A 144179-nucleotide genomic window follows, 5' to 3' on the forward strand; every position below is an offset into this window, starting at 1 on the left:
TAAGACAAAATTTAAGACCAGACTTTAACTGTTTCCAAATGTTTTTGTGTATGTTTCTGCTGAAAACTTTAACCATAATCTAGCATCAGAATTCTGAAACACCAAGTACACTCACTGTGTTCCTTTAATTTTGTGTTCAGAAGTTTTTCTGTTGAATGCTCCGTATTATACATTAATCACGGTAATATATGATAAATATTTAATGACTTTGGGAGCAAAAGGATTTGGTTAAATTACAAATACAAATGATTTTAAGTGTTGATGCACAGAAAACTTTTAATCCTGTGAGGAAATGACTATGGATACTGTAGTAGCAAAACCAGACTCAGATTATAACTTTAACTGTAATTCTCTGAAGAAGCTATTAATCCTTTGAAAAAATCTCTCAAAAACTAAACACGAGCTTTACTGAGGAAAATATTCTCCATGCACAGTAGAAACCTGAGCCTAACTACATGTGGGAAATGCAGAATACTGCACTGAAACAAAACAGAAGGTGCTTAAATGTCTTCTCTCTAATCCTAGTACGTGTTAGGCTTTTTTTTTTTTTCCCTTTTTTTTTTTTTTCTGGAAAAGACATAATACAATGCAAAAAGTAACTTAGTTTAAGCACTACTTTCGAGTCCTACAAATGAACGCAACCTCCCGTGGGACCTGTGAGCGGCCTAGGAGCCCACGTGCCCGATGAAACACTCCGAGTAAATAACTGAGATAACACTCCAAGCACTTTGCAAGCCCAGGCGAGCTGCTGTCTCAGTTTGACCCACTGACTTCAGCTTTCCCTCTTAGAAAGAAAATGGTTTATTTTGGGGTGGGCTTCAGAAAAGGGTAAATGTATTTTGAAGGAGAATTTGGCTACAAGAATGAAAAATCAAGAATTTCAGTCCTTGTTCTACGTTGCTTTATTTTTTCATTTAAAGATAATTGGAGTATTACAGTGAATAAAGAGATCTATGGAATAACTTACTACTTAGGTATTTTGCCTTTTAAAGGCATTAAGTGTATATGTTATTGTGCAATTTACAATAAAGAAGAAACACCTTCAGTGTCATATCAATAATTTATTGTTTTGCATAAGAAGGTAAGATCAGATTTCAGGTAAGACATCAACCAAGGACCTGATGGCAAATTCAAGTATAGAGCTTGGTACAATATGAAAAAATACTACCATTTATTTGACTATGGCAAACAGCTACAACACAATAAAAACATCTGGACTTGACTGTCAAAACATACAGTTCTCTAAAAACCCACACAGCACAACTTGAATATGTGGAATATTGGAAACACGTTTAGTCGTCTTTGTTCCCAAATTCCTAGGAGTCAAAGGAACAATCTTCCCACCCTTGGTATCCCAGAACAATTCAGCACATGGGCTCAGTGTCCATCACAATAAACGGGTTCTTGTCCTGTTGAAACTGTTGGGCTAAAACATTTTTGTGCCTTGACCTGCTATCATCTCTGCCTGCCGCACCGATGCCAGTGGCTTCCATTATTTTTTTTTTAAGCAAGCAGTACAATAATGCTGATTTTCAAGAGCAAACTAGTAATTTAGTTACAACTATTCCTCACCCCTTGAAGATTCTGTGCACATTTTACTCTGTTGGCTGGATTTATGCTTTTGTGATTCCCTTTCTTTCGCAGGTGTTACAGTTCGGGAATTAGCTCCTGGCTGGGAGACGGGGCAGGCAGCCATCCATCCGTCTGGGGAGCTCCTGCCAGGACGGTGCTGGGGATCCGAGGGTCAGCGTCTCCGCAAAGGCTGCGAAGCACCGCGCTGCTGACGGCTGCCCCGCACGGCAAACCTGCTGCCGAACCTCCTCCCACACCGCACCGACCCGGCGCTGGGAATTCAATGCACTTCAAAAGGACGAGCAAAACAGCCTGCAGGACAAGGACGGCCAGGACTGTGCCGAACAGGGAGCTTGCAGATTATTCTAGCGTCTATTTCTTAAAGAGAAAAGCAGGTCCCTTATGTGAGCATTACCGTACACTAATGTTCTGAGACAGCCCAGGTTTGAAGCAGCATCAGGAGTGTTTCCGTGAGGACTAAAGCCCCTCGCGTTGGAAATGGCCAGACCTCAAGAGATGCTGAGTGCTCTCTCAGTTTGGGTTGGTTGCAAGAGATGGCAAGGGCACTCGACATCTCGCAGGCAAAGGCAAACAGACCCACTGAGTTCCAGATCCCCTGAAAAATAGTTTGATTTCCAGTATCTAAAAAAACATATAAAATGTTTTTTGCAACTCGCATAATTTCCATGCAATTAATTTAATCCACAATTTTCTATTTATGTTACCAAAACAGTTGATGTCCACCAGGAAAACGGTGAAATTTGACAAAAGTTACATTATAGCTGTTCGAGCAGAGTGTGTGTCTGTACTGGGATTCAGTACATCTGTAACTCCTGCATAAACATTTCCAGACTCCTAGGGATTTTGCTGTTGTTGCTTGCATTTCATTTATTTTATACAACTCTAAGCCAAATGCAATGACCCACACATTAAATACGCATTTAGAATAAAACTGCAAAATCTGATGGCTTTATCGGTGTATAAACTAAAATAAAATATTTACATGGAATGTTGAGCTCCATTTACAGAGACAGTGTTTCAAATTACAGACTTAGTAATCTCCTTAGTAAATGATCACATTGACAAGAAATTTAAAAACTTAACATCCCTTTTCAACCCTTTCATAAATATATAAAGTTTCACTAAATTCTTTTTTCTTTAAACAAGACAGCTATATTCTCTTTACAGATTAACATGAAATAATGTTTTCCTGTTTGAATGCCACAGATGTGATGATCTGAAGTCGGCAAGTTCCTATACACATTCTGTACTTACAGGACATATTCACAACACAACACACAGGTGTTACTTGGTCTTTACAGAGGTACTCATTTCCTGCATATCAGTAGTAAAGAAACAAAAATACCAAATTATCTATATTAAAAATACATAATCTAATATACATTTGCTGACACTGCCACATCAAATCTTAAAATGAGGTTTCCAACTGTGTCTGGCCAGTGCCAAGGATACTTTTTACAGTGAAGTCTGCATCATTAAATTTTTGGGGGTGGAAACAAAATATCTGTTACGCTACTACAAAGCATCACTACCTAATAAACGATAAAAATAATTAATCTCTTGCAACTGCTTCCCAGATGTTCAAAGTTTCCTTGCTAATTGTCTGAAAATTGTTGATGGGGAAACTGTTCTAAAGGATGCCAAAAATTAACCAAATCAATTTAAAGGAAAAAAAAATGTTTCTACTTTGTTGCTATTTATATCACTTTGCCACTGATTTTACAGAAGATTAATCCCAAAGACTTTGATGTTATATACATAGTAACTCACATTTATTCCCTATTTAAATAAATATTCCTGTGAGTTTTCTTTGTTGTGCCACAAAGCATGCATGAAAATGTTTTCAATCCATGCATGCTCACAGCACGGTATTTCACAATTAAGCCACTGAATACATCTTTCTTTCCATGACTATGTAAGTACAAAGGAATACTAAAATCACTCTGTACAGATAAGACACGGTTCACATCCAACGAAGTAAAAACACTTATCTTGATACATAATTAAAACTACGATGTCTTCCTCATAAAAACCTTGGTCACTTTTGCCTGTTTCAGTTCCCTCAAGCACTTCAGTGGTAACGACTTCCAGGTGCAGATGTGCTCTTTATGGGAGCTGTTATGCTTAAAACCACCAAAGTGCTGATCTCCAGTATTAATTAGTATTTTCTGCAAACGCTCCATTAAAAAACTTACCTTGGAAACACACAGATGATGACAGAGGTGACTGGCAGTTTTGTTACACTAGCATTAGCTCACTTTATGGAGCATAGTAAGACTTGGGTTTAATCTGAGTGTTCCGCCACAAAATTGTGGGCAGGAGGGCTGAAGAGACAGGAAAACAAGACCAGTTCCAAGTGGATGAAGAGTGCACCTGCTGCTCAGGTCGAGTTAGAAGCCCTCCTACCAATAAAGCAGCCATCAAGCAATGCCGAACCATGCCCCACAGTTGGATGCTGAGACAACAGCAGGTGGTTTGTCCATTTGAAACGTTACGAATGCAGCCAGCTGACGGGAACCCAGAAGGTCTCGGTCTCCAACCTGTCAAAAGTTATTTTAAGCTCACTGTAAGCCGTAGCGAGGTCATCGTTGACTATGACCTTATCGAAAAGGTGGCCGTACTGGCTCTCCATCACATGGGCAGATTTAATCATTTCATGAAAATCTTCTTCCTAGTAAGATCAATGCAAGGCATAGTCAGTCCATGGCAACATCCCATCAGCTCATTCTGTGCTAAATGCAAAGCTACTTGCCTATCTCATCAGGAGACGGAAACTGTACTTTTAATTAATAAAAAAATTACAGAAATTACCATTACAAGTGATGTCGGGGAGAGTATTCTCAGAAGTAGACTGCTCAACAGGCAATTCTTTAATCTCTTCCCTCGCAGTGACATAATTAGTCACTGCATGTTAATTACAGAGACATTTTCTGTTAGCATCACCAGTGGAAAACATTTCTGGCTGTCTACTGTGATGACACATTTAAAGTTTCATTACTTAAGTCTCATCTTACTATTAGTCTGCGATACATTATAGTGCAGCCTTTATTCTCTTAAGAGCATGGCAGGAGCTCTCCTCCTATGTCTGGTTCGACCTGGCTCAGTGGATTTCTCTTCATGTTTGAGGAGGGCTCAAATCTTAGGAATTTAATTGTTTACACAATTGTTTACACAACTCCGAGTGATTAAACCCATCCTGACTAAGCAATGTCCTGAAGGCTGCTCTTAAGAATGAACTTGTCTTACATTTTATACACCATTTAAAGCACATTTGTTCCAAACTATTTCAAAAGCATATTCTACACAGATACAGTCTGTGACTATATCCATGACCCAGTCTGAAACAAAATCTAAAAAGTCCCAAGTAACATCTGAATGAGGGAAAACGATACACACTCTAAATGAAGTTTAAAAGTCTAATGATGATCAGGTTTGCTTTAGCTTCAATTAAGATATGATTCCATTATATTTCAAGGAAGTAAATAAGTTACTATTGGGTAATTTGACTAATATTTTTTTCTGGTTATTGCTTATTGCTTATATTGTTCACCTTCTTTCTTACAGTGTTCATTTCCTTATAACATTTTTAAAAATTGTTTCATCCACAAATACGGGCTTTTAATTAAAGTATCATTTACTTTTAAAATTGATAATTTATATTCGAGACTCAGTAATACACTTGATAAAACAAGGAAATTCTTATACTTGAATAGAAACATCTAAGCCCACATGCAAATCTGTTAAAGGAAATCCACAGCATTATTTCTCATACAAATAAAATTGCATTGGTGGGTTCTTCAAGTACAAAAAATCAGGTGACCATGGAATTGTAAATACCCATGAGCATATCAGACAATGAAAACATCACAGTAAATTTGTGATGTGAAAGACATTGGGAAACAACAAGATACTACGTGTAAGCCCTGACAGGTACTGTTGATGAGATCCAGTGATCACCTTTATCTTCAAGGTAAACCACTACAACAAAACTCTTAACAAGTTCTCATGTTTTGCCATGTCTAAATATACTTACTGTAAAGGGTTTTGCAGTTCCCTTATCATCTTTACTTGAAATAATCTTGGCGTTTTTTCTGGTCTCTCTCAAACGTTCAAGTGATGGAGGCTTTATAAATATAACAAATGGTTTGAATTCGTATGTCCGCAAATGTTTCACTGTCTGAGAAGAGGAAAGGTTTTAATTAATTAGTTTATTTCACAAAATGGAATTTGCCATAATAAAAGAAACTCTCCACCAAAATAAATCCATAAAGCCCTTCTAAAATGCTATTTTTCATTTCCTGCCATCCCACCCTGGTGACCAGTACTGATTCACATAAGGACAATTTTCATGCGAATGGTAAGAAAACTCCCCATTTCCATGCGGGGTGCTGGCAAACCCCACCAGTGGGCACAGGATGGGCTGTGCTCCTCATGGCCACTGCCAGCGGGAGGGTGGAGGAGAGGAAAAATTCAACACGTTTTAGCAGGAATAGCACTTTCTGTATCCACTAAAGGTAGTGCGAAAAGGTATCTGTGACACTCAGTCACAACAGGTCAATGATTTGTTCTCTTCAATACTGTGTGTCCATCATGTAACTCCTGCCGTTCACTCTTACTGAGACAGCTGAGTGATGCTGTGCATGGAGTTAGAGACAGGTCTACAGTTCAGACTGTGCACAGGGTGAAGCAGGGATGGGATGGCCCGCGGCTTTCTGTCTTCTTCACACTGCCAGGGCCCACAGGAAAACGCCGTGTTGGTGAGTAGGATCCCAGAATGGCTCACAGGTCTGGAGCTCCAAGAGAATTTAGCGCTTCGGCAGAAAACAGGGCCATGCAACGCTCTGGCAGAGCAGCCTTGCAGCACCCACCGCAGGAGCCCCTTCCCAGCTCCCCTCCTGCCCTGGTGCGGGGTCCAGTGTCCCTGTCAGTTCCCCCGCCAGCACAGCCCCATGTCCAAAACTGCCCCGGGAACTGTTCACAGGCTGGCGGGGTTCGGAAGTCACAGACCGGCCACCTTTGGTGAAGAAATACTTTGGCTGGGTTTAAACAAACTACTCCAGCTCCTGGAAGCTCTGTGGTTATTTGTAGCATAAAAATTCCCAGTGGAGCTGTTTAGCAGAGTTGAAAAGCAAGGTCAATGCAAGAACAAACGGGTTAGAGAGGAATGTTCTCAACCATCATCCAGGCAACAACACATTTAGTGCGTGCCTTGACTCGTGTCCACCCTGCGCAGAAACCCTTTGCATGAACGGTCCTGCTAAACAGGTGAGAGAGTGTTGCTGGGCTGGATGACAGCTCAAAGCCATTCTGAAATTGAAGTTTCAGAGAGAACCACTAACACAAACCAGCAGAAAGATGAATGAAAACATAGGATCCCTTTGTAATTAAATCCTTGTATTATGCTGCAGGCTGGGAATTCACTTAATTACCGAACTGAATACTTGCTAATATGTATTGAAGTTTCCTTCCTCTGTTCCTTTCAGAGGGTCCTGCTGTGATAAAGGTACCCAGCAAGACCACTCAGTCATTCAGTGTGGAATAAAATATACTTTTTAGACACATTCTTTTCCTGGCATCCCAATATGCAACTATAAGAGTCCAAAAAACAGGCTTACTTACATGAGGTTGCACATCCAACAAACATACTTTGTTTTTAGCTAGAACGGATCGAACAGAGTCTAAACTTGTACCATAGTAGTTGTTCTTATACTCGCCATACTCGATAAACCTGTGGCAGAAGGTGAAAACAACTGGAATCATTTCCATTTTCTTCAGAAAAAAACCCAACATATCGGTTTGGTATATAAGATCTAATTCAGGAGCAAAAATATTTTACTTTACATGAGAGTTTTACCATGTTTTATAAAGGAAATGCTGTCAAGTACTTCAGCATGTCAATTTTAAGAAATCTTCTACTTTACCACTTTCAAATCAGTAACACCTGCTTGTATTACAGTTAAAGAGAAAAAAGTACTGCAGTCCAACAGCCCACTAATGTTTTCCATCACCTCTTTTTCTGAACTAATGCAATGCAATAAAACAGTGGATAAGCTAAACAATAGAAACTACTGAAATTTCATTGCACACTACAGAATATCCAAATTCTCTGTCTCAGAAGAGGAGGAGGAGCGACAATGGTGCTAATGGAACCAAGGCGGCTGGTTATGTGCTATAAAAGTACAAGGACTATTTGCCAAAAAAGCAAAGCACAGTTTGAAGTTTCAATAAAACCCACAGCTTTGTGTCGAATACACTTTTGCCCTCTGAAACACTGGGGCAGAATTTCAAGCTCGGATATTTTACAGGCTGCTGGAGAGCACGATGCTACCATTGTCTTCATTTTAGTTTAATTTCTGGCAGGTTTACAGGCAGGGGCTTCATGGTAGATCTCTCCATGCAAAAGTAGAGGAAGTGCCTGGCCTGAAAGAGAGCAGAACTACACAAACATTGACTCAGGCATGTTTGCAGCACTTCCCGGCTCCCCCTCCTAGAGCTGCAATGCTTCATAGCTATGATAGACGATGACTTATTAGAAGTGTTCCCCTATCCTGAACACCTATAAATTCAGTGTCTTCTTCATGAGCTGAAGTAGTGGAAATACTTGGATACTTAGACCAGTTGTATTTGCACGTACTGCTTTTTTCCTCTGTGTTTTTGCTAGCTGCTTTGAACTGCTGATATATCAAAATGTAATTTCAACACATCTTCAAATCACTGCAACTTATATACACTTTGACTTATCATCTAAAATTACAACGAGCCTCATTTTGTAATAAAGCCATTATTTTAACTGCAGTTCTAGTTAAAATCTCTTCAACATACTTGTTGTTCTGCACGTCTGTCTCAAACAAGTGCTTGGAAATGAAAATGTATTCAACACCATCACTTTCTTGGCTTCTCCTTGGTCGGGTAGTGTCTGCAGTTTCATTAAATTAAAAAAAAAAAAAAAGAGGCACAAAATAATATAATGCAAACCAGTCCAAGAAACACTGAAAAACACACAACCCTTGTGCAATACCAGGCATGGTGCTTCCCTCACTTCTGAGGGACATAAGGCTGCTCTGGATCTGGTAGGCGGCACTCAAGCACATGACAGGATTGAGTTTAAAAGCATGCAGGAAAAGCAGGAAAAAACTTACGGGACAAGTATCATATTATAATTTTTATTAACTAGTGGAAAAATCCAATAAAATGAGGACAGCTGAATAATAAAAAGAGCAGCAGCCCGTAACAATTACCCCAGCCTTGTGACTTGTTAAACTTATTAGCATACAAGACCATAAAGGGAAACAAAGCTCACCATCCTGATTTATAAAATGTTACGTTCATTAACAACACTTGTAGCTATGGTATATGAAACATGATAATAAAAAAATGGGGTGTGAATTTTATGTTTTAGTGCTTTTCTTTTTCTGGTGATCAAAACCGAATCCCTTTTTCTTTCAGTAGGCTTGCAGTATTATTTGTTCTTCTTGCTGTCTCTCAAGTACAAGGTATAAAGGTTTTGCTTATAAGTGAAACTTGTGGAGTTGCCATTTATAGATAATGAACCCATTCAAAAGTCATATTTAATACAAGTTGTATGTTACACCATCATGTATTCTCTGTCACACAGGAACAGAGTCATGAACGCCATTCAATATCCTGCTCTTCTAAGGTTGACAAGAAGAGAAACTTTTCCAAAACAAGAACCCAAATTCTCCCTCTGAGTCCTGACTTACTGAATTTCAGGGAGAGGGATTTCTTTACGTGTTTGTTTTAAATTATAACCACAAATTTGGAAGAGAAAAGAGAGAAGGCAGCTTGATGAATACTGGCAACTTTTAGATAAATATTTTTGGGCAAATGATTGCATATGCTTCAATGTGTTAAATATTTGGGAACATCTGGCACTTTGTTGTTGTTTTCAATAACCAACTGAAGCAAATATGTGGAAATGACATGACTTACCAAAACTAAATGTATTCATTTTTCTACCTAGGAAATTCATTCATACATATACTTTATAGAATACCTATACTTGCAAAAAAACTGTGACAAAATTTCCCAAATTCAGAATGTTGGACCCATATTTCGAAGGATCTCTATAGGAAGCACAAGTACAAGTAGAAAGCAAAACAAGGAATGAAAGTCTAACAAAAGCGCTCAAGTCTTTCACATTAAAGAAACCCCAATAAATTATTGTGGAAATCAAATTAGAACTTTGTTATATAAAGTAACACCACTTGGTCAGATGGGGGAAAGAGGAAAAAAAATCCCCAAATCAACTTTTCTACAGTTAATCAAAGGGATTTAATTCATTTATTCACATAATTAAACTGTTTAACATCACTCTTTATTTTTCAGCCTAACACAGAAAGGCCATTTTGCTGAAAGCAAGCGTTGGTAACGGAGTACGTTTCACCACTTTACAGCCAAATCCAGGGTGTTCTTCAGCTGAGTTTCATTTACTAAATCTCACTGACATCAATCATGCCAAACTTGAACTAGAAGTCTACTGCAATGCCTCTGAGCCAAAATGTCCTATCAGTTTAATCAATGCTATTTAAAATACAACTGCGGCAGCACTTTTAAAAATTAGAAAAGTAATTTGGATGCCAAGCATGCATTTAGAGACCCAAATTTCAAAGTGCCTTAAGGTAATGCAATAATAAAGGATCATAACACATGTATAGCATTAGGAGAATAGAAGTGTCTTTCTACTTACGTGGCACTGTTACCCCGTAATGCTGGGTGTCACTGATCAGCAATTTTCGTTTAAGTTCATTCAGTCCAACCCCCACAGGACCTGCAAGAAAAAAATTGTGCTGTTTCCCAACAGCCAGTTCTATCTAGTCTTCAGGTCTAAGCGCTCTCTGAGGTAAGTCTACATAGCACATAGCTATAACATATACTGGCTTTTAATCAGAGTCATTTGGAAACACCCATGGCTCCAGTCTCTCCTAGAACATCCAGTGCTGACAAATTTTAGTGGATGTAGTTGGCAGTTACTCTGCTCTGACATTACTACTGAGGAAAAATCAGTGAAAGAGTTGACAGCACAGCTAACTTTTCTACAGCAGCTCCCCTCAACACGCACTTACCTCCATCCTCAGCCCTACTCCAGACCCCTGCACCCTAACCTGCAGCTTCCCAGCTGAAAAAATGGTTTGGCTCTTCATTTTGCCAGCACATCCCCAACTCGTGGACTGGAGGACCCCAGCTGGCATGCAGCAAGTCCCTCCACACACTCCACACGCCACCCCGGCCTTTTCCTTGCTCCCTGCAGCTGCCCCATCCCCTGTCAGAGCATTGTTCCCATCATGTCCCCGCACCCGGGAGCACCCTGCTCCTCCCAGCCTGGCGCAGGCAGGAACACCGCTGGGCTCTGGCTAGCTGTGCTGTCACCATCCACCTTTCGACTGGGCCAGGGTGGCATTGCACAGGGAGAGGAAGGAAGGGCAACACTTGCCAGGTCACAACGCGCTTGGGATGTTTGGGTTTCTGTCTTGGTTGTTGATTTTCTTTTAAACTATGCTCGTCTCCTGCCTGCTGTGTGAACTGGTCCAAAGCAAATGTTTCCTTCTTCACACAGCTGCCAAAGAGAGACCACTCTTGGAAAGAGGATGGCAGGAAGAAACAAAGACGGCACGGAATTTTTTTGACCCGTCTCCTCCACCTCCACTTAAGTACTGCTGTCCTAGAAGCTACTGCGCAGGCATTCGGGTTGTGCCCAACTCTTAGTGACTTGCTAGTGGTGCTTCAGGTCTCAGTGAGGACGCTCTGTCCTGTGAAGTCTCAAAGGCTCCATGAGCGACCGCTGCCCTCCATTGCAGGGCTCCAGCCTGCCTGGCCCCTTTGGTGGTGGGGCCACGGTGTCAGGGGTGTGAAGGGAGCTCATCTCTGTGTGCTCATATATTTCTGATGGGCATTGGCTTCACTTCCACAGAGCCAGGTCAACAGCAGAACAACACAGTGCGTCATTGGAACCATATCCCAAATAATACAAGGATAATATGGTGGTTGTAAGAAGAATTCCTGCTCTTCTAGTAAAAGCGACACATTTATGCATGGAGGGCCTCTTAAGAGAGACATTTTATACATTAGAAATACAAAACCTAAAAAACATTATAATGAAGTAGTGATATATTAGTTAATTACCAGTAAGAGTCAAAAAGCAAAGATGGATGGTTCAGCACCTTCAGGTGCCCATTTGTAAAACTCACTATCTGCCCTGTCTCAAGTTAGAAACACAAAATGATGAAAAACAAATGCTTCCTACTTCCCTACCATCCCCAGACTATGGTCTCTCTGTAAAACCTTAGAGATTCTACATTTCTGATTTTTAGATGTTTACATAAGTTAAACACACAACTACATTTCAAGTTCCATCTCTGACCTTCCTGTAAATTAATCTATCAGTACATATAAATGTTTATTTAACATGGTGTACAGCAGCCTCTACTGGTGCATGTCTGCAGAGGAAAGCAATGTGTCATGTAGATAATGGCATTACTTTTGTTCTTATTAAAAGAAAAAATATCCTTTTTTAATAGTAAAGCTATTTAAGGCAAATATGGATTTTTATCAGAAATGTAAATAAAATTCTCAATACATCCCAGCAACGTAGAATGAAACAAGTGGAGTTCGAGTAAAACAAAATCATTGTGTTCCTTTCAAGAAAAAGACTTTCCCCATCGAATCTACACAAATATTATTTCCTCTGTCTACATGCTGTCAAATCAACATGCTTTTAGCTCTATTTATATATAAAGAATCCAGGCTTCGCTTCCTGTGACGGATGCCTTGGAAACTTAGATCAAATCTGTTTCCAGACCACAACCTTACTACTACTCTGTCTCCCCTTCCATTTAAAAATAATCTTTAAATTTACCTACTGTATATTGCTCTATTTCAGCAGTGTCTTCACAAAACTCTCATAACTCTAACATATGGACGTTGAAGACTGATTCCTAATTAGCAAAACCATCCATTATGCTGATTTTTACACTACATCTCCCAAGCATAACGTACACTTCTCTTCTGACTATTCATTTTGATACTGCAGAGAAAGATGTTGGTTTCTAATAATTATGACTCTGAACATGATTTGAACTCAAGAAGTCAATAAAGCATCAGAATTGAAAAGGACAGTCCAGTTTCTTAGGGTAAAATGCCAGGCATGTGGGATCTATGACTACAGCATAGATTTGGTTTACTATAAATCACTCCAGGCAGCAATATTTAGAGTTATGGTGACAGATTTAGAGATATTTTGTTTATGTTTTTAAAGGAACATTTATGTTGCTTGCTGTTGCATGTTGAGTCATGTAAACTAAGTAATGCTCAACTAATGCACAAATAGACTGCTGTGCCTATCTCACTTTTTTCAGGGACAATTACTGAATTAAATGACCAATTATTAAAACTTGCAGTAAATGTTGTACCGTTCAGACATGTCTGAAAAAACCTGAAAAAATCATTTGATGTCCATTCAGGTCTCAGAAGGGTTAACCCAACCGGACATTCTTTTCCCATAGATACATACTGAGCTCCTAGAAGCCCATTTAAAAGAAAGAAGAAAAAAGTGGTCTTTCATGAAAAGATTTTGGGCGTTAGGTGACAACATCCCTGCTGAGATCATAAAGACCCTGTAAATAACATGATGTGACAGAGGTTTTGTGGCTCACTTATTCCTGCCCTTATATATATATATATACACACGTATATATATACACTTATATGTATAATATTCCTTCCCTTTAATGCAATGATTGCACACACATGCCCAACTGTAGTTCAATGAGAGATGCAGCAGGAAAGTAGAACCTAATTTTTTGTGTGTCACAGTGAATTGTAACTAGCAGTGGGAGCGTACTTTGTGATCTGCTGTTCACTGAAGCAGGATCAGTGAGTTCATACTGGCATTCCCATGGGCAAGGCAATAGGCAATATGTTACATCCTATGCATTCATCACTGGACCATGCTGACCTACCCATGCTTTCAACCAGGAAGTTTAATGAAGATCGCAATTCTAGGTCTCTTTTGTCATTGTCCAGATGGTTCATGTGAAGTAATTTGGCCATGGCAGGCCATTTTCCCGCACTAGCGCTGCAGGTCTACTAGGTATCTGCAAGCCACTACTGAATACATGTTAAAGGTAAGTCAGGCGATGCAGAAACCTAGGAGCCACTTCCATTTCATCCTCCCTGCTCTGAGACAGACCTCCACACAGCTCCTTCATGATAAACCCCAAAGTGGATTTTTTAAATAAACATAAGCAATGTAACAATAGACAACTTTTCCAGCCCCAGATTCCTTTTCTTCACAGTGATGACCAGGACACTTGTGGAGTGCACTGACAGCCTAATTCAGAGACAGAGAGACTTTTCTCACTGTGTCACAAACCAATAACTGTTCCTTTGTGGTGACACACCTCTGGTCCTCGCTTACACCATGGCCCACACAGGACAGATGCATCCCGATGGGTGACCACAGTATCTGAGAGGCTTTGCACGCATCTGGTGATACCACTGCCCACACATGACTGCATGCATGCTGGGGGACACGCTCATGGTTTATTACTGCTGAGCTTGCTTTATTCTAGTGCTGCCCCTTCAGAAAGCTCTGACTTGGCTGACACTACGCCCTGTATAGTATGTGCCACATCCATTCTGACTCTTAGGAAATAAAATTTGTGCTAGTCTGGCCCTCACAGTTACTGAAGCAGAAGCCTTTGTCAGCAGGACTTTTTCCTCATTAACATAAATGAAAATTCTAGTGTCTAAATAATATGTTTCGTATTAAAATATTCTGCCTTTGCCTGATAGGCCTGTAAGGTACCATGCTTAGGATGCAGGCAGTAGATGTGAAGGAAGACTTCAAGGATTTGTTGCCACCCTGGGAACAGTAAGTTACCCAAAGACAACTGGTGACACAATATTGGATAATTTTGTTTTCAGCAGACTCATCACATCCCTAACAACTAAAAGCATAGCAGAAGCATCTGCATCATTGCTGCTTCAGATGATGTTGTTTTAGCCCCAAGGATAAGCAGGATTTTATTCATGAACCTACATTTGCCAACAAGGTAAATCCTTGACAAACTAATACATCTAGCCAAACCAGAGACTAGTATATGTCACGCTACAGGGTGCTAAAAATTACTGTGTGTGCAATTTGCATTCTATAAATTAGACTAGACCAATTTAAAATGAAGCCAAAAGAAATTTCCATTTCAAAGTTGTCGAACTCCCTCCCCCTAAAAAGGGGCAAAACAAAACCTAAGAAAACGCTTCCAACAATAAATTATACATTTAGGTCTAGCATGACACAACAGACATTTAATGCCCCCACCAATCAGAGCCATAAATTAATTATCTGTCCTTTTGTTTCCTGGTACTAATATCTAAATTATATTTGACGGATTATATTGAATGCTGCTACTGGCACAGAAAAAGCTTTTTAAAATGTGTTTGCTTCTACTATACCTGCATTGCTTAGCTCTGCTAGTTTTTCCACATTTTGCCCAAGACATTTTTATGGTATTGGCCAGACTTAAGCTGCTCTTAATATCCAGAGAAAAACATTAGAATTACTGAAGTCTGCAATAAATTCCTGAACTGCTTTTGTTACTGAAAAAGCACACTTTCTTCATTTGATTTATTACAACAAAAATCAAATGAAATCTCTAGGTATTCCTTAGATCAGGCATATGCAATTTGTTATAAAAAGTCTACTTATCACACTTTTGCACTGCACTCTGTTGATGTAACTGTAAAACCAACTCAACCATGTTATTACTTGTTGTATATAGCCCACAATCTCACAGTGATCACACTAGTAGGTGGCTGAATTTTCATGCTGGAGAGTGACAAAACTGTTTATTAAAAACTAAATTCAATGTTCCCTTGGATATGAACGATATAAAACCACAGCAACTCAACAGTTCTAAACAGTCCCTGATAGAGGGTCATATTTCTCTGCTCTGCTGCTTTCAGAATGGAGGAAACTCTACTAATGAGGCATCAGCCTATTTGCTACTGCGAAAGAAACAATAAGCCACAAGGCATTACCCATTGGTATGAATGGTTTCTCATGACTCCTTGGTACTCCAATAGTTACCTTTGAAAAATTTAAGATAATGTACTTTCTGTTTTTTAGGAGAGGGAAGCAATGCCTTTTGATTAGCTAATAAATGTTCTAGAGAAGCCATGGCAGTGACAGATTAGAGAGGAACAGAAAGCTGATGACATCTTGAGTCTTCTGCAGCTATGCTTACATCTGTTCTTGGCCTACAGAAGTCCACCTCTCATCCACCTTTCTCTCTACTTGTCTATTTACTTATTCTAACACACTACATGTTTCCTTCTACTTATTCTGTTCTTTTTTTCTTCTTTTTTTCCACATAGATATGTTGATTGATCTCTAAGAGCAGAATGCCAACCTAATTCTTCTGAGTTTTGGTACAGCTTGACTGCCAGGTTCAGACTAGTAACCACGGTAGCTATATTTTAATGTCAACTCCCTTTGGTTTAGCAAGGCTTCAAACATGACCTCCTAAGCATCCTTATAAGCAAGATGGGACATCCTGTCTAGATAGGTGGACTACTGTCTAGACAGGTGAAAAACTGGATAGATGATCACGTTTATTGGTCTGCATGCTACTGGGTGACTCATTACAAGTGAAATTCCTCTGTCTACCCTATAGGACATACTCTGTTTCATATCTGTATTCATATCATAATCTGTATTAATAACCTGGAGGAGGACACAGCATCGGCCCTTATCAAGTTTGCAGATGCCAAATCAGGTGATGCAAGTGACTTGCTCAAAGGCAGAGTTTCCATTCAGGGAGACCTTGATACGCTACAGGTGTGGGCTCACGGAAGTTTGTGAAATTTGATGAGGACAAATACAAAGTCCTGCATCTTGGACAGATTAAGCCCCACAATGTTCCAGGCTGGGGAGCAGCCTGGATGAATAGGACCAGGGAGTCCTGCTGGACAGTGGACTAAGCACAAGTTTGCCATGCACGCTGGCAATGAAGATGAACAGCCAGTTGGGCTGTATTAACAGGAGCACAGCCCATAGACCGAGGAAAGTGGTTCTTCACCTTCACTCAGCGCTCATTAGACCCTGCGAGAAATACTCTGTCCACAATGGGTCCTGCACTACAACAAAGATGTTGATAAACTGGAGCAAAGCCAGCAGAGGGCCTCCAAGGTGGTTGGGAGCTGAAGCACATGAGCTATGAGGAGAGGCTGAGGGAACTGGGCTTGTCTAGCTTGGAGAAGGGATGCCTTCATGGGCACCCACCAGCACCTTTCAGATACCTGCTGAGAAGATGGAGGCCACATCCTTACTGAGGTGTGAGGTGGGAAGACAAGAGAAGATATGGTGGGAAGACAGGTTCCCAAAGCTGTCACGAGCAACCTGCTCTGAATTCGCTGTTAACCCTGCTGAGTGGGAGTCTGGACCAGGTGACTTCCTGAGATCCCTTCCAATCGAAATGATTTTGTGGAAAGTATTGTGCTAATCAGCAGTCCCCTGTTTTACCAGGTCAAAAATAAAGAAAGCAACTTACCGACCAAAACTACAAGTCTGTATTTGTCATTAGGTTGTCGTCTATATTTTGCAACTTCTTCATATGTTGGGATATCTGCTGTATCATACTGATCACTCTTCTTGCACTCATACATAGATTTGTTTGTTTTTTTATCTTTTCTGCTAAGACGAAAGCTTCTTCTAAAACCAGCTGCAATAAGAACAGGGTTTTTTCAAAGTAAGAAAATAAGTTTTCTCAAAACATTTGAAAACAGTCTCTTCCAAACATTCAGGGATTGGTGCATGGAATAAAAAATGTACTATATGCTTAATAAGCGTGGTCATTAGAATGTTTTTTCCTGCAGTTTTATACTATATCAGGTGCCTATTTAAGATGCAAAATTAAGATTACCAATAAAATCATAACAGTTGTAAAAACAAGCTGTAAAATATAATTACAATAAGTTGTTAACAGATTTACATAATTTGAGTCTCTTATACATTAGTATATACACGCAAGGAAATTCATGCAATCTGGACTCTCATAACACACTTAATGCATTTCTATTAAATCACCATGGCACACAGACACTAAATACAATATATGATGGAAATACATCTGGCAGTTGAAAGGGTTAATGAGAATTAACTTCTTGAACAATTTTTTTTGTGCTTAGTACCATGCTGATAGCATAAAAAAAGTGCACAAAACCTTTCCCAAAGATGTTTAAGAGTAAAAACAAACATTGTTAGTTAAATTTCAAACCACTATGAAACATCTTAGACAGTACAGTACCCATATTTGGGATATGTTAGCACGAAATTAAAAGTTAATATGCCTATTAAATTTGCATTTACAATTGCATCAATGGCGTCACATCAACAGTGCCTATCAAGAAGACTGGAAATTTCATATAGATTTTAAATACTCTCAAAGGAGATAATAATAAGCATTTTCAAGCAGAAGAGCACAAAAAAACCTTCTACGCTGTATGTTAAAAACTAATTTACTCCTCTGTTAGTGATTACCTTACAGTTTTCCAAGTAAATCCTTTACATTGAATTATATTACATTTTACTGTTACCTCTGTGGCACCACTTTTGTTGAAGGAACTACAGCAAGGACTGCAAAGGACTGCAAAGCTGATTTCATTTGGGGGGCAGGGGGGCGCGGTAATAAAGTAAAACACAAACTACATTTGAAATACTGGAAAAATCCCAACATATTTTTTTTTTCTTCCAGAACATTTCATGGGACAGTAAACACATGTAAACTTTTGGTGACCCCAGATTTTTCAGCAGTATGTTTTCATAAACTTGTAACAGCACTTCTGTTTAGGTGTTTGAGAAGTAATCATATTACAATATTTTCTTCAAAGGTAGTATCTGGCAAATTCAAGACTCAGTTCTGCAAATATTTAAAACCAGATCTGAAGCTAAATCCTTCAAGGCTTAGTTACAGGCTTAGCATTTTGCACACACACAGTTCCACTTAGCATAAATCTTTGCAGAACCTGGATCACAGAGGATGTTAACCACGTTATTTTATGGATGTGAGCCCCTACACCTATGGGAATGTACAACACACTCATAAACACAAAAAGGGAGGAAAAATTTATTTGAGAATACAGTGATGTCGACCCATTCATATTAAAATTATAAGTAAAATGAAAATTGATGGAAAAGGAGAAGAGTTAACATCCACAGAAAAGGCTGGTGACATTTCAAGAGATACAGTATGGTCTAGACTGAGAAGGACATGGGCAGGGACAGAAAAGGGACCTAAATATGAGATATGCACACATACTGAAATAAACTGAGTTATGTTATTTTATTATTTAAAAGAAGAACACCGACACTGAAGTGACAGCAGGCAGAAAAGCCCTGTTGGAGTGCTTGATAGCTGTGAATTACACACCCAAGAGAGGGCCGGGGAGAACTTGTCTGCCCCAGGGTGAAGTCCATCATGACACGAGGATGTTTTCTTGCTACATAACTACACCCAACTGTATAGACACATAGAAAAAAAGGTTAAAAGTAACATCAGCAATACAGACAACTTACAAGTTTCCTGAGGCCTCATCTGAAAGGATCCAGATTAAAAAACAACCAACCAACCAACCAACCAGGTGCCCTAAAAACAAGCTGAAAATTGTTCTCATTTTTTTTTTCTATATAATCATTTTACAGGGAAAAAAAGAGACAAAAAGAAAAAACCACACGAAGAAAGAAGAATTCTTCACCATTCTCTACTAAATGGTTTACAGAATAAAGAGCTTTGTCATAAAAAAGAGAATCCACATATCTGGAGCAGGTAAAGGGTAAGGGTAGTGATCAAACAAAGCTAAAGCCATCATCCCCATTCTAGTTTGGTGTCAACCTCACAAATACCAAGAGCTCTGTGCCTCTCCATAATTGCTCACAGAGCCGTTATCAACAGCCCATTAACCTCGGCTTACATGTCAAAATGCAGAATCTTTAGGAAAAATATTATTTCTGCAAAATCTTCGTATCAATTCAGTCTCTGTTCATAGGTTTTAGTAAGATCATTTGTAACTTGCTCCTCTTTTCTCCATCCATTTTATTCAGATTTCATTACCAAACTACCTGGTGGTAGGTTATTTAAGAATTTTCATCCTTTCTTCTCTTAAAAGAGGAAAAAAACAGTGTTGTTTTCGTGGGGTTTGATTGTTTGGGCTTTTTTTTTTCCACCAAAAAGGATAAAAATCTTTCAGTGCTGTCTTAAGGCTGACTCGTCCCTTGTCACTTTGAGAGGCTGCATCTAAAGCATCAGAAAGACTCAGCTGATACGGTTCCACTGCAAACATAGGTCTCCTTGATTAAAACATTTGCTATTTCTGTGGCTGAAACTCACTGGTAAAATGAAAATAGTAATATTGTCCTGTATTTGTAGAAGGCTCAACAAGTTCACCTAGGACTTAGACTTTACAGAAAAGCTATTACACTAATTAAAAAGAACAGACGAACATGGGAGCCAGAGATAATGAAGTAGATGTCCTGTATGGCTGATTTCTCCGCAGTGTGCTGGTGAAGAAGCTCTGTAAAACTACTGAATATTAAAAACCTGTGATACACCAACTGCTTTGTCACTTTAAGAGTATTGTCACTTTGAAAGTAATTTTAAGTGTTCCTCAAAGCCCAGCTGAATAGCCCTATAGAGAAAGCCAAGAAGGCTTGCTTTAAGTAGCTTTCAAAACCAAGGAAAATGTACAGTACAGACAGAAAGGATGAGACTGTTTCAAATATATCCAAAGTTTTTATGATTCTGCTACTGCATTCCTGGAAACATGACTCTCTGTCTCTCACATCTGCCATTATATATCTCCACATATGTGGCTTAAATTTACTACAACCTTCAGAAGCTATTTTATAAAGAACTCTTAATAAATTTTTTTTATTGAACTCTGCATTTATGGTTGTGTTATAGGTTGGGCAGCTATGACTGTGCAAAAAGATTAAGTTGAAGTGCAAAAACATCACGCTTGCTACAAGTAAAAACATTTATGAACAAGCAAAAATATTCTGCTAATGTTTGCATCTTTAAAAGTTTAGGACAAATGAAAAAAAACTTCATATATTTAAATTAACAATAAAGCATTATTAAATATATAGTGAAAATCACTACAGAAGCAATAAACCAATACTGATATGCCATAGAAAAATACAGTTTATATAAAATGATTAAGTTTAAAAATAAATTCTTACGAAGAACAAAGGGAGAAGTAATTGCTTGCCCAGAGTATTTGATAACATAAACCTCAATGAATATGAAAGGAGCTGCAGGCTACTCTGTCTGTGGAATATGGATATCAACAGACATTAACCTTAGTTGCCAAGTATGCAGACTATAAAATAAAAGGGGAAAATTCTGTTACTAAAGCAACATAAAATTCTGAACACTGAGAAGCTTGCATCAGCTCAACGGTTTCAGCTACATGATCAGAAGCTTATTGAACACGTAAACCCATGAACTACTGCTGGAATGTAACGGGCTTGGTGAAATAACAGTGCTGGGAAGAAAATATGAAGAACAAATGTTCTCAAACGACAACTGTCTCCAAACTTTATAACACTTCTCAACATGAAATAAAAATCAAAAGCCGCTACTAATAAACCTAATTAAGGCCTAACAACAATCCAAGAGAAACTACTTACCTCTCTAAGAAAAAGAATAAAAAAGCTCAAGCAGAAAAGTGTGATTATTCATTTAATCACTAGCAATATGCATTTGGTCATCTCAGAACAACATCCTTACATTTACATGGAGAAATTGACTTGGGCCTCGCATAGAAATCGAAACTATAAACAGGCAATGCATGAACCTGTCTCCCTTAAAATAGTTTAAAAGGATGCTGACATACAAATTTGTGCTTATTTAATTATATCATTCTAAAGAAGAAGTGAACAACCATGCTGTGTGATTTTAAATCCAAGTATATATATTTAAGTATAAAGTTAATTTCTCAAATTCAGAGAAATTACACTAACAGGAAACACTACCATTTAAATTCACATATGTCTCATGAATTTCCAAGTAAGGCTCTAGAAAAAGCACTTACATACACTTTTGTTCATTTTTATTCATTAAAACAATTGCTGAAGTGTATGTTTAAATTATGTATAGTCTTCACTGAATTTAGTCTAATTTTACAGAACTTGTAGTAGAAAAATGCTGTTTATGGGTAAATGGATTTGCAAGTACTTTTTGTATTTGTATTACTGACAAAAGCAAGTTTGGTACCGTGGTCATTACCTTGGTTTGAACACAATATTTTTACTAGGTATTTCTGGATTTTTTTCCCCCCGCCAAATATTGCGGGTTTTTATACCGAGTATTTCTATTGTTACAGAGGAACTGCACAAACACAGAGCAGACTTCTTGCTCTGCCTGCTTCTGGACTGATTCCCAGCTTGCACATTTAGACAGGTTAATAAAAATTTAGATTATGTCTGGATTTTTAAGACAAAATTGAGAATAGTAAACAGATGATATTCATCTATATTTACTGTATGTTCATAAAGGTTCAAGTAATGTAACTAGAATTTAAGCTTGGCAAAGGTGCACTCCTAATGTTCTCCCCAGCAATTCCTCAGGAAATGACTGCAGAAACACACAATACTATACTGTGAATTAAATATTAGAATTTGGTGAAAAATCATGAAAATTATCAGAGTCACTTTAGAGGGGAGGGTTCAAATTAACAGCAGTATAACCTTGGACATAAAAGATCTGACCCCAGATGGTACAGACATTCTGCTTTCCGAAAGCTGCCTCTGCCGTCTCTCTCCATGACACCTCGTGCGTGTCTCAAGCACATATCCTTTCAGAGAGGGTCAGAATACGTTCACAGAGTATCCTGGTTCATAGATTGAGATGCTAACAAATACAGAGCCCTAAACCCATAAAAAGCCATAAAATCAACTGAAAAGTCATGAACTGATATTAGAATTGCCGTAGCTCACTTGATTTGATTACACACTATCAAAAGCAGTATGAAACATGACTTAGTCATTTCTGTTTTAGGAAGTAATCAGTGTATCCATAGTTTGAAAACTGTTTCTAGACTTTAGAATATGAACAATTTACCATGCTTCAACTTACCTCATACTAACTGCCCATATGTGTGAATACGACCTGCTGTGAATTCAAAGTAATACGGGTCAACTCCTCCTCCATCAACAGCTGGGCTAATTCAGACTACCTTGCTCTTGTAACAGCTTACAACATATCAACAGTTACTCAGGTGTCACTAAAATACCCTGAACTTGGTGTGATACAAGCCCTTCAGTGACAATGTTTTAGGTTTTGTTTTCAGGGTAGTGTACTTAATCAAGACTTTATGTTATAATGATGAAGAAACTTGCCTAGAAATGCTTAGTTACTTAGTAATCAAAGAGTGTTCTTTGCATCTGGGGTAACAGTAGCTCCTTCCATAAGACATCTCCTTCCTAGATGACTGAGCCTTTTTGGAACGGTAGACCAGAATGTTTCACTTAAAGGGCTACAGCACAAAGAAAAGGTGGATTCTGTTTTGCCACCTTCATTCTCAAATAAAGTATCAGTCCACTAAGATCTGATTGCAAAACTATGATAGTCTGATCTGGACAATTAATGCAATCTGCATTTGTGGACAGAAAGAAAACATGGGAGGGTGGGGGGAAGGTCTTTTCTGTTTTAAAGAGAAGATGCAGTTCATGTGGAATCAAATCCAAAGTATCATTTTCCAAGTATACTTCAGTCTCTCAATATGATTACAATTCAACATTAATTTAGCTGATTAACTAACCAAGGTTCTGCAAGTATATGATGAAATCATAGCCCGTTAAGGTTTTGGAAAGAGGTTAAAGTTCTTTCAATTACATGCTTTCTGTGTTCCTGATGTTGTTTATATATCACATTTAAAAACAGTATAGAGCAATATGAAAACCATCGTTAATATACCGTACTGGCCTAGGATGTTTCAGTGAGCCCAGTGGCCTGGATGTACTAAAGCCCTTTGACAAGGTTCTTCCCACTCTCGTAGTAGGAGGATGAAAGCCTTGGGAAAAGGGCTGGTTGCCACAAAATCCGCTCCAGCCAGCCTTCAGCTGGCAGCAATTCTGGACAGTTTCAACTAAAATAGTTTTACATAGCTTTTAAAATGGCACAAATTAAAAAGCTGAAACATATCATGGAACATTCACCTTTTTTAAATGTTACTTTTGTTTGAAAATTGGAATCTTGAAGCTGAAGCCAAAGGACTCCTTCCCCTCCTGACAATGATACATTGAGCTCAGACTAGCTTTAAAGCTACATTTAAGCTATTGAGTTATTAGGACTTATTTTATTTTGCAATGTGGAAAAGGAACCAGTGCCTGCAAATCTGCTCTGTATTCTCACTGAATCCTCCCCAAATTATTAGATAGACATATACAAACAAAGTGTAAACAAAACTTGGATAAAACCTTGAAAGTGTGTCTTTAAAAACACAGTCAGACTTTTCACAATAGAGTAACCTTCTTGTTTCATTAAACACATTGCTTACTTAATGCACTTTAAAGGTAAATATTTTTCCCCAATTCATATATATTTTTTATTTTGACTTAAAAATCAAACCAGTATTTTATTAGCTTATGTTGAACCAGATAAAGGCATACACTACATAAATCCTTTATGTCAAATCCAATGAGCCATTTTTGAAACCTTAATATTCATGCTTTTCTCATGCAGAGTAAGGACATTTATATGCAGATTACCCCCAAAAGTACAGTGGACACAGTAGTTCCAGGGAAAAGAAGCTGAAAGAAAGGAAGAAATTGTCTGTCGTAACCAATTGCTCACCTAGGTAGGATCCACTGTTGTGACCAGCACATTCAGCATCTTCTGGACGAAGGGTAAAAGCATACAGAATAAGAGCCAAGAAATAAAGCAGAATAGTTAGAAGCCCAGCAAAAACCACAGAAGAAATTACTTTTAAAATGACAATTATACAAAGCATAGCATTAAAAAGCCTTCAATAAGCCATTTTCTTAAAAACATAAAACAACATATATTGTTTTATATTTTAGCTGGAGATTATTCTGGAATTTTGCAGCATGCACAGTGATGTTTTTACCTTTTCAAGCAAAAATTGTGATGACAGCAAACATTCTAAAAAGAATGCTAACACTGTATTATTCACACTTTATCAGTTAATAGAAAATATGATGTCACTTAAAAGAAAGCAAAATGTATTTGATGTAAATCAAGCTTTTTTTTGTAAATTATACATTATCAGACTTTAGCTTTAAGTTTTGGCTCACTGGATTAGACAGAAAGGTTTTTGATCAAAAACACGTCCTCTCATTTGATATAAAATAGCTATATATTTTTTCATGCCAGAGGCCCTTTGATCAAAAATACAAGCTACAATTTCTAATGCCTTTATAAACAAAGGCCTCTTAAGTTAAAAAAAAAGTACAAGAGATCAGCTGCTATGACTTTAACATATGCTGCAAGCATCACAGGAACCGGCTACGCTCAGAGAGAAAACAGTACAGATGATACAACGTGGATGAACCTTCTGCCATCTCGGAGAAATACTCTGTCAGTACTAATTAGAAATGCAAGACCTCTCATGGCCACGTAATTAAGTCCGAACCATCTCCTTCCATCCCAGCCCACCCAAGTTTTGCTAATATTATTTTATGATACTACTTTCCTATACATATCTTCCCGAAGATCAAGAGAGAGAAAGCAGTTTAAAACAATAGATCTAATTACTGATCTTCATGTGAAACAACTATGAATATTCTGGTATTTTTATCTACTTTAAAAGATGATTCAATGTATTTTGTGGCAATATGAAAACATTATATGTATAACATATCTTAGAAACGTTCGACTATATTCAATTTAATTTTAAACACATGTTCTCTAAATAAAATTACTGGGTTATGCAGGGAAACTTTTGTACATGTACCTTCAATTTCCTCTGAGAAGCACAAAGGAAAAATAGGAAAGGAAATCATTAAATGGAGTGAAAACATAACTTAAGAAAGAAAAGTTAAATTGAAGAAGAAAAATGCACCTACCACACTCAACCGCTTCCTCATCTTAGAACAGCCAAAAAACAAAGTATTATTGTTTAATACTTCATAAATAGGAAAAAATTGAGCTATGTAAGCCACTCTAAAATCCTCTTGATAGTACCTATTATACTGAAGCATAGACCAATATACCAGCACTGTGTTTAACTTACATGTTTAACTACACTCAGAAAAGAACCTAAAAAGACATTGAAATATTATGTACACTTTAAATTTCCTGCATGAGATTTTTTCACTGCTTATTTGTTAGCAATGACCGTAGCCAGTTGTCATGGAAGAGCTCGTTCATATTAAATACAAAGTCTGATAATTCCACTTAATCAGTCTGAACCTTGAATTTCCAAGAATCACTACCACGAATGTGATCTCAGTATTTATATCTATCTTATAGTAACAACTGCTACTGCCCTTGGAGTTGTGTTTTTGAGAGGTTTTTTGTATCTTTTGAATGTCTATAGTGGTACCTGAAAAAACACTGAAAGAATTTACATACTCATTTTTCCTCTGACACTATCCTAATATAATAGGTGTACTTAAGATTTTCTGATTACCTATAGTAAGTTAATAAATTTCTGCCTCCTTGATAGTGGAAAATAAACATTTTTACAATCATCATTGGCCTTTTACAGAAAAGCAAGATAAAAATCATGAATTTTTGTTCACAAAGATATTGTATACTAAGGCCTAGATTTATATAGATATTTTACAATCTACATCTCACTCAAATTTCCTTTGGAATATGGATAAATATGCCTAAAACACAAATATTTCAGAGAGTTTCCATGAAGCATGTCTTTCCTCAGAATGTGAAGAAATTATTCAAGAGATATTTTACAATCTTTCACATGTAACTGATGTTCCAAACGAAGTTGAGGTCAAAACTCTCCTGCCTGACTACATGGAAGAGCTTTTCCCATTTCATGTTATGAATTGGATACAAGAGTCTCTTCTGCCAGGGGAAGAATAGTGTTTTGCAGAATCCTTTCTTGGTATTTTTTTTTCCTGAGGATTTATGTTTTAAAATAATAGTTTGGAAGACTTCTCTGAAGCCTGTTTGAAGGTTATTTCTACACTCAAGGTGACTGTATAGTTTTTGTAGGCTGGAAAGTCCTCTAAGGTGAGCACTGCTTGGTTGACCACATCTGGTGCCGTAGAAGAGTGCTGATGGTTTTGGGAGTTGAGAGCAAAATTGCTGGATACTCTTCCCTTTGCTGACCTTAAAAATTCCCAGTTCTTGAAGGGACAAATGTCCCAAAGCTGGACTCAGAATAGCAGGTTGGCTTACAGGTACTATTTCTTTCTCCTTCCTGCTAAGAGACCTCTTACACTTCCTGATATGTATGACAAGTTTTTCTACATTTCCATGGCTTTTAATAGGCTGCAATGTATTCCCTGAAAAGAAGTCACTAATGCTCAAAGCCAGTTCACATCAATAACATCTAAAAAGTCTCCTGAATTCCATAAAGTTATTTGATTTAACTAGTGGTTGTGCATTTCAAAGTATTCTGTTTGGAATTTTATCACTTGAAAAAGAGAAGTCCTAATTTAGGAACATGAAAGACTAGGCCAGGAGAAAAAGAAGTCTCTATGTACAGACAGGTTTACACTCACTCAACCTGACCATTGGAGACCTACAAGAGTAGAGATGGTGGAGCTACAGCAGCAGGGCTGAGAACACCTGGAGGGAATGCAGGCTTCTGGGCCACCCCTGCTAGGGAAGGGAATGGTCTTGTCCATCCATGGTATACATTAAAGACATTAGGATTCCCAAGTGCACCAGCTGATGTCAGAGAGCACAAGCCAAAACACAGAGTGAAGGAGTTCTGAATTTTTTGTTGAAAAATCTTCCTTCTTATTACTGCTTTTGGCTTTCTTGGGCTGCTCCATGGTTGAACATAACAGTCTATAATGAAAAGATCCAGGAAATCAATGGGTCTTCACAGCTTCATGCAGCTACGAAATAGTCATCAACATGTAGCTCCCAATTTGAACTTTACCAGGAATTTTATCAGGGCTACTGCCTGTCCTTAGTAAAGCCAGAGATTATTTGCCAGGGAACTTTCATAGAATCATAGAATAGTTTGGGTTGGAAGGGACCTTCAGAGGTCATCTAGTCCAACTCCCTGCCATGAGCAGGGACATCTTCAACTAGATCAGGCTGCTCAGGGCCCCAGCCTGCCCAGCCTTGAATGTCTCCAGGGATGGAGCATCCACCACCTCTCTGGGCAACCTGGGCCAGTGCCTCACCACCCTCATTGTAAAAAGTTTCTTCCTCAAGTCGATCCTGAACCTCCTCTTTTTTAGTTTAAAACCATTACTCCTTGTGGCATAACACACCCTAGAGTTTTGAAGTTTGGAGACACTAACAACTGGGGTAGATCTTCTGAGGCCAATCTAGTTTAACTAAATTGAAGCAGGACGAGAAAGGAAATAAAGGTGTTCATCTGAAAAGAACAAATTAGAGACTAAAGGTGGACAGAGACTAAAGAGGAGGAAATCTGATGGGAAGCAGGAAAATAAAAGCAGTGACAAAATGGAAAAAAAAAGGTAACACAGAGCAAATAAAACACTGAGACAAGAAGAAATAATATTAATTAAATGCAGTGTGATAAGAAGGGAGAGGAAGTCATAAAGAAAACAGTCATGGAACAGGCTCAAGAAACAACAACGAAGCGTAACCAAGATATAAATGGGAAAAAAAGAAATAGGAAACACAAGTGCAATGGAAGCTTAAGAAGCAGGTGTTTTTATTCATTTTAGAAAGACTTCAAAGTAGTCAGTATGCTATACTATAACAATGCAAAACAGTATTACATACACTGTATTATTTGTATGTATTTTAATAGAAATATACTCAGGTTTGGTTTTAGGGGTCTCACCTAAATTATATTACTTATGAAGCTCAAGACCAGTGCCACTCTGGGAACTTCCTCAACTCTTTGGAACAGCCCAGCACCAGATTAATATTTTAAAATTTTTGCTAACTGTCTTTCAACAGTGTTTTCCTCAAAGGATCTTTCTTACATGTTTCTGAGTCAAAAATTAGATCCAGCGGCTCTGTTCGAGTTTTTTATCACAAGGAAGTTACATTATCGCTTAAATTCTATTTCACTCTAGTAAACAAGAAACTGTGAGGTACGATGATCTGCATTACAGTGAATATATTAAACACTCCTGATCTTTTAGTGACAGCCCCACACAGCAATTGACATTTATACTGTTTTGCAGTTTTTTTATCCTATGATTTTGTAGATTGAACTGTACATATACATTCATGCTATAGAAGATTTACAGTGATCTAAGTTAATCCTCTCATAACATCATCAGATAACAGTAGGTCTAGCAAGATAATCTGGAAAATGAAGAAGGATAGTCTTGCAGTGAAGGACAGAGCAAGAGTTTATGAGATCCATTTCCATTTCTGTCTCATGTGACCTTGACTCAAATGTCATCCAGCTTCGGGTTTCCTTAGTTTCTCTGTAGTAGCAAGAAGTTAATATTTGTAAAGACAGGAGACTTCTGAACAGAGATGCTAATGTGCTAATTTAACTCTATGGGTCTAGTTTATTTTTTTGTTCTTACTCATAACGACCTGCAGGTGGGCAATCAAGTTTTAAATATGAACACAGAAAAATACTGAGAAGAAAGGCAGAGTTAAGATTGTGCAGCAATTATAACACGGCAAAAGAGTCCTACTCTGCATTTATCCTAAATGTTTGCTCTTCAAATACAAGTGGAACAAAGCATTCATTCTTTTAGCCTGTTTAAATTCTTTTGTTGGCAGAACATGATCTTCAATTCACAAGACACTCATCTATGGATAAACTGGGTTACATCTTGGTTGAATGAACAACATTTGGCTGCAGTTAAAGATTTCCTCTTGCTCATACAATGCCAATCACATACAGTAAATCAAAATGGAAAGTAAAATGGGGTTTAAGACCTAGAAAAACTATATGATGATGGCTTTGCCACAGTAAGTATTTACATTTAGCATTAAATATACAGAACAAATGTATTTTCAATGAAAAGACATCTCTGAACAGCTCTGTCATATATGCTACATACATATACATAATTATATATAACTATACACACAGGGTATGAATATACACATAAGCATATGCATGCATGACACAAGTTAACAGAAGTTACAGGCTACACTAGTATAAAATATAAAGTTACCAGCAATTTTCATACCAGAGACAACACATATATATCATAAGAATAAACACAGTAACCGCTGTGGAAGCAAAACCATGCTGAAGGCATATCGTGTCTTGGCCAATTATTGTAGTTTATAATAAGTTCAGAACAGTAAGTTATTTGGTTGTTAGTCAAAGAAATTTACTTTTTTTCCTCAAAACAATAGGTGATCAGTGTTTTATCTACAAGTCAAAGTAAGCTAGAGATGCAAGAATGAGCATGTTTGTTGGCAGTGACTATTACAGTCAGAGTAGTAGTCTTTGTGTTCAAGCTAACAGGGTGGGAACTATTAAACCTGTGCTGAGTCTCATGTCACTCCTAATGAGGTGGGATGCAGAGACAGGAGAACTCACAGAGCCAATTCCAGCTGCAAAGTTGTGCCCAAGCTAAGCTGACCTCCTAAAGCCAGGAGTGCTGCTCAGGGTTACTGAGGAACAGCAGGTGAGCAGGTTTCAGACACAGCGAGGTTGGTTGTAGGCAGCCAGTCACAGCACTCCTGCACGGCCCCCTGCACCCCCGTGCGAGGGACACCGCACACCACCATCCCACCACGCCGAGGGTTAGTCCTGCTCACACCCTCTCATGCACCTCTGTTCCTTTACTTGCATTCTATTTTCCTATTTTCTTTTCCATGCTGCTTTTTCTTATAATTTTTTCCCCAGTATAATTTTCCCATAGTATTAATGCATGAGTAACGCTGTTTTTTGCCAAAACGTTATTACTGTTAAGTATTAAAAACAATGCTGAAAAGGCTTGAGAGGTTTGGTATCCCTCCATCGTCTCTGCACTAACTCAGAGCCTGGGAAGTAACAACATCCATCTTGTCAGCAGGTCTGCACGTGTAGCTGCTACCTATCTCCCGCTTTTAAAAATTACCAAATCTTAACAGTGAACTTATTGAGGTTTTCTACCAGTAACAAAAACCCAAAACAGGCCAGAGTTTATATCAGTAATTTTTCCATTCACAATTTCAAAATCTTTAACAAAACAAATACGTTAGTGTTTGATTTAAAAGGAATCAAGAAACAACTGAACTATAGTGCAAATACTGACTCAAGTAATGCTCTTGCATAATACTGTTAATTGTGCTAATTTAATAATTTCAAAGCCCATCTTCTATGGGTTTTGCCTAAATGGGTTTATGGGCAGCTTTTGCCCATCTGTTCTTTCACTGTCCTCATTGCAATACTTTCTCCTTTTCTTCATCCTCAATATGAAATTTCTCTTCCCTGCTTTTCCCTTTATTTCTTTATTCCTTCTTTTTCTGGATCTTCCTCTCAATGTAAAATCATCTCTTGTCAATGTAGGTTCCATATATATTATCAATTTCCTGCCACCTTACACCCAGATACCATCAAACTATGCACCCTCTCCACCTGCAAATGAAGAAACGTGATTTCACTTACCTTTCAATATTTAATGTATACTGTTTTGTCCCTTCCTCCAGTGTTCACATGTTAAATATTTTTCACTTTGGTACAATGTGAGAAACAATCTCTGATCTCTTTCAAGAAAATAGCTAAATTCTTGGAGAGGTGTACGTATCTTCCATGTATTTACTATTACTTATACTCACTTTACACGTAGACACAATGAAACAGAAGTTGACTTGGCTATTAAAGTGAAACTAAGATTTGACATTTCCATTATAAGCTGATCCTTTTAATAGTTTCGAATTAGGCTGGGTTTCTGTTGTTTTCAATGTAAATAATTATTTCTGAAAAGGTTCCTTGGAAAAGGTTCCTCCCTTCACATGTGCATACATAACAAGCATGGTCAGCTTGTATGTATCAAAAAAGGCCACTTGTTTTGCTTCCAAATTTATGATACACAAATATGTGTACAGATTAACAACTTTGAACAACATGCATTGCTATGCTGAAAAGTATAAAAAATTCAAAATTAGAAACAGAAATAACACTTTCCAAAAGTAATTCAATCTAGCTCCTCACAGGTTTTGAAACATACTTGATTATCACACCAAATCCTGATGGACATTAATGTTACTGTGAATACAGTTACTGACTGTGTTCCAGAGAGCTTGCTTTCTAGACAAATACAACAGTCTTTCCTACTTCCAGAACTGGCTTGAGAGGGGAAAAAAAAAGAAGTTGTAGGATACTTCTTGTATTTTATATGATTTTGAGTAATTTTTAGATTATTTTTCAATTAAAAGGACACTACTATTGTGGAAGCACACCTAATAAACTAGAGCTGACTCACCTTTTCTTGGTACCCAAGAAAATAGAATATTTCTCCTTGATTTTCCCTATTAAAAACAAAGATATGTACCCAGGTTTCTTCCTCATTACAAAACATGGGATCTGTGAAATGAGGTGACTGAGCAGAGCACGCTGACATCCAGTGTTACTTACCATGTCTCAAGAAAGTCTCCTAGTGCAGCTCCCCGTCCATCAGGAAAGGGACTTTTATTGGCAGCTCTGCTGAAGTCAAGGTTTTCATCTTTGGAAAGCTATAAGAATATCAGCTGGCAAATTGCCCTTTCCCTCCAAACTGCTAATGGAATTCAGGTCATACAACTTGATGGGATCAATTGCAATAGGAAGAAACCTCTCAATAGACAGCTAGTTCAGGAAGATCTATAGAACACCTTTATCCCCACACAGCTACCCTTCCAAACATTGGAGAACACTATATTAAGCTGAAATCCTGTAGTACAGGATTAGAAAAGAATCAGAAGAAACCAAGCATTATCAATTTCCCACCTCCTTACATGGGATCTTGTTAAATACAACTTTAGAGGATAATAATCAGTGAGCCACAGCCCACCATACAGAAAAGGGTTTAAGAAAACAGACCCAGCAGTCCTTTCCAAATCTCCATTCCCCGTGTCACCTTCCTTGCTTGTTTCTGCTACCGGCAGTATGCTATTTGCTCAGCTGAGTAATGCACGATTTTCCAGCATCTTCCAGGTTTGGTAAGGTGATTGCTCTACACAAATACAGACACGGTCTCCACATCTCACAGCCTCATGGCTGTGCTTGGTAACATGAAAAAGCAGCCTAACTTTAGAAAGATCACAAGGGTGCAGAGTTTCCCAGCTTACGTGGAATCTTCTTGAAAAGCCAGGCAAGTGGAAGGTTTTCCTGAGAGCAGGCCAAGCAACACCCTAGTCACAACATTGTTTTCTGTAGCTGAATTCTGGTCCTTAAAATGGCCACCTCTATGAAGGATTTGAATTCCCTCCCAGCACTAAATACATGTTTAGTGTTCGAATGAAGGGATGGACCTCTACTCAGAACAGCACTTCCCCTCTTCCCATGGAAAACTGGAAGATGTAGCAGCAGATTGTCTCAAGAAATGAGGAAGAGAGAACATTACAATCCTACATTACTTTGCAGTCTTTCCTCCTTCAAGACACACCACTGTCATCAAGATGGTATTTAGCTGGACCTTGCTTTCTCTAAAGAAAGTATAAAAGACAATGACAGTACGCATACTGCTTGACCCTAAGGCTCTGTCATGTTGTAAAGGGAAGTGGAAGAAGAGGAACATTTCTCCCTTGTTTAAGCTAATTGAGGCAAAGACAGTGGAGACAGCAGAGACAACAATAGCTGACATCATATTGCGCTGCTTCTTTGGGTTGTAATTTTGACAATTCCCAATCAAGTTCAGACTGCCTATTTGGAAGGGTGAGATGCATCTTGTAAAACCTTTCACTTGAAGGTCACTAAAAAGATGCACTCCATTCTGAAAGGAATCATGCAGTGCTGCTGCAGAAGATGATTTACCTCTTCAAAAGCACCAGTGCCACCTTCACTGAAGGCTCCTGTTGAGGTGATTATCCAGATTCAAGAACAGTGGACAGGGAGAAATAGCTATACCCTGGGATCAGACACTTTGCCAAAAATGAGGCAGAGCAACTTGGCCTAGAACCTATAGAAACAACAGGTTTGCTACAAACTGAAGGAGCTCTTCTTTGTTTCCATGATCTATGTAAATTAGAAAAGCTATAGCACAACCATGTAATCTGTTATTGTAACTACAAAGCTAATCAAAGGCTTTGAAGTTAACAATAGCATTTGGGCACACAGTCAAATAGTAAAATGGAATGAAATATTATTAGAAAACTAAAAGTAATTGTTAAACTTCAGAACGCAAAAGCCATAGCAAGGAGTTAGGAAAACTGCAACAGAAATCTTGGTGAGAATTTTTAAAGTTAAAAGCATTTAGTTCTGCACTGAGTGTGCCAGCATCCACTGTTTGCCATAGTAGCCATACTTTCTGGTTTAATGTTAGAGAATGAAAGATGGTTGGAAAGTTTAGACCACGTTCTGAATATTTCTAGTTGAACTCACAAACATGTTTGTATTTAAGATTTAGATCCTACTGAAGCATGATAGTTTCTTACATTGTACTCACTTGGTTATGAGTCTGTACAACTGAAAGAAATAACAGGTCAAGTAAAATATGCAATAATACTTAAAACAGATGTTGATGTAAATTCCAGTGGAAAGAAAATACTGTTTCGATGTATGCGCTTTCTTTGAGCTTATTTTTCTTATATTGTGCAACTACTGTATTTAAAAGCAGAGACTATTAAGAATGAATTTGTTTAAAAAAGAGTAAGTGGTTCTGTGAAAGCCTGTCAAAGAACTGAATGTCCTGACTTAAAAAAATCTGTGCTGCTTCATATGACACACAAAATCACCAACTATACGAGGGAGAGAAGGGGAGACTATCTGACCTTTTATCTCAGTCTCAATATAAATTTCACTGTATTGATGCAGTCCAAGTTATATAAACCATTGAGCCAATCCAGTACTATTTCAACAGGAAAAGAACACTCCTCAACCTTTGAAATATTATATATCAAAACATTAATTGGGCTTGGTGCTTCAAAAACTAAGTCAGAGGGTTGGGCAAAACTGTTAGCTCCTTTTAAAGCTTTTAATGTCAGCTCTTATATTTATTTTCCTACTGATACAATGTGATGAAGAACCTATTTAGCTCAGGAGAAATGCGTCCTGTAGTCACAGGGCTGAAACAAACTGCTATTTTATAAGGTTAGAGATCGGGAGTATGATTTTTATCCCAGGTTAACAGACTTACATGATTTTCTGTTGGAAATTTTCAGTGGCTGAATCTGTACTTCTGGTCTTCTTAGTGCAAATCTCCTGTAAAATGGGAGGTGGTGGGGGAAAGACACAAAGTCCTCAGTTTTCACCACAAGTTTGGGATTAGTAAACATTTAACATCATACGACAACAGCAAAATATCCCAAAGACTTTATAAGAAATTAACTTAAAACAATGCAATCTATTTACAATCTAAAAAAATAAATCCTCAGCCTCCAATTTTTGAAAGCTCTCCAAAACCTGCTGCAGTTCTTATTCCTGCATAGTACATCAGTGTGAACACAGATACTGATGTGCTATTTTCCATCTGTTTTTCCTTTCAGTCTGGATCAGTGTCATCCTATCAGTTTTTGTCATTATTAATTCTAGCCAGACAAATAAGGAAATCCAAAGTATTTAAGCAACAGGTTTCCAAGTTCAGTTGTCTTGCTGCAAGTGCAAGTTTATCATACCTGCATAATCTATGAGCATTACGTATGACAACCATGCTAACTTAACAACTCGGCAAGTACGTGTCTTCTCTTACCACAAAAAATAATGAAACTACGCTTCTCAGTAGCTCACCTCTCCTGGAAATGCTTTGAAGGGATCAAGCCTGCTCTGGGATTGGCATCACCTTCGTGTTTGGCCTGCCACCAGGTTGCATCATCCTGGCTCATGATCTGAAGGACATCTCCTTTTCTGAAAGCAAGGCCAGCTTCTTTACAAGGAATTGCTTTATCCTCTTTGGGATCATAGTCAAATAGGGCTCTGATAAACATCTGAAATAAACCATGTTTTATCTTTAGAATAAAAAATATTAAATGTAATCCAAAGGTATCTCCTATTTTTTGCTTTTACTGTTCGAAAGCTTTGAATTAAATAATGTAAAGCAATAAACATTTACTGCTGTAAAACATCCTTATGAACATCTAACATGAGAAGCTCATATGGAAATATTAATTTCATTGCTACTCCAACTGCAATCCCAGTGCAGTGAAGGTTATAAGATCCAACTCCCAAAGGCAAACAGGACTTTGCAGGTGAATAGTGTGCCCATGCGGGGAACAGAAGGGAGGATATTTTAAAACCATGGTGCTATCAAGTGTCTTCTGCCCAGTGTAGGATGGAAGAAAAGGAGCACTTGGAACTAAGCCAGGTCGTCGCAGAAGACTGAAAAGTACCTTATGTCAACTTCACGCCTGTACAGTTAGGGCTTAAGAACCATGTTTCACCCACTTGTAAATTTAGCGCGCACTACACATTGTTGCATTAGAAAAACTGAATCTGGAGGCGTAATCACATTCTTGGTTCTGTCATCCAAGCAAACAATATATATTTTCAGCATAACAGTTACTGCAATAGCTTCTGAAATAGTCTTGCCTACCTTGCCTTCCTTTACTGGCATTTCTTCCTTTACACTAGGTATAATTTTAAATGTAATTGCTCCTTGAGACTGAGCCTGGTGAACATTTGAAAAGAAAATGAGAAATAATGATAAAGAAAACGAGAATTAAGCTATACATTTCAAAGGAATATTAAAAGGAAAATAAATCCAAATTAATTTAAAAACATTGAAATTTAATTAATCTCTTCTCTCTCAAGCATGATCCATGGAGTTTGACAGCTTCACCATTCTAAACTTTGCATTGCAAAGAATAAAATACCTGCTTGAAATGCTTGGTTTTATTTGCTTCACTGGTGGCCAGAGATGGAGTGTTAAAAACTGGGACCTGCATGTTTCAGATGTCCCACTTCTGCACTGAAAGCAGAAGCAAATGCTATAGCAAAAATATATGCATATTAGAAGCAACCACAGGACTCCTGGCACAGTTTGGACATCACTGGAAAAATCCAACTAACATTTCATTAAAAAAAGAAAAGAAAAAAAGAAAAATTCAAATAGGCTTATGCCATATTTATCATATAAAACTATTGGGGGGGATTTATTCTTTTGGCAACTTTAAGATACTTGAAAAGAAAAACATATTTGAATAGACTACGTGTACTTAATGGAAAAAAAGCCCTCCACTATAAATCTTAAAACAAGTTAGTCATCATCAGCCACCTCATCCATTCATCTTTCCCTATATCCCACTTAAAGTGTGTCTGGCTGCATTTTACTTATTAACCACAATATATTCCCACTGCCTCGGTGACATTTTGCTGTTGAAGGAAGTGCTAATCAGCTGGAGCCTCTGCTGCTGTTGCACGCAGCCGACAAGTTCCATAAAACCGGGAAAGCGCCACAGCCAGCCAACGATTCAAGCAAAATGGAAACAGGCCCGTCCAGTACCGAGCGAGACATAGTTCTGCCGGCATAGTTCTGCGCCCCAGAGCTCGCTGTTGGACAAGCAGCAGCCAAGTCCTTATTGCACCAGCCGTAGGGCTGGAATCAATAATTCCGTTACTTCTGAAACAAGCCCTAACTAGCTTTTGATGTTTATATTGCACCTCGAGGAGGTAAATGGGGAAATTGTTCACACCTTTTCTACGGCTATTGTGCTTCTAGAGATTTTTAAATATTAATTTCTAAAGGAAAATGTGTTTCTGTAGGGAACATAAAACCACAAAGCAAGTATAAATATCAGCGGGCTAACACTTGAAATGAATCATCTTAGTTATTGAACCAAAGCTGTGAGACAGCCACTCAATTCAGCAGGACAGCAAGGTATTTATGCACACAGAAATGCCTACACCATGAATACAGAGCTGTCATGACCCTCACAGGTTTCTTTGCTGTAAAAATATCAAATATTTCAGACAAATTCTAAATTACTTCATGTGCAATAGGGCTCTATAAGTGAATAATTAGGCTGGCTTCAGAAATTCTGTAGTTCAGAGGACTGCAAACAATCATATAAATGGCTGTACAGTGCAAATCAATACAAAATATAATCTTACTATACCACTCTGTTTATTCTATCAAGTACCTGTATTTTGAAGTAATCTTCACACAGAGTAATTGTGTTATTAATAATTATGAATACATTTAAAAGTTTTAATTCAACAGATCATGGTGTGCCTGAAAAACTAGATTATACACCAAGGACTACAATATCCTGCAACATATTTATAGCCATATTACCATCATTAAATCTTTACAAGTAATCTGAAATTACATATATATATCTATATCTATCTATCTATGTAATGCATGGATAATCATTCTTTAAGAGAAAGGAAATAGAGGTGCCACTGGAAGAAAAAGCATTATTGTAGAATATACTTTTTTCTAAGAAACACACTAGAAAACACACGTCTAATTACTTTTTCTTGACTCCCCTAAATTAATTTTAAAATGTTTGGTATTTACCAAAATGTGTATTATTTCTTCAGGTTTTTTATCATCTACCGGAATCCCATTGACTTCCCTCAGCTCATCACCAACATGAATAAGACCTACAGAAGGCAAAGAGGAGTTGTTCAACAGTAGCTACATATTATACATTATACATTAACATGCAGCTTTTTTCTCCATTGCTTATCCACTTCAAGCTATAACTTAAAAGCAGGAATATATGGTGAACATAACAACAGCTCCTGTCCTCACAGATAAGTCTGAGATGGTTGATTTACTCATCTCCCGTCCTTCCTCCCAAAAATTAGAACAATTTCTCTGTGACTTTTCCAGACTTTTATGCAGATGTTTGAAAAATGTCTGTGCCAATTCTTTTCCTGCTCATAATACTTTCTTATTGCTACACAGCTGCAAGTACTGCAAAGATCACTTAGGCTGTGAGTGCTAATTTGCGGCACAAATGTTTCCTAATTTTACAATATATATCTAGATTTACTCCATTACCCCATGGAAGTGTGAAACACGGCTGTCCTAGATTTTCCTGAATGCAAAGAGGCACTGCAGAGTAAAATTCAGGACCTCTTCCTTGAGCTCTTGCAGATTTTGAGCATCCCAAACTAGCAACAGCAGTCTAGGATGTGCTGGTATTTTGAGAATTACCAGCTGAAACTCCAAATGGATGTACTAATATAAAATGATTTAGCCATCCTGAGTTCCTCCATCAGCAGGTTGTAGTCTTGGCATAGCCTTTCATTTCCAAGTGTGTATCTTCACATGGAAACAAACCATTATATATCTTAAAAAAACCCCTGTATCTGCTAACTCAAAGATGCCCATTTGGATGTGAATTGGGGAAAAAAGAATCAGCATGAATCCTTTCACCAGTATTGAAATATCACTCTGGAAAGCTGTCCAAACCCCAAATACTTTTGTTTGTGATAGCGGTGTATTCTGTGTGTACAATCTGCTTCCATTTTATCTCATCTTCTTCTGAGTTATAGAACTTGAATAACTAGTGGAAAAGAGCAAAACCTTACCACTTCTATCTGCAGCTCCTCCACGCATTATCCTGGCCACCACAATTGCACCAGTCTGTTCATCCCTTTTAATAGTAGCACCCTTAAAAAAAAAAAAATAAAAAGAGTTATTTGGTTAATCTTACCATAATTTTAATTCACTAGACTAAAAAAAAAACATTTGCTACGTAAAACTGCAAAAAAGTTGACATCGTATTATAGCAATGTGTGAATAAGCCAGAAATGGTACTTGCCTGTGAAAAGAATATACAAAATATGTTGTTCTGTTACCATCCTATTAAAACATGAGTTCTTTTCCATTCAGAACTGACTCATGCAGTTTGGAAAAATGATACAAGAAGTTTACTGTTCGACTTCATGTTAACTGCAGCGTACCTTACCTGAGCCTGTGGCTAAAACTGTACTAAACTATTACTAAGAATTGATAAATTGTTTTTCCTACATTAAAACAGGCCACATTACATACTATGGCTATAAAAACTTTATTTGTGCTCATAATAGTTGCACTTTATGCTCAGAACTGCCTGTGTAACCCACTCATCATAGTTTTGCTTTCCAGTGTTATCAATGAATAAACAGGAATCTGAGGAATGCTCTGCACACAGGGCTCACCTGGACGACCCGCGGGACAGCAGTGCGGAGGAGGGGAACGTTTCCTGACTTAGTCATGGCTGTTTTCATACACTGCACAAACACAGCAGCCAGGCACTCAGGTAAAATGACATCATGTAGTTAAATTTCCAGCAAACAGCTGTCTAGATGAGAAAAATGCCGGGAAGGACGCGGTGGCGCGGAGTGGCCTGTCCTGTCAGGCAGAGGGGACAGGGCCCGGGGGAAACGCTGGCCCTGCTTGGAAGGCAGAACCCGCAGAATAACTACATAGATTTTAGCTAGTTACGATGTACCGTATAATCACCTCCAAAAAGGTTATTTGATCCAGTATTTTCACAAAGCAACACAGAAAAAGGCACCTCCTGGCCAAGAGCTTTTTATCTGCACATGATCGCTTTGCCATGTCAATGTATTTATTACAGTTACCTGTGATAGCTCTGACTTTTTTAATCAACAGAGGTATTTAGGACTCTGGCAGGTAAGTCAATTTTCTGAAAAATTCCATATTTTTTATTAGTATTACTTCACCTCTGAGTACAAGAGAGTGGTTAGAATTTCCTGCCATCAGAAAATTGCTGTGCTTGAAGTAGAGTACAGAAGTACTTTATAAATAAAGTTCCTTTAAATAATTAAATTGCTTTTACAGCTAGTTTATGTATTTGTTTAGACTAAACATGAACATCATGTTTATCACTATTTCAATTTTTAAGTGTTTCATGGATGTGAAGCCAAAATAAGTACAAGTAAGTAATGGGGGTGACGTTTCACTGCAGTTAAAAATTGTACTGACTGTCAACAAACTTGTTTCCTTTTTCCTCTACCTCTGAGATGGAAAAACAGCACAAAACAAAAATGGGAGATTAATTTTACAATATGCAAGTTGCATTTATTGCAAATAGAGAAAAATTAAAACAGACACCACACAATATTCTCTTTGGATGAATTTCTAACAGTCGTCAGGAAAACTGATGTGCTGTGTTTGTGTGCATTTTATTTTACATCTTAAATTTATTATGACATTCTATCCATAAGCAAAGTAATTCTGCAATTCGTCATCCTTATGTGTTGTTTATAATGCAATTATACTGGCAAACGCTTGTATTACAATTTCAACCGAGTCTGAAAGTTTGAAAAAGATAAAGATTTAGCCGCAGCTAATCTCACTTTAAAAGCTCATTATTAGACTTCTGAGCAAAAAGAACTGCACACCATTAGGAACACATTAAACAAAGCATTAGCCCTTCTAGCCCATATCTCAATATTGAGTTCTGACATTGCAGCAACGGCTATTAATTTGGAGTTTATTATTAATACCTGGAAGATTACAACTGTTTATAAGTACAAAGCATCTTTTTGATGGATATTAAAAAAAAAAAAAATAATTTACACATGACGATGCTAGAGCCAAATATAAATACAGGACATTTCTACCATATTGTCCCCAAGAAACAGAGACTCTCCTAATTAATTACGGGAAAAGCCCTGAACAGAAAGGCTTCCTGCCTTTTACCTAGAAGTCAACACTACTAAATGCAAAAGGTACGAAATGACTAACAACGTTCCTCTATGATCACCCAGCTACCCCAAACCCTAATGCTGCTGTCTGAAAACAGGTACTTCATTTCACCTTGTTTTTAGACAGACCCTAGAAAAAAAAGATCAGAGTACTGACCCAGCCAGCATCTGGAAGCAACGATAAGGCTCCTGTCCAAGTGGAACAGTCACCTCATGCTTGATGAGATTATCACTAATGGTACAAAATGAATTTTCCTAGCACAGGTTAGACAATTTGACAGATGTCCCAACAAAGAGAACAAGTAAATTTGAATTTTCAAACAAAGCACAAAATCAAGTTTAAATTCACAGGGAAATTATTTAACACCAGTTAGCTCACTGTCAATAACTCCTCTGTGGCAAACCCAAAGGGAATGGACAGACCCACTAAAAGCACTGTTTGAATTTATGTATTTTTGCTGTACCTATAGTACACAAAGAAAATAAGAGAGTTACTTGAATTCCCCTTCCCTCTCAGCTTAGGATACTTAAAAGAAATCATCAAACACAAGTGGATTTCTTCTTGAAAATCCCAAGAGTTGACTTTCTGAAAAAGAAGCTTCTCTTGTAATGGTGCCAGCCCTGTTTAAACTATGAGGTATATATAATCTGGCAAGAATTTATCCATATGAGATGTTCAGCTCCAGTACTTTCAGTTACATGTGCAATGCAGCTCCTCATTTAGAGCTTTAAAAATGGAAGAAGGTTAGACTGGACTTCGAGAGCTGGAAAATATTTTCAGTGTTGCTAGCCAAAAGTGTAAGTTACCCTAAATGAGACATATACAGATGTAATAGCATAGCTCAGTTTAAAATACTTTTAAAGGGAAAAATAAGGAGTTTGGGAGCCATATGGTGATCAGACTGAGAAAATGTTTAAAGGTATACCATGCAAAAGCACTAAAAATAATACAAGCTCCTTTAGCAAGGCTCTTTCACTTTTTTTTTTCTCCCTCATCTTTAATGTAGTAACACTGATTGGTGAGCATCACTCAGGGTTTCACAGATGTGAGCTTTATTAGTTCATCCATTTATCTGCTGGTTCCAGAATATAAACATTATAAGCCTTTATTTTTAAAGAAAGAAAGACTAGCCTGTAAAATAAATTACTAATAAGAGAGTCTGAAACATCTGTAATATTTTTGCATACCTTTCTGTTAAACAAAAGCACATGCAGATGCTGAATGCAAATAAGTACTTCAGTAAGCCTTATTTTAATTCATTCTCTATGGAAAATGCAAATACAAATATCAGTTACCTACTTTATAGTGAAGAGTTATTTAAAAGTCGATGCTCACATACATGTAGACTATCCACACTAAAGCTGTTCTTACACCCAAATTAAGCCTAACTGTAAAATAGTTGGGTTCATTCACGAATAAGAACTGAGCTATGGGGACTCAGTGAGAGGCAAGCAAGAATCTTCATGGGCAGAACATGTAAAGGACTCTTTTAAATCTCCACAATTCATTTCACTCAAGTTCAGCTATGGAAATCACGTATCTAGTTCAAGCTAGGTGTCTAGGCTCCTCCTCTACTTAATGAAAAGAAATAGGCAGCTCTGGAGAATTAATCATCCTTTCATTAAGGCAAGCATCTTTAATAGATGCCATGGTAGTATGGTTGTACATCTCGGAGCTCAGGAATGCTAACCAGGAACACGACAGTGGCTGAAAAAGCCCTGGAGAGGTAGGCATAAGTAAAACCCCCCAAGATATCTGATAAAAAGCATAATTATAGCCACGTGAATTTTGGACTAGTTCTGAAAAGAGATGTTTCTATTTCTCTTTACAGAAGTTTCAAAGATGTTCTAAATTACTTTGTTCAGATAAAACCTCCTGACACAATTTCACCTCACGTGAGCGAGACACTGCTAGAACGGCATTTGCTAATACAGCATTTAGAAAAACAAAAGCAAACAAAAAAACTCCACCACAACTGTGGAAAGATTAACAATTTTAAATCATCTCTTCCAAAAAACTGGAGGAAAGTTCAGCATTGACTTCTGAACTGGGGAAATCTGGCAAACAGAAAGCCCTCCCACAAACCATGTGTTTCCCTCTCTTTTGAGATGATTACTCCTGGGAACTCAGGCCTCATTAATATGTGATTAACACAGGCTCAGAACACCGGTGAGGTGCTTAACTCAGAGAAAAGCACGAAGAAATACAAGAGGAAATGTGGTGCAGTTTTATATAAAAATGGTCACTATATATATTCCAAAGAAGTTACGAGAGTGCCTAATTTGCTTCACAGAGAGTACAGTTGAAAGTCATCCAAAAGAGATATCCAATTCAAGAACGTCCAGAGTGTGCAACTGATTTAAAGCTTACTGCTCTGCAGAAAAACAATCTCTACTGTTTGGGTAAAAATAGAGAACAAGAATGTATCCAAGGTGAAACAAAAGTTCAAAGAGCTCAGTATCTTCAAGTCAAGAAACCAGACAGTCTCCATCCCAGAAAAAATATTGTATGGTACCTTCAATCTCAAGCTCAGTATCAAAGATCTTGATATAACTATGCAAGTGGAAGTCAGACTTTTCGACTGGAGAATAGTGAATAGATGAACCGAACAAGTAGAGACTCTTTGATCTGTGCTAAGAATACCCAATACTTTAGAACAGGGGTATCAAAATCATTTTCACCAGGGGCCACATCAGCCTCATGGTTGCCTTCAAAGGGTCGAATGTAATTTTAGGCCTGTACAAATTTAACTATTCATACATTTATAGAGGCCTAAAATTACAGCCGGCCCTTTGAAGGCAACTGCAGAGCTCATGTGCCTCCCAATGAAAATGAGTTTGACACTTATGCTTTAGAACAAGTTCTGAAGGAAAAGCCACTAAAAAGACATGGAAACAAATAGAAAATTAAATTTTAAATAGTTAGTAAACATAGATCATGGCATATCCTTTTTTAGTAAATTAACTTCAGAAAGCATAAATGCAGTAGATCTAATATATCTAGTATAAACCTGTCTTTATTTATTCTGCTGTGCCATATTTTGGTAAGACCTTATCTGAATTACTATCCATGTTTCTTCTCGGCCCTTACCTAAGTGAAAAAAAGAAATCTAGGGAAGACAAAAATAATAGATTTGTTATGTATTGTGGTGATGGTGTCATAATAAGCCACTATAAATCTGCCACAAAGAAATGCATGTTTACATTAACAATAATAATGCCAAAATGGAATGCAGGTGCATTATGGAAAAGGAGAAGGACACTATACACTATCCTTTGAAGTCTTCCTGTAGAACAAGTAACATGCAAAACAGAACTCCGACAAAAATGAAACATTGAGATAGACAGGGGATTTGGAAAGAACACAAAAACTCCTCTCCTGTACAGATAAAGTACAATCTAGAAATGCTGGCTGAAGGGCAGCTTTTGTAGGTCATTCAGGCCAATGTCCTGCTCAGGGCAGGACTATTGTCAATGCCAGATGAAGTCAGGCATTACATTATGCTTGAGGTTGGATATTCCATATCTCCGGTTACTCTGCTCCAGTGCTGGACTTTCTACCTATTGAAATACTTCTGTTAATTCTCAGCATAAGCCTCCCATGGCTGCAACTTGTGGCCATTGCCCTGCGTTTCAGCATCTTTCACTGCTGAGAAGAGTTTGACTCCACTGTCCTTGTGAGCTCCCCACTCTCAGGTAGTTGCAGGCTGCTATTACCTTTGTCCTTTGCCTCTTCCTAGCAATAGGTCTAGCACAGATTCCATTATAAAGCTGTTTTCACCTTGATAAATAAACTAGGTAATCCTAAACGGAAGAACTGAGTTATCTCACATTTTTTATATTTTCCGTGGCCACAGTCCTGTCTAGTAAAAGGAAGTTCTAAAAGAAAAAAAACAACCCGCCACTCCTCTCTGCTACTTCTTTAGCACAAGAGTTGTGCTAAGTGTGGATGTACCTTTTTAAGAGATTGTACTGGTTTTGGCTGAGACAGAGTGAATTTTATTCATGGTAGCTCATATGGTGCTGTGTTTTAGATTCGTGATGAGAACAGCGTTGATAACACAGGGATGATTCAGCTATTGCTGCGCAGCACTTACAATGTCAAGCGCTTTTCTGCTTCTCACCACCGAGTGGGCTGGGGGTGCACAGAAGCTGGGAGGGACACAGCTGGGACAGCTGACCACAGCTGGCCAGAGGGATATCACACACCATATGGTGGTGGTGTGCTCAGCAATCAAATTGGGGCAAGAAAGTGGAAAGGAGGGATGTTTGGAGTGATGACATTTGTCTTCCCAAGTCACAGCTACGTGTGATGAAGTCCGGCTTTCCTGGAGATGCAGATGGCTGCACGCCTGCCTGCTGGTGGAAGCAGTGAGGGAATTCCTTCTTTTGCTTTGCTTGCACATGTGGATTTTGCCTTACCGATTAATCTGTCTTGATATCAACCTGTGAATTTTCTCACTTTCACCCTTCTGACTCTCTCCCCTATCCCACTGAGGAAAACACGCGAGCAACTGCGTGGGGCTGAGCTGCCAGCGGGGTTAAACCACAGCAGACACATCGGGATCTGGAGGATCCCACTGGATGGGTAACAGCAGAACCTGAGGAACAGTCCAAGGATAACCCTCAGCTTAGGCAACTCTACTTTTCCCTTTAGGAGTGCTTAAAATCTCAAAAGCCAATATACAACGTATGTATTTCATATAGGTTTTCAGACAATCTGTTTTGTTTTCGGAGTTGCGATTTATCCAAGACACTTTGAGATATTAACTTACAGTATCTAATTCACAAAAGTCTTAGTAGCAAATCATGTTTGAAACACAAAACTATGTAAATTAAGATTTTATTAAGATTTTCCTGACAAATTCAAAAAAGCAACAATAAGTGTGCTTTCATTAACACTAAAAATAAGCTGCTCCATTAGAACTCATTTCATACTATATGTTCAAATTTCTTCATACCTTTCAAAATTAATACTCTTTCTGATAGTAAAACCTAAAGCTATTTTTTTTCCTCAAAGAATTTCTTTGATAAAAAGAAAAGGAAAACTTAAAGCTCTGATTTAAACATTGAGGGGGGGGAAAGTAGATTTACTATGTTAAAACAAAGCAAAAACTTTCCATATGGTCAAAAATTTAATTATGCCCATGGGCACCTACAGTCAGTCAATACCAAAACTTCCTTCATGTTTATTGATGCCAGAAATCCATCAAGAATAAGAGTAATAGTAAAATATCTACTGTGAGACAAGCTACCCCTGTATGCTTAACAGAGGCATCGCCCTCTCACTGTCATCTCAAATACAAAATCATGGCTTTCGCAAAGTAACTTTGAGATATTTCTTTAGGATTGCTATCCATTAAAACAAATATCCAGTACAACATAAATAAAGCTCTCACTGGTTTGCAGGAGAAAAGGAATATAGTTAAATTTTATACAAGATGACTTTCAGTCTACAGCAAATAAAAATAATCAAATCAGTAAAGCATTTTAATATTCTCATAATATAACCTACGTTTAGTCCTTTCATTTTTCCAGATATCCCCATGAAGATATTAACTTTCTAGTATTCATAGTCCAAAGTACAACAACAGACATCTTAAATTTGCCCAGATTTCAATTCAAGTATTTTAAAATATGTTTTTATGCTTTCTTTTCAGTGTATCGAAAGGTCACCTTTTTTTACATGAATGGTAACAGGCACAGTTCACAACAAAGGTCAAGATTTCTCTGGAGATTCATTCTCCCTCTCTCATTTTAAAACAAGTTCGTGATTTGAATTCAAGATAAAAGATGAATATATTATTGATCTAAATACTCAGACTTGCCCACATATATAATGCTCAAACACCATCAAAGAACACGTTCTTATGATTCATTTCATGTGTTTTACTTATAATGACCGTGAATGGAAGTCACAAGTGTATTATTGAATGTTATGAATAAACAGGCGTAATGTCTGTCTGTCTGTGTTTCAAGTTAATGTTACCCATTCACGCTCATAATCTCAACACTCTCCACCCTGTGCACTCACACAAAACCCCAAAATAAAAGACAGGGTTACTTACCAATGGCTCCCTGTTTTTGACGAGCCTGATTATTTTAACTGAGTCTTCCTCCTCATCAATGTCATCAGGCATGGGGGGCAAGACAGGATCGTAGTTCTTCTGAGCAACAGTATCATGTACAGAGAGCAAAGCCTGCAAACATTAACAGTCAGTTTGTTATTTGGCATCTGAGACATTTATGAAAGACAAAGCAGAGGATATTATTCATAGCCTGACTCTTCCAGTGTAATGCACGTAGATCGAATATAATTGTTGTATACAATTTTAACACACGTCAAACTCATTAAAAACTCCATAGAGTATGTGTTTTCATGTACAGAACGTATGCATTTACTAAACTGTGGATACAGAACAGAGTCTTTATACACACAAAAATACCAAGTGCTTTGCACATTGGCTTGAAACTACAAAAATCATGAACAGGAGAAAGCCCAACTCTCCTAAGGTAAGAACGTCCTACTAGTCCTAGATAAAAAGTGTATTTGATACAATAAGCAGTTCTATGAAACAAATGAGCAAAATAATTTTTAATTTATTGTGGAATTCATGATTGAGATTGAGGAACATAATGTTGAAACGATTTGGTTCAGGCAGGTGCTTATCAATCACCTGATGCATGTCTTGCCTCCTTTCTTTCTCCATTGCTTCTCCAGGCCACACTTTGCTTGAACAATAGATTTTTCAAAGAAAACCCAAATGAAATCTGACAAAAAGGTCAATCTTAAAATAATTTATGAATGTGCAGAAACTGAAAATCTTCAAAGTCCAAGTTAGAAAGCTCATTCTCCTAACACTCTAAAAAAACTCAGCTATAATCTAAAATTTACAGCTTTTTCTAAATACAGAACTCTTAAAGTTCTTTTCTGTTTTGAAAAGTTTTCATAATTTGTAACACCTTTTAAATTGGTGAAAAAAGCAGTTAGGTAATTCTTTTACTTTTGTAGTGAAAACTATGCATTATAGCAGGACTAACAGCAACTAACATACATATCATTCTGTCTACTTTTTCTAGTTGCTTCTGTTTTCAAGTAGCTGCTCCTCAATACATTAATATTTAAATTTTGACCTGATATTTTTTTCCCAAAGAGTCAATATTACAAAAGATGTAGTCTGATTAGCAGAAGTAATTTGCAAATTGATACCTTCCTGACAATAAAAATAAAGCATTTTGGAAAATGTGGAGATGTTTGGGATATAGCAGAACACATCAACACTGTAGACATGGATGATATCAGAAGGTTTCATAAGAATGACTGTAATTATGAATCTATTATAACAATTACAATAATAATTAAGAATAATTAAATAAAGAACAGAAAATGACTATCGTTCTCTGATATCCGTTTACTCGCTACTTAATAAAAGGCTGAGTACACAAATGACCGGAAACTTCTCAAGGATAATACAAATGATTAAAAAAGCATGACACTTCCATTACAGTATTCCAGATTTTTTTCTTCCTGAATGGATTAGACTGTAACAACAGAAAACAACTCCCAGGCAATGCTACAAGGTATCATGTCAAAAGCAGAAGGCAAAGAGCGTATCTTGAAATTCTGAACTTCAAATTTGAAGTTAGGGCCTCAACAAAATAAACAGAGAGGAAGATCGTACCTGCTTCATAAGAAGTTGCTATTGTTTTACTAATTTCTACATATATTGTACAATTTGATAAAAACATTTCAACACACTAATTATTTCTGGTATGCTTCCCAAGACACAGTTATGAATTTGTACTATTTATCATCAGAAATTACCCACTCCCTCCCACCAAATGTTAGTTTTACTTTAGATCTGAGCTAAAAACCTCAGGCCAGCAACTATGTTTCCTCCTGGCAATGTGTATTATGAAGCATTACACATGTAAAGCCATGCAATCAATGCAGTCCTCTAAGGATGTATGTGAAACATCAAAGACATACTAAAACAAAAGTAGTGTTTGCTTTTACTTCAGGTTACTTACAGTTAAGACTTCTGAAACTAGTCTTCTGCAATTACATTTTTCCACATAATGTAGGGCACATTCATGGTCTGGTTCAATTTAATAAGGTTCTACATTGCAGTTTAAAAACAATCAGGCAGATAGAGAAAACAGATGAAAATAATGTAAAGCGCCACTTCCAGAGTAAAAGGTAGCAAATTAAAACATGTTCAGAAGAATCTACCCTTGACAATGAAACTTTCAGAACAGATTCTGTTCACTGCTACACTGAATTATGCCACCAGTGTTCACAAGGTACTTCCCTGCTCTGACTGCCAGATCCTGGACACCACGCACAAAACAATGATGCGGCCTAAGTATTATAAACCGATGTCAATCAATGTCTGGTATTTATGAAGCTTTTCTTCACTCACAACTGGAACTTACCGGCCCCTTCCCTCCTCCTTCCAAAAAACATACTAAACCACAATATGCTACAGTTTTCAACATAAGATCTTTTCCCAAAACTCTAGTACTTTTTTATCCCTGTGCAAAGATGCATATTTTAGGTAAGAGCACGAATGCCAGAAATTATGTCTTTTCTCAGTCAATGTTCCAGAAGAGCTTCTATGACCACAAACTTGTTCATGCTGCACGCTGAACATGCCGGGATTTCTTTCCTGCTTGTCCTCCATCATCGCTTCTTGTAACACACTTTGCTCTGCCCACTGCAGCTGCTCTTGAAATAGTCAGCAGCACAGACATGGGGCAATAATTAACCTGCAAACAAAGCTTCAACTAGAAGTGATCAGAGCCCCTCCTCGAAAGAACGTCCGTATGTTCTGAACACAACGAAGAAATGACCATACGCACAGCTGCTCTGTACTGTGCAATTAATATAACGTATGTTTAGTTAAAAAAAACTCTGTGTCAGGCTAGACTTTTATAGAAAAGGTTGGGACTCTTTAAAAAACAAACAAATTACAAGTGTGAAGAAACAAAAGTTGGATCTTATGAGGAACAAGATTTACATGGAATAATTGTGCAGTAAATGCACATGGCAATGGAATGGTAGTAATGTTTTCTTTTTGTAGATGAGATTAACTTATTCACAGCTATTATACTATTTTTTTCATATTTTTAAGACTTTACCTATAATAAGAAACTCTGCAGATGATTTTTTAAAATGTTTTTTGTTTTCAAATACACAGCTTTTCAGAACTATGCATGTAGGATCCAAAATTTGGGTCATGTGTATTTAAGTACCTCTGGAGAAAAAGATTTCATTTCAGCTCTAAGTTCTATGCTTATGATTCACTAATGTAAACATGGTCCATATTTAGAACTTGAAAGAAGGTATGATTCAAACTCCTGCACTACCTAAATATAAATATTGATGTTCAGCTAAATTCTTAGACATGATCTAGCTAGAAATGAATACTTTCATCAGACCTCTGAAATGTCTAATAACTAGTGCTGTATTTTTCATATTAAAGGTATCACTGATCATTTCACAGTTTATAAATTGAAATTTTACACTATCAACTTACACAAAGCAAATCTGACATTGGAAACATTCAAAGTCCTTTTTCTCAAACTGTTCTGAAACCTTAAATGTTTATTTAAATTGGGAATGTTATTAATGAAAACAGTTCTATATTTTGAAAAATGTGTATCATTTAACTACACTGACTACACTTTTGCTCCTGTAAAACAATGACAAAATTTATATTATTTTTTGCTTCTGTTTATATTTTGAGATCTGTAAGAGTAAAAATACCCCATGTAGCCTCTGACTTGTGAACACAGCTCCTTAAGTTTTTAAATTCTCATTATTAAAAATCTCAATTTAAGCTTTACTTTTCAGAAATATTTTACATTTACTAGTCTAGAAAAACATTTTAGAGAACAGTAAGTTAAGTAAAGAAGCAAGACAGAATGGACAAAGAAACCAAACCAGTCTCTTTCTTTACGGTACTTGACAAAACAAGATGGGAAAATTAAATAATTAATAGTTAAGATTATCAATATAAAACTTGTAGGGACTCAAAGCAGCCTTTATGAAAGCCAACAGCCGCAGCAGATGGTGACACCACCAACCCAGCTGATGGTGACCTGCCCATGGAGCGACCCCTGCCCTGGCAGCAGAGTCAGCAAAACGGAACAAAATGGCCCATGACTTTGCTGTCCCAGAGCACGGCCTGGAGCATTAGCACTGGCCATCTTCTCTGGCAGTTCAACCTAAACTCTGTCAGGTGAGACAGAGACGTTTTTCCACCTCTTTGCTTTGCTATGGTGACAGTAACTTCCACTGAGGTTGGCACAGAGAAGTTGCACCAGAGCAGAAAAGTAACTTCATCAGCAAAGTGCCCCTGGACTCACCTGGCAGAGCTTGTCCTCCAGAGAGCTCTACCATATCGTGGTGTCCTCTGTGATGGGGTTACAAAAGACTGAAAAAGGACAAGCTAAAGATGTCGGTGGAGAAAATTATTCAAGACTGGAAAGACTGATTTATGAGTAACTTGCATAAAGTTAAAATCAAGTGAGTGAAGTCATCCAGTGACCGATATCAAAGAAGGAAAGCAGAAAGAGCTGGGAGGAGACTGAGCTCACTGAAGGAAAGACCATGGGAGCATCAAAATGGAAGGAGAAGCATAAAAGATGTAACAGCCAAACATATGCAAGAATTTAGAAAGCAGGAGAATAAAACCAGCAGAAAGCTGTAGCGTAATGGTGATGGCATACAGGCTCTAGGCTCAGAAAAGCAATTTGACTTGAGAATAGTCTGGAGAAAAAAAAGGAATAAAATATAAGGTAGTCAGAATCAAGCTATACATTTAAGAGCAAGTGGTAAACAGCACAAAATTTAACAGCAGAAAAGGAAGATAAGAATTTAGGTTGGTGGGCAGGGGGAAGAGAACAACCTTTCTTCTTCTACAGGAGTCTTTAAACCTACTATCTTGAGTAGATGAACTAGACTTTACATTGATGTATGGGTGGCTTCCACGTCCCCAATACCATTCTCCAGCAAATGGGTGGTGAAACAGCCACCAGAACAGGGCTGGGCATGGCAGACTCTGCCCACTAACAGTGCCCGCTGTGCCAGCACCTGCAGCCCCATCCTGCCGCAGGAGAAGGGTGGACAAGAGAACAGGAGGGCAGGTGAGAACAGGCATCTCGACCAACAGGTGAGAACAACTGCATTTGCTGAATTCTCCAGCTCAGCTAAAGCTTGAAGCATAATCTAGAAGCAGAAGTAAGCAATAAAACCCACAGGCAGGAGAAACTTGGTTGTGATGCTGAAGCAACCAGAGGATGGCTGGGATAACAGTGAACTGAATTTTTTGGTTTTGGCAGTAGAACCAATGAGTGAGCCAACAAGCTACCGTAAGCACTTATCAGGCAAAGAAGTAATAATATTCCTTCTGAAGGTGCAATAATCTAATCACTTTCTTACAGAAATCTGAGATTTTCTCTTCTGAATAAAATTCTCAAGTTTAATATGTACAGCACATAACGCTACAGAAATCAGTAAACTTCCAAAGAAACATGTTTTACTTAAGCCACTGGAAATCATATACAGTGTTCATTTGACACAAGCAAAAAACTGTTGACAGTGATGGTAAGAAAAATGAAATAAGTCCTATAAATTAAATATGACTTTCAGTTTGTAATCAGGACACCAATGGGTACACTAATTCATAGCAAAAAAAATCAGAGTTAATTTACTTCTTTCCATCCTTGAAATTTTGTAGTTTTCCTATGTATTTTCTATAAACTCCCTAGAAATGGAACTTTGTGCGAGAATGCAACAGCTAGATACGTACAAAGGAGAAAAAACATTCCGTGCTTGCAACTGTCTCATCTGTACTTAAACCAGAGTTGCCCTCTAGTTTAAGCTTGTACAGCTGGCAATTAAATCCCTTTTTTTTTCTAATTTGACTTTGATGTAGTTGGGTCACAGTAGTGATTAAAAATGTTTAAAACACATACTGTACATGTGTGGGTTTGTGTTCTTAATATCTACCATATATTAATGTTTTTAGCATAGCAACATCTCAGTTGGCTCAATATTCAGTATATATTACTTTTTCCTGTACTGTGATGGATTTTATCCATGACTATATGAACTTCCTTTCACAAAAGGGTAATTTCCTTGCCTGAAAATGCAGTTCCTTGATTTCAGATTCACCGATCTGAACTGATGGGTTTACCTGCAGCTGGTGACCAGACAGCAACAGCCAACAGAAAAGCGAACTTTCTGCATCTTCAGACTCTGCTTCCTCTGGCTCATTGTTCACAGCCCCCGGAGACTCTCCCGAAGTTGAACTGTTCTCAAGTGTTCACAGAAACACGCAGCCTGTCCCTGTCATCTGCTAAAGGTGTTACTGTTCTTCCAGATGACAGCCCTTTGTTTTCCCTCAGTTATGGACAATGGCAGAATAAGCTCTGATTTTAAATCAACAGTGAAGAATCTAACAAAGTCTCTTTTACATTTGTAACATGATTCATGCAGCTAGAGCATTCTTGAAGCTTTAAGCCCTATTGAAGTAACTTCCAAGAGCACAAATAGACGGTTTGCAGAGTGGAAAATGCCAAGACAGGAGCACTCTTCCAATATCTTGGCAATCCCTCATCAATTCATTTTTGAAGAAGTGACAGCATCCTGCAGTATTAAGTGTCTACAGCAGTAGCATGCATCTTTTCTTGGTGGAAAGCCACCTGAAGACATCCCTCCCAAAAAAAATCAAGTGCAAATACAAACTAAAGAAAAGTAAAAGCTGAAGTTGCAGTTGCCCTTTCTGAAAAAGTGTCTTTTAGAAATGACTCAGCCTTTATTTGACAGCAACATTATATATGAAGTCCTAAAAATAAAACATCTACTGATCCATGAGGTTAAAAGAATCTGGATATACTTGATTCCTCCAGAAAATAACATATATTCATTTATGATAAGGAGGCCTTAAATTCCTCTATGGAGTACTCATACTATAAAGACACCTAACTAAAAATAATCAACCAGTTTAGGTTTTTAGGCAATTACTTTTGCCTACTCTGCACTTTTTCTGTACTGAACACTAGAAGTAGTATTTATATATATCAATTTCACTGAATTCAGGTATCATTCTGGAGAACTGAAAGCTGCAGTGAGTATTATCTTCATCATTATATATAAGCAAATCTTTTACAAGTACTTAATAAAGTTGTAACTGAAGGATTATAAAATGTTAAAATAGACACAATACAATAAGTTTAATACTGCCTCTTAAATAGAAACATTCTTTTTAAAAGGCCAGGAAAACAGCAGGTATAAGAAAAAAGCTTGCAACTTTCTAAAATATCTTTGATAAGGATACTTACAGATTTATAAATTTACAGGTTACAGATTTACAGGTTGATCATGGGAACAGTTTTGCCACTGACTAGAAACCCAGGAATAAGCAGAAAGGGGAAAAAAATTATTACAGACCATACTGGACCACTACCAAAGATTGATCAATTAACTAGAAAAGAGGAGACTGTTAAATAAGTTAATGGAGAGCTCAAATAGAACAGTCTGGCAAATGCAAGGGAAAAACACCACTGAAATCAGCATTAAAAAAAAGACAACTGAAAAAGGGACTGTTTGCATCGTATTGCGTAGTTTCCTCATTTTCATTAGCTAAACAGAATTGCTACTTGAATGAGATGTGATTTTATCCACACTGTTTTCTTCCTCCTACTAATTTGCCAGCTTCAATAACGTTGCCAACTTTTACGTGTTGCATTGTGAATGCCATAGTTACATGTGTGCAATCCAACATTCTCACATAGGTTAAAGTTGGTTCCTTCATGTGGGGAAGCCTGTATATATAACCAAAGAATTTCTTCGATTTACTTTTCAAATCTTCTATTTTCTGCTACCAAGCTGCCTGGTTTCACCTTCGTTCATTATATCTATCACTTTATTATATATTGGCTGCTAGTTAGCATTCTCATGTCCATACGTCTAAGAAGATTGACAGACAAGCTGTCTGTCAGACATCAGCTGAGTTAACACATGAGATGGACCTGAGAGCACTTCCAGGGTAATATGATACATTAATGCAGTATTCTTTCATTTCCTTTATATCATCTTATATCTATGCTTATGAGACATTGTATATTGTTATATGTATAGCCTGTCCCCTTCTACCACATTAACTGCTTTCTGTCACAACTGCTTTCTGATTTTCTCCGTCAAGGCTTTTCTTGCTGTTTTTTAAAAGACTATTTTGCTATTACATTTTTGTTTTACTTCATACCAGTAACATGAACATTCAGAAATAAAGACGGCAACATACTCTCCTGGCACTCCCCACACGAAAAGGTTTTCTATAAAAACCTCCTTTGAATTATGAGTGCAAGCAGAAATGGAAATAAGAAGTCAAGGTCTAAAGCTGAGAAGAGTTAAGAATAAAATCTATTTTTCCTCTAACAAGGTTGCCAAAACGTGTGATGGAGGGCTTCCCAGCGCAGCAAACAGTTTAAAGGCAGGAAACACTGGGCAGAAGGACCCCACTCACTGGCCAACAAAGTCTCCCCAGCACGGTCTCCTCTCCTCAGCTTATCCATCAACCAACGTTATCAAACCTGTGGTCCTTGCTTATTGTTGCAGTAATCAGCACACAGCACCTTAGGGGGAAAAGAAATATTTCTCTCTCACTGCTGATATTTCACAGCATACCATCCAAAATCAAGCAGGCTCCCGCAGATTTACAAATTAATGGCATCTGATCTCGCAAATGAGGATTATGTAGGTAACTTTTGAGTTGACGTATGAAGTACAATGCATTCCAGCTTGCCATTAGAATAAACTGGTTTGTATAGTAAAATCTCTCAATATATTATAAGAGCACAATTCTTGTAACGAGTCCTATTAGCAAACCTCAAAGACCACTGGTGATTAAATAGTTATAAATCATCTGAAACTATGCTTCCAGAACAGATATTATAGTTTGTGTTATTATGTGTGAGCATGAATATTTCATAAGAAGAACAGCCTCCTATGACATGAGTAAAAATAGAAAACATTGGTATATTGGGTAAGATGGGTCTCTAAAGGGACAGGGCCAAAACATCCTGCAAGTGCCCAGGATACGGTAACAGCCCAAATGCAGCTCAGATGTTAACTGATCTGAAATTTGTATTTGGGTTCTCCAGATGCAAAACCTGAACAGTTGTAGGCAAATCCCAACAATTTCCAATGGAAAATGTTGACTCTGCAAAAACTGCATATTTCAGTGAAAAAGCCCTGATGGAAAATCCTCCGCAAGTCCAATAACAAAAGAAACGTTGGAAAGAAGACAAAGTTTAGATTGAGATTTTTTTTAATTACATGTTACAATAAATGCTTCATGAATTTTCAAAGCAAAACCAGATTTTGTTTTATATTATTGTAGCCCAATATTTTCTTTGAGTGCTTTGTATGTTAAAGTTCTTGTAGAAAAACGCCTGCTGTTTCCTGCACAGTAAATCATATTGTCAATTTTTACCAGTGACTGTAAGGCAGCTTTACAAGGCTCTGCTGATAAAGGCTTATGACGTTTGTTTTTTTAACAGAACATGTAGCGCTTTGATCAAAACAGCCTATTAGGCCACTGTGCAAATCCAGTAAGCCTCAGATGCCACGGATGATGGCATCAGAGAATTTACAAACTTCCCAGTAAATACAAGAAGAACAGAACAGGACAGGAGAACAGAAAAGGTACACTTCAAGCTAAAAGCAGCACTTTTTCTTTTCTTAAAGGAAACTAAACAAATATAGGAACCATTTCTACAAAGAACAAAGTGCACTGGCTTCATTATTTGCAGTTTTACTTTTGTTTAACTCATAGTTCTATTCTGAAGGAAAGTCAAGGAGGTACTTAATAGATGAAAATGTTTACAAATGCAAATTGTTTATGCTTTGTGAAACTGAAAGTCGTACACCTCAAATGAACTGCAAATAAAACAGCAAGTATAAATCCTATTTACAATTTTCTGGTGTATGCATCTTTGCCATTTGAAAGCAATTGAAAAAAAACCCTGAAAACAATTGTATTTTCTCTGAACAGCATGTTGAAGTTGTCCATGGGTAAGTTAATCTGAAAACATTCCCAGTCATACAGGAGTGGTTTTCCTCTCACTCTGCAAGTTATCTTAAAATTACTTCCAAAATTCTATTCATTCTACAGTAATGAAAGAGAAGCCAAGAAAAATACTTCAGGTATGTCCACCGCTTGTTCCCTCTATGGCTACAGGTACAGCACCCAAAGTGATCCAAATACCTCACATTCCTGTGCACTGCGATGCACTGAAACCATTCACAGTCCTGCCTTGTGCCCTTGTTTAGGTACCCACTTCATGTTTTAGACTGGCAGCTGGCAAACCTTTCAGCACACATAAACAGGAGATCGACTCCACCACTGCCATCCTTAGGAGCTTAAAAAAACCTAATTTCCTGTGGGTCATAAGAGGTATAAACATCCTTCGGAATAGTTTTAGCACAGCAGCATAAGCTTTTAAAATAACTATTGTTCTGCCCATTACACCAACAACCACAAAGGACATATTTTATATGAATTTAAAACACACTAAATTTACCCTAATAGGGATTAACTTCAAATGGTCAATTGCTCATTTTAACATGTAATGATCAGGAATGTAACTGCTGTTATAAACACGAAGTTAAAAGCTAGTTAGACCTGAATAATTTATCCAAGCCTGTCTCAAAGTTAGTGCAACTGGGATAACATTGTTCAATGGACTAAAACATGGTTCACTCTCGTGACAGACATTTTTGTTTACAGCCACACCAACAAAATAAATTTCTAAAATGTTAATTCCTATAGTTAATTGTTTTAATTATTCAGATTTCAAATAATTTAAAAATAAGTAACAATTATGCCCTTGTGCTATGGCACTATTCCGAAAAGAACTCAATTTTTTCCAGCTTGTCAGAAAAAGAACCATGATCTACTATTCAAGAAAGAAGTGCAAGAGAATTTGGAAGTTCTAAAATCTTTCATTCTTAGTTTGATCATCTGTCGTATTTACTACATGTCTTTTCTTACAGCGCCTGTCACTGGGGTTCTGCCCCATGACTGACAGAGTAACTCTAGTGTGCGCTTCCCTTCTTCCTGTTTGCGTCCTGATGGGTAAGACCATTCGCTAACTTGATCGTGACATGTGCATTGCTGACTCATAGTCAACCTGTTGTCCACCAGGACTCCTGGGTCCTTCTCTGCAGTGCTGCTTTCCAGCAGGTCAACCCCCAACTTGTACTGGTGTCTGGAGTTGTTCCTCCCCAGGTGCATGACCCTACACTTGCCCTTGCTGAATTTCATCAGGTTCTTCTCTGCCCAGTCCTCCAGCCTGTCCAGGTCACACTGAATGGCAGCACAGCCTTCTGTACCAGCCACTCCTTCCAGTTTGGTATCATCAGCAAACTTGCTGAGGGTGCACCCAGTTTCTTCAGCCAGGTCACTGATGAACAGGCTGAACAAAACTGGACCCAGTACTGAACCCAGGGGAACCCCACTTACTATAGGCTTCCAGTACCTCACACAGATAAACAAATCCACTCCATTTCCCAGAGCTACATGTTCTGTTCTACTTCCAGAGATCTGTTTTAATCATACAAGATAAACCACAACCAATGTTACTTCATTCAGTTACGGTAACGGATGCCACATTTTAGAGCAGGAAAAATACCCTCACAACATAACTGGATATTGTATCCAGTATTTAAAAGACCAGAAATGCCCAATTTATTTTGTCTGAAAGAAAATGCACCTGACAAAACTTTAGAATCACTTCTAGGACATCTTGAAAAATCTCAGGTCTGATAAATATAACTGCCTTGGAGAAATTATTTCCTTCTTCAAAACACTTCTGTACGGATGAAAACCATGAATACCACAAACTTGTCAAAGCTTTACTCACCAGATGCAAACACTCAGAAATACCTTCAACAAAACAATTTTGTAAAATGAAATTAAAATATAGAAGTATTCATATAACCAGACATTTGCTGAAACATCTCCCAGCCTTTTGCAGCATGTTAAGCAAACCTGTGAAGTTAACATCATCTTCCTAGACCTGTCCCTTTATACCACCAAACTGCTGGAAGCAGCGATGCAGTGCAGGAAGGTAATCCCAACCATCCCTTCACCATACCACGAACACTGGAGCACAGCAGCAGGGAAGGGGAAGCTCTCCTGCTGGCGCCAGCCAATGCTGCACTTATAAGCCAGGTCAGGAAAGTTTTCCCTGCAGAGTAACACAGAGTCAGTTTCAGTCAATCCCAAATTAAGCCATATACAAGTTTTTAGATAAAGCCTATGCAACATCATTGGAAAAGACATGTCAGTTATCCCAAGTAATTCCAGATGTGTGGGAAAGAGTTGTTCTAGACATCATTTTGCTCCAGGATTCTAGAAGGAAAGAAATAAAGAAACCCTCTCCAGCCATCAACCTAACAGCAAAAAGCTAGAAAACCTTACGCAATGTATGGCATAAGCTCCGATACAGCTGAACAGATTGGGAAGGAACTGGAAATACCATCACAGCCCCAAGCCTGACAGTGTTCAAGAAGAGACTGGACAATGTCCTCAGACACATGGTGTGAACTGTGGGGTTGTCATATGCAGGGACAGGAGTTGGACTCGATGATCCTTGTGGGTCCCTTCCAACTCAAGACATTCTGTGATTCTACTGAGTCCTGCATTGTCTGGTCAACATGACAGAGAAGGGAGCGGGATTTTTACCATCTCTTCCAGACATGTTTGCTGTGAGAAGGCAGATTAAGAACAGGCGAAAATATCATGTGTACTGTCAGTTCTTTCCCCTAACTCACAGGAACACCTGCAAGTGTGTGCCTGGTGCGGGATTGGGCAGTCTGGCCGTGCAAAGGGCTGGGTACCCTGCAGCTCGCAACCTCCTCCTGCAGCCAAGACACACTCACTAAGTTACAGCAGTTATTCAATCATATTAACCACGCTGAGGGTAAAGCACTTCTTTTCCTGAAATCCCACTAAGATTATCACATTGCTTTTAATAATTTCCAAGTAACAGGCAGTGAGAGCGAGCGAGTGAATGAGACCAAGTGAGAGAGAGGGGGAACAAGACAGCAAGCTGGGGTGAGAGAAAGTGAAAAAAGGGAGACATGCAGTTGTGGGAAAGGAACTGTCTTCAGACTCAATCCACTAAAGCTTCAGAAGTATGAAACACACGTGGACAGTCACTAAGGAAATACCTTCAGTGAAGACTGGTGCATCAAACTGCAGAGATACTAACATTTCCTCTTGTAATCACCATTGGCATTGCTTACCCTTTCAGAGAAAAGCAGCTTACCACTTTGCAAATTATGGAATAACCAACTGTGCAATAATCTTTAAAAAGGAAGCATAATTGTTCTTAAAAATTCTGTAGTACTTTGAAGGTATGATAGTGTCTCAGGTTTTGAGATCAGCGTTTTACAGGGACTATAAAGAAACAACTGTCTAAAAAAGGGCTCCTTTCCACTCCACAGTTTTTTCCCTAAACTTATCAACTGCTGCATTTAATTAGCATTGCAGTATCCAACTACAGCACTAAATTCTTCATTCTCTTTGGAGTGGAAAAATAATGTGATCGTGTGCATTAACAATGATACACAGGAGGGCTTCTAACTGGATATAAGGAAACAGTTTTTACTAGGAGGATAATTAGTAATTGGAGCAGGCTGCACAGAGTTGTGGAATGTCTGCTCCCAGCCATCTTCCAGCCATGACAGGAGAAAGCCCTGAGAAGCTGCTCTGAACTCAGTGTTGACTCTGCTTTGAGCAGCACGTTGGACTAGACAGCCTCCTTCCAACCTGAGCAATTCAATGGTCCTATAGTCTACTGTCAGATAAGACATATCAAGTTCCATGAAAGCATCACAGAGAACCCCAGAAGTTTTCAAAATTAGATTTTTTAAACAATAATATCCATCAGGAATTCTGTTTGGAGCAGCAGGTTGTGTTACTTACGCGCAGTGTCATTGAATCAATGGTATGACTGAAAACCTTCTAGCAAAAGCAAACTTTTGATAAATTCATGAAATAGAAGTTAGCAAAAGACAAAAAAAATCTAGTATCTACTTTACGGGCAACATTAAATGTGTTTCTTCACAGCAGGTATTTCTGATTAACATTGCATCCCTTCTTCAAAGCAGGCAAATTGGTTAGAGCAGACGAAAGCCCAGGTAGCCCGAGGGAGCAGATGCAGACCCCCGCACAGAGAGCACTTTGCAGGTGCAACACGTCCTCACCTTGAGGTTGGGTTTGGAGAGGAGTTTCAGCAGCTCTCTGACCTCACTGCTCAGCGGTTTGCTCTGCAGCTCCTCCGCCAGCTGGGTGGGAGATGGAACCGACACAAAGACCATTAGCAAAGCGCTGTTTTACCCAGTGCATCAGTGACAACCCAGAATCTATCTTGTTCAAGGTTATTGCTTTCCAGCGTGTTCAAACAGAAGCCAGCATGAAGAAAAACACCATCAATCACTGCGCTTCTTTTTCTGGCCCTCAGTGGACCAGATTTAAACCAGGCCTGTTGGCTCAGTTTAACACAAGTAATCATTTCTGGCAAGGGTGCAGCCAGATCACATTCTGATTTATAGCAACGGGGGCAAATCCCAGCACTTCATTTAAGTGAATGGTCCTTTGCGTGCAGACAAAGGACTGCTTGTAAAAATGACTGGATCAAACTTTGACACTGTCTATAAAAAACAGTTTCGAATGAGGTGGTGAAATCCACACTGCTTCCAAAAACCCACAGTAGCTGTGCTGTTTAGGAGTGGGATAAGAAAGCAAAGTGCCCCTACAGTACAAGCAATCTGACCCTTTTATTATGTTTACACATACACTGGAAGGAGCTTGTTAAATGTGAAGCGGGTTAATCATAATATAGCTTATAACAGGTCATCAGCAATTCAAGCCTCTAAAATGCACAAACTACGTCCTACCAACAAGATCAGTAATTTATGTCTGGTTATACTACAAAATTGCGGTTCGGTGAACAATAGAGCAGCAGTCTATCGTTCAAACCCATGGCTATTTGGCTCATGTCTTGAGGTTTTTTTTATCATGACATTCTCAAGTAATTTGGACTCAAGAGGCATATTTTACTGCGGGATTTCAGACTCGAAATATTTTTCCAGAAGAAAGAGAAGCTAAAACATATTTCACAACACTGAACTTTAGTTTAAAATTCTGGAGCTACATGGCTCATAATCCAAAACGTGATTTCAGGTAATCACATATTTTCTTTGCATTAAATCAGTATCATAAAAATGTCTCAAAGAAAGATTGGTTATTTGCAGCAAGTAATTTTACTTGTCTAGCCTAATTTGAAATTTGTACTTTCATTTTGTATACATTTTCAAGATAAATGAATAGAAGTATATTTTGCATAATTACACATAATAGACAATTCTAGAGGCAATTATAGACATCAGACACGGTTTGAATACTTTTTCTGGTTTTTAACTTTCAAATTAATACAGGGTCAACAGGACTGAAACAAAAATTCGCCACCTATAGTCCCACAGCCTTTTAACTATAATTCATAGAAAAAAGGCCATCAAATACATCAATGCTAATCTTAGCAATATTTGTGTCTTAATACCAAAAGATTAGAAAACTATCTCTGAGGAAAGGTCAGAATGAAATATTTTAGGCACATAAAGCCAAGTCTTGAGGTAATCTGACTGCAGCCTAGTCTGCATGTTCTATGGAAAAGCTTTGCAAGGCTGAAAATAACCTGCGATAGGATGACAGTAGGTATATGACACAGATTCCCCCTTGGCTCTCTTTTCATTCTTTAGTTTTCATTCCTCATCACTACAGAATAAAACCCATGCATTTGTGTTTCATTGATGGAGACTAGTAACTGCTCAGTAAGGATGATCGCTTCAGCATTTCTCTCAAATGAATTGTGCACAAGCATCTATTAACTACAGCAGAACTGGTGTTTGCTTTCATGGTGCAAATATAACTTCAGGTACATAAGGCGTATAACAATGAGAAACAGAAAGAATATTTTGTTACTGCTTTAACAGACTTTTTAATCTCATAATTTATAAAATATTTGTCCAGATGAGAGAATTAAAAATGTGTTTTCACCCACATAGTTTACAAGCTTTTAAAAAATATTTCCCCAGAAGTCTTAAAGGCACATGTAACACCCCATGACAGAAGAGGAGGAGGAAGATAAAGATTGATAGAGAAGAAGGAAGACAAAGCCATGTTTCCAGATTAACAAACAGATATCACCAGATAGAAGCACTTGTTGTGCTTCTAGCAGGTTTGGACTGGAATTTTGTTGGTTGTTGTTGAAGTCCCGAGATTTGTGACAGTGACCAGCAGCGGGACAAGCTGCTGCTGGGAAATTCAGCCTGTTAGTCACTGGGAGTGAGGGGAGAGAAGGCATGGCAGCTAGGAATATGAACGCATTTAGAAAAGAAGCCTCATGACAATTGTTACCTCTAAAACTGCTTTAAAAAATAATACAAGAATAAAACCCCACTCATTAAACAATTTCATTATCCGCACCTCAAATTTGAGTTTTATTAATAAATCAAACAGGAAATATTCACTTGCTAATATATCCTTCTTTGTTTAACTATAGAATAGTTACTGTCATTAGGAAGACACAACATTAATTTAAAGCCTATTGAAATAAAAGAGTGTTTTATATCACCAACGTGCTCTTAAATCTCCGAAGTTGACAACTGCTTAGGCAATTGTGCCAAAAATTGAATAGCACTTGAATCCTGCAACTTCATGGGTTTTGGAGTTACAAAACCCACTGCATGTAAGTTAAAGTTTGGTGATAACTATTGAAACACCGAAAATCCTGCAGCGTGGCAGCCTGACATCAGCTGCCAAAGGACATCGTTATTCTATGGGACACCGCCCATAAAACCAGGTGTTCAGCTTTACATAAGCAAAAATGCAAAACAAAGAAGAGGATCTTTAAAAAGAAGCTGTGCTTAAAAAGTAGGCAGATGTCTAGAGACAACCATGTCCCAACATATGTGCGTTTTAAAAATACTGCCATATATACATAATAATACATTCATAGGGTTAAACTCCCCGATGTCTCTCAACTGAGAAGTGACAGAGTACTTTAATTTGGGGGTTTGCAAAACCATACATTTTAAATGGGGCTGAACAAAGAATGAGATTGCTCAGCATTTCTGAAAATATCAAGAACTGAGTTTTGCATCCAAAAATAAGAAATTATTCTTATTAAGAATTTTAGCCCAGAGCTCCATAACACAAATGTTAACAGGGACTATTAATATGTCACCAAGAACTTAATGAAGAGAATTTCAACCAGCTTTCTAATTTTCAAAATTACTATCAACATTATTCAAAGCTACTTGAAGGTTAAAAAAATATTACTAATATATGCCTGATGTCAAAGCTAATGTATTATTATATTTGGTATGTTACAGGATATAGCTCTCCTCATACTGAAACATGATTAAATTACATTATATCCTGTTTTCAATAGACTTAAAATACGTTTAATTTAGTTTTTCGTTAAAATGCTACCATTCTCAATTCACGACATATAACTGTTTGTAAAATTTAAAAATCAAACGCTATTAATTATATAAAAAGATAGTTAGGATTTAAAAACATCTATAAAGTATATGAAGTTTCAAACATGCTGTATTTGAAACAGATTGTAATACATATTGCCTTTTGCAAAAAACAACCTGCAACAAAGATTTCACCTAAACCACAGTTTATTAACCATTTCTCTATCCTGGCCTACCTCAGGTTCAGTCATAGTTTATACAGGTGTGTGCACAATTCATCTGAATCCTAGAATTAACCAAATAGCAAGAAATGGCAGGTCGGATTTTTTTTCTTTAAAATAAAAATTATAGTAACAGGAAATTAACTACTCCATCAATGCCGACCACTTTTACAATTTATTTTTTGGTTATGAAGGTAATTTGGAAAGCTCCAATATCAATAAATCACCACTGTACTTTTTCTTAAATAGGTTTGTTTTTACTTTTTTTAAACAAGCCTCCTTCCTGGGCATTTCATATGCTTCATTTCTGTAGTACTATCTGTCATTTTTCATGTTCTGTCAGCAGTGCTGCTATCTCATTTGTCTTTATTTTTCCAAAGCATTCCTCTTGTCTGTGACTTTCTCAAAACACTAATAGATGACAGCTTTTCCCCTCCCAGTAGAGTTCCAACCTGTAATTTCTATTACGTAGTTACTAAAGCAGAACAAGAGGCTATCTAGATGCAATGTTTTTATAACAGGCAAGTGAATAAAAATCAAAGCAATATCAGCAACAAGCCCGGTGATGACAGCACCTTTGGAAACATTTGCAGCTTCTTATGATTTCAGCTCAGAGGATTACATTCATATGTTTGCACTGTGAGGAGTTCTGCTTGCAGACAGTTTTTTGGGAAACTTGGTACCAGTGATCTCAGCAGGGGACACTTACATCATCTGCCAAGGCTGCTGCACCGTGGAGTATGGGCACGGGGTTCTGTTTTTCATAATAATGCAGTTTTTCATGAATCTGGAAGACAATGGCACAAAATGATAAGTTTCTGTAGCAGCACGAGACACTGTACAAAACAACCTTGTTTAACTAACTGATCTGTTGAGTGTCTGTAACTAAAGAAACATCCTTATAGCAACCTACAGGCAGCAATCACATTAATGTAATTCATCATCATCCTCTGTTGAAGTGCTAAGAATATGAAATCAGATGGAAAAAATGCTCAGTATGTAGACCAACCCACAGGAAAACTAAACATTTGTGATTTTTCTCTCCTGGCTTTCTCTGTCCATATTTTAACATATTGCTTTAAGTATCAATTACATTTTATATTGCTGCTGAAAACACAAAGCATAAAGTGTTTATCCCCAAGATGGATATAAAAAACCCTGTAAATTATGATTTATGAAGTGAAATAATAGCCTGCCACCCACATCTTGACAGACAGCTTGGTGGAGCGGCTGCCGTCATTAAAATAATTCAGAAACAAGGGCAAAATAGTGCTAATATGAATTCTAACACATCTGAAAGAAAAAGGCAGCCCTTCAGCAAGTTAAAGTCATTTAGGAGCATTTAAAGTTTTTAATGGGGAGTTATGAACATTAAAAATGCAGTGTGCTTTGGTTCTTTCAAAAGGGGAAAGGATACACCATCATTTAAATATCCAGCCTCTTCCCTCCTCCGCAAGTCATGCTTTTCAAAATTTAGATTTTTCTCCAGTGTGAAAGTTTTAAAGAGCCAAAATATTTCAAAGCTTCTAACAAGTTTCTTAGAAGTTATTTCAGAATGACATCAAGTCCTGTATTAAATATTCAATTTTATTTACATTTCTTTCCTGAAGATACACAGATGTACAAATATTAATTAACATTTTTAACAAGACGACAATAGTCTGAACTGATGCAAACACACCCCATTCTTAGATTTCTGCTTTAGCTGAGCTGCTCCCAAGGAGGCATGGGCTCCAGATGGTTGGAGGAGTTGCAGAAGGAGCTAAATCAGGGACTTGTGTGCTTGGCAAGGAGGGGAAGACGAGGTCTGGCACAGGCCATGGGGTGCAGAGCTCAGCTGGGAGCCCCTTTTGTCTATGGGGAATCCCAATGATACCCCGGCCCTGCCCAGCATGCTGCTGAGGGGTCACAGGACAGCTTTAAAGAGCAATCAAGGCAGTGGTCTTTGCACACAGACAGTGTTTGGAGCTGACTGGATTATTTCTGATTTTCCCTCCGGCCTTCGCCCCTCTGCCACATTTGCTTTTCTCTGCCCGCCCCCCCAGCAGCACCCCCTGCCCAGGACTGCCCTCACCTCCCCCGTGGACCTGTCTTCTGAATTTAAACCAAACTCCTCACAACTAGACCCATCACAAGATAATGCCATGTCTAGGACACTTTTCCTGTCTTCTGCTGTGCTTCATAACCCTTCCTCAGTCCGCATGTTTTTACTCATTTAGACAACAGGTTCCTTGAAGTAACAGCCAGACGATACTCTGCTAATGCAACGTGCCAAAGCAAGATCTAGGTCTTGGTTGATTCCTTCACCATTTCTGTAATCTTAATAAGATTATTTCTGTACTTCATTGGTTAAAGGATAACAAAGTTCTGAAACATCAAGGCCAAGCCTGAAGACATCACAGTTGCTAAGTTGTAAAACTATTTGTTCTGTACAGCATGTATTTGTACCTCATCTGGAAACTAAATGCTAAGCGCTATTAACTCCAGAACACGAGTCTGAATTTTACATAACTTATGTAGACACTGTTTACTCAGCAAAGTAAGACTAATCCATGTTGGATGTCACAAAAAGTATAAGTGACTGGACAATTTCATATTTCTAGCTCACAAAGCACAGAAACTAAACAATACAAGGAGCTGCAGCTCCCTGAGTTTAGCAGAAAATTGTGATTTACTTAGACTGCGAACTTGAATAACTAAAAGGCATAATAAATCAAAAAGTCTCAAATCCATCATTTTTTTGATTGCTTCGTCCAACATCTTGATTTTATCCAGGCTGAGCTTCCGTCAGCTCTGAGGCTAAAAGCACATGCCTGTGCTACCCTATGCCTCTCAAAGAAAACAGAAGTGCCTCGGTTGATGAAGCCGGTTTCATCCCGGGAAACCTGCAGGTTTCTTTACTGGTTAAAAAAATAATAATAATAATAAAAATGTAAATTCATGCAACAAATATGGTTTTAAGACAAGGTACTGTGTAATTTTAACCATTTATTTGCTCTGCCTATAACCAGCAAACGGTTGAAAACAAATTTTTCTCCTCCTAACAGTGGACACTGGAATCCAGTTAAGCATTGAAGGAAAATTATTAAGATTTTATTTTATTATGGAGGAGCTGTAGAGAGTAACCGCCTAACCAAATCTAATCAGAAGCTAATCAAGTAAGCGGGAAAATTTAACTCTTACTAGACAGCTGTAGATATTACCTTTTGCTACATCATGTTGGAAGTTCTATTAATTCACTGTACCTACACGATGACTGACTCTCAGGATAAACATTACATGTTCCATGGTAACAGACATTGCGGCCTCAGCATACTTCCATTCAAAATGCAATTATTGTGGTTTTTTTCAAAAAATATCTGATTTTATTTAATAGTTAGTATTTTGCCTTGTTTGTTAGCTGCATCTTTTTAATCAGATCTTTATATGACAATATTTATCTTCCATCTCTTTGTAACGTAAAGGATTCACCTAAGAAAAGTAAAAGAGCACTGGTCTGTGCACAAAGCTGCAATCAATGCAACATACAAGGATTACCCTTCATATCAGTAAAAAATTATCATACGCCTCATAAAAACAGTCCTTCCTTCTGCTCTCCTACATTACCACCTACCTCTAACTCCTGGGAAACTAATGTATTCTTGATGCATGCAGCGCTTATATAGAACAGCTTCCTGAATGCAGTAAGACAGGAGATTTGGTGCAATTCAACCGACAAAGTAAAAATTTCAGTAAGGCAAAAATGCATTTTCAGGCAACTTCTTCCCTCCATGTGTCTAAAAACGCCTTCCAAGATGTTTTGATCTGTAATTTTCCCCATGGATCACAATAATGCTGATTGGCCTCTAGACCCCACAGTGTATTTTTGGCCTTTTTTGAAGACAGGCACAACACTTGCCCTCCCCCACTCACTGGGGACCAGGTCACCTGTTGTCAAAAATGAAATTAAACTGTAACAGAAATTAAAACCATCGTGAAACACTTTGAGATAAGTATGAAAATGGATTCAAAATGGTAGAAAAGAGAACATTTACCTATTCAAGTTAAAACATTTCATATTCGCAGCCATTTGTTTGAGCTTCATTCTAGACAATTTTATCTAATACAAAAGGCAAATTTATCTTATATTCCATGACTATACTGATGTCCAGTAACCTTAATACTATTGCTTTCTCTCTAGTAGAAATGTGTGGAATGTATGGAGAATATATGACTGTATCATGCTTAAAAAATAGAAAATATGGGACATCTGTTTTAAGTTCTTCTGTCATTTAAGCATAAAGTTTGAACCCTGAAAATCTCTTCACAGTCTCTTCACAGATGAGACCAAGTCTGTTAAAGCAAGAGTTATGTATTGTAAATAAAACATATAAAGCTGTTCTGCTGAACAGATGACTAAGTTGCTGGGGATTTGGTTTTTGATGTTACCTATTCTTTTCACTGCAGGGTACTTTGGGCAGACTTATGAGGTTCTGTGAAAACTAACAATCTACTGTGAAGATATGCCCCAGGAGGGAAAAATAATCATTTGCAAATTTATACAATTTTTGGCACATTGGTAAGCAAGGGAAATTGTTTCTGGAATTTCACAGAGAGATCGAATTAAGTTTTCTATAAAGTATAGCAAAGATATGTTTTCTGCAGTGTCCCCAGCCCAGACTATTCCAAAACCCACAGGGAACAAAAATCTTAAGCAAAGAATTCTACAAAATAAGCTTAATTTCTCCTTTCAGATTTCTTAATTTTCAAGTACAGTTCCAATACTATATGGCTGAAAACAACAGGGGAGAGGGTGTGTATACAGAGTAATATCAGTTTCCAAATACTCCAGCTCCTTCTGTGAAGGAATTCCCTTAACACAGGAATAATTTTATTAGTATTTTGCATGCTCTGGTACAGTTATGTGTGCAGGACTTTTCTTAAAGGCTCCACAGAACAATACTACACACCTATGAACTACATACCTGGCTTCAGAAAGGGTAGCTTGTATTGGTATTACAGCCCAAGATTTATTAGCAATCTCTTAGAAAGTTCTCCACCTACAAAGTTTCTGGAAAATTTAAAACGGAGCTCCACAATGGACTACTTCCCTCATAACATAATGCCACCCAAGAAAAGCAATATCTCAGATACGTTACCTCCTTTTTCTGAACTTGAAGAAATATACTTTTTAACTGCTTGATGTACCTACAGCTTCATGCACAGGAACAGAATATTTTGAAGGAGAGACTGAAAGTGTCAGCAAATTGAAAGTAGAGTTCTCTGTACCTGCTTTGAAAAAAGTTCCCCATCAATGCAAACTTCCAAAACAGAGACAGAAGCCTACTTATGGGAAATAATTCTGACACGTAAACAGAATATTAAGACTTTCATCTTTCAGTTTTCACAATCTTCTTCATTCCTATCCCTGCTATATAATTACATCAGCTTTGTCTTTCTGTCCTTGCTTCCTCTCCTCTTTTCCACCTCAAAAATAGTTTTTCAGCCTCCTTTCTTCAGTTTTCTTTGTTCCACTCTCTAAACAGAGATTATTGACAACACATTTAAGTCGCCTGGAGCTACCTTGCTGCCCATATGCCTATACTGACATGGATACTCCACTCTGAGGGTACGTACTCAATGACCATACACCTCTCAACTGTTTGAGTAAGCATTACACATAAATTTTACACACAGAATAGGTTAAAAGAATGTTTACCTCCCTTCCTCCAGATTATTTTACTTGTTGCATGGATTGATCAATCTAAAGTTTAGAAAGAACTAGCAAAGAAAAGTAAACCCGACAATAAGACTGTGAAGCTTTAGAGCCCACAGGTTTCGTTTGAAAAGCATATGCAAAAATCATTGCTGGTGGAGAGAACAAGAGGCAGTAAAATGCAGAAAGGACTCATATCAAAACAAAGCTTCTAGTAATAAGAGCAGGGGAGAAATAAGGTGCCTGAAAGTTCACATGCGACATAGTATTTTTGACAGAATAATTGGCACAGGTAAAGAATAAGTGTATATAAGAATATATATGCAAACACTTATAATGCCCAAACTACTGTATCAACATCAGTCAGTCATACTCGCACATAAAACAGAAGAAACATCACACACATTTGTGCAAATATTCTGCCAACCACACAAGGGTGTCACCAACTGCGTCAACACCTTTGGATAAGAGCTTTTTTATGGCAATGACACGATCCTGGCAGTACGCACTGAAGGGGATCCAGGGAGAACTTTGTACTGACCATCATTCTAAGGCAGATGGTAATTCTCAGAGTGCGTCACCTTTTGAGAAACATCAGTGGCTTATATCCTTTTATTAGTTGCAGAAACATTTCATTACTTGCCTACAATTTCACTGGATGAGGTATCTCTCAGTATGGAGACAAGGTATCTGCAAAATTTGGCTAATTATGTGCATGCATGAAAACATCCAACACCATCCTTTTTTTATGCAACATAAGAGTCGGCACCGAGGGCCCAATCACCGCACCATGTGCGTTTCTGGGGTTTCACTCTGGACTAGTCTCATCTCATCTGCTGAATACCCATTAGCAGCTGGTCTCCTTGTTCTGTTTCAGCAGAAAGGAATCCTCCTCATGCTGATGCAAACCAAAGCAGCACAAGTCGAGTAGATGGAAAATTGCTCTAAAAAATGCACTCCTGATCTGAATTAGAATGCCAATATAAACACACATACAAAGCACCAAGACATGTCTGGAAGACAGGCTTCAAGTACATTATTGTAGAAAGTCCATAACAACAGGCAGAACATTTCCCCTAACTGCTCTCTTCATCGTATTTTTCATCATATATCGACAAGTGTCTGAAATCAAAGCACTGACAAAAGTCATGCAGCTTCTGTATTTACTGGCTTAGTCACTTGCACAGATGCATAATGAAAGACTCTCTTATATGGAGAAGCTGTTAATTGTCCACCAAATTTTCAGGTTCACGCACCATTTGCAAAAAAGTCTTTAACTGCACTAGTGGCATCACAAACCAGGGAGATGCTACTACAAAGAGGACCATATTCACAGTAAGAAGCCACAACAGATGAAGAGAATGGGAAAAGAAAGTAAAAGAGAAACTGGTGAGTCAGTAAGTGCTAATTTTGGCTTCATCTGCAATTTGTGCCCTGCATCTGCAATATCTTGAGCAAGAGAAATCATTCCAAGGCATTCATGACTGCAAAGAACACATTTATGAATAGTCCCAACACTTAGACAGTGAGATTTCAAGATGAGAATGAGGGTTTTCTTTTGATCACTAATAGTGATCACTACCTGAACTCTGGGATTTAGACAGCGAGCTCACTGTCTAAACTGACCAACAACTTTCAGTCAAGGTAAAACAAAGTACATGGACGCAAAAAAAGAAATGATGGGCTACAATGAAACAAATGAAAATAACCATAAAAACATTCACAAACTATAATTGCTTACCATCATCTATGCTGAAAGAGTATGCATATTTCACTTGATGTAGAATTACAATTAAAAGATTGTTTAATTCCCTCTCTTTCTCCTCCCAGAAGCCTACTGTACAAGATGAAAGGAACCAGAAACATTAGCTGGGTTTTTTTCTTTATTTTCATCATTTAGTGGGTATCTGTAAGCCTATTTACACAGTACAGAAAGCTGACCGAATGCAAAGCTCCTTATTTGTTCCCAGACCTTCCTATAGAATTTATCACTGCAGCTTGGGCACACTAATGAACTTAACTATATGAACAACTCTGCAATAATATGGCATGATGGACACGAGGTGTAGAAAAACTGAGCAGCAACTCAAATGCCAACTCATTTCAAATACCCAATGCAACATCTTTAAAACTGGCTTTCTCGGAACACGTACAACCTTTAAATCACATTATATTCAGGCCAATTGACTTGAACTGCAGTTAGAGGCACAGAATATTGCTAGGAATTTAGCATTATGTATTTTAGAAAAGAGAAACAATAAAAATGCATAAATCATAGCTAACTACACAAAGTTTGCAAAGAGAATTTCATTCCCTAAAGAAACCTTAAATTGTCTCAAATATAAATTAAGTGATTGCACAGTGCAGAAAGGCTTTTGAGAGAATGTTACAAATATCAAAGCAAGGCTCTATAGACATATTAATAGAAACAGATATTCAGATACCTCGATTCTGGCCCAATTTTCCGCAGCAAAAAGTTTCATCACAACACATGAGCAATTCTCTTCAAGCCCTTGTTCCAAAAAGCAGAAGCATTAAGTTCATAAGAATTCAAAAGCAGGTTAATGGCATGGAAATATTTCTGCTTAGGCAGTTAAAAGTGGGTAGTCAAAAGTCATTCAGACAACTATGTTAGACGACCTTCACAAAAGAACTAAAAATTTGCACTATAATAAAATAACCATAAGCTTCTTTATCACTATAGCATGAAATCACTTCAAACAAACAAAAAACAACAAAAGCACACGCACACAAAAACCCAAAATCCAAAGCCAAAACAAACCAACCAAACATCCCACCAAAACAGAAAGCCTGCAGACTGTCTGGTATAAACTCTATTAACAGGCTGGGAGAGATTTACTTTGCTCACAGCATCCTGTGTGGTGCTGTTGCAGGTCTGATGGCCCTGCAGTGCTTTAGCTACTGCTGAGCGGTGCTTGTGCAGCCCCAGGTCTCCTCTGTTCCCACAGGGCACAGGCCAGGGGTGGCAAAGGGCCTGGGAGGGGACACAGCAGGGACAGCTGACCAGAGATAGTCCGTGTTTTTCCAAAGCTGCCGTCCCCTGGAGACTGGATGGGCCTTGGTCAGCCGGAGGTAACTGCTTTTATATCACTTGTGTCCACCCCCACAAACAGCGAGAACAAGGGAATAACCAACAAGGCTTCTAAATTCTTTGATGGAAACCCAAAAACGCAGACTATTTAGCTAGAGACGTTAATACAGTTTGAGAAAGGTGTTTCTAGCTCCGATAAAACTTGGTACCTAGCTCATTTAGCACACCTTTACCTGAGCAACTCATTCATAGGAATTACATGAGGCTCAAAAGTGAATTTTATAGAATTTCATTTCTGCCAGCTTGAAACATTTTATCCATTGAAGGTTAAACCCCTACTCATGTTAACACTGCAGGGAATATTTCCGTGATGACAGGAAAGAAGCCCCTTATCAAGGTCCAAAGTTGCAAAACATGGATGTGATTTCTGTGGAGTTCATTTTTGTGCTACACCAGAACAGGAGACAAAAGAAATCACCAACAGGCTCTCTCTTTTCCAGGTCATATGTGTACTTGAAGTCTATTATTTGAAAAGAGCCAACAAATAAATATGCATATTGAGACCTAGCTGCTCTAGTAAAATCTTTGCAGTTGTGTTAAAAGAATGCAAACCAGCATAGAATCACAGAATGGTTTGGGTTGGATGGGACCTTTAGAGATCATCTGGTCCCAAGCTCTCCTGCCATGGGCAGGGACATCTCTCACTAGACCAGGTTGCTCACAGCCCCATCCAGCCTGGCCTTGAACACTCCCAGAGATGGGACATCCACAGCTTCTCTGGGCAGTCTGAGCCAGGGCCTCACCATAGTAAAAAAATGTCTTCCATTTGTTCAATTTAAATCTACACTAGCATCTGTTCAGCCCTTAAAGATAAGGTTCCTAAGAGTCCAGGATTGTCCTGGGTGACTTAAAAAGTGTCCTTTACCCAACACTCAGAATGACCTACATTCAAAACAGAACTCCAGAAATTTCTAATTGCATTGCAATTTCAGAAATAAATTTTCAGAACTGTATGCTCAATTACAGTAATTTTCTAAGTTACAAAATGTGGTAATAGAGTTACATTAGAGCATATTTAAGGGCATTTTTCTTGTCAGGTAATGTTTTGTAAAAAGGTATACAATAGTGTGTTATCTACAGATAACAAAGTTATTGGAGCAGCATTATTTTAAATCAGGTGCTATCAATGCAAATCAGCAGCATTGCCTGGAGAGGCCACAGCTCCGACTCACACACTAAACAAGCACTTGCTGCTGGAATTTTGACTCAGCAAGGACTTGGCTGTGAAGTGCTTACCTGTGTGACAGAGTTGTCATGGCACATGCGCCCAGTTAACGCTGACAGCAAATATCATATGATTACTACGAATTAGATTGTTAAAGCCAATAAAAGAAGCACAGTATGCCAGAAATGAAAGAAAGCAACCTCATGGGACAAGAAAGTAGCTTTTCTCAACCTGAAATAAATAAATGATGTATTGATTTTGTTAAGATCCTTGCTAAAAATTCAGGTTGTGTAAGTTATTAGTTATTCCAGCTAAATAACCAGTTTTTATTGTCTAGTTAGAAATTGCAAGATAGAAAAAAAAAATGCCTGTGCACATTGCAGGAAGTTCTACATTAAAACTCTGTTCTCCATGGATTTTTTTTTTTAATCTGTGGTTTCATCGTTTCCTCCTCAATCATTTAGCACTGTGCCTCATTACCTCATTTGTCTGCCCTTCATCCTTGATCAGCTCTGATGAGCACGGGGCACACGAAGCAGATGATCACGACAGAAAATGCTGCAGGAAGAACAGCTGCACCCAGGGGTTTGTGCGAGGCCGTCTCACAGATGAAGCAGTTCTGAGTTGAGTCTGCCAAGGTCACCAGGGCATTGCCAGATTTGATTTTGTCTTAAAGAGATCTAATCAAAGTCTCAGGCCTGTAAGGGCCCATCTCTTGATTTATTTTTTGTTGTTGTTGTTGTAAAAAAGCATCTCTTCTATTCTTTCTGTATTAAGAAAACCATGACAGACATTACACAAGTAGTTGATGAACCTGATGATCCTGCTCTTACATCTCTGTGCCATATACATTGTCTCTGTGTACTTAAATTGCACCTCCCTGTCACATTGCTTTTTTATTGGAAAAAGCACTTCATTATCTGTTAAGTAACCAGCTAGTCACACTTTTAAGAAACTCATCCTTCATGAGCAGTGGGGTATGCCTGCAGATCTGTCTTAGATCTATGTCTTATAATATTTTTAATTTCAGAATTTCCTGTCTTCATGCTACTGTCACCAAAGAATTTGACAGAAAATTAATAAATGCCTCCATTATGCCTATACACCACACCTTCTCCTTAGCTTAAAAGCAAACTGAGCCACTAAAATTAAGTTTAAAAATATGAATTCATTGGGAACATTTTGGAGCAACAGCTATAGCACCAGAGAATCGGTTTTCCTAATCTGGAGAGCACACTGTAAGCAAGCAGTCCTTCACCTCTCAGGAAGATTTAAATGCAGAAAAAAATAAAGCTGACAGGGAGGACTGGTGAAGTTGCTTTTATTACCCATTTTGAGAACAGACAAGTACAGATAAGAATGGAGAGGTGTGAGTGTAGTTAAGTGTGGGATTAGCAGCACGGAAGTTCAGCAGTAACATTTAGTCCAGACACAGTCATTTCAAAGCAAAGGTTCTAGGGTACAAGCCTAATATTACATGGTGAGTGACCAACTTCCCGCCTCACCATCACCTCCCTCAATGACAGTCCATCCATTCTTTATTTGTAAAATGGAAAAGTAGCATTTCCTTGCTTAATGCGTGGCTAAAAGCAAGACCAGGTAAGTACCTTGAAAAAAGTGTTCCACATACTTAAATTCATTGGGTGCTGTAGAACTTGTTGGGGCAGCTGATGAAGACCAGACGCTTTCATCAGGAAGAAAGGAACAGATGTATCCTGAAGCTTTTGGTTAATGTGGAAATTTGAAAAACACAACCTCTCTGTAGGCACATATAGAAACTGAACAGAACAATCTGGGAAAACGACAGAGGCCATATACACAATGGCTGCCCACAGACAAGTAACACCAGACCAGTTCTGTAGATGTAAAATGGTACCAAACACCCTGGGTAAGGCTTGCTCATCAAACTGTGTTCTGCCAACAGCCCCTGGCAAGCAGCTCCCCGGGGGTGCGGGCAGAGCCCAGGCCGCCCAGGGCACCCCCAGGTGTCCCTGCAACACGTGGAATCCAACCCCTGCTCACCAGAGCAAAGGTTTGGGGCAGCACCTGCAAGTGAGACCCTTCTGACTGGCCTGGCCCGCTGGGAGACCCTGCAGCCGCGGGAGCAGCAGCCTGGCACTGGGCTCGACCTCGCTGTGAACTGATCTCCTGACTTCCCAGCCTATCCTGGAGAACAATTCTTCACTTTGTGATGGCCTCTTCAACACAAAAACTTAGCTATTCCTCCCATCATCATTAAGTTAAACCCCAACTCTTCTGCTCTTCTCCCATGGCTCATGTGTTGTTGTCATCATTCTAACCGCTCTCCTCTGAAATTTCTACACTCTATTTTATTAGTGGCCTTACCTGCAATCTGCATATGATCAATACATTTTTTCCTTAACTACTGATAATCCACAGCTTGCCTTCTGGTTTTCATACAGTTGGTAATTATTATGCAAATAGGATCCTAAAGCCAATAGGAAGTTAAAGATTAAAATAGAAAATACATGAAATGTTCATTTCCTTATTCATTCCCACTTCAGAGTACTCTAACATGCTTATTTGTGATGCTAACCCCTTTATGGCTTACCTTGTGAGACGCTGCCCTTTTTTTTCTTCCTTCATTTTTAAAAACTTTTATCTTTAAATTATATTTGAATACCTCTGAGGTTTATTTTATTTAGCCTATATCATAAGAGAAAGGACTCAAGAATAGGAAAATGCTGGTCTGAATGAATATGAAAGCATATGGTAATAAGACTAATGTATTAGCTATTTTATTTTTGCAATGTTAAGCAAAACAGATTAAATACTGGCTACAAACCCAGTTATTCCTTGCAGTTTCTTAAAATGTTTATTTTTCTGTAAGAAACACTTTTCACTTTGAATTCATTGTTCCTTATACAATAAAATAAAGCTGCTATTATATGAGATTTCACAGACTTCATTCAAATACACTTTTTTTCAGTAATAAGAAAAGGTTTTGATGAGTTTGCTTATAGGAAGAGGGTCCCTAGGCAGACAGAGGAAGTTCAGACCAAAGCCAAACAAGTTGCACTTGCTCCAAAATAAATCTCACTGACCCTTTAGAGCCAAACAGCCTACATGGCTACTGAACACAGTATTTTCAACATTGTTTTTCTGTACTTTTAACCCCATTTCCAAAGGAAAGAGCATCAGAACAATTCCAAATTCGAATGAAGACACTCTCTTGTGTGAGCTGAGGACATGAAGTCCTTGAACAGAAAGAACAGAACATCAAACTTATTCTCCTTTGAAACAAGGAGTCTTCCAACTGGGCCCACGGATGCGGAAAGATCCCTACCCTCCTCAAATGCATTTTCAAGCAAAACAAAATCTGAGCAGTAAACCCACCAAGTACCACTCTGAACTTGCTCAAATCAAAGTATAGCAATTATTTCCTTGCAAAAGCACACACCTATAGAAAACATCTTAAATTTGGTCAAAGTTTGAGGAAAAATTTTAGGGGAGCAATACGGAACTCAGGATTCCAGGTCTCAGACCGCTCTTCCCAATTTATGGCTCCTCACTCTTCTGTCTATACACTCCCATTCAGTGGCAACCTTTGCCCACCCGCCCCCAGTATTATTACTTTAACAAACATACTTTTTGAAGGAAGCATTCAGATTTAAATGAAACACAGAAATACACTGTGCAGTCCTGTGGACACACAAAAGTGATCACACATACAACAAAACTGTTGAAGTCACATATAAAGGCTGCAATTTAAAATTCTAATAATACTCTGGATTATGACATCATCTTTTATCTGAAGATTTTTTCAGGGGGGTTGGACTAGCTGACCTTTGCAGGTCCCTTCCAACACAAGTTATCTTATGATTCTGTGATTTCAGAGCACATCACCAAAGGAACTAAATGCATCAGTTTCCTCATCACTAAAAGACAAGAACCAATCACAGACACAAAATGTACTTCATTTTCAAACCAATACTATTAAAATGACATCTAACAGAAAAAAAATATTGTAAATTTAAGTTTTTTGTTATTCCAGCTACTAATAGTGAAATACTTATAAACAATTGCAATATTTATTTGACAATTATATCAGGAAATGTGTTTAAGTTACTTTTAAAATATACTTTTATCTAAAGAATACTTGATACAAGCAAGAAAGGAATTGCAATTCACACTGAAGCCCTTCAGCCTTGAGAAAGAGCACTCAGTAAAGTTGCACAGTTGTAATTAAATACAGATAGAAATAATCCCTACTGCAACGTTCAAATAGCTGATGTTTTTACAACGCTTCTAAATACAAGACTTGAGGAAAAACTTATTTAATTCAAGACTCTAATGAATTAAAATTCATTAGAAAAAAATATATACATGTCTACAGTATTTCAATCCCACATTCCAACAATAAACTTGTTTTTTCTTTCATTCTTTAAGGAAATCTTCTATTTTTTCACACTTAAACACTCTGTTGATACTTCCTTTTTAGGTATCACCTCATTCTGTGTGTAAGTAATGCAACAAAGACTTGCAATATGTATGCCTAACTAATTTGAATTATTATTATGTTTAACAAATAATCCAAAGAATTGATCTAAAGCATCAGAAATTAAATTTTTTTAAGTCTTCATATTGGTCAGATTTTAAGAAATGTGAAAGTCTCCTTAGGTTTATGACAAATCTTTTTTAAACAGCACAAGTATAATGTTACTGTTTTATACAGCAAAAGTGTTTCTCCATTTGAGGTTTCGTACTTGAAATTTAAAGATCTTTATGAATTTGAGACGAGGAATTTTTTCTCAGACAGGTCACCTTTCCGTACTACAGAAAGACATAATCATAATATTATCTATAAGAAATAAAAATAACTATGCCACTAAACATGGACTTGAAAAAGAAAGAACCAGACTGGATGCAGCTAGAACATAAAGAACAAAGATCATGTCAAGATCTCACCGACTGGGTTTTGGAATCTGTCCTTGTCTGAAGTCCCTCTAAGCACAAAATATACCAGCAACAACTGTCATCTTATTGCTGAGAGACATATAGAAAAACTGCAATCCTGAATATTTAAAGACTTGCAACTAAAAAAAAATCCCATTATGTCATATATATGCTTTATGCTGGTATATTGATTAGCAAAGAAAGAGCCATAAAGTGAATTCCAACAAAAATTTACAATACTTTCTCTGCCAACACTAATACCCATTCATGTTAAATTATTCCCAGAGTCCAAATTAAAGGACCGAAGAAGTAACTTGCTAAGAATATGGATTAAAAGAACACTTTTCCAAATAAAGAAACTATCAGAACATGTTTTAAATGAACAACTGTACAGTCCAGCTTTGTCAAATAAATACAGCTGAAGAAGCAGCTTTAAAGCAAGACAGGACTGAAGGACGAGAATTGTCTTTGGAAATCTGTTCAGCATGGGCCAAAGAGCTGCGCAGGATGGGCAGGTAGACTCCAATTAACTGCTAACAGGCTTCCTTATTTCATTTAGATGCTAGAAACAAAAAAAAGTGTACCTAGATTTAATATTTCTCTCAATAAATGCCTTGTCCATTCCTTCAGAAAACACAAAACCTTAGATAAACATTAAAATGTTCTCATTTGAGCACAGGTGTGTTTTACTTGTAAACAATTTGCTTTGAAACCTTCATTTCTCTTGACACTACTATTTTTAAACAGTCATCACAAATTTGAAACAAGCTCTTTACTTTTATGTCATTATACAGAACCTAATTTCCAGACATTTTTCCAAAAGTAAGTGATTTCCACTGTTCTGTTAACAACACAAATCCAAAGCGAAAAATTTTCTTAAACCTGCTCACTAAGTGAACACATCTCTAATGCAAATGAAAACTAAACTTCTCATTGTCGGACTTTTTTCAGCAAACTCCATTCTCTGCATAGCTAAGATTTTACAGAAACACTCATTAAACATTAATTAAAGAAAACAGATAAAATTCCTAAGATTTGCTGCATACAGACTAAGAAACCTTGGCATAGACCTCTGCTTTTTCACTTTCACTATTCAGGCAGAGCCTGCTCAATTTAAATCATTAAGAGTTTGGTTTATTCCTGCTTAGTACAGTGAACGGTATCCTTACAATCTCTACTCAATGCATGTTAGTCCAAAATCAAATTAGGTTCAGGTTCCCCAAGTTCCTAATAAGAGCAAAGAGATCACTTCTGTACAGCTCTGTGATGCAGAATTAACCCATTCAAAACCCAAACTTTAAACACAGACAGGGCCATCTATCCTTTGAGCTAAAATTATATATACATATATATATATATCTATATATATAGATAGATATATAGATATCTATACAAACAGACATACATTTATCAATGAGCACCATCTAGTGGGGTCAGTACAATTTATGTGATATGAGAAATAGGTAGTTCACTGTTCAGGTTTTTCTACATCCTGTGCAGTATGTTGTAATATAGCACAATTCCAGTAATTAATACAATTCAGATGTAAAAATAAACAAATAAAGAAACCATAACATACCCCAAACTCTCTTTTTAATTAATAAAATTGTTACTGCACTATAAATAACATTTTAAGAAAATGCCTACACTGAAAGCTGCATGTACATATATATGAAAATTTATTGATAGGAAGTAAAAAACCTTTTAGGCATTCATACATACACAAAACACAATTACTGCTTAATTACTATTTTCTCTTTCGACTGCTCTGCTCTCCCATCACACAGCTCAAGAAAAATCTACCAGTCTTTGAAACAAGGAACCCTGAAGCATGCAAATGATGACAAAAAACCTTCTATTTAAGGAATGCAAAGGCCTCCATCATCAGAAAAGAATTCTGCTGTAAATACAAGTTTTGATAAAACCAGATCAAAGTGCCACAAACACTGGATCACAACCCAAAAGGCTAGTAAAATAACATATTAAATACTTAATTTGAAATTTGCAAAGTAATTACTTTAAAAGAGGTCACCTCCACTAAAAATAGATCCTAAGAACTAATGATGCTCATTCATCCCATTTCTCAAATATGAAATCTAGAAACTGATTTTTAGCTTTACATTGAAAACTGTGAGAACTCAAATCAGGCAAATTAATAATGCTGAAGAGTTTCAGAAGCAGAAGTTAACAGTAGTAGACACCCCCACCCCATATATATCCGTAAGCAGGACACACAAGTACAAAGCAGCAGCACGTGAGGGTGCCCAAGTGTAACACTGAGGTGGGCAAAACCTCCACCAGCCTCGGCCAACAGGCAAGTGACCTAAAACCATCTGTGGTCCCTTCTCCCTCCCTGCTCACAGCCCAGGTTAAAAAACAAAACGGAAAACAAATAATCACTAAAATGAAGTACGTGCTTAAGAGTATTAGGACAAGTTGCAAGTGTGAAATTGAGCATTTGCTTAAATGCTCTTTAATGAAGCCAGGGTAATGAAAGTGAAGAACGCCCAAGGACGTGCTTTGCACTCAGGTCTGCCTGTTTCTAAAAAAGGCAATTGCCAGTTAGCAAACCTTTCCAGAGAGATAACAACAAATCAAGGGGAACTTGGAAAATGAGAGAAAGATGCATCTCTGGAGATATCCCAGATCCAAAGTTAATATGAAAATATGAATTTGCAAAATCTTAAAAAACAGACAGCAAAATTAAAAAGCACTGTACGGTGGTTAGTAAAGAATGATCTGCTCTTCCCTAGTACACTTGGCGAAAGGCAGTTTTATTTTTGTTTCTGGGTATAATGGTAAAAGTGAAAATTCAGAAAACTAGAATATGTTGATAAAATATGTAGATATGGGGGGAAAATCAAGATCAATAAAAACCAGCAGTGGGAGACTTGCAGTGAATACTCAGAAGTCACAGAAGACAAGAGCAGAAGATCCTGAGGTCTGCACAGTGCACCTAGGTGCACAATTCAAATTAAATGGAAATCGAAATAAAGACACTCTAATAAATGCATTAATACCAACAAACAAGACATACAGTAGTAAGAATTTTAATAAAAATAAAGATGAAGAGAATGCTACAACTAAAATGTCCCAAATAAGTATAACCAGATAATTTAATCATGTTCATGAATACAACTAATTCTCAGCCTTCCCTGCAGAGGATAGAGAAACTCCAACACTGAAGTGGAATGTGTGTTGTAGGATAAAGAGGAATATGAAAAAATAATCACAAAATATTGGGGAAAAAAAGCGCAGTAATTTAGGGAGAGATTTAATGCCATTTCCCTGTACCTTTTCGGACCACTGCAATTCAGGCTATTGCACTAAATCATCCAAACTTTCAAACTCATTTTACAGGAAGCTTCAAATCAAAGCAAACATATTCATTTCTTTTTATATTGGAGGGAGTAAAACAAATATATTTGTACAGGTGTACAAAATTATAGCCATGTCATATCTTTAAATGTTGGACAGCTGGTAGAAAACTACAGAAATTGCCTAACGACAGAGGAGACGACAGTAACAAAGATAAGGGAGCTGGACTGGCACTTCCACTGTTATAAAAAATAATCCAGAGATACGTTTAGCAATTTTATTCTTCAGGAAATAAGGATCTATCAAAACACAGATCAGTGATATGAAAAAGTATCAGTTACTGAGATGCCAAGAGATTTCTGGAGAGTTTTCAACCAGGACCTGCCCCCAGCTCCAGCCGCCTTTTTTCAAGTAGAATGCAACCAAAGCATTAACCAGCATGACCGAGCCTGATTTACATCAAAATTTGAATACGCACCACTAGAAACAGGCAAAAATTTAAATACTATCAGGAAGAAGTATCATTAACCAGATAATTTTTTAATATGTTTATACCATAGATGAGTTATAACAAAACCAAAAGGCAACACATTTTCTTTTGTATCATTCAAAAATGTCAATTTGCACTTGACACAACAAGAAATTACAAATATTGATCCAGCTTAACTGAAGTACTCTCTAACTGTATCCATCTTCGGATGATCAGCCACAGTGTATGAGAGGACATTCTTAAAGGTTTGGAAAATGAGTGGAAAAGCTGAAATAAGTGAAAACCAGCATGATATTCCCACAGAGAAGCCATGACAGAATGGTTATGAAAGTGTTAATAGAAATAGTAAAAGGAGAATAAATGCACATAACACAGAGGGAATTAAAGGTGTCTCATACATTAAAAATTCATTAAGGAGTAGAAAAAGAAATATAAAATAATCCAGTTCTAATAAGTTAAAAGACCAATACACATACTCAGAAAATGACAAGTCTTACTCAGTAGTTACCTCACATGCAACAAGAGGAAAATATTGTTTCCCCTTTGGGAGAAGATAATAATAAAACTTGGTCAGATTATTAGTTAGAATTAGTTAGAAATTGGTAGAAAGTGGATGTTTCAACATGAAAGAGCATAGGCACACAACTACAGATTTTTTTTTGCTTGGCATGTGCTACGTATGATTTGTAGTTAGTCTTTAATAAGACACCAAACTTGGGTATGACCAGTTTAGTATTTCAGATGTCAATTACCATGATGACAGTCTTGGGTTACGTTTTTCCTAGAATGTTTGAAACCTGGAGATCCAAAATTGCACCCTGATTTACGGTTTGATCCTGATTAAAGCTGTGTATGTCTGTAGCATCTTTACCGGATTATTTAATCACTAATTCTCAACAAAACCTGTTCTTTTCCATGAAACCCAATCTGTAAGACACATTAAAATTCAAGATACTTTATGAATAAGATATCCCTACTAAATGTAAAGCAATACTGAAGCTATCTCATACATAATCATTAGCATTTATAGCTGGCTGTTCTTTTTAAGCCTAAATTTCAATATGATTGAGGCAAAGTCATGTTTGTGAATAATGACACCATTGCTGTTTACCTCACGCAGGTTGCAATTTCTAGCAAAAGTCAACAAGAAAAGTTAGAAAGAGATAGGGAAACAATATGTATTTACTTTCCAAAGGAGAAAACAGGTCTGTTTATCCACACCGTTCCCACCGCTCAGTAGATACCAGGTTCTTCATGAAGGGCCACACTGTACCTGAGCCATTGGGACATAAAAGAGTCAGTGGCTCCAAGGCTCAAAATCTCTTCTTGGAAGCAACAACTTCAGGTCAGACATCTATGAAACAGGGTGAACAAGAAAGGCAGCAGGAAGAAAATCAGAAGAAAACCAACCTAAAATTGAAGAGGAGAGCACAAAGTGCAATAGTTGGCCTAGTATTCTCTGAAACAAAAATGTGTCCTTGCTGACCAGCAGATGCATCAAGAGGGATGTACTGATGCAGCCAGTACAGTGCGTGAAAGAACAGATAATAAGAAATGGAATTCAGAAATCAAAATTAATTATTTTATTCCTTTGCATCAATAATATTGGTGGTTGCAAGTCTGTGCGTGTGAGATCCAAGTCCAGAAACTGATGAGAGTAGGATATGTTTATCTCTCCCTAACAAATCTAATCCTGTGTACTTTGCTAGCAATCTTTAAGCTGGAGTAGCCAGCAAGTAAGAGGAGACCCATTTCTGGAAGGGCTCAAGGTCTTAACCAGTGGCTGGGCAAAGGGCCTGGGGTTCAGGCTTGGCTACTTAGTTGGACATAGAGCCCGTGCTGGTATCTGAGGAATCTGTAAACATTATTCTGCTCAGAAATCTGTAGAGTGAAGGTGTGTGTGTTTTCAGTGGTGAACTTCAGCCCTGATCAGCTGGAGAGGAGAAATGGGACCAGGCTCTCTGCTGGTCTGTTGGTGCTTACTCGGGTAGAAGCACCGCTCTGCCTGTGGAAACCTTCCTGGCCAGCCGGGCTAGTGGCACAGGCTCTCAGCATCGCTGCTCGCTGGACTTGCAAACAGGAACACAGCGGCCACATCCACCTCTCAGTGCACCTGACCAGCTGCTGCAGCCGAGACAGAGGAGTCCTCATGTCCTGGGCTCAGCTGCACTCGGCAGCTCTCCGAACACCCTCCAACTCTAGCACTGATGGAATATAAAAGATTATATATCTCATCTGGTTTGCATGTAATGAAACAGCATAACTTTGCAAATACATGCAAACTACGTGAGAGTAATGTTTTCCCTAGGAATTTATATGGCCACATTAACATGACACACAAATACTTCATTTTATGCAGTTAGTGTCTTACTTCCTGCAATGGACAAGAAATTAATTCAATTTTTATTTAGTAGATACAAAATAGAAGCAGCCTGCAGACATACAGGGGAGGAGACTCTGAGGGAAAAACTCTTAGTAAGAAAAATGGAGGGTAAGAAGACAGCTACAAAGTACAGGACCATAATGTATGCATGTGCAACCCTAAATGGCCCAGTGAGGCACCACTGCTTTTGAAAACAAATCCAAGACAGCTCTAACTTTAGACAATTCAATGATTTAAAAACTGCTGCTACAGGAACAGTAAAGTTTTTTACACCACAGGTAGCTTAAAGTGGTTCAGCTAGAGCAAGAAAGCACGAAACCATCTCTCTGTAGCACAGAAATGGACCGTGTCACCATTCTGAAGATGCAGTGTCAAAGTCAATATGTACATTTAGGTTTTGCTATTGCATTGAAGGCACAGTCAAGTTACAGCAATTGCCCTTTGTAAATTACTCATCCTTGACTTGCAGAGACAACAAAGACTTATGCTGTGCATGTTTTTAAATCATATTTCTTCAGCACCTCATGGGTTGCTGTGCAGTGCCCTGCACCACATAGGTAGCGCAGGCGTGTTAAGCACTCATGCACTGCATCTCACAACTTAATGTAACTTAGATTTGAAGTGAACTTCTACGGACATCACCACACTTGCAAAGAGAGCACTGGATTCCACAAAGATACACAGAAGCAGCTATTACAGAAAAGCCTGTGCTTAAGAGAGCACTGCTGTACAAACGATGCTATCTGTAAGCCTCAGCGAATAGTGCACACACAGCGTACTATGTTGTGCTCTTCTTCCAAAGCTTTAAAAAGGAGATGACTGAAAATAAAAAGTTTAAAAAAAGGCACTCAAGGCAGCAAAAAATAGAGAAAAGTAATGGGGCATAGAAAAATAAAAGATGAGTAAAAACTGTGTGTGTATACCTGCATTTCATACAAAGCAGGAAAGACAGTAAGGATGTGTGCAATATTACACACATTACTGAATACTACAAATTAACTTCATGAGGATTAGCTGGAGAATGGATACAACCAAGATTTCCAAAAAGAAGGACAGTTAATGTAAGCAGTAACAAAACCTGCCGGTAGGAAACGCAGTCAGGCATTTCTGCTAAATCTTATTTTTAAGGTTTTTATTAAATCTTATTGTATCAGTTTCCATGCTTCAGAAAGATTTTATAGCTATCACATCACATCCTTCTTAACTCTTACAATGTTTTTGCACTGCAGAGGCTTGTTTGGGTAGTTACGACTTTCTGTTCTAAAAAGGAAAACAGTCCAAGACAGTAACAAAAAAATTGTTTTAAACACTCTCTCACATGTTCTGCCACAGAACTTCTGGTCCAAGGGAAAAGAACACTGTAGAAAAACAGTTTAAAATTACATTATCCTTGGATGTCTTGAATTTATCAGACTACTATTACTGAGCAGCTTATGAGACCTTTACTTGGCCTCAGTTTCACAGACAAAAAATGTATCACTTTGGCTGAATAAATACTGTACAAGTTCCATAAGATAAGAAAAATCTGTATATGAACATAGATTTGGGTTCTGAAACTTCTCTTCGAACTTCTGCACCGGTTTTGTCACCAGGCTGGTACATTGCCCCCTTGGTAACAATGAAATTACAAATTATTTGTCTTAGAAGGATTGATTTACTTCTTTTATGTCCAGTACATTTTGGCTGGATTTCTGCTACTCTTTGGAGGTTTCCCAGCAGAAACTTTAAATCAATTACCCCTGATCCAAAAAAATGCCTCTGTCTGGATTTTAACCCAAACCCAAAGTTTTTTCACATTCCAAAGCACTGATTTATTCACAAGTTTCAAGTAATAGTCATAGACCAACACTTCACACCTCTGATTTAATAAGCTTATCTGCCTTATTTTTCACTTCAGAAGTCTGTGGGTACATCATACATGTAGAGACTCCTGATATCAACCCAACTTCTACAGCTTTTATGAGACTAGACTGCCAACAAAACAATTTAATTGATACTTTGGAAATTTATATTTTCTTATTATTATTTTTAACAAAGCAGAAGTTGATGACAGGAACAGGACTTCCTTATAAAAATCTAGATGAAAATCTACAAGTGCTTATTAATAAACACACTAGCAACTCTGATGCAGAAACTGCAAGATGCTAAAGATATCGAATGTCCAAACTTCTGACAAAGAAATTAACACTAGGTATCCAGTTAAATTTCTATCAAAAAGTATGAAATAAAAACATATGAAAAAAATACAAAAAAGTATTTACCACAAGAGAACCCATTCAACAGACTTCAGGACTAAACATTTATGTCCATTAGCTGTCTGTTTCCTTGTTAACTATCTACTAGCTACAACTATATGTTTTTAGTTGAACCATCACATAGGATCCATATTTCACAATCGCACTAACCCATCAATTTGGCACTAACTCAAGATGCATTTTCTTACAACCAAGGTTACATTGTTCAAAGCTACGCCTAACCACTTTTTCAATGAATTGGAGGTGCATTTTTTCACTTTATTAAAGGCACAAATAAGCACAGATATGGATGTGTGAACACACATAGCAAAAACAACTTTGTCTCTACTCAGAAAAGAAACAGTAAACCTGTTACATGTTATAATATGTGGGAAGTTGGGGGGGTTTATCTATGATTTCAAACAGGAATCCATATTTATTTTGCTTATTTTTGCCCAGTTATTGCTTGATGTACTGCATTTATATACAATAAAAGCAAAACAAGTCAAAGGGTTCAACACACACACACCCCCCAACCAGAACCCCCCACCTCAACAAGAGAGCAACCATTTGCCCAATGCCTGGCTGCTAGCTACCTTTTCCCTCATGTTTCCATGGAAACAATATCAGCCTGAATAAAGTAAAGATTCTGTACTATTTTCTATAAATCTTCAATTACCTTATTTTGATTAATCTGATCACTGTTCCCATGGAAATTAAGTTTAAAGGCAGCTGACAGCCTCCAGCTAGGAGTGATCTCTTCCAGTTTTCAGTTGCTGGCTATTGAGCAAGTCTCAAAAAAATAACTTTGGCTTCAAAAGTAACACTCTAAATTTATGTGGCATTTCATAAGGAATAACACCTTGCATTACACTTTTTTTTGAATGTAGTAATTTTAATGGAAGCAAAACGACTCATTGCTTCAGTGGTAATTACTCCAAATACAAATGCGAAGTAGTGTCAGTCATCAAGAGGCTTTCTTACAGAGTATTATTTTTCCAATCATTTTCATCTTTAGGTAAGCAGAAAGCATCTGACAAATTTATATTTCAGTATATGAATTAGATTATTACCTACAAATGCTTTGGATGAGAGGAGTACAGAAATTCTTGCACCCCTCCATGTATATTCTGTACATACAACCCAAGCAAGAAGCTTCAAAAATTAACCAGAGATCAAGTTGCTTCTCCATACAATGAGAAAAAGAAAAGCCTTAAATTTCTTTCATGTAGTTTTTGTATTTCTTTGCAGATTCAGTATCCAAATACTGCCCATATATACCTTACTGATACGTAGTTCTGCAGGGCTGAAAACTTAGTGCAGCATGTGTTTTGCCAACAGGATTCGAGGCAAGAGACATTCTACAAGAGACATTCACTGAACAAGGACAACCTTACAAAAATTAAAATTTCCGTGATCTATGAAGAGCTAGATTTAAAGAAAGGCAAATAACTGCCACCTATTATCTAGTATATCAATATTAATGAATTTAACTATAGTAAATTCCTTCTCCCCTTGCCAGAAATAGTAAAAGTTTTCGGACCAGCACAAGGGACCACATCTGTGCGATGTTTGGACAGTCTGCATTACAAGAGCGATCAATTCACTCTTGCCATAGCTGGGCTTTGCAGGCTTTCTCTGACCGAAAAATGTAAACTATAACGTAAGAAGCAACTTTGCTTGATTCTCCTCTAGAGCATGAAGAACAATTCTTTTTCATTGGCTGTGGATTGTTGCTGGCTGCCAAGCACCACACTCACACCTCCTACTCCAGATGGCCAGGTGGTAAATGCTTACTCACATTGCCTTTTCCTTCATTTTTCACATCTCCAAAGCAAACAGCACTTCAGACCTCCACATGGATTTACCGAACTGCAGCCTATTCCCTTTACCGGGGAGGCACGGCTTTTTAAAAATAAATACGGTTGAGAACTCAGCAGTAAAGAACCTTAAGGACTTCAAGTATCAAAGCAACGTTTTAGTGAATAAGCTATCAGTTTCAATAATTCCATCCACTCCAAGGTGGTCCATACATCTCTCCAACTCTCCAGTGCTTTCCCCCCAAACCACAACCCACCCACTCTGTTAGATCTGAGATTAGGTGCCACCTATGGTCTACCAAAGCCCAGTCCCACTTTGCAGGCTTGCTGCTCTCGGGTAATGCAGCTGCTCTGAGGGGGCTGGTTTTGTCTGCCCTGAAATCGGAAATTGTTCTTACCATTCTCTTAACAGGTGCAAACACACTAGCCACCAAAATCCCCTCACAAACACACCCTGCTCTCTCCATCTTCTATAAAACATAACAGTTAGCAGAGAAAAAGAGTTCTTGCGATCTGCAGAAAGCACAGTTCCAACATTAAATTATGAAGACTGTATAAATATTAGTTCTAGAGAAAGTACACAGAAGAACAAAATAATGAGAAAGTAAATAAGTTGTGTATGTTCAGCTGATGTTTGAATATCAGCTTCAAACCTGAAATACAGAAGCAGTCAACATTATCAGGCTGCCATGGAGCCAACTCCATTTCAGTAAAATCTCCAACTTTTGTTCTATATCATTTGTGTCATGCTCAGGTCTTACACTACCTAATACATCCTCCTCGGCCACCACCACCCTCCCAGTCCTCTGCCACATACACAGGTACCATTCCCTCTGCCTATGGCTCATCCCCATCAAAGTTTAGAACAAGTTGTTGCCCATGACTCATCAGAACAACTCTCATGATCTGACATCCTTTTCCTCTAGGTCCTTTCAGGAAGAAGATCCCAATGTGTGGATGCTTGAGCTGGTGCCCTGTCAGGAGCACTCACCATTCGTGTGCACAACACAGGAGGTGACCACGCACGGCACGGGAGGTGACCACACATGCTCAGTGCAGCCACACCTGGGTGGTGGCTGCAGAACGTCTGACATATCGCAGAGCAGGGAAGCTGCACCATACGACCCCTTCACAAGTGCCAAAAGAATCAGCACAGCTCTACCCAGGTGAAGGTGGACAGTTACGAATTACTTTATTCCCTAACATAAAACCAGCCATGCATCCTGCAGACTAACAGCTTTTTTTCATGGAGTTTGTGTGTAAAGCTCTGGGTAAAAACTGTAAGTGTATAAGCTTGCCCATGAACTAGGACTGTACCAGTCCAGACTGAAGATTTAGCACATCATCTGCAGATTGTTGATTTTATTACTGTAAACGTGTCAAATCAAGCCCTTTTGCTTTGCCCTATTCAGCTCACTTTTTGTAAATGTTATCTTTATTTTTCTCATTCCCAACAAAGTAACCACAGTAGGCTGAAAGCATCTGCATTTACATACTGAAAAATATGAGTCTTTGCACTTAAAATTTCCAATACTTCTATACCACAATGATTGTAAAATTTGGGCTATGCAATCATATGATTCAATTTACATGCCAAAGAAATTACACCAGGATATACTTGACTATTTTATTTCAGACAATTTGTTAGCCATTGACATGGACAAACATTAGCTCATACAAAATAATTTCTCAGAACTTCAAGACAAGTCATATCCAGGTGAAACTAATAGAAAGTTAGCAGAAACTAAGGCTTTGCAGGGCCAGCTACCAAAATGCTATGCAGTTATAATAAAATCAAACTACATTCACAAAATATTCCTTATTTTGCAGTAGTTATTTTCTTTTCCAGTGCCACATATACTGCTTTTTGGATGTACCAACTCCTCCCTGTCAAGAGGAACAGCAACACCACTTGCTGTGGCTTCTTTTGCATAATGCAAAGTACAGTACTGGCTAAAGACCTGTGCAAGCTCTGAGCTGGCCAAAACCAACCAGTAAACACCAACTGGTTAAGAAATACTTTAGTAGCAGCACAACAAATAAGCTCACTCAATTCTTTAGCATTACATCCACAATCAGAAATGTTTAAGGAGATAGAGGAAGTAGAAGCTTCATCCTGGAGCTAAACAGAGAAACAGCAAAACACATGTCCGGCGCACTAACAGCAAGCAAACACACACACAGAGATTCTTGCAGCTCCTCTAAAAATAAAGAAAGACCTGTTCAAACTACACTTTAGCTTATCCCTTCTGTTCCTCTAAAAAAAAACAAACCAAGCAGAGCACGTGTGTACTATTTCAGGTTTCAGCTATGTTCGTGTTCATAATTACCCTGAAGGATCCTCTCTTCACATTTCTTTTCTATAAATCTCTACAGAATTACTGTAGAGATTTCTGCTATATAAAAAGTCATCAGATGTCTGAAGATTTTTGGTAGAACTTAAAGAGATTCCTGTAATAAGACGAGGAAATAACAAATTGAGGGAAGCAAAGACAAATTTTAAACATTCACTATCTAGAGCCAGTTCTCTCTTCCAAACTGTCAACAACGGTTGTGGGTTCCATCTTCTTTGCACTTCGCAAACTAAGATCTAATCAACAGATTCCTTTAGAAAAGGGACAGCAAGAACAGTTGCATCAGTTTTTGATGGTTTTACTTACTACAATAGGAATGTTCTGTAGGGAACAATCCAGTATTTGCAGGGGAATGGGCCGGATGATCTAATACAACTTTTCCATTTCTGACTTCTTAGAACAGTTTAGGCTGATCCAAGTTCACGAAGAGATTTCTGTCCAACAACACTGAATGAAGAGAACTCCAAAACAAGATTTGGGGCTTTTTTTTTCCTTTTTTCTTTCTTTTCAATATTAGGAGAGCCAGAACAGCTAACTGTATGCCATAGCACACAACACAGAAAAGACTATGATAATTAAATACCCATAAACTTAAAATATCTGTAGAAAAAGTAGAAAGTTCATTTTACACTTAAACCTTTCAATCAATATGGAGCATTTTATCCATTTTATAACTTAGGAAAAACCCCTCTTCTAATATTTGAAATTATTAAGCAGCAAGGTAACAAGATCAGTGAAGAATTTTTTTAAGCAGTGTGTCTATCTTAAATAGAAGAAAAATAGTGCCAAATTAGTAGTATACTCATGCTCATTTTCTTCCAAAATCAACACATACCAGGATCACAACATCCTTGGCTTTAAGCTAGTACCTTTTTTATTATTATTACAAAATACCTGTCATCATTCTCTGCCTGAGGAATTAAAAACATTTGTCTTTTGCAAGTACAGTTGACTTTAAGAAGTTATTGCTAGGAAAAACAGTCTTTCAAAAAAGACACCAGAACCCAGAAAGAAAGATTTGGCACTTGTCGAGCCTTGTAACAGGGAAAAACTATGGCAGCTGGGGTTCTTCCCTCTGCTCTTACAGCTCTCTTCCAAAAAGGCTATGGACTGCCTTCTCTGAAACTCAATAGGATACTGAATAATCCTTCTAAAAAGGTCAAACAAATACCATGAGTTTCAGATACTACTAATCCCATCTTGAGGCAGGGATATGAACTACATAACCTTTTGAAAGCTCTTCATGCCCTGCTTTCCATACCTGAACTTCAGAGAAATCAAAAAGTGACGTTTGGTAGCCTGTGATATGCAGTGGGTCAGACCAGGTGCTCCTAATATTCTCAATTCTTATAAATAAAAAACTTCATATTTTGAATGAAATTAGTGTTGCATATTAAAGAAGTGCAACTGGTAAACACTAAGGAGAAAGTTTCAAGAATTAAGTCTATTTTAAGATAGTGTGAGACTTACTAGGATATTAAAAGAACCAATTTACAGGGTCAGAGTTACATGCACATTTAATACTTTGACCTAAAGCATACAAGATAAATAATAAAGATGGCTGGAACACTTCAGTGCCCTCTTCTTGTAACTGCAATAAAATGACCATTCGGTGATCCCTAAAATTGTGTCTGCCTGAAGAAAGCTTCCTCATTAACTGCTTTTTTGTCAAAACCAGAAGAACCAACCCACCCTGCAATAACAAGCAGCTTGGTACCCATGGCAAATGATCAGGAGAGCCAGCAGGAGAGACAACTTCTCCAAACGGAGAATTTACTCAAAGTGAGCAAAGCAGTTACTCTCATGTTCTCTTTGCCTTCTTTTGGGGGAAGGGGCAACAGGGAGTAAGTGAAGGAGTTTGAAAAGGTTTAGGATTTGCCTCAGTAGAAAATTAGAGCAAGTGTTGAAATGTCAATGTTTCACAGATCCATGCTCATTTTCTAGCCAGCCTTCTTTAATTCCCAATCCAGAAATAAAACTAATTTAGCAACTGACCTAACACATTGCTTAGATGCACAGCGCTGTCAGCCCGTATTAGAGAGACGACCGGCGATCCCCTTGCAGCGACCTTCTGAGCTACCTGAGTGAGGAGTCTGGGACTCACCGCACCTCAAAAACTGCCATGAAATTCTTCAAGCAAGCAAGTATTGCCAAGCACTCTTCCCGCCTTGTTCCTTTCGTGCATCAACTGCCAGAGAGTACTTGTGTTTAGTTTTATATGTACATTCTCAGCTACTTTGAAAATCATTTTGGCCAAGTATCAACATTATCACATCTTTTCCCAGAATAAGATAGCTGAAAGAAATGGAAAAAGGTGACTCTTTCAAACCTACCTCAAAATAATCCCAATTTTAAGATTCCTCTAGATCAGTAACTGAGAAGGGTAACAAATTCTGCTCAATGATGTGTGAGTCTGGATATGTTCACGGCCTGGGTTACTACCACCTACTGACTCATTTGAGACCTCAGAATTTCCTTCCAGCTTGAATTAGCCATGTAGTAGAGACTGAAGACATTATACCATTTTGTAGGAGTGGAACATTTCTAACCAGCTGATTGGTCCCATTTTTCAGCTATAGGTAATTTTAACATTATCAAGGTAGCTCTGCATAGTCCTATGGCATGCTTTGATTTCTTGTTGCTGATCATTTTCATAGCAGGATGCTTTACTCAAGTATTCTTCCAAACTTATTTTAGGTCGTACTTTAGTCCAAAATATTTATGTGCAAAACACAATTTTAAATGGAGGCAAGCCAATAAAAGAAACAGCTTACTAGAATTTCAGTTGACTTTGTTAAAGGAAATTATTTTAAATTAATGTGGCTACTGAACTGTTGCCATACTTGACCTCAGAAAATATATTCCTTCTAATTTTTGCTGTGAACATTTATTTATTTAAGCTAAACTCCAGGTCTTGAATGTTGACCATAAAGAAGTTTCAGATTTCCTGCTACTATTTCGTCCTCTTTTTTTCTAAACAAGGGCAAACAACATATGTTTGCTGCATTAGTATTACACTGCCAAAACATCACTCTTAAATGAAATCATCTATGTATTTTTGGTAGAATCTTATTTAACAACTTCCACCCCTGACAGAAACAGAGTTAAAACAAGGCTGGTTTGTTTTCACTGAGTAACAGTTTGTCACCGGTTTACTAGATGGCGCTCAAAACATTTTTCCATATGCTCTTCTCAAAGAGAATCTGACTTAAATGTGGTTTACCTTCACCAGTGAATGAAGGCTCTTTTCACCAAACATATCCCAGAGGAAGGTCAGGTCTTCCTGGCTGTCCACATGTGGCTGCAGCTGGGCTGGCAATGCAGCCAGCAGCTCGTACAGACCTATAAAATGAAAATAAAACACAATCTGTAATCTTGGGGTGATCTCATTAATTTCACTTAACAGTTCTGTGTAATTGGCTGCCTGGATCATGTCATTTTAACTGAATAGGGAGTCTGGAGTATCCAGCGTAACATTAACTTGTACAACCAAAAGAAATATTTTTAAAAACTAAGAAGCAAGTACTAGCAATGTACTTTTTACCTTGTCAGAGTTGTCAAGCTTCTACATCCATATATATTTACACAAGGTTATGCAGAAAATTCATAAAGGTTTTGAAAAAAGGACATAACCAGAAAAAAACATACATTCCTTTTCTTAATCGTTATTCCATTTCCCTTGATGTTAGCCAAAGAGTGAAATGAGTCATGAATAGGAAAAACTTCCTTAAAAGAACAGAAACTGGATAGGGTGGTCCATTAAAAAAAGGTTCGTGGTTTCTCTAAATATTTCTTGCTAATATATTGCTTAATATTTTTTTTATCCCGTGTTCAGTAGGAATCCACGGCAAGACAAAAGGAACCGCTCTGTTTTGCAGGACTAAACCTTAAAAACCAAAACCAACGCAGCTTTCCCAGACACACACAGAAATATTTCAGTAACGTTTTTAATGTGCAGGTATTTGAGATTCTCCGTAGGGTTAAAGCAATCGCCGTTCCCGGTTATTTGTGGCACACCTCGGCAGCGGTCTCCGAGGGGCAGACAGTAGCACACTGTTCCACAGTAGCACGCAGCATAAAATATCCATCATGCACACAGGCCATCAAACTGCTGTCCAAGAAACGCAGCAACAGTGTTTGCAGCAGCTCTCTTTGGGGAGGTGACCTGGCATGAGTTGATATCAATTCATAGCACATGTTTAATTTTCCAGTGGGATTACTTGGGGTAAAAAGGACAAAATGCCTTTTTCTCCTGTCTGCTGTCTACAAAAACACCAACAGTCTCCTGGGATCCAAGATACACGGTCCTGCTATTATTTTTAGTCTGACTAAGTGCTGCTGTTCATCACAAGGACAGATTTACAAGAGATTCTACTGGTAGAGAACACTGTTCTAAGTTGTAGGTTACCTATCATTATTATGCATATTATCTCCCTAAAACTTAGAATTTAGAATATTTACTAGTAAACATAACTTCACAGCCTTTCAAGGCACTATGTATCTCTTTCAAAACTACATTGAGTATCTTCAGGATCTGATTATTTAACATTTTCGTCTTTTTATTGCCTTTCAGTAAAATATTCTGGAAAAAAAAAAAAGCACCTTCCAGATACATTCTTGTTGTGGTCCAAGCATTTTTTGGTGGTTGACATTAATTTCTCTTAGAATCTTACTTTTATTTAAAACTGCTCTTGTTTTATACTACAAGAAGTGGGTATAACTCAAACCACTACAGTTTTGCATGGGTAGGAAAAGAACACTGTGCCTTGTCTATTGAGGCACAGTGATGGAACTGACACACAGAGAAGAGACGTTTGAATGGGACTCTTGGCTCCAACTTTGTGGAACTTCAGCATTTAGCAAAAATGGTTATTTTTATCATGCTTCAAAAACATTTTCATTCAGAAAATTAAAAAATTTCTTTACAGTCAGCCTCATCTTTCTGCACATTTCCACTATTGTTACTGCAAATACACTTATTTCAGAATAACATGAAGGTTGTTAAAAAGTTGAATAGAAATTTAATGTAATCCTACGCTGTGGTATAGCCGCTTAGGAACAATTCACTTGTACCATTCAGAAGAAAGAAAATATTAACTTTAGCTACTCCCTTCAAATAGGAGATGCACAACAGAATAAGCTTTTTTTATCCTTGATCCAGCAGATCTGCTTAAATTTCACATATGAACAACTACAAAACTCTTCTGTCCTTGTAACTATTGTTCCCCGAAGCTTTAGTAATTAAGTCCCCAGGGAAAATAAAATGAAAGTCCATGTTTCTTGATGGATTAGCTGTTACAGCAGTGACACAGGGTGAGACTGAATCTGCCTATAACGAGACTTAGGCTTCATGCACAGAACTCCCAGAGGAACACGCCGCCCGCCAGCACCGCAGCAGTGATGAACCCTGCAGGTGTTTATGCACAGAGATGTTTCCACATCCTGCCCAAACGTGTCTGTGGGCTTCACTTGATCATACAGCCCTGAATCGCCCCTTCTAGGGAAATGTGTGTCTACGTCCCTAGTGTGCTACTCCAGCTTCAACAGCAATGCACCCAACCTGTGCAGCTCTCCTGGGGAAGTAGAGAAAATTCAACAGGTGCTGACTGGTTTTCTCCAACCCCATGGCTATGTTTGCGGTGCAGCCTGGCTTTGGCTCTACAGTCCAGTGTTTACACCTTTCACAGAATCACAGAACAGTTGGGGTTGGAAGGGACCTCTGGAGATCATCCAGTCCAACCCACCTGCTAAGGCAGGTTCTCCGGAACAGATCAAACAGGAATGTGTCCAGATGGCTTTTGAATGTCTCCAGAGATGAGACTCCACACCCTCTCTGGGCAGCCTGTTCCAGTGCTCTGGCACCCTCAAAATAAAGAAGTTTCTCCTCATATTCAGATGGAACCTCCTATGCTTCAGTCTGTGCCCATTTGCCCCTCATCCTATCATTGGGCACCACTGAAAGGAATCTGGTCCCATTCTCTTGACACCCACCCTTGAGATATTTATAAGCATAAATAAGAAAATCAGAATCCAGCTCTTCTCCATGGCAGCAGAACCAGAGGATGACTCTGCCCAGCATGCTGGAGAACACCACACTCCCACTCCTCAGACTTCTCTTGAAACCGAGCACTAGGTAGCCAGGAACAAAAAAAACTCAGTCAAATGAAAAATCAGGCAGGACGACTCAGGGTATTCAGTTGGGAAAAACAGAAGACAAAGATCTAGAATATGTCCAAAGTTAAAACTGCATAATTCCAGATCACCTGACTCAGCTACAGCCTCCTTCTAAACAAAAGTTTATGGCAGCAGAAGATGCTAGCACCTCTAAAGGTTTACATTCTGTCCTGGTTTTGGCTGAGACAGAGCTGGTTTTCTTCGTAGTGGCTGGTGTGGTGCCGTGTTTTGGATTTAGAATAACGTGGATAACACACTGGTGTTTTAGTTGTTGCTAAGCAGTCAGGGATTTTTCAGCTTCCCATACTGTGCCAGGTGCACAAGAACCTGGAAAGGGGCACAGCCAGGACAACTGGCCAAGGGGATATTGAATACCATGTGATGTCATGTTTAGTATATATTTAGGGGGAAGGAGGAGGAAAGGGGGGGCAACACGCTTGGAGCGGTAGCATTTGTGTTCCCAAGTAACTGTTCCGTGTGATGGAGCCCGGCTTTCATGGAGATGGCTGAACACCTGCCTGCCCACGGGCTGTAGTGAATGAATTCCTTGTTTTGCTTTGCTTGTGATTGCAGCTTTTGCTTTACCTATTAAACTGTGTTTATCTCAACCTACGAGTTTTCTCACTTTTACCCTTCCAATTCTCTCCCTCAGCTCGCCGGGGGAGAGTGAGTGAGTGGCTGCGTGGTGCTTCGATGCTGCCCAGGGTTAAACCACCACACCTTTACAGACAGGCTCTCCTTTTTTCTTGTTACTTCTGTGGTGCCCAGTACCATGGAATTCAAACTTTTCAAATGGGCATTCACATTTTTACATATGAAGAACACCACTATGTGGTTCTGCACAAACACCCCTCCAACTAAAATGTTGTGTAATTAAGAGACAAATAAAATGCAAAGTGTTATTCATTGCAGTATGAAGAAACAGTGAAAGTTATGGTTGGCATAGGACTTTACCAGCAAATTGGATTTAAAAGAAAGTGCTTTTGTGATATGAACAGGGATAAAATAATTTGTCAGCTTACTGTAAGCTAGTAATGAAGTTGAAAGGACTACACTGGCAACTACACATTGGTGGGATTTAAATTATGAGAACTGATAACTAGTCAAATCTATCTTTCCAACACATGAAGGGCTTAAATGTCTTCAAAAATTAACTTTCAGAAAGGATGTAGTTATACACTCTATATTCAGATGAAATGTTTTGTAAATTAAAAATGCATGTTCATCATGTAAGCAATGGAAGGGGATGTATCTCTGCACCCCAGTGCTGAATGCTACCATTGTAACCATATGGCTGCCAAAGCCTCAGTTGTTCTATTGCTCTCTCAATTTGATGTTTCCCTTGAAGTCCCACCTCCTTGAGTCACATGACATGCATGGACCTGCCATTAAATAAGCTATTTTACATAACTTTTTGTGGGCATCTTTCCAAAAACATATCTATAAGTTGTGTTTTAAAAAAAAAGAATAATCATGAAAAGCCAAAAAAAAAAAAAAAAATCCTGGGATTTTTAATGCCTGATGTTGGCAACACTGTAAAGGCCCTTGCAAAATAAAATTTGCTTTTTTTATACACACTGTTGTTATTCTACTCAGGTTTTTGCATTTTTTTTTTACTCTGGTTTGCTTAAATTTAACCAGCTTTTATATTTAAGGGAATCATATGCCCATTGGGATTTTCTAGTATCAAAATACTTCAGGTGTCAAAATTCAGTAAAGTAAACATGACTTACATAGGAAAAACTCATTTACTCCAATTTTTAAAAGCAGATGATATATTTAAACGTCTCAGAAGACCTAAGCATACATTAAAAATAATAACCATGAGCTTAAACATGGAGTTGTAAGACTATTTTGCAGTTATAAGAGGAGAAGTCCGGTGAGTCCTACAACTTGGGGGAAAACAAACTAGCAGAAAACCCCACCAAACCACAAACAACACCACCACCACAGAGAAAAACACCCATACCACACACAGGAAAAAAACCCAAAATAAACCACAAACAAAAACCCAGATCACAATGTAATCTTCCCTGGACATTCTCAAATCATTGAAACAGAGGAGGAAAAAGGGTCCTTTCTAGATAAAATAAGGTCACATAATCCAGCGGCAGTAATAAGAATCAATTCCAGATAAACAAGAGACCTCCTAGTTTTAGATACTAGCATGCTGCTATTTATATTCAAGTTATTTAAATTAAGTACAGTATCTAACACTTATGTGAACCAAGTAAAAGCCCGTAGCATAGAAATATTAATAAAAGAGACAAGCATTGCACATAGGAATGCTATAAAACCCTTGTAAGTGTGGAAAGGGGGGAGGTTGATTGAAGGTACTTATATAGTCTATTAAATCTGATTACCTGATTCAAGAATAAAGAAATTTAAAAGTAATAAATTAATATTGGACATACAATACACTTTTCATGAAATTTAGTTCAGCCAAGAAAAGTGACACAGGCAATTAAAAACCAATGACTCGATAACCTTGCCTACATAAATAGCCCATTTAAGCTATACGCATGTAGATAAATACACACACATAGTCTAAAACTAAAATTTACGACAGCTTGTCATGGACAGAGAAACGACGCTGAAGATTTTGGACTTAATGCAAGAGCAAGTAAGATAAAATGGCTGCAGAATAAGGCTTGTAGCATTCTGCCAGCTTGGACGAAGGAAATAATTTCAAGGGGAAAACCCAGCTATGTTTGAAAACTCAGCACTGTCCCTGCTTAAAAAGGTAATAAATACATTTCAGTTAGTTCTTTCAACACACTTAAGCAGTTCCTGTCTTCAGAATATCTTCAGCTTTTCCTAAACTTAATTAGTACAATTTAGTTTGATTCGATCTGAAGAACAGAGCGTATAACAGCGGCAATTCCAATTCTAAAATGCGTACGCTACATTTGCACACGCAATGAGATTTAAGACTAAGCAGCAACGGAAAGCTTTTAAATCAGAAACAACGGGACATAAAGAATTTTTCCAGTTCTAGAAAATTGCTTCCTTCATAGTGTTATATTCTATAGAAGACTGCTTGTTCCTAAGAGGAGAATAAATGGCTAAGCAATTGATGAAAGTGTTCCCGTACTGAACCACTCACACTGCAGATTCCAGATGCTCTACATTCTTGACATCAGAATGGAAAAATTTACTGTTAGTCTAGAGAAATTTAATATCACCATTCTTGTCATATCCTTCATAGCTTCATTATTAGGACAAGTCTGTGGAAGCTATAAACTAGTGCTAAATGATAAAAAATATGGTCTCTGCGTTCCATCACACTTGCATATTACAAGAAAACACTAACTTTGTTTTGGTTAGCGTAAGGAAAGAAATGGGGACAAATGGATGTGCTTGTACTTTTGTATGTTAATTAATTTCCTGAATTAGCATTCTGGACAGTGATGCCAGACATCGAATCAAAAATTTTTACAGTAACTGAGGGATAATAAACACTAAAGAACATATATCTAAGCCCAGAACAACACTGTAAAACTTTATTGTATTAATAAAATGAGACACACCAACCTTTAAATTTTCCACTTTGTCAAAGGTAAAATAATCAGCACCATTTGCTGCCATTTATAACAAGCTGACATTTTTTCACATTTGAACTGTATTTTACAGTTCTATAAAGGCTCAGACAACACTTGCCTTACACAAAAGCAAACAGCGTTGCAGTAGAAACACTCCTCCTGACATCCATGCTGCTGCATATTAAAATCACTCACTAACACTAAATACTTGAAAATTATTTCATTCTGAAATTTGAGATGAGTATTCATGCACAGGTTCAAATAAAAACATATGGAGTACACATATGCTTTAGGACAGACATACTGCACCATCCTATCAGGCTCCAGTTGTAAAAAGACCACTATGCGCTCAATTTTATGTGCTACAAATAGTTCTTTTTTATGTTCTCTTAGGTTATACCACCAAATATACAGGCTTCCTGACACTGCAAAAAGTTAAAGAATAACAATTTTTCTTTGCAGAATCAGAGTGATTAACTCATTCCAGCATGTACCTTTCTTAATTTTGCAGTTTAATGTTTAAAGATAAAAAAATAATGTGATATTTCAAAGTACTGAATAATGAGTAACTAGATAATCATGACATGCAAGTGATCAGCATCTTTGAAAAAGTATTTGTTTTGATTTATTTGCTAATTCACAAAAAAAAAGTAAAATGCTGAAATCCTTACAAATGGCACAGCAACAGAAATGTCAAGATTTTGGTTTTTTCCTAATGAAAACAAGAATTTTGCTGTAGTGTCCCTCAAAGAACGAGACTACATACTCACTAAGAGCAATACAGTCTTTGAACTGTATCTAATTTTTATTACTCCAAGCTACAGTAATCTGTTAACCCACCTTAAAACAACATTATGACAGAAAATGTTGAAAGCGAGCAACCATTTAAGCCCATCACTTTTAAAAATATTTTTTCCTTCAAACTAGAAAGTCTTAATTTTGGAACTTGGCTCCGGGAGCTAAAGAATCCGCAGTTGTTTGAAACAGTTATTGGTCTTTTAGGATTTGTCTCAACATGTGTATTTCAGATTAGCATACCACATACCATTACATTCTGATGCGAGTTAAATAGTTGATCCCTATTTCCATTCACACAGGGCGAGACTGTTGCTGCAGAGCTCTTGTTTGTACGGCTCATCAAAGCCACTTCAAAATCGAAACCCCTCAAAATGTAGTTACTAGACATTGTGTCAACAAGGATACTTTGAAAGTTCATTAAATATGCTTCCATGAGTATTCAAAAGCTCTTCTATTATCTGCAAGAATAACACGTAGACAAAACTGACCTAAAGTGAGCTATCAAGTGCAAATTAATAAGCAGCCTGTGGAAAGCTCATACAAAGATCTGACGTTCGTACTTTTTTTCAAAACCTCTTGGCTCCTCCACCGAAGCCTGCATACTATGACACCTTGAATAACCTCAACTAATTGACTGGTCCTTTGTACAGACATCAGCTTGGCAAGTCTTTGTTATTTCTATCTAAATCTTCAGCAACGCTAGAGGAGGCAACAGCAAGTGCCTGGCAGGCAGTCAGGAAAGAGCCGTTCCAGCACTAGAATGTCATTGGGCAAACTCACCATGTTTAACTCATTAGTCACCAGTTGCAAGGTTAGAAGACTTGGCACTGGGGAGGGGTGGCATGGAGTACTAAATGTGGCATTTTATATCTGCAGAAGGATAACACAATATCTCATTAAGAGATTGAATAAAGACTTTCAACAGCAGAAGCCAAAACTATTTCAACTCAGTTGTGCCTAAAACTATTGGAGACGCCATCCGATTACCAGATATCTCAACCTTTCATATTTTGTCTTGAGAGCAGAAGAAAAAGTCCTGCAATCCTAGGCATTACTGATGTCCAAAACCATGCCAGTGTATTATTCCAGTGTTGTGATTCACTGTATGACTGAGTTGAAAGCTTAACACTCAAAACAAGTTCTGCCATTATATCCATCAGTCATACATGCATACACGTACAGTTGATATGAAGTCTATAGAGTTATATAGGAATATACAAGAGAGACAAGTACATCATTTTATCTCAAAAGTTTAGAAAATTAAACTATTAATTGGATTGGTTTGGGTTGGTTGGATTGGTTTGGGTATTATTCTTGTTTGTTTGTTTGCTTGGTTTTGTTTTTGTTGGTTTGCTTTGGGGGTTGTTTGTTTGTTTTGGAGTTTTATTTTTGTTTGGTTTATGGTTGTTTGCTTGATTGATTTGTTTTTTATACCAATATGTTATTCTAAAAGCAAAATCATGTTTGAACCCCTGTGTTCCACAACAGGCAACAAACAGCTAGCAGTGCAGCTTCACTACCTCTTAGTAGTACTGAATTTCTTTCAGATTAACACCTTGATGTGATGTTGGGCTGAGAAGCCACAGAACCTTTCACGTGACAGTAAATGCAGATGGTACACACACTCGTGAGCTCCCCTGGACGCTGGCACGGCTACACGTGAGTGGTACAGCATGGCAGTCTGCCCTGGGCACAGCACAGCTGGCATCGCTGCCAACTGCCAACCACTTGTGTACTTACAGCTTTTGGTCTAACAAACGTAGCTATACATTTAAGCCTCTGGTTAGAAACAATACAGGCTTCCGTACTTTCAAATTGACCATAAAATTACACGTTGCTCACAGAAGAAAAAAAAAAGTAAAAATTGTTTCTGCTGCCAGTTCATTTTAATTTAAATTTGTGTCCAAGAACTGTAACAGTTTTAAAGAGTTTACCATCAGTAAATATAAATGCACACATTTTCTGATTCCACACTGCTGAATCAGTCTAGTGTAACATAAAATATTAACCCAAAACAGAAGTTTAGAGCAATTTCATTCTACTTTCAACAAATTTTCCAACAGTCACCAGTTGATACCAAAATAAACATCCTTTCCAACACCAGCAAGTTATACTTTTAAAAATTAAATCTGATAGCAATTAACACTAGCCATACGCCTCATACTTTCCCAAATCTTTCATATTAACATTAGCCTATAAGCCATTTAATGCCTCTGGCAGCTGAGGATGGGGCGAATTCAAGAATGCACGATAAAATATTGGCTGAATTTATTAATTTAGCATAAATTTTGCCTCAGTAGCATATCGGTTTTCATGAAAATCTAGCCATATCGTGCATTTCGACGTGGTGAGAAATTTAAGTAGCCTTGAACTGAGGCTGTGGCCGAAGGCTCTGACACGCTCCACCTGCGGGGACACCGCTGCCCAAGCCCTGAGCAGCCAGCCCAGGGGAGCCAAAGGGAGCCTGGGGGAGCCCAGGGTTCCCCTAACGCGTCTCCCACATCCAGAGGAGCAGAGGCCGTTTGGACCAGGATCTCATTGCCTGCACAGCTTTGCCCTGGCAGCCTCCGACGGAACAGCTACTCTCAGAAATCTTTCCTTCATCGCTCTCCTAAATTCCCTTTCTCTTCATCTCATAACAACGAGCCCAGATCTTTGGCCACCATGTCATATTATTACTTTTTTAAAACCAGCTCCAAAAATACAACTCCCTGATTTTTATCTCCCTCCTCCTTCTGAAAGTGAGTTTAAAAGGCTAAAATCTTTAGCTGCTTCAGCTTAATTTGTCCTTCTTCCCCTACAAATGATTCTGATGTCCCCCACTCAGCTCAGCCAACCATTCAGCTTTTTCTTCTTGTAACTACTGTTTCTTTATTTTTCTCTCTACCTTTTAATCCTTTTCATTATCAAGCATTCTTCGAAAAGATTTGTTGAAACTGGCAAGCTGATTAAAATGCATTACTAGCAAATAAAGGGAAGTCATCTATATGAAAACAGTAAAAGCAAGCTTTTGGTGTTCAGATGATTGTAAAATCGTCTTTGAACTTCACGCTGCTTGCAGTGGTCTCAGTCTACTGGGAGGTAATCCATATGGACTATGGAGCTATCATATCAAAACAATATTCCAGCAAAATATTTCTACCAGCATACAGTATATATCAACAGCATGCAGCTTCAAAGGATGAGAATTCTTAAAAAGAGAGATACAAACACCACAGAATGCACTTAAAATGCAGTTTGGAAAAATATCCAACATTTAGAACAAATTTCATATCCTCATTTTGTATTATTACAAAACTGAGAAGAAAACACTAAAACAGGCAATATTTTAAAGGCTACGTGAACTTACAATCTGGTGAGTAATGTGTTGTGTTTTTCCAATTTAAATAACTAACGTGTATTCAGTTTTATGGGCTTATAATATTGAAAAAGCTCCACTATCTGGCACAGTATTAGCTCCTATATGTACTCAAGAAGAAACTAGTGTAAGCCCTGCACATTTTTTCTTTCTATAATTTACAATATTCAAATTCAAGAACTGCTTCTGACTTTCATTATATTTAAGCAATTTCACACAGTTTTACTTGGTGGCCAAACCTGGCCCATAAATGTGATTTTACCGCTGACAATACATGAATCAAAAAACACGAAGTCTGCTTTGCACATTCATGCGCTAGTTTTTAAGGACAAACAGAAAGGCATTTTTAAACTTGTCAGCTGAGCAAGCCTGATATAGGGCTGACAGGAAAGAAATCTGTAACAATTTTACGATGTTTTTCACACTAAAACAACACTTAAAGCATAATGATGTCATGTTGGCTCCACCAAAGTCAGCAACAAAGCTGCCATCAACTACTGCGAAGCCAGGACTGCAAACTTAAATCTTCCTAAATATATCAGGTAAGTGGATGCCAGATCTTGCAGATTTGCTTTACCTGCAAAAGTGCAAGTCTTCTTGCTTGGTCTTCAAACTCGATTTGATAGGTTTGCACACAGAGCTCAAGCAGACTTTTGCAACACAGAAAATATTTAAAGCCTCGGATGCAGCCTCAGGCAGGAGCTCAGCCTTCTGTCCAAGAAGGTGGCTTTAAGCTATCTTTGACCTGACACCGACAGAACTATAAACCTTAAGGGAGGAGCAGGATCATGCACATGTTCTAAACAACAAGTATCCTTTATTATTATAATTATTATGTAAAAATGGAGTTTCTATATAGTTGATGCAGAGTGAAAGAAAAAGAAGCATGTGCACACACAAGGCTTTCTCCTCTGTCTTAAGAAGCCAGATCAGACTGGTAAGGTACAAGATAAATTTCAAAGTCATTTGATGAACCTAAATTAATTAAAACAAATGTTTTAAACAAAAGATTGCAAATATTTTGATTTATCATCGTTTAAAGTCTGGTAAATGCCTCTCAAAACAGATTTAAGCTCCGTGTTCAGGAGAATATGTACAGGTTAAAACATGGTACAACAAAAGCATGTATGTGAAGGAAGCAGCTGCAAGGACATGGTGACATCCCTAATAAAATCTGTTGACAAAGTAAAAGCAATGCAAAATTAACACAAGTAGGTCAACCTTTAGTCTGATCTAATGTGACTGATCATGAACACTGTCCTGCTTTTTACAGTGGTCTGATGCAAAGACTAGATAAAAAAACTTAAATCATCAATGATTCTATGTTAATGCCTGAGTTTCCAATAGTCCATGACTTGGCAACTTTCTGATATGCACAGATGATGCATTTCTATTCACTAGCCCTCAGTGAATTCTTTCACTGATTTTTAAATCCAGGTTTACTTTACTGCACTGGGATATCAGACACAAAAACGAGCTAGGTTGGGGTTTTGTTTGAATGCGTTCATAAAATAGAGTCTTAGCAGACAGACTAAATGAAGTTGCATCCCCTGCCCTAGAGATGCAGTTTTGTTAGGTCCCCATAAGTGACTTGCTGACACCCCTGTATCCCAGCCAGTCCTCTCATGGACCAGAGCACCTCCAGGTCATTACAGGCCACACCACCTGTTCGTGCAGGCAGCGCAAGAGGAAAACTGGTCTGTCCACCAATGAACAGAGGTAAGATTATAATACAGGTAAGTTTCCAATCAGGACAGAAAGCAGTTCGATTTGATTAACCAAAAAATACTTAAATACCTATAATCCTCATCAGGAAATACCATAAAGGAAGAGGAAAAAAAATAAATACTTCTCTTTTCCCTCCAAATGCCTTTTTTTGTTTAAAGAAACAATTTATATCTTGCAGCAGAAAACAAATTGAACTCAATGAGCAGTATTATTTAACAGCAAGATATTAATGGTGCGTGCCATAGTTTACTACGGATTTCCTGGGAGAATGGAGACAATTGAGCTTTATCACACACAATTATTAAAGGTGTATTTGGAACATGATAGGCATTAAATAGCACAGTGAAACACATCTTTAGAGACATTTTAACACACACTATTTTAAAATTAGGATTTTTTTTTTCCACTTCTTGAAGCTCTTTTCTTTCTTTATTCAGACAGCACGTCCATGACACTTGCTTTTGGACATACGAACATTCTTAAAACAATAAAACAAGCAAAACTGTCAGCATCAGGCAGCAATCACATCCCCCTGCTGTTCATCTCAACATGTTCTTGAGACTTTGAAAATGTCAGTAAGCATTTGGCCAACTACTTAAAAAATAAGGCAAGTTTTGGAAGGACACAAAAGGTTGCGTGATAAAGAAAGCAAAGATCCAGAGTGGAAAAATCAGCCCAATCAGACCCTGGCAAATATTACAAAATTCAACTTTAGCATACTAAACAGTTTCAATTGCACTTATTTACACAGGGGAAAGGGGAGAAAAGAAAGGTATGTGGAGGGGTAGAGTTTGGCAAGATCAGTCAAATCCCTTAAACACAGGAATAGGGAGACCAAAAAAAAGCAAATAAAAACAAACACAAACCTCCTTCTCTATGGTAATAAATAAATAAAGAGACACACCCAACTCTAAAGATTAATCATTTCACCTAAGAGAAATTTTACATGGACTTGAAGTGTGGGGGAAAACAGGGGGGGGGGGAGGTGGAAATCACTGTGCCGTACAGTCTATTTAAAATAGGAATCAAATGCAGTTGACCTGCAATCTCCCTCTTCGTTTTGAAAAGCCTGCTGTTACTTCTTGTGCGTAAAACTATGTGATCTACAATAACAAGCACATGGGTGGAAAGCAGGGATCTTTGTATTGTAACCTCAGCCAGGTCACCTATTTACCAAATATTTAACCTTGAGCAAAAATACTAACTTTAATTGTCCCTAAAACAGAGATAAAAATATTGTCAAACAGAGAGAATGTACACATAACAGCTAGATGAGATTTAACCTTTGAATATAATCTAATATTGCGACAGAGAAGGTGAAAACTATGGAAAGCTGCAGACCTGCCCTCCCACCGCCTGCAGTCACTGAGAGGACCTGGAGCAAGGGAAGGAAGAGAACTCGAGACAGGATTTTTCTTCTCCCAATTTGTTAAAGAAGTGTCAAAACTAAATAGTCTGTGTTCAGAAATAACTCCACTGATAACCATAACTCACAGAGGGGATAGTCTAGACTGCTGCAAATATCAAGGCATGTATGATATCATCTCTTTTTTTTTTCCTCCTCCTTTTTCAAGTTAACATTGTAGGAACCATGCTGAGAGGTGAATCCAAATTCTTCAGATCTATATATAATATCTGCTTGAAGTTGTTCTTTTTTGGGGGCTGGGGATGGTGTGGAAGATGACGGTGGTGGGACATTTAAAAATGATTTTGTTTTACCTGCGGTGTGTCATATATCTAAATTAATTCTAGGTTATGTTAAAAGTCTGTTAAGCATCTGTTGAGACTATAATTAATTATCTTATTTGACGAATTCTTGAAATAGAGACTGTAGACTTAACAAATAAGATCTGGAGGAAACATGCAGTCCTCCTTGGCTTGCGTACCTGTGTCACTTCCAGATCCAGTTGATAACGCTGGCATGATTTAGTCTGCAGAGTATCACGCACGAACGTCAGACCAACACTCTGCAGCCAAAAGGCAGAAGTTAATTTCAGTTTAAGTGCTTGCAGCCAAGTTGTCTACGAAGATTTATGCTATCTCCCAGTTTCTCCTAGAAAGAACAGAAACACAGTTTTACAATTAAGAACATTGTTAGACTGTAAATTACTGCAGTTTACCAAATCCAATCATTATCACAAAACAAGCTTTTGATTTAAGACTCTCAAAACAAAGTGCTTTGCATTTATTTATGACTGTTAAGACTTTTTTTTCCCCCCAAGTGAAACAAGTTTCGTTTTATTCAGTCTAGCCTATAATCCCATTCTGCTGTAAAAATAATTTAACACATTTCTCTCATGTAAATTATACTATTTAACTCTAGCGTGTCAGGTATTTCGGGAAATAAGGTCTAGGGTTATTTTATTAAAACTGTGAATAATTTCAGTCACTCAAATTTTGCTACTACTTATCCCGGAAAAAAAAATTGCTTACTAGCATGGTAATTTATTCAGTGTTTCCACTTAACCTCCTTTCAATTGTTTGCAGTTCATTTAAGATCTGACATGCAATTTTTATTTGTAATCTGGAAATATAAGATGATTTTTAACTGAAGTTGTAAAAAAGCAGAACTAAGGTAAACAGCAGTTTGATTCGTGGAGTTGATGGAGCCATTACCATGCAGACCATGTAAGGAATTTTTCTGTAATTCATTACTACAAAGTCAGTATTTTTTTAAGGCATATTTTTAAATAATTGCTCAGGCCTACCAATACTAAATTTTGGGTCCTTATTTTAACCAGTTCTTGAGGAAAATTCAGAGCAAATGTAAGAACAGTAAAAAATAATTTCAAATATAAGTGAACGTATTTAAATTCAGATACGTTAAAATATAAAAGTGGAACACAAACTTATGAAAAGAAATTTGGGGTTAAGACTGGAAACACTTACTAATAGCAAGGCAGGGGCTGATGTGTTTGCAGGGAGAAGGAAGGGAGAGGGGGAAAGAGAAGCTAACAGAAAACAAGGGTTTTCTCTAGATTTCAATAAAGAAAAGGGATCCTTGAAGAAGAAAGCAGCATAGTTCTGCTATAGCATAAGAAAATAAATAGAAGAGCATTTTGCTGCTGCTGTTACTGGTTTGTTTTTTGTTGGAGTTTGTTGGTTTTTTTAAAAAAAATAAAAACCACTCCACATTCGTATTAATCAGAATGACTTTTGAAGCCATCTTGGCTCTGAAAGTGCATATCTTGGACACATTTGTACTTGGCAACAGCCTTGTGGAAGAGTAATATACAGGTGCTGTAAACACTGTATGCTGTTCAAAATTCTGTTTTTCACCAAAAAAAAAATCCTTGCATTGCTAAAACTATTGCAACATATTAAGGGCCATCCACAAGATATTGTTTAGTAAGTTTTAAATGACAATTGTTAGACATACCCTAGCTGTTAACTCATCCCTAGGCTTAAGCCTATAGTTCAAATACTCTGACATCTTCTTAAAGTTCGTTTTGTTGGGTTTTTTGTTTTTTTTTAACTCCCATAAACATTTACCCGAAGATTTTGCATTACAGTTTTCAAAGTCCAGTGAATCTGGTTGATTTGTTTGGTTTTTTGCAGAGGTTCTTGGTTTGGTTTTGTTTTGGTGTGAGGTGTTTGAGGATCTTTTTTTTTTTTGGGGGGGGGGGGGGGAGTGAGGGGGTGTTTTTTCGTTTTTTGCTTGTTTTAAGAAGACAAATGGAAGATAAGTTACAGCCTTGGATAACGATTTCTACAATGAAAAAGACTGAGTAAAACTTAAAAACCTTAATTTAAAAATTAATTAAATTAATCTTAAATTAAGTTTAGGGTTTGGGTTTGTTTGTTTTTTTTTTTTAGTTATAGAAGTTCGTAGTGAAGAGTTTTGACTAAAAAAGCACCAGCTTCCAAAAAATACCTTGACATTCATCAAGTCAGCACAAAGTCCATTAACTTAAATTTTAAAACAGAGATAATGAATTAAGTATTTCAGAGTGAAAGCTCATCTTATGATGACAAAGTTGTAAAACATCTATATGCAAAGCTAGCCAGGGTGCAGTTTAAAAGAAAAAAAAGAGACATTACTGCCAAGGACACGCTGTATCAATTAAGAAGGAACACATTCACTTTGCATTAATTCTGCTTGTTTTCTTTTTAACACATATAAACACATAAAGGAGTAGTCATGTTCTCAGCTCACTTCCAGTCCCAGCGCGAGCAAACGCGGCAGCCGCACAAAGGATGGAGCCGGTTTTGGTTTCCACATATGTGAAAAACTGGTTAAAACAGGATGATTTACTATTAATGGGACACCTTTGGTTTATATGCAGCTTAAAGTACTTTCATCTATCATAAACAAAACCAACAAAAACCATGGAAGACATTCTCATTATAGGTGAATTATTAATCAGAAATTCAGGTTCCTTAAGAAAAGTTCACTGCGAAACGTGGAAAGTCTTGTTGATCTATGTACGTGTCACATATTTAAACTCCGTCAGTTTCTTTATTTTTCTTTGTTTCACAGCAAATCACTCAATATTTAAAAAAATTCAAGCTCCTTATTATTTAAGAAATGTATATACGGCATAAAGTTATTCCCCCCAGATCCTAAATATATATTAATGAAAAATAAATGACCTGATGAAATCCTTACCAGTAAAATGCTTAATATTTTGCTGGAATGGAGCGGGGATTTTTTTTTTCCTAACTTGCAAATTAAGCTACATTTTTGCAGTGACGATGTTATTTTCTTTGGCTCGCTTTATTTAAAATGCTTTGGAAGTTTTAGCCGGAGCCCAGCCATAGGCAGCGCTGACTGCTGTATGGAATCGATTTGCTGCAACACAGAAATACCAGCTGTTCCAGTATGTCCTGAGAGGGATTACCGAATATTCCTAAATTGAAGTTCAATCCATCTTTCCATAAAAATCAGAAGCCGACGCCAGGAACGTAACGGCAGTATCAAGTGCACCTGAGGCATTTACAATACCCAGCAGGACGGTTACAACCAGCCTTTAAACGGGGCTGGTTTTTGGGATTTCATTATCCCGCACCTCGCACCCGATCGGGTGTTGCCGGCGCCGCCCGCGCCGAGCCTGACACCTAGCGGCGGCCCGCCGCACCGCCCGCCCGCCTCAGCGGGTCCTGAAAGATCCGCCGCTTCTGACCGCAAACGAACTAAAAACCCAAACAAAACCCACTCAAATAAAAACTAAGCAATAAATTACATAAATTGGATTTTTTTTTTTCTACTTATATAATGGAAGACGTTTCAGGGCTGTTCAGCCTGGAGAAAAGGAGGCTGAGGGGAGACCTTATCACTCCCTACAACTACCTGACAGGAGTTGTAGCATGGAGGGTGCTGGTCTCTTCTCCCAAGTAACAAGTGATAGGATGAGAGGAAATGGCCTCAAGTTGCACCAGAGCAAGTTTAGATTGGATATTACGAAAAAATTCTTCACAGAGAAAATTGTGAAGCATCAGAACAGGCTGCCCAGGGAAATGGTGGAGTCTCCATCCCTAGAGGTGTTTAAAAGGTGTTTAGATGAGGTTCTTAGGGACATGGTTTGGTGCTAGAGTTAGGTTATGGTTGGACTTGATGATCCTGAGGGTCTCTTCCAACTGAAATGATTCTATGATTTCTATTTCTAGGGCTTGTACAATAAATATTAACAAAACCAGATGCCTGTAAAGGAACGGAGAGGTTTCCCCACCTTTGGGTAACTCCCGCATGTTATACAGGCACATTCACCCAGCCAGACACAGTTCTAGTCACTTCACCGTCAAGTTCGTTAAGGTGACATAACTTAATCAGGGTGCCAAATCCCCTGGATATAAATAGCCAAGAGTGAGACAGAAGCCTCCTGGGAACTACTTCCAAAACTGCAAAATCCTAGAATTACAGCTCTCCAAGGGAACTGTTTTTCTGCATATCCCCCAAATACGAGGGGCCCCTTACCAAGGAATAGGGGATAAACCTTGTTCCTGATCACCCACGTTGTCAACACAGGAGGACAAGTAATGACAGACTGAGGCAGGCAGATGAAGCAGGGTGAGAGGCAGCTAAAGAGCACCAAGATCAACAGCCTTCCACAATTCCAGCTTTAGCAGCTTCTTTCTAGCATCCTCCACTGCTTCTCAATGGAAATGACTCCATTAGTCACACACATATTTTATTCAAGCCAAGTTCATTTTTCTACAAAAGATGAGGTAGGAAAAAGGATTCAAATTTGTCTTTACAGCAAGCATCACACCTTTGGAGTCAGCACACGTGACATCTTGGTTCTACCTTTGACTCCCCATCCTCAATAAACTGCCTAGTGCCTATTTCTGAAAGGTTATTTTACAAGTTACTTAATATTTTTAGCACTTAATTGAAGATGAATAGATTTCTTTCACATTAAAAAAGCAGACTGAAGACTGACTGATTTAAACCAGGTAAAACCATGAAAGGTATGAACCTAGCAAAGTCACAAAGCAGGACATACACACATAAAACCAAGTTCTTCGATAAAAGATACGCTCAACCTGTTTCTCTGAAGGATGCTACAGTCACAAAGACTATAACCTTATTTCCACAACTAAGCCAGCATGCCTGCAAATGGTATTTGAACTACAAGACAGAGATTTCATGTGGAGACAGGAAATTTGACAGCCACAGTCTTGCATTCATCATGGGGCCTCAAGCCACTGAGTGACTAGGGACATGTACACAAGCCTCCAAAACCCAGTCAGCACAGGAAATTGCCAAAGGAGGTTTTCTAGACTGGGAGAAGTAAATCTGTTTGGGTAGACAAAATCTGACTTGAAAATGGTGGTCTGCTCTCTTGGAAGTTGTATGGTAACGAGTTCTATTGAATCCTTAATCTCTTCTAAGAAAATTTCCACCTCCTCAATCACAGGGTCTCTGACAGGCTACTGGAACCTGCTGGTGGCTCCTGATGAGCTTCCAAAGCTGGTTGGCTGCCCTGGTAGGTGGTACATGCACCTTGTCAGTGGGAACCCTCAAAAAAAATCTTGAACTGGAATTATGCATAGAGGACACAGCACACAAACACAATGGGACTTCAAAGGCATTGCAGAGGCAAGAAGCTGCCTCTGACTCACTCAGCTGTAGGTATAATGGAGGCAAAAAAAGTGACAAAAAACCTCTGAGTATAAGTCCAATTAAGAAGCCAGGAATATCTATAGCAACTACAAGTGTTACTAATACACCAACATAGAGAACATTTCCAAACTGAAAAGCACAACAGTTGCCTTCACCAACTTTCTCCTGGTCTTGCCATCAGATCAGTCTTTAGCTATCAGAGAATGTTTTTCTGTATAATGTTATAGTAGTGCTCCTCATTTTGTTTAGCTTACATAATTTTTTTGCTTACCCCACAGGGATGTTAGAAACAACCTCACTTTGTTAAAAAGGCTTTAAGAATAATAGGTGAGAATTTAAACACTCTTAAGCATCCATTCAGAATGTAAAACTGCTTGACTTATACATTTGTGGGGACATCTTTAAGAAATACTCAATTTGGAAAAACCATACTTCTTGTAGTGTGCCTTGTATTTCCATGGCTCAATTTTAACTGTGAAGCCCCAATGCATCAGAAAAGAGATCTCTCTGGTTTTTACTTACTGGAAAATTTTCACAGATGGAGAAAAAAAGATGGCCTCAATGATGAAACCTACAATTACTATTTTAAAAAAAAAGTACTGAAGAAGTAATGTGCTGAAAAACATTAAGACATTAGAAATTAAAACCAATTAGTCTGTGGTGCTTATTTCTGAGTATGCTCAGGTCCCACTATACCAAACAGTTTAATCAACACCAGATAAAATTGCAATGGTGGCAAGACTCTTTGCAACCTGCAACTTCTCTGTCTTCAACACAAAAAACCTGACATGAGCTCCTGTCCAGACTCAGATTTTCAATGTCAATGTTGGAACTGAGCAAATTCCTTTAAATGTATGAAAACATTCCTTTAAATACATACACTAAAGCTACCAGTTTAATTTAAAACAGCACTACTGTAGTAGATGTCAGATACCCTTAGACAGATCCAATTTTCTGCAAATAAAATGTACCAACTGACAGAATAATATTAGTTTAATAAACTAGTTTAATAAAGCTATTCATTAAAATGTGACCTAAACTATGTCTCAGATCAAAGGTTACTCTTTTGGTTTGAGTTACTGGTTTGGGTACACTTTTAACACTTTTCCCCTAGCTGCAAACCATTCCTTTTCTTGGAAAAAACCTGTCAGCAGGTACCACAGCCTCTCCATTAATTACCTGCACAAACAGTTTTGTTCTGGCATGGTTTTTTGACAGTCTGTTTGAAAAATGTAACTAAACAAAGTAAATGATAAAACTCAGTGGCCTCAAAAATACTGAAAAATTTGGCAGCTTTAACAAATTTCCATAAATGAGAATCATAGAACCATTGAGGTTGGAAAAGAGCCTTAAGATCATCAAGTCCAACTGTTCCAGTTCAGCAAAACCTGCTGCCATGTGTGATCTGATAACCTCAACACTCTCCAACGGACAACTATACAAGTCTCGCACCAAATGGCTCTGCAACTCCTATTTTGGAAATATAGTCTGTATTTTTATAGTATTATAATTCAGTTGGATTGCACGTCCAGAAAAGCTGATGGAAAAATCTCCAACTGATAAAAATCAAAACAGGACTAAGTCCATGCTTAAAAGAATAGTAAGTATTCCATTGATTTAACTAGTTCAGTGAAATATTTGCATCAAAAGCATACTTGACTGCATAGTCTTGTGGTTCAATAAACATGCATGCACCAATTATGAGGTCTGTTAAATAGCCACGTGAAAAAATCATCCTCAGAAATATATAAGTGTTCAAATACTATTATTTCAAAGTCAGACACATCCTCTACAATGTTAGAATATTATTCAAACTCTGAATGTTATACACCTCTAGAGCTAAATAAGGCACAAATGTTTTACAATGCTTCCATATTTTATTAGCAAAAACCAGTTTTGACTATCCCTTCTCTTTCAGATTAACTGATCTTCTGAACCATTCTCCTTTTTCAGCATAACTCTCCATTCTGTTAAAATGCTATTTTGTTTGCTTTTTACAGAGAATATGGGTAAAGGGGAGAGATGAATGAGTAATTAAACAATATGTATTCTTTTTTCCAAGCACAAACGCAGAATAAACCTCACTTTATTAACATATGTTTTTATAAAAAAACCCACTCACTACAGTAATTCTCATTTTAATCAGTTTCAGATTGCTTTCTTTAAAGTGAAGTTTTAAAATTTAATATAAGCAACCTAAAAAGTATAGGCCTTTAGCTCAATTTTGGAAACAAGTTTTGATTTATTAAGTGGTAATTTATTAGTTGCATCTTGAGTGTAAGTAACAAAAAACTTCCTTATGTGTACATGTGTGCAGTAAAAACTAAGTACCACACATGGACAGAGAGCTAGTCAGAGGAAGTATGCGTGCCTTATTTCCAGAAGTTTACAAGCTTTGCAAGCCAAATTGCTCTGGGATGCAGGTTGCAGAAGAAAACAAAGGTGAATCTGAACAGCCAGGCACTGACACATTCCAGAGCTGCTGGTACATCAGGCACACCAGATGCTCCTCGCAGTCTTCTGTTCCTCCCTCTAAGCTCCCTGCAATTGTATTTCATACTTGAATGCTAAGTCCCAAATGCCACCGCCAAACTCCCCTTCTGCCTCAAACCCTCCCCTCCTTGCCGAGTTCTGAGAGCACCATTGCATCGAGCCCACTGCGTGATCTGCCACCAAGGTCACCCTTCCTTCCTGCTTTATTTTCATTACCTTCATGTCCACCTTTCTCGGAGTGAAGCTCCCTGCTCTCAGACCTCGTTGTCCCAATTCTACCTCACAGTTTTTGGCTTCATACCCATAGCCACCTTACCCTTTCCCTGGGTGACGCTGCTATGTACTTACCATTCTTGCCATGAATTCATGATCCTCCACTACCTAAACTTGCTTTTACCCTTCTCTTTGCAAACATCCCTACCTCTTGACACTTCCCTTTCAGTTTTCACTTTCTCTAGTCTCTGTTTTCACTCCTGTCCCACCACTGCTGCAGCCCTAATGACCCTCTATGTTTTTCACATCATTGCTTTCCAAACCGATATTCAGACTCCAAATCTATTCTTGACCAGCAAGTCCTTGCTTTCCTGCTCTCCAAATACCTCTTCCCTTTCTTCTAGAACATGGATGAGCCTCGTTCACACAGGCAAGACGCCTGAAGTTATGACACGTGTAAGCAGGCGCAGATATAAACAGATCAGATGAGGGGGGACTTTTCTGCCTGCAGCTCAGTACCCTCTCCAGGCTGGAACCACCCGCAGAGCAGGACTTTCCTGTGTCCTGAGTCACATAAAATCACTACTCAGTAACATCTGGAATACTCCCTAAAAATTTTGGAACCAATCATATATATAGTTTCCCAAGTTATATATTATAATTCAAAGAAATACAGCTAGAGTTCAACCTTACTAAAACACTTCAAGCTTGATTTATTCTATGAGAACAGTCACTCTGCACATTTTAGTTATGTACAAATTTAATTAGCAGAAAATAGATCAATTAGAATTAACTGTAAGTTATGTCTTGCCAAGCTGTATAGCCTAAGTTCCACTGCAATCACAGTGCCAGCCTGCAAGATTCAGGTCATATTTTCAAGTTTAAAAGCCACTTAATTCAAGTCTAAGATACTGACAGATGAAGAAGAGTCAGATTGAAGGCAAGGGGTAAACTGTATGTCAAGTTTACACCGCAGTGAAGACAAGCTCTCAGATTTCATTTCATTTGTGGAAAAAACACATTTAGCCTTTATAAAAAAACATAATTTAAAATAAAAGGTCAAACACACACAAATAGTAAGAGACCTTAACTTGGCAGTGATACATACATGAAGAATTTTTTTCTGTTTTTCTTGTTCAACTCACAGTTTAATACATTACTTTATGTCTTAATGTATACCACGAAAACACAGGATATGCAAAGAGTCCAAGTTAATGTTGCTGTTGGAAACTTAATGTTTGCATTTCCTGGCTTTTGCAAGTTTAACTAGGTGAACAATACCGCATTTATTCTATTTTGGCATTTGCTACAAATACCAAAGTATTTTTTCTTATTTTGTCTGAAACGGTATAAATCAGAGCTAAGCTGTTTGATAGTGAACCTTTGACATTTGTTATTCATAGTGTCCTCTCCAGCTTACATATCTTACAGTTTATTAGGCAATGCCAAAGGTGATGCCATACAAATCAATAAGCATACCTGCTCCAGCACGTGTAGGTAAATAAAAAGTGTAGAAACACTTAATCTGATGCTTTGGAAATTAAAAATATTGTGAATACAGAGATTTTGATGAAGCAATGGAAAAATATTGTACAGTAAAAAATGTTTCATTGAGAAGGTGTCACTGTAGATTCTCTAATAGTGCTGTAGAAATTAAAATAGGAAGGTGCACTGTTCTGTATATCAGCCATTCCCTTATGCAGCTATGAGAGGGTATAACCAGAGGCAGTTCATTCTTCCCTCTGAATTCAAAAGCTAAAATTCCTAGGAAGTCAAAAAATGGAGGGATGTCAGGTAAATGAATTCAGCTAAGTGCAGCTACTTGAGGAACCACATACATTGTACAAAATTTATAGTCACTGCAAAGTAACTGGTCTTTTCAGGCATGTATTGATGTGTGTTCCTTGCACTGGCCCCCCTGAGACGGTAAGATAAGGAACCCAACGTGGCTATGGCTCAGCTGTCACTCTTGGCTCCTGTTTTGGCAGATGATCTAAAAGCACCATACTGATAAGAGGTCAGTCAAGTACTTATTTTTTTACCATCCTGCATTCTCAGACAACTCGCTGGAATTCATTTGTTTTTAATAGCTAAGGAAAGAGATCTGTCACCGGTGCCACCTTTTCCAGTCAGGTTCTCACCCTTGGAAATGATGTTGCATGAAAGACTCAGGGGCTGCCCTACCAAATTTAAATAGCTACAGAACTGTAACATTTCTGTGAGGATTTCTGACATTGAAGAGGCTATGAAAGGACAGTTACTGAATAAACAAAAACAGCAAGGAAGCCTCCTCTCCCCTATGCTCCCTAGATAGACAGGAGGGGAGGGTAGAGACGGAGTCACGTATATTTATCAACTTTAAAGCCCTTTCATTGTTCTTAAACAATCCCACTTCTCCTTTCTGAACATATGAAGATTCACAGGGCTTTGTACCAAGCAACCATCAAGGACTCACATTACCATTAACAGCTGTGAAAAGCTCAGGTGGGACTTAAATGAAGAGACAGATTAGAGTTACAACTTATATCAACTGTTGCTGTCATGACCACACCAGCAATAAATATCACACCACGGAGAGAAAACCTACTGTCTGATGGCACCGAGCAAGGCTAGAGACACACAGATACTGCACTCAGAGCAGAATCCAAATGGACATGTGAGGGCCGAATCAAGTTTTACTATGACTGCCAAGATACCAGAAAAATATTTCTGCAGGTAAGTATTCAAAATAAGATTTTTTTTTTTTTTTTAATACGATGAATTGAAAACATTCTTATAAACCTTAATTTTAAAGTTTTCTGAGCCAGAAGAGGGAGCTCCTGCACTTTTCAAATAAGTCAACATGGTTTTCATCTTGCCTTCAGTAACAACAGGGCAGTTCTCCTCATCTCATGCCACACAGAGATCTGCATCTGGTTGCTCAAAGAGCAAATATACAGGAAGGATCTAATACGAAACTTTAAGATACATCATGCTCTAATTATACATAACTGATAAAGATTTTAAGAAATCTTAAAATTAGCTTTATCATTCTTACATTACATAAACACAAAGCTGAAATAATTGTCTGCAAACTGTTTCATAAGTGAAATTTCATTATCTATAAACAATAACACAAGAGATATGAAAACCCACTGATTTTCCTAACAGTGAAGGGGTGTTCTTCCTATCTTGGAGTAAATAGAACATGCATCTTGTCTAGAATTACAGGAAATGAGGAACTGGATTTTGATAATTTTAAGCAAGTTAGGAAACTGGAGAAGTGCTGATTAAAACAAATATTTGCAATTTAGTACTGCAGAATGAAGCTGCAATTGTAGTTCATTTTTTTTTTATGAAGGCTGTTTTTAAAACCATCTCAGTGCAGACTAGTTATTAATAAAGTACTTATTTTTCTGCTTTTTTAATGAAGATAAATGACAAGTATTTCACAGATTTTGCAGCCTGGTTCCTTACTATAAAGGAACTATTTTCCCAAAATAAGAGTAGACCACATAAAAGTCAAAGGAGACAAAACACTAATTCATCAGAACACATTCTTTATATCAGATTCATCGCTGTGATACCAGTTTCATTTTCTAGATTGGGGGAAAATTCATGGAATAAAATGGATTGGATATTTAAAACATTTCACTACAGTGAATTTCTAAGTTGCTTCTCTTCAAAGTACACACACGTAGTGAATTGCCTGTTTTGCAACTGAACTAAGACACCTGAATTCTGGAGATAACTCGTGTTTCTCTTTCAGTGACAAATGTCCAAGACTGAAATAAGTTAATCTGTGAAAACTTCTCACTTGAAAGCATTTGCCAGTTTGAAGAGGAAAGTTGTCTAAGATGTATGACACAATTTGTGGTGAATAGAAGAAATTGGGTATTTCCATCTTCCAGTGGTCTGAGGTCCAGGCAAGCACTCCAGTTTCACACTTCACACCCCTTTCTGCTGTTTTCATCAATATTCTCAGCCTTCCAGATTCCCAAGGCCAGAGCTTTGGACCTTGATATATGGTTCCATTTTCCCATGGTAAAAGTGACAACATTCTGGGTTTCCTCCCAAAGCAAATGAAGCATTTTTCTTCCGCTCCTTTCTGATGACTGCATTAGCATTTCCCACACAACTCTCAGCGTAATCAGAAATAGAAAACTTTCCATCATCACATTCCAGAAACCAATTAGCCATCTGCTCTGTGTAACTTCTAATTTGACAATCTTAATGTTCTTGAACTAATGCTCTATGCTTAAAAACAGAACTGATCCACAGCAGACTCTACTCATCAATTACAAAGTCAGTCTGACTGTGATATTCTGTTCTACAAAATCTGGAAATTTGGCTTTATGATATAGAAAAATGATGCTCAGAATTTTCCCATTGCATCTGCTATGACCTTCAGCTAGGGTGGTGAAGGAAGAGAAGAAGAAAAGCCATGAAGACAAAAAAGTAGGGTAAAAATATTTGCTGCCCAATTTCACATCACTGTCAGTTTTTACAGTATAGCAATATAATTATGTAGTCTAAATTTCATGCAGTTTTGTAACTACTCTTCTCTCACTCATCAGGCTTCAGATTTCTGAAAAATTATTACAGTAAAACTGTTTTTCATGGTATATTATTTGCCAAAATATCACTGTCAGAGCTCATTTCAAGTATGGTAGTATGATTAAAGCACAACAAGAGGGTTTTGACACGTAACTTAATTTTCACAAATATTGTAATTGTTACTCATAATGTTATAAACCAGTTTAAGCAAACATTAGGACCTAGAAGTTAATTCTCTAAGAAGTTAAGTGCATACCAGAAGCTATGTCATCATTATGTAGCCCACCAGTCTGAAACAAAACAAAATACCATCTTCCAACCAAAAGTAATATAGCCATCATCAGCAAGGGAGTGGCAAGGAAATGGAAGTACAAAAGCAAATAAACACACTGGAAGAGTTTTTCAGTGCATTCTAAATTCTTGCATCAAACAGCTCAAAGGGGAGGAGGGAGAATCAACCAAATACAGAGAATACAAGGATAGCACACATCTGGTGGTCTTTGCTCTTAGGCAAATGGACTAATGCGTTTGATTAATGCTGGTCTGATAAAAGGTTTATATAGGATTTTTACTGGCTAACATTTTGACTGAAACTTTAGAGATTCAAATTAATTTATCAAAAATTTCTCTTCATTTATGTGTCAAGCACAGGTAACGAAAATATATTTTCTTTTGAAATAACTCATATTTTAAATACACTGTTACTCAAGACATTCTTGAAGCCCAAGGCTGTGTTTCTCCAAGGTCAGCTCCTCCGGTGACCCACGTCTCTGCTAGGACACCATTGCCTCTGCCCTGCCCCTGGCTGGGAAGTGAGAGAGAGAGAGAGGAAGAAACAGAAATCTTTTCACACTGTTTTCTAGTCTGAAAACAAGTAGGAATAGGAGAGACTGAGTTTCTTAGTTTGTAGATACAATCCCAGTGCATTTTGAAGATCAGCAGTGTTGACCTGTGTTGATTATATACCATGCATGTTGACACAAGAGGATTAATAGGAGTGTGAATCTTCTCCCTTCTCTTCTGGCCACATGCAAAACCCATTCAGGCCCTCATGAACTACAAACTTACTGAAAAAACTAGAAGTTCTAGCTTACAAATCAACGCAAACCCCACAAGGCTGACAGGTGATTTTCAAAAAATCTCTTTTGCACCAAGATGCTTGAATAAGACAGTATAAATCCACTGGGCATGGCCCAGCCTCTAACCTCCCTATGCTCACAGACAACAGCAAACACAGGGTTTGGGTTTGTAGAGTATTTAAGTCACCAAACACTCTGTGATAGCAGTATCACTTTCAGCACAAACGCTGTAAAATCTACAGAATGTCAAAGATCAAAGTAATTAGTAATGTCGTGGGTGCTTATGCAATAAGGGAAGAGCACAAGTATTAAAAACAAAAACCACACTGCCACATGAGGGGGAACTTAAAAAAACAAATCAGTAAGGGGAAGAAAAAGTCCTACAGAAATAAAAAAGCCTCTAGTTGCAAATTTAACTCTGAATAAAAGAATAAAACACACCAACTAGGCACTCCCCAAGTTCTTTATAGCCATTATAAGCATCAAAACATGCTGTTCAACACTGGCCAGAGAAGGAGATGGGTTGAGTTTGAGCCAGCCCCAGACTCCTCCCTTTGCTTTTTGAGACCCAAGGAGTTTGACAACCTGCCAGCATCAGCAGGTCAGCTTGATTCCTGACACCAAATGCCAGTAGCGACCAGTCCAGCCACCCTCTCCCGGACCTGACACCACCAGAAAGCAGCCACCCTGCTGAACCAACCACCCTGCTGGACCAGCCGCCCTGCTTCATGGAACCAGCTGCTTAGCAGTTCTTCAGCCTCTTCACTGAATTAAGATAAGCAAGATCTGTCTGTGATAAGCAGCTATGCATGTTGAATTGTTTTTGTCTTATCTTTCAACCCCAAATAAACCCACCCTTGCCTGTGGGTTTAAGGTAAGCTGCCAAGTGAGGTCTTTATGTGTGCAAGGGGGGAAGTGTATGAAGCTAAAGGTGAAAAAAATTGTCCTGGCCCTCACTGAGAGCTAAAGGAAACCCTGGAAAGCACAGTGCAAACAAGTATGACCAGGGAACGTGCTACCAAGTTCACTTCCAAACTTCGCTAAAGACACCTGCAACATCCAGTAGTCTCACCATAAAATCCAGCTTGGAAGTAGAGGGTTGCTCCTCCTATGAAAAAAACCAACCCATGTACTCTGTTAGCACTGGAGTTACCCCGTATCTAAGCCCATATTTTACAATCATAAGTAATCACTCCCCAAATATACCCCATCTCACTCACTGTACAGGACAAATCACAGTCACAGAGTATTTGCTTTGTCATTACTGGCTGATGTATTTCTCTTATTTGCTCCAAATCCTCCAAACACTGCTCTGAAGATAGGATGATCTTTTCCTTCCGCATTTCCACACTTGCTCAATATACCACAAGATATTGAAACATATAACTAGTTTATTGAAACACTAACTAAAGCATGATTAAACTCACTAGAGCAAATCACAATTGCAGAGGCAGAAACATGATGCAATTCTCTGTTGCAGTTATCCACTGTCTTAACAATACCCACCTTCCCTTTCCCACAACTGGTTGCAATAGCTATAAGCCTTACAATTTCAACAGTAACTGAGACAGATGCCTATGTTCAAAAGGCATATTGTGTCATGTAGTACCATCAAAACATTTATACGAGAAGAACTAAATTGAGCTATAAGTGTATACCTTAAAGCTGCCCACTTTTAGCGCAACCAACAACTATTTCAGTGATATTCTTTCAAATTTGGTTGTGAAGAAACACAGTTTCCTGCAGCCTTCATACAAAAATTACATACATTATGACAAATCATCAACACCTACATGGTTCACTAGCTAAATGAACCGTAGCTTTCTGAAACATTGCACAACCCTTGGCCCCTGGAGCTTGCAGTAACCAGCAGCCACCATTTGCCCCTACCTGCAGCGACCAGCAGCAGGGGCGCACCGCGCTTGTTTCGCAGGAAAATCGGCATTACCAGCTCTGCTGTGCAGCTTTACAGACCTTCTAAGCCCATTGATATCTGACAGGCCACGGACACCAAACTAGCTTAGCAAGAGTGAAATACACTGTAATCTGAAACAAAAATATTTCCCTGGCCTGCTGCTAACAATACACAGATATTCCAAAACTTTAGTGTAAACCCCTCTGTTTCCACAGCTCTCCTTGCACTAGAAAGGAGAACCTTTCTACACTGAAGGAGAAAACCCCACTTTTTTCCTCTATTTCCAGGAGAGAATACACAATCAGCCTAACACCAGAGGGAGAGGAAGACCTATATCCATGTTTCTATGCCATAATGGTGCTGTCTTGTCAGCACACAATGTTCTCTCCACTTTCAAGAAACTGCATGTCTTCTTTAAAAGACCAGATCAGAAAAAAAACAAGTCATGAACAATCAGCAAAAAGAAAGTCACATGAAAGGACTAAAAAAAAAAAAACCAACAACAAAACATGTTGAAACTTGCTGTCTTATTAATCTGCAGTGAGGTGCTGGGAAGCTGCCAAGTTAGTTAATCCAAATACACAAACAAGTTAATGATGACCTGAGGGAGCAACACTGGATTTACACATCGAAGGAAACACCATGTAGGAAAACATTAAGAAACTGCATGTATTTCAGAGCTCTGTGCTATTATTTCAAAAGCTCTTTAATTCACCAGCTGGAACTGTGTAATGAACACAGAGAAGCGGAGCCTCCCCGAGGAACTTGACTGTGGTCCCTGTTCCCATCACAGGGTGGGAATTCACAACAGAAACTTCAAAGAAGAACTGAGAAGTACCCTGCTTGTAAGTGCTTTTGGAATATCCTACCATGTAGCTTCTAAGGACCCACATGGCTATTGTGGTCAGCAAGTTCACATGATCTAAACAAGAAATACTTTTTTTTTTTAAAATTATCAGAGTGTAATGGAGAAACAAAATTATTACCTGAGTTTCTGCTCAACCTAGAATTTCCATGTTTAACTACCAGACAACACGTACCATCATTCTCTAAAAAGAAAGGAAATATATTTGTTCACTCCTGGCTTTAAAGATACACATGAAAACATTTTGGCTCAATTGCTGGTAAGTTAAAATTGTCAGGCTCTCTGAGAATAGTGAAATGACCCACTTTCTGAAAACATCTTCAAACTAAATAGTGGGGAGGAGAAAAAAAGGCATTACTTCCCATTTCATTAGTAGAGAGATCAGTTTACAACCTAAAGATGGGATCAGACTACTTACATAAACATGGCACAGAGCAGTGTACAAACCCACCAGCAAACAATTCCTAAGATAATTGCATCATGTATTGCATTTTTCCAAAGCACTCCGTTTAAAATATTGCTCTAATATCATGGTAAAAAAGGGCAAATATCTTGCCACTTTGCCCCAGAAGAAAAATATATTTTCCAGTACTGACATGACCAGAATCACTATAACGCCTTTTTGCCGCTACCTTCAACCACATTCATGTTCCACTGCATTTTTATTTCATTTTGAAGATACAGTAGAACAGAAGCAGAACTGAATCCAGTACTGATGGCTGATTTACTATGAGTTAAGCGTCTCCCCACTGCAATCTTTCTGCAGGGTCAGGAAGTTCAGAATCCAGCTGCAAAAAAAGAGATTTCTACATTGCATTGTGGACAGGCTACTCAATAAAAACAACTGGATTTTCTATCCACACAATGTTTTTATTGTAGGACAAAATCAAGTACCCTCAAAAACAAATATACATTTTACACACTGAACAACCACCCTTATAAAATACATCCAAGTATTAATTATTTAAAAGAAGTCTCTTCTCTCCCCTTCTTTGTTCTTGCTGCTATGCCAAGCATTAAAATACTCCTTGGCTCAGTTTGTCTTTATCACATAGGCATATGTCAGTATTTTACAGGCTATAATTTTGCTTAATACCCTAGAAGCAGCTTTCCCAATCTTCCGTATTGCATGTAATTTAACTAATGACATAACAGGCTTTACTTTAAGAGTTGATAGAAGCATTACAAAACATTCTGCTGAGATCTGAAAAAGGCACACCTCACCCAATGAACCCACCAGACTTCTCCACACTTTCTAAATGTTTTCATCTACATAGTTGTATTTGGTTGTGTAGAGAGACAGCTATCATTCAGGACAGGTTCAGTTGTCATAAATCAGTGGTGGCATAATTGACCTGCAGAAATGAAAATTTCTTATATTAATACTTAAAATGTTATTTCAGTGAGTGTAAAACACCCACTTGGTCTGTTTAGGCAGCACTCATTAGCCACCATCAAGTCTGAACTGTAACTAATGAAACCGATGATTACTAGTCTTCGCTGGGAACTCAACTGTCCCAATTCCCAGCATAGGGGGTGTGTGGTAGGACAGACAATTAAAACCTTGTCACCAGCTTGTGCGCCCTACAGCCATCTCTTTGGTCCCACCAGGACAAGCTGCAACCTGCGCTTTACAGGCTCCTCCATTCCATGTCAACTGTGGAAATGCTTGAACTCAATCATTCTTATAATACTTTGATGTGATACTTCATGGAAAAAGAGGTTAAGAGAAGAAAAACACCTGGGAAAGTACCTGACTTCTAGTTTTAGACTTGTATCAATCTAGAGTGTATTTGCAATGCCACCACTATTGTCTCTGTTCTGCTGTTTCTGATCCACCTGGGACCAACACAGCCCAAAAGTCAGCGTAGTGCCTCAACGTGAAAGCAAGCCACTGGTAACCCAAAACTGTTTGTGACCCAAGCCCACTCACCCACATTCTTCCCATGCAAGCAAAGGCCTGACAGACACCACCCTCCTGCTCTTCAGTCAGCTTCACAGAAGGAGATAAACAATAATTAAGAAAACCTCAAACCCTTCAATACTCAGCCATAGTAAAGGTCCATGTAGTACAGAATCCTATCGTCAGGAGAGCCAGGACAGAATATCTAATACGCATTGAGGACAGTGCAAGTATTAATAAAAATTCTTTTCTCCGCCAGCAACCAGCAGCACAGTGTCTGTTTGAGTCTGGCTGACTCTGTGCTCTCACCAGTAGTACTGACACATTTGTAACGTTCCTTGCTGTGCCCATTTTTTTTGTTTGACTTGTCACAGTATCTTGTGAAAATAAGTTCTACAACTTATGCCAGGTGTAAAGCACAATTTTTCCACAGTGTTTGGTACTCAAATTCTCAGAAACAGTGAATAAATAATTTTCTATTAATTTCTTTCCACTATTTGTAATTATCTTTCATGTATCCTTTCAAGCACCTCTTCTCAAAACAAAAATTGGTTTATTAACTATTTTTTAATGGAGAAGCCATTTCATATTGCTGATGTTCCCCCTCTTGCCATTACATTGGCTAAATATCCCAGCAGATTTAGAATTACATCCGTCCCAGAAAAGAAGTAAATGTTCAAGCATTCACAAAATTTGGGGGGGAAATAATTTTGCCCAGGATTTCAGAAACAGGCTGTGGATTTTTCCATTTCCTTTCTGTCTGTACAGAAGCTCAGGATCTTTCCAGCATTTCAGCAAGTATGTAGGAGTCAGGGCCCAATCGCAGCCTATACACAATAACTGGGTCACAAAATTCAACACTCATCACATCATGAGACTTGCACTATGTGATGGAACGGGACACACGCTCTACTTCTGATTACAAGATCCTGTATCTCTCTTGTCTTTCTTGATTAGGGAAAAAGAAAGAACTCACAGCCTCACCACCCTACTGCACAGTTTTCCTCCTGGTCTGTAATTTTAAGCAGAGGTATTTTTTGCCACCCAAATAGCAAAAACGGGCCTTTTCTTCATAGTGCAATTCAAAAATATGCTTTCATAGTAATATAAGTTTAAAAAACAGTGTTTATAAAGCCTAATACATATGCACATACACAACATTCTTCTATGCTTATCCCATATAAGAGTGAAACAAAACCATTTACAGCAAGATGAAAGATGTTGTAACCGTGCCAAGAGCAGTAACTCCAAACTGCATGTGAAAGTAATGACAATCCAAAAAACTGTAATGTGAATAACATCATAAGGGTTGTCACAATCAGTCATCAGCTATGAAATAAAGATACAATAATATTTTGATACTATGTTTAAGCATAGCTGTGTTAGCCTGTTTTCCCTGGCATGTCTGTTGAATATGGCAAAGAAAACGTGAGATCCTTCCGTGCAGCTTGTGAGCACTCTAAAAATGCAACAACCACCTTAATTTATTACAAAAAGCTATCTTTCCAAAGGGCTTTTTATTCATGGCATAACAAGGAAATTGTTGTTTGGAAACAAATTAAGTTTTGCAATACATAATATGTAGCTAACTTAAAACCCTAGAGCTACCACTTGATACTTTCTATAAGATATTTCTGCCAGAGAAGATTTTTGCCTTTTAGGAAAGAAGATGTTAATAAGTTCACAAATTAAACCATAACTCTGCATCACATAATGAAGTCCTTCAAGTTCAACACCTCCTTGAGCTAGTCATTACAAGTTACACACTACAATCACTTCCTAATTGATCAAGAAATAAACACAATATTGATGAAAGTGCTAAGAAACACATTTAAGATAGCAAATATCTAATGGAAAACAAAAAAGAAAGAAAAGATTCACAATGCTCATTAAAAAGAAAAAATGCCTGTTGCGATTACTCAATAGGAAGCTGAATACAACTATTCACTTGAATTAGCAAATTAAGTTTGCCTTTTTTCTCCAAGTTCTATTAATACACAGACATCGTGATGCAGAAGTCTGCACATGCACTTGTACCCATTTTTGCTTAATTTTAAACTGGAATGTCTCGTCTTTGCAAACATATTTACAGAGGCACAGAAACATGACTACTCCTGCCTTTCTCTAGATGCATCTTCGTTCATCTGTCCCACACCCTTACCGGTGCTAAATTTGTAACCTGTTCCTATATAAATGGGTATAAGTTTATGCACACTAAAAAGAATTAAGAACCATCTAATTGTTTATATAACTGTTAGAAAATAAACTAGAAGATTCCTGATTTTGGTTCTTGTTTTGTTTCTTGGACCTTATCTAATCTTAATTTCTAGTATGATTGTACCTTCACGTATTTTCTCCATACGCGATCAACCTGACTGCTCGAAAAGCGCAATTTAACTTAGATTCAGGAGCTGTACTATCAAAGTAATTACATTCTATGTAAGAAAACATTTAAATTCTTAATCCCTTCACATCTGTAACTAACACCACAGCCTATGACTTCATATCTCTTGACTATGAAAGATTTGGGTTGGACACATCCTAAAAGCATGGTGCATTGGGTCAACAGTTTTGAGACAGTTCCTTCAGAATATGACCTGTGACTAAGATCTAATTCCAGGTTAACAATTTACATGTTGCCCACCTTAGAAAAGCTAGAAGGGTTTTAACTGAAATTATGAAATTAAGGCACCTACTCTAAAAATTAAGAGTGCAATGTTACTTGCAATCCAAAACACCTGTGTATGCTCTGAGTGCTTAGAGAGCAACCATCCAGCTACATGACCCAATTTTGGGACTGCCACACAAAACAGATGCTTTGGAAAGATGCAGAGATCTTCCTGTAGCACTTCGGTGCAGAACACAACGCTAACGTGAAGTCAGAGTCAGGCTTGCCTTCTGATTTAACAACAGCAGCTGCCTTGTTCCCATCAAGGTCTTTTTACATGTAGAAAGGGGGGAGAAAAAATAGGAAGGATTATCTAACCAAATGTGTTAATTTTACTCATATCTCAGGAACATACCCCTCAAGGCAGCACGAGAGAAAGCTTCCAGACATTCACATGAAGATGTAAAGGCCGCCGTTAAGTGCTGACTGGAGGTGGACCCCTACATATCACCATATTACTGGTGAGCTAATGACAAGTAGGACTGCAGTAGACAATGAGGGGAATTAAAGGGAGGTCAGATACACAATATATAACTCAATAACAAAAAGGAATCCTGTAGAAGAAAAGAAAAAGAAGAATGACATGGTACAAGCAACAGCCTTGTAAAATCTCTGCAGCAGAACTGTGCTGCAGAGAGAAGCATGACTAGTTGTGTATTATACTACAAGAGAGACAAATGCTACATTAATCAACAAAAGAGATCATGCGATCCAAAATATTTTCAGTGTTTAAATCTGTAAGACGGACTATATCGTACAGCTATTATCAGAGGATTTGAAATGACTAAGACTTAAATATAGCCTTGATATGATGCTGAATTTGGAAAATATTTTCCTGTTTATGAGCTCAAGTGAGAGACAATAATGGCATCATTCACAGAAAATCAACATAGAACATAAGAGGAATTTTAGAAATGGTGATGGAACTATGGAATGAATTGTATTGTTCAAGAAAGAATGTAATGTGCTTTTTAAAATTACAAGTTAAGAGTTTCTAATAATTTACTTGAAAACTAATAGTAATAAAGTAATAATACTAATAAAAGACTGCAGCACAATTTAACAATAATACAATTTTTTTAAAAGTTGAAGATACAGATTCAGACACTGCAAGCAATGAAAAATTGACTCTGTTTTTGTAATTGATATAATCACAGCTTTAGCTAGTAGTGACTGTATGTCAGAAGAATTAATATTAAGCAAGACGGCAATGTGAAAAAGCCAGTCTTGAACAAATTATTTCACAATCTGTATCCAAAACACATACAAAAAGGTGAAAGTGCCAGTGTTAATCCCCGAAAACAAGGCACAGTAGTTCAGCTGTTCAAAATGAAACTTATTTTTGTGCACAAAATTATAATTATAATTATTAATTACAATAGCTATTAATACTCTTTACTAGCTTTTCACTGAACTCAACAACATGGCTAATAAGAAACAAGGTTTTTTTACTTTCCTCAGATCAAATGGGAATTCATTACTTTTTTTTTTTCCCCTCCGTGACTCAACAGCTCAACTAACACAATACTTTTATCTGCCATTGTCTCTAGCAAGTGAGCAACTGAAAAATAGGAGGATGAACCCCTTCCATTAAAATAGTCTTTAACAAAGTATCTGTCTAGAATGATCCATTTCTTTCTTTTTTTTTTTTTTAATCCTAGTGCTGTGTTACTTTCAAGAAATGATTTATTGGGGAAGATGCCTCTGTAGCTTCTAAGTTAGGACTGACATTTGAAAGTCACAACCAGGCACAAATAAATCAAAGTGAAGTAAGCCCAGTTTTCAATGAAGACAAGAAGGGTACTTCTATCATCACAAAACATTTGGGAGAGACAGATTTCTTCTATTCCATTGACTCCAATGAAAGCAATGAGCATTCATAAGAAGTTCTAAAACAATGTTCTTCAACTATAATCACTAGTTCTGCTATTCCTTTTCTGATAGTTTCAAGTGATTTTCTTTATGGGTATTAAGAGATGAAGTTACTGAACTTCAATATTAAGGAACACAACTGGCTCTCCCCATAATCTCAGTTCTTCGCAGACAACTTCCTCTACAATTAATCTATTGGAGAACCCGTTGTGTTCATCACAAGGCAGACACCACCCAACGTCTTCACGATGCCTTTGGATGCCTTGGTCCTTGCCAACCAGCTGCTCCCCCTTTCCCTTCCAAGGAGCTGCACACCCTACATTCTGAGCAGCAGCAGAGGATTCCTTTCCCCAGTCATCTCCTTGCCTACAACCTAAATAAGGGTACTGTCATCTCCTTCACCCCACGCTTCTTCCTTCTCATTAGAGACAGAATGGTCATGGCCCTTTATCTACCACTCTTCAGACAAATTCAGCTATAGAGTCTGTAACTGATGTTTTCTTTTTTCCCCCCAGATATTCTTCAATCTTAAAGAAAACACATTGTTTTTCTAACACCCTAGCTGTCTTTTCAAAATATTGTTTCAAAATAATGACACATCTGTATCATTACCCTGCATCACCCCCAGCAGTATCATTCACAGAACAGATTTCACTGCTTTTAGTAGTTTCAGTGCTGTCCAAAGGCAGGACCAAACTCAGTAACCTCAGGAATGTTCACGGGTTGAAGTAGCAAGAAATCTTTGGTTTACTTTTCTACTGCAGAGTACCCGAACAAATGATTGTTGGTTACCTAATGCGAGCCTGAGCCTAATGTTCATACGGCTGCTGTTCTTCAGCTGTCAAACTGATGAGGAATACCAATAAGCTACACAACTCTGTCAAAGCTGATTTCAATGCAAATGAGAATCACCACATGCAGGGGAATTACAAGCTTCTGTAGAAAACACTTGTCTCCCAGCAAAAAAAAGTGATGTTCCAGCGTGTTTCAAGTTATTACTTAAAAACATTGGAACTGAATATCAGTAAATACCAGCTCATGAAAGAAGATTTTAGTTAAAAGGCATGTGCTAACATAATATTGCTTTCTGACTTCTAAATGAAACTGAAGTAGAACACCTCCACTTGAAATATTTAATTAGGCAGGAAATCTAAATCTCATTTCCAATTTTCTTTCACCAAAACCTCTTTATCCTCAACATTACAGTAACCTCATTTATTCTTAACGTTAACAGGTGCTGTTTGAATTCAGTGCCAAAGAGAGGATAGGACATAAGCATAATATTACATTTGGAAACATGAGTGAAATTTGGCAGAAGCTAAATGTGTTGAAGTATCTAAGACACTGCACATGTGCTCCTTGCAGCAAACTGTGCCAACTGTGAAAATGAAACCACTTTAAGGTAAGATGTCTTGCAAGTCAGATGTGTGGTCTGTGCTCACCTCATATTCCAGACAATACAGGGCAGAAAACCCAACCCCACGGTGGCCCTCCCTGCACACATTTTCCATCTGCTTTCCAGCCAGCCCCAAAAGGTTGCAATCATACCAGCGTTAACCATATTTTTCATTACTGATACTGCATAGCACCCCGGAATTGTATAACTAAAGAAGTAATTCGCGCATGAAGGCAACCATTGCCAGTTCATCCAGCTAAATTTTTCACCTTTTTTTATTTTCCACTTTCCAGGTAACTCACTGACTAGGAGCCAAAGTTGGCTAAATTTCACTCTTTTACAACTTTGCACAGTTGGAAGCAAAACTTTTGAGGGTTATCACATAGGGAGCAAGCAACATGGAAAGAAACACAGAAAGTTGATATTTGAATGCTTTGAAAGTTTAACAGCCAGTAGGTTTCCTAACTATTAATAGGTTATCCCCTTCTAAGAGCTTCTATTTTCTGTAATCTTGCCTTCTTTATCACAAGAGTGAAGGAATTCTTTGCACAAGTGTTATCTCACCACTTAGGAACAAAAATGAAAAAAGTTCTTTAACTTAGTAAATAGATTCATAATTGGATGACCCAGTATTGCCTGCACATACAGAAAACATAGTTTATTTATTTTAAACAAAACAGCTATAAATTCCCTTTTGTTTTCCTGTATCAGGATTCAAAATCACCATGTCTGTCTCAGGAAAAAAAACAAACAAACAAAACACAACATACGAGTAGTAAAATTTCTTTTCCTAGAAAGAAAAGTGAAGAATTGAATCTCTGTTCCAAGAGAATTCCTAACTCATCAGCCTGCATGTACTTTGCACAGGAGTGCCCCATCCTTCCTGATGAAGTTGACCATCATGCAGCCAGAAATGCAAGTTGATGGATGTGAAAGGCAAGAAGTCTGAATCTGCAGCCTGGTGGTTAACTCACTACCTAAGCACAGAAAAGTGGGTTATGTCACTCCTGTAAGAAGGGAAAAATGTGGTTTTGAGCTCCCCCGGGTTGAGAAGGACCTAGAATCGAGGCCTCCTTCTTCTTGGACCAAGAAGCTAACTAACTGCTAGTCTGCTACTTAAAGACAGGTATCAAACGCATCTTCCTAAAAGAAAACTGGAGAAAGTGGTATGGAATTTATTTTCTGATTAATATAAGGTTTATATGAATGTTTAAAGTATACCCCGGTCTCCTACCAACCAGCTTCACTGCACCAGTGCTCCATATCATGGATTTCGAATTCTAGCCAGGAGATCAGAATCTCCCCAGCACAGAGCCCCCAGGTGCCCTCCTTCTGACTTGCTTAGACAGGAGCCTGAGCTTTAGGAGCTGCAGTGCTGAACCTTAGAAGGCTTAAGTTCTGTTTTAAACCTGAGATATAAAACCTTCCACTGCTTTTTAAACAGTGTTAAGTGTTTATTTTTTAATCACACCAGCATTTAGGATTTTAAATGGGAAGAAAGTAGGTCAGATTTTGCTACTGAAGCTTTTTCAGACTTTTTTTTAAGTTTTGTAGTTAAACTCTGAAAAATGTATCCACCTTTTACATCTCATTAATATCTTAAGAATATAAATCTTTGAAGAGTACTTTGATTTATCAAGAGCCCTAGAAGTCACAAGTATCTATAAATATTAGTCAGAAAAATATTTAAACATAATTCTAGTTTTTTATTCCAATGTAATATGTCTGACTTATCTTTGATCACATATTTTTGCAGTTACTCATTAAAAATGCACAAAGAATTTGTCTCTGCACAGATCAGCCACAGAATACTGATCTGAACATTTAACAGCCTAAGGAAAAAAAACCAACACACTCAAAGTGGAACCCACGCACTTGAAGCAATCAAACATCTGCCTGCCTTTCAACACCACTTGCATAGGATTGTCTGCATTGCCACATTAGAGGATATACCACAAGTCCCTACTGTTTGAACAGCCTTGCCACTCTAAGATAATGTTCACACTGTTTAAAATACAATTTTTTTTATCTTTGTGTTTCTGTTGGTGCACTGCAACAACAAGGAAGCTACTATTCACTTATTTTATCAGCAATAGTACAAAGAATGACACACCCTTCTCAGGGAACTGGAAAAACCTGCTGTGTGAAAGCTGAAAAGTCTGAGTACCCATATCTTCATTTTTCTTCTCATTTCAACTACAGCACTGAAAGGAGACTGCAAGGGCTTGGCCTTAGTCTAGCAAAAGTAAAGCTGAGCAGAAAAGCAAGGGCTGTGTACAAGAACACAGAGATAATAATAATAAAAAAACTATTTAAAAAAAAAAAGGACAATCTTGGCACAAAAGCTGTTTATTACCAACTGATGATGAATAAAATTAGGTTGAACATTACAGATTCCTCATGCGTAAGGCAATTTTGCATTGGAACAGGCTTCTAATCAAAGAAGTGAGAGGAAAAGGCCCAGCTGCTTTTAAGGCAGTGGTTCCATATGACTATAACTGTATGACATAAAGCCTACAAGAGCATGAAAATAAACTTAGTTAATAGGGAGGTCCTTTCCTGTCCCACATTCCTAAGAGAACAATAACTGTCAAGCAAATAACATCATTCTGATACAATTCTAACATACAACTGTCTGCCAGGCAATACCCAAGAATAATTATACTACAGAAAGCAAAACCAGTTATTAATATCACGGCAGGACAAACTTTGCCAAAAATAAACTTCACAGAGTATCTTTCCATAAAACATCTTAGACCCACAACCTCATGCTAAAAACGTGCTCCCTCTACAACCCAGAGCTGCAGTGAGCTCACCTCATCAGTGCTCACCCCCAGGTCTGGCAGAGCTGAGCCTGGCAGAGCTGAGCCCGCTCCCGCTTAGTCTCCATGCAACAGGGCAGCCCCATCACCTGCACCCCAGTGTTTTGCCGGCAGGCAGCAGGTCCTCTTACCCGACACAATATCACATCTAACATGCTCAACGGGCTCTTTATTTGCTGTCATCCTTACTAGATTCAGCTCAGGAAGGATGATTCAAAACTGGCTGTCAACTGCTTTGCCACTGAAAGGTTTAAATAGTCACTTCTGCCCACATATCGTTAACCAGGAAAACAGCAGAAACTACGATGGTCTAAGACAATTGGCAAGACACTATCAGTCTGCAGAAAGAACATTCTATTACATCAAGCTTTATAGTTTGAAAGAGCAAACTATAGGAAATATTTTTTTGCTACACAATACCTGGTTAAGTTGTAATAGCCAAGACTCAATTACTCAAAGTACTTCAAGCACATTTTGAGAACAGGTTCTTTGGCTGCTATCAAACAAATGGTCCAGACACAGTCTGTCAGAGACAAAACTTTGTCAACAGCTAGACCACTACACCAGAACAAGGGTTGCTTTACAGCTATTTGCAACTCTCTTTTCTCTATACATCCTCTTGGTCACTTCTGGAGAAGGTATAACAGCTCTTACCTTCTCATAATCAGACCTGCAGTATAGAAGTTTTCCTTAATTAGTACACAATTTCACTTTAAATTTAGAATTCAAAGGTAATTTCCTTTTTTTTGCCCCCTCAGTTTATTTCCCCTCTCCCTTGCAAAACCATTGTGGTTAAACACACAGAAAAGTTTTGCAGAACAAGAGCAAAACTTTACTATTCAGACACAGGTTTATATAACTTTATCTCAAACTATATTTTCTAAGCAAAGCACACAGCATGGTAGCTGCAAGAGAGCATTAGAATCCATTTTTAGACATTTTCCTGCTCTTTCAGTTCATCTGCTTATACTAGAATATCAATGCTCTTTTAAACTTGTCATCAAAATAGCATACACTTTTATTCACTATGAGAGCCTACGGATCTGATTTATAGTATATCCCAGACATATGACTGCATAATTCAGGCAAGTTTAAAAAAAGTATGCTGAAAGAAGATACTACCAAGGACTTCGCACCAGCCCTGCTGAGCATAAGAGGACATGTCTTACTTGACCTGCCCTACTAATCTCAGCAAGCTGGACCTTCGCAACAGATGCAAAGCTCAAATGACCACTTTCAAATCCTTGTTGCAGCTTCACCTCCAGCCTTTGATCACTTTTCCTCTGGAAGTAACAAACTAATTTCTGCGCCTTGGCCCATGTAACAGCCTCCTTGTAATTCACCAGCTCACCTCTGCAGCATCAGCAAGTGGGATTACTCATCTCAATTTGAGATGCATTTCGCATACAGAAAAGGATATACTAGATAATAACAAGACAAATTTCAGTGATCTTAACCATTTACAGACTATTTGATTATTTTACATGCATTCTGACATTTAAATTTTGACATTCAGCAGTCTGACACAGAAGCAGCTAAACTGTAGCATGAAATCTACCTGAATCAGGTTTCACTCCTCTAAATATTACAAAATTGTAAACATACAAATTGCTGGAAGTGTAATTCACTTTTGCACAAACTTATCTTAAGCTGGAATAAAGTTAGAAGAATATTTTGTATCCCAAAAAGTCTTTACCTTAAGATAATAATTAACATATTAATTATTAATAATGGGCAAATTGAAGTCTTCAGAAACATTGTAAGCACTGCAAAGCATACAAAAGGAAAAGCTCTTTATACAAAACTAACTTAATGCTCTCAGAAAACATGCAGACATGTCATTGCACCTGTCTCAAAACACACTCACTTTCTGTCTTCTGCTTCTCCAAGCTGCACCCACAGACAATCTAGAGAATTCCCTACCAGATATTCTGATTACTCTCCTACGCTCACCCCTGGCTGGTTTCCAGGCAGCCTGAATTATTTTGCTATGACACTGCAATGACAGCAAAGGACTCCTGTGTTCCAAGTAGTACAGTGGGGGTTTTTTTGTATATTATTTTGAAACAATACTTTTTCAAATATTGTCTTGGAAATATGACTGGAGTGATTCCTGCACACAAATTCCAGATCTCAAGAATAGTTGTTTATGCAGAGTCTTTGGCTGATAAAGTCACACAAGCTTGCCATTTCTATTAGTAAGCTTTTTTTTTCCTCTTTCTTCATTTATATTTAATTCCAAGTTCATAGAAATACGTAGGACGTTCTGGCAGATGGTACAATCACACACCAAGTCACAAGCCAAAGGCTTCCATGACAAAATGTCAAATCAGTGACCCTCTGATGAGACACCAGCAACGGAGAAAGAAATCTGCCTCATCTGGATGGCCAGAACACGGCCTCGTTGAGCTACATGGAGACAAGGTCTCAGCATCAAGTCAGCAACTATTACAAGGAGAAGTCCAAGCCAGACTGACCACACTATTCTCTCTTCAGTATTGTCTAACAAAGAAAAGGGAAAAGCAGAACAAACACTATGCCCCATGACAATGCAACTTATCAACTGGGAACCACCCACCTAGACACAGGGACTGTGGCATTAATTCATATGCTGGGGCTGAAACCAGTTTCTTTCTTAGGGACCAGAATAGCTCATCCCTTCACTCCTTAGATAAGAGGCTTTTATTTAAAGTTTTTACTATCCCTCTTTTAATTACAAGATTCCTGTAGGATCCAGTGGGTTAGATGAGCTTTTCCTTCGGCTTTACTTCTCCAAGGGGTACAGTTCTACCACTCTATGCCCTTCCAACACATGATCAGGAAGATTGTTTCATGAAATGTGCTGATTCTACTGAAAGAATGGTAAGCACCAGACATTTTCCTTTCTTTGCTTCATCGTTCTTTTTGCTTTTTCCCCCTCAGCCTGAGAAAGGTTTCAGTGCCAAAGGAGGTGGAGAAGACTCATTAGTGAGAGAGGTTTGTTGCAGCGATTATCTAAAACTCAAGGTCAAATGTTTCTCAGTACCAGCGGTAGAGGCACGTACAAACACATTCAGCCTCCTCACAGTGAGGGCTCTCTTGTACTTGCGTGCATACAGCATGAAATAATTTTTATGTATTGTAAACACATATACAAGAAAGAGTTTATGCATAAAAACATACAGCCTCCAGAAAAAAAAAAAATTACAAACAAGAGGAAATTTGTAGCTTACCACGTATTTGTAACCTCTAGTTTCTAAATGGTAAGTGGCTCTGCAACAACATGAACACTGGATTTTTAATTACCTTTCCTATTACAGTCTATGCGCAGTAAAGAAAACATCATATAGTAAAAAACATCACAAGGTTTGGCAGGAGGTAGACAGACACGAGGCTTTCAGTCAGTCTGAGGCATGTTCTCACTTCTCCCTTCAGGAAGCAGGCTGTGTGTGCCTGCCACACGTGCCCATATCAAAACCCATTGCTCCAGTCAAGCATTCCAGTCGGGAGATAACATCTCCAAAACCCAGGAATGAGTTTTGGAGAAGAAAAGGTCATATCACGACTTAGCAATTCAAAACAATGTATTATTACATGTAAGGTCTCTAAAAAACGTTCCAAGCACTGCAGAGAATCTGATTCTTTCCAAAAGCAGCAAAGAGATAGAGAGGAAGAAGACAATTTCCATTACCCAAGAGAAGACAGAAAGCAGCAACAGCAGCAAGACACATTTCATAAGGCAGAATCACAACCAAGCCCTGCTTGAAAGACGAAGAAGGTAACAGTATACTTTTAATTCGCATATGATGGCTAGAGCACATAGGTCTTAAGGCCAGTGCTAACTGGAGGGCACAAAGGGGAAGTTTAGCCCTTGGCTTACTGTGCTCTCAAATGCACATCTAAATAGGAGGGAAATCAGCATTTGGGCTTGACTGGCCGGTGAATGGGAACAGTCCACTGCAGGGAAAGGGCTAAAGACATCTGGGCTGTGCAGTGGGGACACTGTCCTGGCAGCCCAGGCGCCAGGAGCCGAGGCTGCTGCAATCCTGCAGACAGACCGCAGCAGTTCCCATCACATCCGCTGCCAGCACTGTAAGAAGGACACGCTCCTATTTCTATCCCAATGCTGAGGGACCTTATGAGCTGCAAACTACCAGCTAAACAAATATTTAGCCATAAGTAACACTATGCAGGATGAGATTTGCTTTTGGTCAGCTGGGGCTAACTTATTATTTTCATCTTCACAATGTGGGTAAATTAGAAAACTAACACATGTAGCTGCTCTGACATACTGGAAATTGTTAATACAGACACACTGAACAGCCACAGGAAGTCCAATTACTTAAATGAATACTTTCCAGTTCCTACAGTGTGTTGGTCTTTGACCATCTTAATGTGTACATCACGTTTTCTTTTTGGGTATCTGGAGACACTCCATTCATATAAGCAAGAAGGTGATTTTTCTTATTACCACCATCCCAATTGACCAGCTTGTGAAAATGTACAATGCACCTGCTGGCACTACCTGTCATTCCAGAGACTTCTACCTGTGATGACAGCAGGTTTACTCTAATAAACTGCAGTGTTTTGATAAGTAATGCATGTCTCTATTGAACTGATACATACATTTTAAATATTAATGCTACACCCAAGCTCGATGAAAGCATTAGAGAAGGCAGAATAAGTGATTTAATAAGGCAGGACATTCAATTCCCTGATGTAAAGTAGCAGCATGAAAAATTGTGAGTTTAGTCTTTAGATGAAGCAACCAGGATGCCGCCTGTTCTCTTTCAAATTTAATTGCTACCACCCATAGGAAGCCAAAAACAGTAGCTGGAACTCATTAAATAGTGTGGTAAAGCTGCAAGTCTGAGGAGTAAAATGTAAATTCTACATTAATGAAGTGGCATTTACTCAACTGTCATCATCGATTACACTTATCCACCTACACAACAAATTTACAGAATTAAACATTGTATTACAGCTGCTGCCTGTCTCTATTCTTGGAGCAGTTAAAAAGTGTATTTAACTAAAACCTATCTTCCTATAGGATGTTTTAATTCTGACCAATATAAAAAAACAAACAAACACACACACACCACCACTAATACCACCTTTGGTTTGCTGAGCCAGAAGTGAACAACTGGAAAACAGTTACTAGGTTGAGACTACTTGTCTTGATATTACAGATGTTGGTTATGTTTCTCTATACTTTTTTCAGTCGGTTAAGGTGATAACCAACAAGTAATTATTTGGGTTGCCCTCTACTATCACTTCTCCAAATATGAAAAGTAGCATTTTGCAAGGTTTCTGAAGTTTCCTTGGTTTTCTCTTACCTATTAAATATAATTAGCAGATCTACCAGCTCCTGCTCTGAGAAAAGGTTATTGAATTTGCAAAACTTTCCTAACAAATACCACCTAAGACTCCTCTGCTGTGTAGAATGCCAGGGTTTGTTTCTTCCTAAAATTCAAATATTTGTCTACACATTACTTTTTAAATCAGATACCTAGGAAAAAAAATAGTTTTACCACTGCTATAATATTCTTCTGTACCTAAAATATCATGGAATCAAGAGTTAAAATACTTCATACTGAATGCAATACACAGTGTTAGAAAACAGTTTTGTAGCTTCTAGGAAACAACAGCCATTTACAGATGGCACAATAAAGTTTTCAACTTTTTTCCAATTACCAGACTGTTCCTTTGACTCCCATTTCTTCCAGTAACTGCCTTGCAAATCCTTCCCTTTGTGGCACTCACAGCAGAACTTTCCAGATCTAATTGCCCATGAAAACATTTTCTTCCACTGTTGCAGCCCTGAAATCTGCTATTTCAAGTCACAACTTCTCCTTCAGTCTGGGTGCCAGCATGCCCACCCTCCACTAGAAGTAGTTACCTTCCAGCAGAAACAGAGGGAAACTACAACAAGTATTCAACCATGCACATTTGTTAGCGGTAGCTGTGGTTCTAAACAAAGGACAACACCCGTTTTTTCTACACTCCTTCCAAAAACATGTTTGCCAGATGACTGACTTCTATCTTGCCTCACTGCTCAGCTGCTGCATGTTATTTTTGCTCTCCGTTGTAATGAGCAAGACTTCTTGAAGCTGGAGTCTTCCCAGAGCGTCTCACCGGACCTGTTCCAGGTCTCCTGGCCCAGGCACATGACTCTCACACAGTCAGATGAGGGACCAAAGGCACCACTCAGCACTCACCTCAAAGCATGCCATTCACAGTTTTATCCCAAGGCTTGTCTGCCATTTAGGATACCCTCGCTCAGACTGGTCATGGCAGCTGGAAGGTGGTCCAAGTCACTGTCTGTATCACATTTCAAACACACGACAAGCTTTCGAAGCAAGAAGCCAGACACTGCAGCTCAATCTGGGCAGATTAAGCCTTGCTGGGCTGTAGTACTTGTAGTGTCTTCTTGATATCAAGACAAAATTTCTAGCACATCTAATTTTGATGTTATTGAAGTCTTTGGGTCTTTGGAGAAGCAACCAATCTTTGAATAAGAAACCTATAACTGCTCTGCAATACAGACTGGATGTTCCTTTCCCCATAGGAAATTAAATGCTACAATTTAAGTCGGCGGGACTGAAGTAACAGTTTAGCTATATATGTACTGGAGGTAACATGGATCTACTGAATCAGTTAGCCTTGGAGATTAGGCAGCAGAAGGCTCCTTTCAGGGCCTCTAGGATCTACAGATGGCAAGGGAGCAGCAAAGCAAGGACAGGCTGTGCCCCAGGCAGAGAGCTAACAAAGGGCGGCTGTTCGTCCTGGTGGGAGCAGCAGTAACTGTGCCTTGGGCTGGTGGGAGGGAGAGAATAAGGGGAGGAGCAAGGATTTTTAGATATGACCTACTAAGAAGAGATTTCATACCCTTGTTAGACTTCAGACTCTATTCACCTTAACAAAGGAGCAAGCTGCTCGTGCAGAAGTTGGTTTTGGTCACTTCTCCAGCACTGCTAGCCTGAAGATGGTGCAGCTTCAGCATTCCCCCTTTCCCATGCACATTTCGCTTACAACGCAATCCTAAC

General features: G+C 38.0%; 1 protein-coding gene across 1 annotated transcript; it reads right to left on the reverse strand.

Moving 5' to 3' along the window:
- Positions 1-4084: 4084 nt before the first annotated feature.
- On the reverse strand, positions 4085-110349 carry MPP7 (MAGUK p55 scaffold protein 7; the record flags this gene model as incomplete). The annotated part of the gene is made up of 16 exons (XM_080339946.1): positions 110216-110349; positions 95953-96071; positions 65951-66028; positions 61742-61822; positions 47526-47657; positions 39331-39412; positions 38309-38394; positions 36380-36454; positions 35578-35774; positions 34988-35052; positions 17160-17330; positions 10301-10381; positions 8416-8509; positions 7213-7321; positions 5627-5770; positions 4085-4264 (listed from the first exon to the last, which is right to left on the reverse strand). Exons 1-16 carry the CDS (start codon positions 110250-110252, stop codon positions 4085-4087), a joined length of 1731 nt encoding a protein of 576 aa, XP_080196072.1. The 5' UTR covers positions 110253-110349.
- Between the last annotated feature and the right edge of the window lie 33830 nt (positions 110350-144179).

Source organism: Nesoenas mayeri (assembly GCF_963082525.1).
Source record: "Nesoenas mayeri genome assembly, chromosome: 2".
Taxonomy (NCBI): Eukaryota; Metazoa; Chordata; class Aves; order Columbiformes; family Columbidae; genus Nesoenas; species Nesoenas mayeri.